At 42.1% G+C, this 121896-nt stretch overlaps 2 protein-coding genes across 6 annotated transcripts; one reads left to right on the forward strand and one right to left on the reverse strand.

The window, feature by feature from the left end:
* The first annotated feature begins 6829 nt into the window (after positions 1 to 6829).
* On the forward strand, positions 6830 to 30886 carry guca1d (guanylate cyclase activator 1d). Its single transcript, XM_021563256.3, has 4 exons — positions 6830 to 7024; positions 10221 to 10370; positions 25641 to 25728; positions 25806 to 30886. The coding sequence occupies exons 1-4, from the start codon at positions 6830 to 6832 to the stop codon at positions 25928 to 25930; spliced, it is 558 nt and encodes a 185-aa protein (XP_021418931.1). The 3' UTR covers positions 25931 to 30886.
* A 14729-nt stretch (positions 30887 to 45615) lies between these two features.
* rap1gap2b (RAP1 GTPase activating protein 2b) lies at positions 45616 to 119915 on the reverse strand. Of its 5 annotated transcripts, none has more exons than XM_021563261.3 (25): positions 119548 to 119915; positions 117177 to 117212; positions 78614 to 78704; positions 76970 to 77005; positions 76467 to 76517; positions 75963 to 75995; positions 75474 to 75713; positions 70797 to 70900; positions 69861 to 69939; positions 69613 to 69666; positions 69448 to 69531; positions 69235 to 69335; positions 67795 to 67924; positions 50441 to 50596; positions 49952 to 50023; positions 49708 to 49794; positions 49321 to 49464; positions 49057 to 49164; positions 48759 to 48859; positions 48392 to 48496; positions 48160 to 48280; positions 47928 to 48030; positions 47726 to 47796; positions 47504 to 47546; positions 47297 to 47395 (listed from the first exon to the last, which is right to left on the reverse strand). In XM_021563261.3, exons 1-24 carry the CDS (start codon positions 119589 to 119591, stop codon positions 47538 to 47540), a joined length of 2160 nt encoding a protein of 719 aa, XP_021418936.3. In that variant the 5' UTR covers positions 119592 to 119915; the 3' UTR covers positions 47297 to 47395; positions 47504 to 47537. The 5 variants fall into 5 exon arrangements, with proteins under 5 accessions (XP_090056306.1, XP_021418936.3, XP_090056304.1 ...); XM_090200178.1 differs by lacking the exon at positions 119548 to 119915 and adding an exon at positions 117710 to 117895; XM_090200180.1 differs by lacking the exon at positions 47504 to 47546 and having other exon boundaries at positions 45616 to 47395.
* Positions 119916 to 121896: the final 1981 nt, after the last annotated feature.

The following is a 121896-nucleotide window of genomic DNA, read 5'->3' on the forward strand; positions in this document are numbered from 1 at the left end:
GATTTTGCTTTATGTTTTGGATCATTGTCTTGTTGGAAGACAAATCTCCGTCCCAGTCTCAGGTCTTTTGCAGACTCCATCAGGTTTTCTTCCAGAATGGTCCTGTATTTGGCTCCATCCATCTTCCCATCAATTTTAACCATCTTCCCTGTCCCTGCTGAAGAAAAGCAGGCCCAAACCATGATGCTGCCACCACCATGTTTGACAGTGGGGATGGTGTGTTCAGCTGTGTTGCTTTTACGCCAAACATAACGTTTTGAATTGTTGCCAAAAAGTTAAATTTTGGTTTCATCTGACCAGAGCACCTTCTTCCACATGTTTGGTGTGTCTCCCAGGTGGCTTGTGGCAAACTTTAAACGACACTTTTTATGGATATCTTTAAGAAATGGCTTTCTTCTTGCCACTCTCCCATAAAGGCCAGATTTGTGCAATATACGACTGAATGTTGTCCTATGGACAGAGTCTCCCACCTCAGCTGTAGATCTCTGCAGTTCATCCAGAGTGATCATGGGCCTCTTGGCTGCATCTCTGATCAGTCTTCTCCTTGTATGAGCTGAAAGTTTAGAGGGACGGCCAGGTCTTGGTAGATTTGCAGTGGTCTGATACTCCTTCCATTTCAATATTATCGCTTGCACAGTGCTCCTTGGGATGTTTAAAGCTTGGGAAATATTTTTGTATCCAAATCCGGCTTTAAACTTCTTCACAACAGTATCTCGGACCTGCCTGGTGTGTTCCTTGTTCTTCATGATGCTCTCTGCGCTTTTAACGGACCTCTGAGACTATCACAGTGCAGGTGCATTTATACGGAGACTTGATTACACACAGGTGCATTGTATTTATCATCATTAGTCATTTAGGTCAACATTGGATCATTCAGAGATCCTCACTGAACTTCTGGAGAGAGTTTGCTGCACTGAAAGTAAAGGGGCTGAATAATTTTGCACTCCCAATTTTTCAGTTTTTGATTTGTTAAAAAAGTTTGAAATATCCAATAAATGTCGTTCCACTTCATGATTGTGTCCCACTTGTTGTTGATTCTTCACAAAAAAATACAGTTTTGTATCTTTATGTTTGAAGCCTGAAATGTGGCAAAAGGTCGCAAAGTTCAAGGGGGCCGAATACTTTCGCAAGGCACTGTATCGGACAGAAACATTGGGGTCTGTCTCTATGGGCCGAGCCGGTTTCAATGCACCTAGTCTTGTGCCTCTGAGACTTTTCTAAATGTTGTCATTTTTGTAAAGGTCAAAATGGTCTTTCTTTGAAATTTCATGGGAGAAATTACTGATTTACAGTTCATGGGGGTTGCCTAATCACACATATGAAGTTTTGAAAAGATCTGACCTTTTTAACCCTTCGAAACAGCACCTGTGACACTATTTTAAGGCACTTCCGGTTTACACAGGAAGCTGAAAGTGAACACATATCCTCCTTGGGGTAGGCAATTATAGATTTTTGAGTTTTAAGTCTTTATGTTAAGAACTGACTTATGTACGGAGGGTTTAGTGAGTGTGTGTTATTTCAGAAAATCACAGAAGTCTCGCAGAGCTCTGAAGCACACTTTAAAAAGATTCGTATGAACACGCTGCAACTGGATCTGTAACTGTTTAAAAAAAAAAATATTTTTGAACATCACCAATTTGACATTGTACGATTTCTCTTAAATGACGATAGATAAAAGACTGGTTATTTTTTATTGACACCGGAGGTTCCTTTACTTTGACGTGAAGCAGAAAAATTATTGCTCTATTTTCATTTTGGACCTTTAATCCCAGAAAAATGGCCATAACTCAAAAACCGTTGAGGCCTAGACGCCATCGTGTTCGGGGCCAACTGCCCATTATGCCAAACCTATGCTCACCAAGTTTCGGCTTCGAAATATTTTCCATTTAGGAGATAAGGCCACGTCGTGATTTCGTGATGTTTTGTACATTTGCAATATGATTCCATTCGCCCTCTTGTGGGATTTACCGGGACAGTGGAAAAATGAACAAAATTTGATTATTTTATCAAATGGAAACTGAATGTCCGAGAGAGTTCGTTTGATGACTTCCTGGAAGATCCGGCCCTGCCACACGGCCCGACGCCGTCCGCAAATTTTACAAACGTTTTCGGACGTCTAGTAAGGGACCGTACATTTGCAATGTGGTCTTTCTCACTAACCATATGGCAAATGTCAAAATGTTCCCTTAAGGTATGGCAGAAACTCAAACAGGATGTACCTGTGACAGGACTATTCAATGCTGGTCTGACCAATCGAAATCCACGCTTCAAGATTGTTTTGATCACCCTGGACTGGGACTGTTCTTGGGAGCCTCAGAGAATAACATTAATTATACGCTGATTCGATGAGTGAGTTTATAAGGAAGTGCATAGGAGATGTTGTACCCATTGTGACTATTAAAACCTACCCTAACCAGAAACTGTGGATAGATAGCAGCATTCGCGCAAAACTGAAAGTGCAAACCACCGTTTATAACCATGGAAAGTTGACTGGGAATATGGACGAATACAAACAGTGTGCATAGGCGATGTTGTACCCACTGTGATTATTAAAACCTAACCTAACCAGAAACCGTGGATAGATGGCAGCATTCATGAGAAACTGAAATCATGAACCACCGCATTTAACAATGTTGAGTGGGAATATGGCTGAATATGGCTGAATACAAACAGTGTAGTTATTCCCTCTGCAAGGTAATCAAAGAAGCAAAAGGTCAGTATAGAGACATAGTGGAGTCAGAATTCAACGGCTCAGACACAAGACGTATATGGCAGGGTCTACAGACAATCACGGACTACAAAAACCAGCTACAGTGCCTTGCGAAAGTATTCGGCCCCCTTGAACTTTGCGACCTTTTGCCACATTTCAGGCTTCAAACATAAAGACATAAAACTGTATTTTTTTGTGAAGAATCAACAACAAGTGGGACACAATCATGAAGTGGAACGACATTTATTGGATATTTCAAACTTTTTTAACAAATCAAAAACTGAAAAATTGGGCGTGCAAAATTATTCAGCCCCTTTACTTTCAGTGCAGCAAACTCTCTCCAGAAGTTCAGTGAGGATCTCTGAAAAACAGCTTCTATCTCAAAGCCATCAGACTGTTAAACAGCCATCACTAACACAGTGAGGCTGCTGACTACATTCAGACTTGAAATCATTGGTCACTTTAATAAATGGGATCACTAGTCACTTTAATATTGCCACATTAATAATGTTTACATAACTTGCGTTACTCATCTCATATGTATATACTGTATTTTGTAACATCTATTACATCTTGCCTATGCCGCTTGGCCATTGCTAATCCCTATGTTTATATCTAAACTCAGCAAAAAAAGAAATGTCCTCTCACTGTCAACTGCATTTATTTTCAGTCAACTTAACATGTGTAAATGTTTGCATGGACATAACAAGATTCAACAACTGAGACATAAACTGAACAAGTTCCACAGACATGTGACTAACAGAAATTGAATAATGTGTCCCTGAACAAAGGGGGGGGGGGGGGGGTCAAAATCAAAAGTAATAGTTAGTATCTGGTGTGGCCACCAGCTGCATTAAGTACTGCAGTGTATCTCCTCCTCATGGACTGCACCAGATTTGCCAGTTCTTGCTGTGAGATGTTATCCCACTCTTCCACCAATGCACCTGCAAGTTCCCAGACATTTTTTGGGGGAATGGCCCTAGCCCTCACCCTCCAATCCAACAGGTCCCAGATGTGCTCAATGGGATTGAGATCCGGGCTCTTCGCTGCTATGAGGGTCAGGATGAGCCTGCAGGAAGGGTACCACATGAGGGAGGAGGATGTCTTCCCTGTAATGGACAGCGTTAAGATTGTCTGCAATGACAACAAGCTCAGTCCAAAGATGCTGTGACACACCGCCCCAGACCATGACGGACCCTTCACTTCCAAATCGATCTCGCTCCAGAGTACAGGCCTCAGTGTACAGGCCTCCTGTCTGGTCCAGCGATGGTGGGTTTGTGCCCATAGGCGACATTGTTGCCGGTGATGTCTGGTGAGGACCTGCCTTACAACAGGCCTACAAGCCCAGGTTCTCTCAGCCTATTGTGGACAGTCTGAGTACTGATGGAGAGATTGTGCGTTCCTGGTATAACCCGGGCAGTTTTTGTTATCATCCTGTACCTGTCCCGCAGGTGTGATGTTCGGGTGTACCGATCCTGTGCAGGTGTTGTTACACATGGTCTGCCACTGCGAGGATGATCAGCTGTCCGTCCTGTCTCCCTGTAGCACTGTCTTAGGTGTCTCAAAGTACAGACATTGCAATCTATTGCCCTGGCCACATCTTCAATCCTCATGCCTCCTTGCAGCATGCCTAAGGCATGTTCATGTGTAGGGACCCTGGGCATCTTTCTTTTGGTGTTTTTCAGAGTCAGTAGAAAGGCCTCTTTAGTGTCCTAAGTTTTCATAACTGTGACCTTAATTGCCTACCGTCTGTAAGCTGTTAGTGTCTTAACGACCGTTCCACAGGTGCATGTTCATTAATTGTTTATGATTCATTGAACAAGCATGGGAAACAGTGTTTAAACCCTTTACAATGAAGATCTGTGAAGTTTTTTGGATTTTTACGAATTATCTTTGAAAGACAGGGTCCTGAAAAAGGGAGGTTTCTTTTTTTGCTAAGTTTATAGATTTTTATTCCATTCCTTCACTTAGATTGTGTGTATTAGGTAGGTGTTGTGGAATTGTTAGATTACTTGTTAGATATTGCTGCACTGCCGGAACTAGAAGCACAAACATTTCGCTACACTCGCAATAACATCTGCTGTGTATTTCACCCCCGCACCCTCTCCTCTCTCTCCTCTCTCACCTACAGTTTCCTGCTTCAAACGTAAGTATAATTCTACAATTTCTGATTCCTGTAGTGAAATATCTATCCCTGGCCATGAGGAACCCCCCAGGTTCAGATGTGATTAAATCAAAAGGAAGATTATAATCCAGATACAAGGATCCCATAGGGATCATCTGAGAGCTGAGTTGGGGTGTGTGCTGAAAGAGTAGGATCACAAACATCTTCAGTTGAGAACTTACTCTGTTTGACCACAGGCTGTTGTTATAGCATCAACTTCATCAAGGTCACAACTGTGACCATTCACCTTTCCCTGCATTGAGATCAGCACTTCTTTCACCTTTTCACCTCGTGTGAGATCAGCACTCTGAGGCTTGATGCCATTTTCCTTCAAGAGTGGCTGAATAACGTGCCTTCAGTTAGTTCAATAATGCACCGGGGCTAGACTGGGAAGAAGAGATAATACTTTATGCTTTCTCTGTTAAAGGTAATCTTATGTACATCAACATGACGTCCCCATAACATCACCATAACATCACCATTTTGTCCCCATTACATCAACATAATATAGAACACCATAACCTTACAACATTTGACCTTTTAACATAAGCCTTTGTCATAATGTCATAACCTTTGGCCTATGTCATAATGTCACCATTATGTATCCATAACGTAACGTTTGTTCCAGGTCAAGCACTGATTGGTCCTCTAGGAACAGCCTGATTACTGTAATTCATAACATTGTTAACTTGGACAGGGGTGCTCCCTTATATGTCTGCTCTGTCTCCCTGTCTGGTCTGTCTTCCTGTACCTGTGTCCTTGTCTTGTCTTTGACCATGTCTGGTCTGTCTACCTATTTCCCTGTACTTGTCGTCTTGTCTTCCTGTACCTGTCTACTTGTCTCCCTGTACCTGTCTCTCTATCTGGACTAACTCCATGTTGCCCTGTCTGGTATGTCTCCCATTCTGCCTGTCTGGTCTGTCTGGACTGTCTCCCTGTCTGGTCTGTCTGAACTGCCTCCCTGTCTGGACTGTCTGGACTGCCTCCCTGTCTGGTCTGTCTGGACTGTCTGGACTGCCTCCCTGTCTGGTCTGTCTGGACTGTATGGACTGTCTCCTTGTCTGGACTGCCTCCCTGTCTGGTCTGTCTGGACTGTCTCCCTGTCTGGTCTGTCTACCTGTCTGGTCTGTCTACCTGTGCCTGTCTCCCTGTGTCCCTGTCTGGTCTCTCTCCCTATATCTGATGCCCTGTTGCCCGGTCTGGTCTGTCTCCCTGTCTGGTCTTTCTCCTTGTACCTGTCTCCGTGTCTTATGTCTTCCTGTTATTGTCTTGTCTGTTTGGTCTGTAGAGACGGAAGGTCATGTCTCTGAGCAGAGCAGAGGGGAGCTTCTGTGTCCAGTTGTTGTAGCCAGTTAGTTATATAATCACCCCTGTTTCAGTGCCAGTACCCCGTCCTTCCCTTGCATGTCAAAGTCTAGCAGGGGGTTGGGATGGGTTGGTTATCTCATTAGGGTGTTATTTAAAGTGTTTCCCTCCTGTTCTGTGTCCTGCAGCAACACTAAGAGGTTTAAAGAGTCCTGTTCTCTGTCCTTCCTGAAGTCCCATACTGTATTGTACAGGGCCAGACTGGAGAGACTGATCGCAGCCAGGACGCAGCTCCTCACGCAACATTGCAACATCTTCTCTACTCTTTTCTTCTGTCTCTTGGTTCTCTGAGGGACACAGAGCCAGGGAGTTGGACAGGGACTGCAGCTCTCTCAGTCCCCTAGCAACCTACCTTCTCTACGGGTGAACCTCAGGACCTCTGCATCCATCAGCTCTCCAGAACCCAACCTAATCCAGCAGAACTACCCCATCTCACCCAAAAGGGTGACAGCATAGTCAGCCAGAGAAAAAGGGCTCTACTCTACCTCTACAGGTCATTGATCTCAGCCCAGCTTTCCGGTAACTAGTACTCATCCCTCAGAAGGCTCCATCGACCATCCCTCTTCTCAGCCCGGCGCCACCTCTCAGATATGGGGAACCACGGCTCTAACCTGGATGATATCCTGGCAGAGGATATGCACCACTGGTACAACAAGTTTATGAAGGAGTCTCCGTCAGGACTCATCACGCTGTTCGAACTCAAGGGCATGCTGGGTCTGCGGGGGATGAACGAGAACGCTACCAGCTACGTGGACCAAGTCTTCTTCACCTTCGACATGGACGGGGTGAGATGATCATGATGATGCTGAAGACACACACGTTTATAGAGGGACTGGGAGTGACAGTGCATTAGGATGGTATAAAGCCAATATAAGTAATGCATTTCAAGTGTATGTTAATGTGGGACCGCTATTGTGACATTGTGACTTTTATTTTGACATTCTATACTGCATGTTGGGAGAAGAGCAGGGGGAATTGGGTCAGTCTTGAGTTTGGAGTTACTGCAGGTGCCACATTCTAAGTTCTCTCTATTATTTTGTCTCTTTTGTCTCTCACTCAGTCTGCTTAGCTTTCACTGGAGCTGCAGGTCCCTGGTCCCAGATCTGTTTATGCATGGTGTGTTTAGCATAACAATTAATGAAAAGCAGTGGGCATAAATTGACTAGCACTCAGGCTTGCAGGACCTTACAGTAAGTGTGCCATAGTTTCTTTCTGCAGACTGCACTATCGAGTTGGATGCAGAGATGCAATTGCTGTCATCCGCAGTTTTAATGCATTGGAGTGCATTTTTTTTAATGCATTGGAGTGCATGACATTTTCAATTGTAGACTATAGCATGTGAGAGGTGGAAGATGGCAGAGCCACTTATAACACTAATATGCTAACATGCTTTGATATAGGGCTAAGAGCTGAACCATCAGCTGAGAGAACAGGAGCTTCCATTGGCTCACACACGCCAATGTGCTTACAGAGCCACTGTGTAGGGCCAATATACCTCAGCGGAGCCTGTGTGTGTTTATAGTGTTCTAAGTAGACTTGTGTGTGGTGTAATTTCTGTAGGAGAATGTGTGAGGAATGAGCTGAGTTAATGCAACTTGAAGACAATAAACAACTTATTTGGTAGAAAACAGCTTATGTGGCATTAATATTTGACAGAAACATTTATTCTCGAGTCAAAATGTAGTACAACGTGTAAATAGGATAATGTTTGTCATAAAGTCAGTCTCATCCAAAACTGAGATTTGTGAGAATATTAAGAAAAACATGTCACAGAATGAAGGGTACCGTAACAGTTTTCCTTGGGTTGGATTTAGTGCCCACGACCCGATCATTGCGTATAAATCATTTCAAATTCCTTATATTAAGCAAACCAGATGGCACGATTACATTTTTTATTCATGGATAGCCAGGGGAACACTCCAACTCAGACATTATTGACAAAAGAAGCATGGATTTTAGTCCACCAGATCAGAGGCAGTTGGGATGACCATGGATATTCTCTTGAATTTGACATTTTTTTCTGTCTTGCTAAGCATTCAAAGTGTAACAAGTACTTTTGAGTATTAGGGAAAATGTATGGAGCACATTATTTTCTTTGGGAATGTAGTGAAGTAAAAGTTGTCTAAAATATAAATAGTAAAGTACAGATACCCCCCCCCCAAAAACAACTTAAGTAGTACTTTAAAATATTTTTTTCTTAAGTACTTCACACCACTGCAAATCTGTTTGTGCTTTTGCCTACTCCATTGTCATTGTCAAGCTAAACAAAATGATTGGCATGACAATTCCCAGGCTGGCCTCAGAGCAATACAAAATATACTTCATGTATTTCTGAGCACCTCCAAGACGTATGATACCTACCAATGGTCTAGTTACTTTAGGCAGATAGGCAAATAGAGAGGTTGGTTGGGGAGAGTGGCTCATATTTTAGCCAGGGACATTTCTATTGCAACGAATCCTTCAGAACTAAATTGCTTCATCCAGGGTAGGCTAACCCACTTAGCCTGATTGAAATTGCTGATCCGCCAGTTGAGGCCCAACTAAATCAAGCTCCCTCTAACAAAGATTGCATCATCATCACCTTCATTTGAAAAAGACATCTGATGAATTATTTTATACATTTTATTTCTGTGTGTTAAAAAATGGTAATGTTAAAATATATTACACAATGACAGAATGTATTTTAAACTTCATGCAATGTAGCACTTCTGTATGACGAATAATAAAAAATATCGATATGAGTGGGAAAAAAGGTGGTGCACACCAAAGATGGCATTAACCATAAGTAGTAAAATAAAGACTGCATTTCCTAAAGCCTATTTCACACCATAGCCTCTTGAATTTGCAAGATAACTTTTTTTCATTTTGATTTTGGCACAAATGAAAATGTGTCATTGCCTAGCTCTTGGATTGTCTCAATGAAGAGTTCAGTGTTCAACTTTATTTATCTAGGCAAGTCAGGAACAAATTCTTATTTTACAATGACCGCCTACTTTAATTCATATGGTATTGTTCTACAGCTATTACTTTCCTAATGTAACATATCATTCTAAAAGGAGTGTTACAGATTTACATACAGAATAATATGAATTGCCTTGAGACCACATTGCAATTCCATAAGGAGTTGGCAAGAGAGCAAAAACAGCCTGGCACCCAGGCAAATGGAATAGAATTTGTGACATGAAAACTGTTGAGTAGACGTAGGAGCAGCGATTGTGATCTTTAAATTTGCGTGTTGAGGGAGTGACATAGCTCTAACGTTATCACAGAAAGACACTTAATAGATAAATCTGCTAATTACCTTAACTACGTATGTACTGTAGGTAATCTGGGGATCATACCCGACTACGGTTAATTGACCTACAGTACGCTAACAATGGAAGAGTAGTAAAGTACACACTGCAGAGAATTTTTTTTTTCTTTTCGGTTTCAGTTTACAATGTCCAGACCAGACTGGACATGTTGGTATGATAAACTATGTGGGATTCCTCCTTCAGGGGTTGTTCCCACCGGGTGAGTGATCTAAGTGTGCCGTTCTTGAAGTGTGTCATTAGCTAAGTCATTTAGTTGGCAAGGGCTCAATGGAAAGCTTCGTACAGATGGAGAGAGCTTTAGTGGTGGTGCTGTCGTCAGGGGTGGGTTGTGGGCGGATGTACTGACCAAGACAGACAGGACACGGGTAAACCCAGGACATGACACGGGTAAACCCAGGACATGACACCACACCCACCTACAGTAGGTAAACTAGGTTAAACTTTATGGTGCATCCAGTGTCCCTAAGACCATGTGTCCAGAGATATATTTAGATATACAGTATGGCTCTATGTATCAAATATATGTAATTACAGCAGGTGGGATATATTAAATCAAATATATTATTCTGTGCACTGAGGAGACATTGTTTTGACAAACTGGCTGCAATGTCATGCAAAAGTATTGCTGTTTGTACCTTTCTTCACCCTTTCTCTATCTCTGTTTTAGGACGGGTACATAGATTTTGTAGAGTACATCGCAGCCATCAGCCTGATGCTGAAGGGAGAAATCAACCAGAAACTCAAGTGGTACTTCAAATTGTTTGACCAGGACGGCAACGGGAAAATCGACAAGGATGAGTTGGAGACAATATTCACGGTAATGTAAGCTACACATCTAAAGCAGTCAAGTCTTATGCTAATTGAGTAAATCATTTAGGTAATGGACAGGTATTTGTTGGATGTACGAGGCCTGCCAGGATTCTTTACCATGCTCCCATCAGCACTAGGAAACCTACTGTATGCATGACTAGAGCATGCTGCAAGAGGCTTAGCTTAGCCTTAGTTGACTTCAAGACAGGGTGACATCACCATGCAAGGTTAAATCTATTCTATTTTGCTAACCATATGCACAGCAAATAGTGTGCAACAACACTGCTTATCAGGGCTTCTAAACATTAATCAACAATATGTCTTAAAAACGTTAAAAAACACCAGGTTGGTGACTTCCCATGACATAAAAGTAATGGTTAATTTAACAACTTCCTGGAAAAAGTTGAATGGCATCCAATCTAATCCTCAAATGTTAATTTGAAACGGTCAAAATAGAAGGCATCTAGGGAGATTCATTTAAAGAAGTAGGTTGGATTGAATTTGAAATTGGACGAAACAAGGCCACTTATTTAATCTTTGGAGATGAGCTCAACTAATCCCTCCCTCACACAGAGAGAGACAGGAAGGAACTCCCATGCTGTGACCTCATTGGTGGAATGACCTCATTGGTGGTGTGACCATAGAGTTAGAAGTGATAGAAAGGGAAAAGGTACAAAGCCCCTCAGACCATAGATTCTATACTGAACAAAAATATGAACACAAAATGCTGGTCCCATGTTTCATGAGCTGAAATAAAAGATCCCTGAAATGTTCCATACGCACAAAAAGCTTATTTCTCTCAAATGTTGTGCACAAATTTCTCCTTTGCCAAGATAATCGATCCACCTGACAGGTGTGGCATATCAAGAAGCTAATTAAAAAGCATGATCATTACACAGGTGCACCTTGTGCTGGGGGCAATAAAAGGCCACTTTAAAATGTGCAGTTCTGTCACACAACACAATGCCACAGATGTCTCAAATTTTGAGGGAGCGTGCAATTGGCATGCTGACTGCAGGAATGTTCACCAGAGCTGTTGCCAGATAATTTAATGTTAATTTCTCTACCATAAGCCACCTCCATTGTTGTTTTAGAGAATTTGGTAGTATGTACAACCGACCTCAAAACCGCAGACCACGTGTAACCACGCAAGTCCAAGATATACACATCCAGCTACTTCACCTGCGGGATCCTCTGAGACCAGCCACCCATACAGCTGAGGAAACTGTGGTTTTGTGCAACCAAAGAACCAGAAAACATCTCAGGGAAGCTCATCTGTGTGCCCGTCGACCTTACTAGGGGCTTGACCTGATTGCAGTTCGGCGTCGCAACTGACTTCAGTGGGAAAATGCTCACTTTCGCTGGCCACTGGCACACTGGAGAAGTGTGCTCTTCACAGATGAATCCCGGTTTCAACTGTACCGGGCAGATGGCAGAAAGCGTGTATGGCTTTGTGTGGGTGAGCGGTTTGCTGATGTCAACGTTGTGAGTGCTCCATGGTGGCGGTGGGGTTATGGTATGGGCAGGCATGAGCTACAGACAACGAACACAATTTAATTTTATCGATGGCAATTTGAATTCACAGAGGTACCGTGACGAGATGCTAAGGCCCATTGTCGTGCCATTCATCCGCCACCATCACGTCATGTTTCAGCATGATAATGCATGGCCCCATGCCGCAAGGATCTGTACACAATTCCATGTCCCAGTTCTTCCATGGCCTGCATGCTCATTAGACATGTCACCCAATGAGCACATTTGGAATGCTTTGGATTGACGTTAATGACAGCGTGTTCCAGTTCCCACCAATATCCAGCAACTTCGCACAGCCATAGAAGGGGAGTGTGACAACATTCCACAGGCCACAATCAACAGCCTCCATGCGAAAGAGATGTGTTGCGATGGAGGTCACATCAGATACTGCATTTATGATTTCCTTTTATGAACTGTAAAATCCTTGAAATTGTTGCATGTTTCGTTTATATTTTTGTTCAGCGTGTAATATATAATATACAGTACACTGTATATACAGTGCACTCGGAAAGTATTCCGTATTCAGCTTATTTAAAAAAAACATAAATCTACACACCAATACCCCATAATGGCAAAGCAAAAACAGGTTTTTAGAAATGTTTGCAAATTCATAAAAGAAACTGATACTTTATTTACATAAGTATTCAGACCCTTTGCTATAAGACTTGAAATTAATCTCAGGTGCATCCTGTTTCTATTGATCATTCTTGATGTTTCTACAACTTCATTGGAGTCCACCTGTGGTAAATTAAATTGACTGGACATGATTTGGAAAGGCACACACCTGTCTATATAAGGTCCCACAGTTGACAGTGCATGTTAGAGCAAAAACCAAGCCATGAGGTCAAAGGAATTGTCTGTAGAGCTTCGAGACAGGATTGTGTCGAGGCACAGATCTGGGAAAGGGTCCCAAAACATTTCTGCAGCATTGAAGGTCCCCGAAAACACAGTGGCCTCCATCATTCTTAAATGGAAGCAGTTTTAACCACCTAGACTCTTCCTAGACCAAACTGAGCAATTGGGGGAGAAGGGAGTTGGCCTTGGTCAGGGAGTTGACCAAAAACCCAATGGTCATTCTGACAGAGCTCCAGAATTCCTCTGTGGAGATGGGAGAACCTTCCAGAAAGACAACCATCTCTGCGGCACTCAACCAATCAGGCCTTTATGCCAAGCATCACGTCTGGAGCAAACCTGGAACCATCCCTACGGTGAAGCATGGTGGTGGCAGCATCATGCTGTGAGTATGTTTTTCAGTGGCGGGGACTGGGAGACTAGTCAGGATCGAGGGAAAGATGACTGGAGCAAAGTACAGAGAGATCCTTGATGAAAACCTGCTCCAGAGCACTTAGGACTTCAGGCGAAGGTTCACCTTCCAACAGACACCCCTTACCTGACAGAGCTTGAGAGGATCTGCAGAGAAGAATGGGAGAAACTCCCCAAATACAGGTGTGCCAAGCTTTTAGCGTCATACTCAAGAAGACTCAAGAAGGCTGTAATCGCTGCCAAAAGGTGCTTCAACAAAGTACTGAGTAAAGGGTCTGAATATTTATGTAAATTCGATATTTCAGCAAATGTAAAAGATAAAACTGTTTTTGCTTTGTCATTATGAGGTATTGTGTGTAGATTGATGAGGGGGAAAAAACTATTTAATCAATTTTAGAATAAGGCTGTAATATAACAAAATGTGGAAAAGGTCAAGGGGTCTGAATACTTTCAGAGTGCACTGTATGTACAGTATACTGTATAGTATTTATGTAGTATATATTTTGTATAGTTTTTTACTGCAACTGCCAACCATAGGAGGACTCAGGAGCCCGTTTTAAATTAGTGTAGGCAACCTGCTGCTGTCGCTCTGCTAATCGTCAGATGGGGGGAGGTAAGGAGTTAGGGGGCCCATTGGGTAACTGGCTTGATTGGTTAACTGATAAGTTAAAAAAAACGGTATAATAAATAAATGTGACTGGTCAGTTGTGCGAGTCGGGCTGAGCCCAAGATGCAAAAAAATATATATAATTACATAAATGTTGTTATTATTATTATATTATTAACTACAGGAGCCCTGTCTCAATGTTCAAAATACACCAGAATTTTTGCTATTTGCTTGAGTAATTGGAGATGGAAGGGAGTTCCATGCGATCATGGCTCTGTATAATACTGTGCGTTGCCGTGAATTAGTTTTGGACTTGGGTAATGTAAAGAGACCTCTGGTAGCATGTCTTGCTGGGTATTTGAGCTGAATGTTATTTGATTATGCAAATCATATTTTTCATAAATAGAAGAGAAGCAATTAATCTCTCATCAACCCTCTACCATGAAGGACTGTCATGCATGTTGTTGATGTTAGTTTGGTATGTGCTGTTAAGGGCAAGGCGTGCTGCTCTGTTTTGAGCCAGCTGCAGCTTTGCTAAGTCTTCCTTTGCTGCACTTGACCATATTAATAGACAGTAATCAAAATGGGACCACCTGAACAACTAGTACAGTTGATCTGTGTCAAATTCATAGATATACCCCTCCACATCTTCACAACAACTTTGTCAATATGACTTGACCATGATAATTGTGACTCGTTTCAGGAAACTAGGCGTATGTTGCGGGTCACATGAGAGCCATTTGAACGTAATCTTTTTTATTCATCAAAATGCCTTTTTTTTGTTGCCAGAAATGCTTTCTCGAACATGTGAACTTTCATGTGCCTTAATAACAAACTTGTATGCCATCTGTAAATACAAATACAATTGTTAAATTATGAGTCCAGTTGGTTTAGCCACAGAAAAAGGCAGCAACCTTCCCGCTAGCTATCATTGCCTGAGATAATGAGTGGGCTGGACATGCCGAGAGATGAGTTCAGATTGGTATGGCATATAGCACGCTTCTGTCTTTTAAAAAATATATTGCTTAGTAGAACTGCATAAGTGTTGCGCTCCACTTTCACGAGGACCGAGCTTTGAAATCAGTGGAATTAGAGTAAGATAGCTAAGGAGATAGAGAAAACACCTGTCTCTGGATTACATCTTCAAACTAAGGGAAGCAACCATGGCATCCGTGACAGGGAGAAGCGTCCAACCATGATGTATATGAGTTAGTCTAGCTAGCAACATTTTCAGAAATTACGTTTCTAATTTTGACAAAATCGTATTAATTTCAAATGAAAGTGTGATGTTAGCTAACGAGCCAGCCAGCTATAGCTGACGTTACGTGTATGATCGTATTATTCATATGTCAGAGCCATTTTCTTGGCTAGTTATAGCCTAATGTTAGCTAGCTAACATTCAACCTGGTTGGTTTGCTACCTGCAGATTCATGGAGGGTAGTAACGTCAAGAGTTGGGATTGTGGTTGATTGTTTACCTAGCTACATGTCTTAACAAAAGACTCCACTATGCAAGTACCATTTCAGGTGCGTTCGTAAATTCAGTCGGGCCATCTACGATTTCAGAGCACTCTCGTCTGAGTGTGCCAGAGCGCAGAATAACTGATGAATTTACGAACGCTCAACACCTGTTATATGGCCGGTGTCAGTAAACGGCGGCAAAAAAGTGTAATTCAATTGTTGCCAGCAGCACAGTTACAGTCACCAGTGCTCTGGATAACATGAAAAATGCCTAACCAGCTCTGCTAGGGCGAGTAAAATGGTCAGAGTGGGGTGTTCTCTCATTTGTGTCTGGAAGTAACTAGCAAGCAAGCAAATGTTAGCTTGGGTGCTTGACTACCATTGTGAGGTCAGAACACATGGATCAACCCTATTCTTCGGCCAGTGCGTCCAGTGTGCTCTCTGAATGCTCCGAGAGCGCAACCCTCTGAATTTACAAACTGACAATCTGACAGCACAGTTGTAGCCACCAACGCTCTGGATAAGATAAAAACAGCCTAGCCAGCTCTGCTAGGGCGAGTAATGTTCAGTGAGCTGTTATCTAATTTGTGTCTGGAAGTAGCTAGCAAGTTAGCCAATTAGCTTCGGTGCTTGACTGCTGTTGCTAGTACAGAACGCTCGGATCAACCCTTAAAGATCGGGCTAAAGCTTAAGAGGATGTGAACGATGCTGAGTGAGTGTAGACAAAGATGAGCTCTCCAGTTGGTACCAATACATTCAAAGGCCATTTTCTCAAAAGTGGGGTTACAAGTTGATCAACTTTCAAAGCAGAATTTTTTTCATATTGTTCCTCAAACGCAGTGTATGATATACCATTTTGTAGCTCTGTGTCTCTGCTTTTATCCAATGTAAAAAACACAATTTCAAATTTTGCTACATAAGATTGAATCAAGAAAGTCAGTCACAATTGACCATCCAATGTTATACCTAGGAGTTTAGCTTCCTCAACTTGCAAAACTCACCACTGGTGTGCATGGCCAAAGAGTTATATTTGTATGTCATCTGACCGTAGCACCAGTTCCAATTCAAGTGCCAATGCTGTTTAGCAAACTCCAGGTATTTACATTTGTTGGCTGACATGAAAAAAGAGCTCTTTGGCCACGCACTCCAGTGCTGGGTTTTGTGTCAAAGGAAAGATGCTTATGCAGAATAAAATATCATACCTACTGTAAAATAAGGTGGTGGAACTCTGATGTTATGGGGCTGTTTTGCTTCCACTGGTCTTGGGGCCCTGGCGTCATAATTAAAAACATTTTTTTAACCATTATTTAACTAGGAAAATCAGTTAAAAACACATTCTTATTTACAATGACGTCCTACCAAAAGGCCTCCTGCTGAGACGGGAGCTGGGAATAAAAAATAAAAATCTAGGACAAAACACACATCACAACAAGAGAGACACCACAATACTACATAAAGAGAGACCTAAGACGGCAACATAGCATGGCAGCAGCACAACTTGGCAGCAGCACAACATGGTAGCAGCACAAAACATTGTACAAACATTGTTGGGCACAGACAACAGCACAAATGCAAAAAGGTAGAAACAACAATACTTCAGCCACAACGGTCAGTAAGAGCGTCCATGATTGAGTCTTTGAATGAAGAGATGGAGATAAAACTGTCCAGTTTGAGTGTTTTTCGCAGGTAATGGTAAATGGTAAAGAACATCTAATGGTAAAGAACATCTAGCAGCACAAGAGCACCCTTACCTGCCGATCTATGAATTAAGTCTCCGTAATCTAACATGGGTAGGATTGTCATCTGAATCAGGGTTAGTTTGGCAGCTGGAGTGAAAGAGGAGCGATTACAATAGAGGAAACCAGGTGCAGATTTAACCTTAGCCTGCAGATTTGATATGTGCTGAGAGAAGGACAGTGTACCGTCTAGCCATGCTCCTAAGTACTTTTATGAGGTGACTACCTCAAGTTCTAAACCCTCAGAGGTAGTAATAACACTGGCGGGGAGAGGGGCATTCTTCTTACCAAACCACATGACCTTTGTTTTGGAGGTGTTCAGAACAATGTTAAGGGCAGAGAAAGCTTGTTGGACACTAGGAAAGCTTTGTTGTAGAGCGTTTAACACAAAATCCGGGGAGGGGGCAGCTGAGTGTAGGACACTGTATCATCTGCATATAAATGGATGAGAGAGCTTCCTACTGCCTAAGCAATGTTGTTGATTTAAATTGAGAAGAGCGCAGGGGCCTAGGATCGGGCCTTGAGGTACTCCCTTGGTGACAGGTAGTGGCTGATACAGCAGATGTTCTGACTTTATACACTGCACTCTTTGAGAGAGGTAGTTAGCAAACCAGGCCAAAGTCCCCTCAGAGACACCAATACTCCTTAGCTGGCCCACAAGAATGGAATGGTCAATAAAAGTCTATAAAAATAGCAGCACAGCATTGCTTCAAGTCAAGGGCAATGGGGACATCATTTAGGACCTTTAAGGTTGCAGTGAGTCAAAAAGGAATGCTGACTTAATGAAGTGGAAATTAAAGAGCTCAGCCATGTGCTCCTTGTCAGTAAACACCACATCATCGACATTAAGGGACATGGGCAGCTGTGAGGAGGAGGGTTTATTCTCCAGGTCTTTAACTGTTTTCCAGAACTTCTTGGGGTTAGACCCACAGAGGGAGAACTGCTCCTTAATGTAACTAACTTTGGCCTTCCGGACAGACTGAGTGCACTTATTTCTCATTTGCCTGAACGAGAGCCAGTCAGCCTGAGTATGCAAGTGCTGAGCCTTTTACCAAATTGAATTATTGAGGTAGAGTAACTTTGCGAGATCACGGTTGAAACAGGGGCTGAACCAGTTTTTTATTCAAATTTTCTGTTAACAATACCATTGAAAATATAAAAAAATAAGTTCCAAGCATCTTCGACAGAGCGGTATCAAGCTGATTCTATACCAATTTACAATGCAGGGCAATGAAGGAAGGCTTGTGCATAAACGTTTTTTAGCAAGCAAATCAGGACAGGTCGTTTAAACTGAGCGGACATTAAGAAGACAAGCTGTAAAACAGTGATCACTAAGGTCATTACAGAAAACACCAGACTGATACATATCAGGAATATTCGTGAGGATGACATCAAGGAGAGTAGCCTTTTCTGGGTGTTTGGAGTCATACCTTGTGAGATTGGTAATAATCTGAGAAAGATTTATGGAGTCCATTGCTTTAGGACCTGGCCAGGTGGTTTAAGCATGTCCCAGTTTAGGTCACCTAGCAGGACAAATTCAGGGGCAGGAGAGAGCTTAGGGCAGGTACGGTACAGTCCCAGGACATTTTAGCCAAAAACATGGTTGCCTCAGCCAGGAGGCTGAAACTTGGCCACAAGTGGATCTTCGGGCAAGACAATAACTCCATGCACACATCAAAAGTCACAAAGAAATGTTTAATTGACCTCAAAACTTTGCAATGGTCATATCAGTCTCCGGACTTGAAGTCCATTGAAAACCTGTGGTTTCAATTGAAGTGGGTAGTCCATAAGCACAGACGAAGGATGTCAAGAATCTGGAAAGATTCTGTATGGAGGAATGGTCCCTCCCAATGTGTTCTCCAATCTCATAAAACATTTTAGAAAAAGGCGCTATCCTCGCAAGGTGAGGTATTGAAAAAGGGTGTCAATAATTTTGAGCCCTACCTTTTAGAGAAACAAAACATTACTTGTTAAACTATCTTTTTCTCTGAGCAACTGTATTAGTATAAAATGATATAATTTCATTTTTTGCATACAATATAGCTCAGTATTGGAATTATTTATTTTATACAGTCATTTTTTGATCTTTATCATGGGTGTCAATACTTTTGGACCCTACACTGTATATGTGTCCATGTGTGTAGGGAGATGTCAACGCCAGAGGAGTATACTACGTTGCTAGTTAGACCTGCTCAGGATTTTCTAAAGCTATCCAGTTTCAGTTAGCTTCACATTCCAGCTCAGGCTTCATCCATGTTACTGCACAAAAGTGGATATTGATCATGTGCCTGCCACTAACTCCAGGTTATAGTGGGAAATATGCTTTTAGAAGTGCCGTCTTTCATTACTCGGATCATTAATGCCTTCTTTTGTGTGCTTTGGTGTGATTATCAGTGCACAAGCATATTTTTTCTCACTTCTATGGATAAAATAATTGTATTAAAGGGATACTTCGTGATTTTAGCAATGAGGCTCTTTTTCTACTTCTCTGGGTCAGATGAACTCGAGGATACAATTTTTATGTCACTTAGTGCAGTTTGATGGTAGTTGCAAACTAGCGTTAGCATAATGACTGGTAGTCTATGGTATCTGCTAGCATGCTAATATCATTGTGCTAATGCTACTTAGCATTGGCTCACGAAACTACCTCTAACTTCCTTCATACTAAAACACATATATATATATTTTTTAAATGGTTAATCTAACTGGGGAAATAGATAAAGGGCCTCATTGCCAAACTCCTTAAGTATCCCTTTAGGGCATGCAAAAAAAAGTTTAAAATGCTTCTAGTCATTACAAAATGTGTAGATTGATATGTACTTGAATATTACTCTTTTTAACACAAAAGTACATTGGATTAATAGAATATATAATCAGTTTTCTTCCTCACATATGTTACGGCGAATGATGGGATGATGACGCACTTCTCGAGAGGGAGAGAATCTGGGACCGTATTCATAAAGTTTCTCAGAGTAGGAGTGTTGATGACCAGTTTGACCTTTTAGAATATAATGAATAAGATTACATGGAATGGGGATACCTCCCTCTCCTTCCAGAGTGGGGAACCCCGGGACACGAAGCACAAACCTATTACCGTAATTTTCACAACAGTGAGCAAATAATAGGCCCCAGAGTCTGCAACACCACTAAACAAGGGGCACCACCAAGCAAGCAGCACCATGAAGACCAAGGAGCTCGCCAAACAGGTCAGGGACAAAGTTGTGGAGAAGTCCACATCAGGGTTGGGTTATAAAAAATATCTGAAACTTTGAACATCCCACGGAGCACCATTAAACCCATTATTTATAATTTATAAAGAATATGGCACCACAACAAACCCGTCAAGAGAGGGCCGCCCACCAAAACTCACAGACCGGGGGGGGGGGGGGGGGGGTGGTGAATAGTTATGCACGCTCAAGTTTTCAGTTTTTTAGTTTTATTTCTTGTTTGTTTCACAATAAAAAATATTTTGCAACTTCAAAGTGGTAGGCATGTTATGTAAATCAAATGATAAAAATCCCCCATGAATCTATTTTGATTCCAGGGTTGTAAGGCAACAAAATAGGAAAAATGTCAAGGGGGTGAATACTTTCGCAAGCGACTGTATGCACCATTCAGTTACTAGTTCCAGCTCTTTGGTGGACAATTATATAAAAATTAATTTATTAACTGAATCTCAAGGAGGAATATACAGGAAATGTAGCTATGCCAACTGCACATGTAGCCGATAAACTCTGAAAAATCAAGTGACTAAATGGACGTAGTCGCTTTGGCTCTATTGTTTGTGTGCAGCACAATGGAGCTGTAGGCTACTCCAGTAGGCTGTAGGCTACTCCATAGGCCTGCATCTGTTTGCATTTATTTAATTGGAGAATTATTATATGGAGAGTTGAACAAATATCTCTCTTTAATATACTATAATGATGCCTAATAATCAAATTCATTTGATTCTAAATAAACACAGTGATGGCAAGTGCTTTTTATGTTGTTTTTGTCTTGTTATTGACCCTGAGAGGGATAACCTATTCCTTTCCGTTGGGTTAAAACAACAAACAAGAAGTAGACCTATCACGCTGGCCAGGACAAATGATTAATGTATACTTTAGAAGTGTCTCATCTATCTCAGAAGGTAGAACCAGCCCTAGACAGGACTGCATAATAATAATCACTATATTTACTTCATAAACATGAATTATACTAATTGACTGTACATAGCATGGACAAATACACTGTGTACAAAACAACATCTCATGAAAGGTGGGGACTGTGAACAGGGCGGGATTAAGAAATCATAGACCCTGGGCCATTGGTTTTGTCCCGCATGCTGCCCAAACGGCGTCCTTCCCGACAGTAGGCATACCAGTAACTGCCAAAATAAAGGAACCACTTGAGTAAACGAGGGATACAAAGTACACTGAGTATACAAAACATGAAGAACACCTGCTCTTTCCATGACAGACTGACAAGGTGAATCCAATTGAAAGCTATGATCCCTTATTTATGTCACTTGTTAAATCCATTTCAATCAGTGTAGAAGAAGGGGGAGACAGGTTAAAGAAGGATTTTTAAGCCTTGAGACATGGACTGTGTATGTGTCATTCAGAGGGTGAAATGTCAAGCAAAAATAATTAAGTGCCATTGAACAGGGTATGGTAGTAGGTGCCAGGCACACCGGTTTGAGTGTGTCAATAACTGCAATGTTGCTGGGCCAAGTCTGTCCAAGACTATATATATATTTTCTCTTTGTATTGCATAGAGACATAGTCACTGACCAATAACCTACATTTAAGGGAGTGGCCACTACGGAAGCACCAATAAGGTTGTCTTTCACCTGTGCAACATTACAGGACAGATTCATGTGGGAAACATCAACAGCCAGGTCTCCCGTGACACAAGTCAGTATTAGACATTTCTGAGGACATTGGGGAGATGATGTGAAAATCGGACACTAGGGGCAACAGTGAGCACTTACCTAGTAGGTTTTAGTTTTGCTAGGGCGTTGTGGACAGGGATAGTGGATGGGCATGTGCATCTGCCACTGGGGCAAAAGATCGCATGTTTGAATCCAGCGATAGAAAGTTGTTTTTAAGATGTTTGTTTTAAACCTATCCCAAACCTTAACCCTTACCTTAACCATTCAGAGTTAATACCTAACCTTAAGATTTTGGAGTTGATGCCTAAACTTAACCCTAACCTTTAAAAATCAGAGTTAATGCCTGAACTTAACCCTAACCTTAAAAATTCAGAGTTAACGCCTAAACTTAAACACTTCGAAATTTGATGTTCGGAAAACAACTTTGAAATTTGAAGTTTGAGAAACATGGATGAATGTCTAATTTTGATGTGAAACTGTGAGATCTTGTTGAGAATCAATGGGGAAAGGAGAGGGTGGGAAAGAGGAACATAAGGGATTTATTGTTTTAATTTCTACCGTGTGTTTTGTGAATACATGCACACTAACATGCTTGAGGATTCATACAACACTATTTTCATTGTAGCTGTTTAGGTAGTTTATCAACACCTTACATAATGTATGGAGTCAATATGAGAAAAAAAATGTGACTGACTGGCTTGATTCGGTCTTATGTAGCAACATTTTAAATTGTGTTTTTTACGTTGGATAGAAGTAGACTCAGAGCTAGAAAATGGTATATCATACCATAGTTAACAAACAATGGGAAGGTAATTCTGCTTTGAAAGTTGATGACCCTTTTTTGAGAAAATGGCACTTAAATATTTTGGTACACCTACTGGAGAGTTCTCCTTTGTCTACACCCATTCAGCATCATTTACACTCTCTTAGGCCTTAGCCCCACCCATCTCTTTAAGGATTCACATGTGAGGCCATGTGCTAAACAGAGTGAATATGGTAGTGTACTAAACAACACACAGATCATACACTACACAGATCATACACGTAATGTTAGCTAGCAAGCCAGCCAGCTAACATTAGCTAGCTAGCTAACAGTATTCTTTAAAGTGCAATGAAATGTAATTTCTGACATAATGAGGAACATGTAATATCTGAAAATGTAGCCAGCTAGAATCTCTTACCTGAATACATGGATGAACGCTTCTCCCTCGCTGTCACAGATGCCATGGATGCCCTTAGTTTGAAGATGTAATCTGGAGACAGGTGTTTTATACAACAGCCTTATGTGAAAAGTGGAGAGCCTTAACAACACTTTTGCAGTTTTTCGTAATATCTTTAAAAAAAGCCATGTTAGAAAGGATTACCTACACATACTGAGCAGCTCATGTTACACATTTGAAGTCGGAAGTTTACATACACATTAGCCAAATACATTTAAACACAGTTTTTCACAATTCCTGACATTTAATCCTAGTAAAAATTCCCTGTCTTAGGTCAGTTAGGATCACCAATTTATTTTAAGAATGTGAAAGGTCAGAATAATAGTAGAGAGATTGATTTATTTCAGATTTTATTTCTTTCATCACATTCCCAGTGAGTCAGAAGTTTACATACGTATTTGGTAGCATTCCCTTTAAATGGTTTAAGTTGGGTCAAACATTTCATGTAGCCTTCCACAAGCTTCTCACAATAAGTTGGGTGAATTTTGGTCCATTTCTCCTGACAGAGCTGGTGTAGCTGAGTCAGGTTTGTAGGCCTCCTCCTCGCACACGCTTTTTCAGTTCTGCCCACAAATGTTCTATAAGATTGAGGTCAGGGCTTTGTGATGGCCACTCCAATACCTTCCCTTTGTTGTCCTTTGAAACTATATTTGGGGTCATTGTCCATTTGGAAGACCCATTTGCAACCAAGCTTTAACTTCCTGACTGATGTCTTGAGATGTTGCTTCAATATATCCACATAATTTTCCTACCTCATGATGCCATCTATTTTGTGAAGTGCACCAGTCCCATGATGCTGCCACCCTCGTGCTTCACGGTTGGGATGGTGTTCTCCCCCTTTTTCCTCCAAACATTATGATGGTCGTTATGGCCAAACAGTTCTATTTTTGTTTCATCAGACCAGAGGACATTTCTCCAAAAAATACAATCTTTGTCCCCATGTGCAGTTGCAAACCGTAGTCGGGCTTTTTAATGACGGTTTTCGAGCATTGGCTTCTTCCTTGCTGAGCGGCCTTTCAGGTTATGTCGATAAAGGACTGTGGATATAGATAATTTTGTACCTGTTTCCGCCAGCATCTTCACAAGGTCCTTTGCTGTTGTTCTGGGATTGATTTGCACTTTTCGCACCAAAGTACATTCATCTCTAGGAGACAGAAGGCATTTCCTTCCTGAGCGGTATGACGGCTGCGTGGTCCCATGGTGTTTATACTTGCGCACTATTGTTTGTACAGATGAATGTGGTACATTCAGGCATTTGGAAATTGCCTATCAGAAGCTTCTAAAGACATTACATAATTTTCTGGAATTTCCCAAGCTGTTTAGAGGCACAGTCAACTTAGTGTATGGAAACTTCTGACCCACTGGAAGGCCACTCTAAAATGTGCAGTTTTGTCACACAACACAATGCAACAGATGTCCCAAGTTTTGAGGGAGTGTGCAATTGGCATCCGGACTGCAGGAATGTCCAACAGAGCTGCTGCTAGGGAATATAATGTTTATGTCGCTACCATAAGCCACCTCCATTGTTGTTTTAGAGAATTTGATAGTACATCCAACCGGCCTCACAACCGCAGGCCACGTGTAACCAGGACCTCCACATCCGGCTTCTTCACCTGCGGGATCGTCTGAGAGGTGGGGGGGCTATTCCCTCCCAGGCCCACCCATGACTGCACCAGTGCCGAGTCATGTCAAATCCATAGATTAGGACCCTGATTTCCTTCTATGAAGTGTAACTCAGTAAAACCTTTGAAATTGTTGCATGTTGCATTTATATTTTTTGTTATGTACAATGGGGCAAAAAAGTATTTAGTCAGCCACCAATTGTGCAAGTTCTCTCACTTAAAAAGATGAGAGAGGCCTGTAATTTTCATCATAGGTACACTTCAACTATGACAGACAAAATGAGAAAAGAATCCAGAAAATCACATTATAGGATTTTTAATGAATGAATTTGCAAATTATGGTGGAAAATAAGAGCGGCTTGTTCTAATCCAATCCCGTTGCAGCAGGCTCAACCGATACCCCGCCCGTTTCTTTACAGGCAGAAGAACTAGCCAATAGTGGTTTAGAGCACACAGCGCTTCACACTGCAGCTGAATTTAGCTTTTTTGCGATCACGGATAATACAAAAAATACTTGTCATAATCGTATTCCAAAAATGCTGCATATCCGTTGCGATACTTGTTTTGTTCAAGTACTCGGCACACCCCTAAGAAGCAGCGCTTGTCGTGAATGCAGTCTCCTGCTGTAGTGCTGAATTTCCATGATGCGGATTGAATAGATTGAAAAATAAATCTATGATGATGGTGGCATGTTTTTAAAGACAAACTAACACTTTGTTTTGCTAGCCTTTTCCAATAGATATTTGTGGTTGTAATAATAGTTTTTTAGGCAATATGTTATTTTGATTCATGCATTTGCAGTTTTTAGGGATTTCTGTGTCTTGTATCAACTGTTTTGAAAATCGACAACATTGTTTCAAGAATTGCATTCAAGCAATTAACAGATGTTTCACACTCTCTCTCTCCTACCCAATGGTTCTCTCTCTCTCTCTCTCTCTCTCTCTCTCTCTCTCTCTCTCTCAGGCAATCCAGGACATCACGCGGAACCAGGATGTCACCCCAGAGGAGATTGTGTCGCTCATATTCGAGAAGATCGACATCAACGGAGAGGGTAAGAGTCACCACCTGTCTGTCCTCCTGGAGGTTATTGTGAGTTGACCCCTGACTTGTCCCCTCCTCCCCCCTCAGGTGAGCTGACCCTAGAGGAGTTCATTGAGGGGGCGAAGGGTCACGACGACATCATGGAGATGCTGAAGAAGATGATGGACCTCACGCCCGTACTCATCATCATCGTCCAAGGAATAGTAGTCTGAGAGAGGCCTGGCCAACCACTGCCGTAGCCACTATGTACACCTGCGCCCGGGGAGAGAGATGACAGAAAGACTTAAGTCCATTACAAACATTTACCCCACAAACTAATAATTGTGACATTTTCCCGCACAATGAACCTGAGGGAATGCGTTACCTTATGAAACAAGACTGTTGTTCCCAATGAGTCTTCTATGTCACACTGCCAGGTCTGGGGGTGGAGACAATATAGTCCGTACATAGTGGATCCTAGGAAGAGAAGCAGCTAACAGGGTTCCGAATAACTAATTAATAAATAGTCCCAGACTGCGGAAGACTGAGGCATCCAGTCCTATACTGCAGCCCACTAACCACCCACAGATGACGGGATGGATGAAGGGAGGAAGACATTGAGAGACCCTTTTTCAACACCATCACAACAAACAAACTGAATGAAAGAGAACATTTAAAGGGACAGCTATGGAGAGCGGTACAGATACCATCTTCACATTCTACCTGTTTGTGTTTGCTCTCTGACCACTCAGCAAGATGAAGACTTGGATTCTGAGAGAGAGAGAGAATTCTCTATCATAAATCATCACTATAGGGCCAGGAGTTTTCCTGACCATTTGACCGCGACAAGGAGATGCTTTGGGCTTTAATTATAGGCTATGTTCAGGAGTCAGGTCACATGGTCAGGTAAAGGTCTTGTGTCGAATCATCTCCTCTGTAGGTATGACCGTAAACAGGCACAGATAGAGACCCTAGGGGTTCTGAAGTGCCTGCCCTTTTCCCCTCCTTTCGATTGGTGGAATTACTTTGTTATTTTTTCCCCAGCCCTATCCCCCTCTTGAGACACCAGGAGAGCGGAGAGCGTCATGTTGCCATTTTTAAAGTCACGCACCCTCCCCCCGTCCTTGACCTTTCCTTAATAAGTCTATATAACACAGAATCGTATGAATTCTTCGGGGAATGAATACTACAGGTCAGAAACTTTCCACAGGGATGTTGTTCATGCTGACGCGATGGCATCATGCAGTTGCTGTAGCTTGGACAGTGGTACACCACCACCCGCCTGTACCGTTGACATCAGGCAGGATGGGTCCATGGACTCATGCTGCTTACGCCAAGTCTTGGACTCCGGATTGGTCGGACCAGGCAGTGTTTTTCAACTCCTCGATTGTCCGGTGTTGGTGATTGCGTGCCCACTGGAGCCACTTCTTCTTGCTGGTAGGAATGGAACCCGGTGTGGTCGTCTGCTGCAATAGCCCATTTGTGAGGACCGACGAGTTGTGCATTAGCCTACAATGTGTGATGTGTTTTTGCTGAAAATGAAGGCCTATGCAAAACAATTAATAATGGTGAATTTGGCAAAAGGAGAAGTAGAACACTTTGAATTTAAAACCTGCTCCATCAAAGGTCTGTGCACGACCCTGATCACAAATCATGAATCTCTATTATCAATCTAGTCCCGTCTTTCAGGTCTTCGGTCTGTTATGTTTGCTCGGTGCACACAAGTCTCTATCATATCTATCTCTATCACTATCTACTAATCATAGTAGTCATCATTGGGATAGCTAGCAACATGACGGAAGTAAAAAATCAGAAGTAGGCTTTCAAGATCATATCATGATTTTCCAAACATTTTGGAGGCAAAGTAGACTACTACAGTGTATGATTTACATATGATGTGAAAGGTGTGACTACAGTGTGACTCTGTAGTTCATTACTTCCTGTATGTTTCTCAGTTATCTGTAATACCGTTTCCAGAGCCACTGTGGAAGGAACCAATAATTCCTTTCACAACAATTTCACAACAATTTCATTATGGGAATTCTAATGAATGCTGTAAGTATTGTTTAATTTGTCTTACATATATTTTTATATTCTGAGAATGAGTGGGTATGTGCTGTATACTGACAAGAAGGCTAGAATGAAAGGCTTATGTTTTTATATATTATTATATGAAATCATATATTCATATATTATTATATGAAATCAGATTTTGATTTGTCAACTGACATCTGCAAAAGTACAACGGGTGAACAAAATGAATATTCCTTTGAGCATGGTGATGCTATTAATTACACTTTGGATGGCGTATCAATACACCCAGTCACTACAGAGATACAGGCGTCCTTTCTAACTCAGTTGACGGAGAGGAAGGAAACCACTCAGGGATTTCACCATGCCAATGGTGACTTTAAAACAGTTTGAGTTGAATGGCTTTGACAGGAGAAAATGGAGGATGGATCAACAACATTGTAATTACTCAACAACACTGACCTAAATGACAGAGTGAAAAGAAGGAAGCTTGTACAGAATACAAATATTGTTTGCAATAAGGCAGTAAAGTAAAACTGCAAAAAATGTGGCAAATAAATCAACTTTTTGTCTTGAATACAAAGCGTTATGTTTGGGGCAAATCCAACACAACACCACTGAGTACCACTCTTTATATTTTCAAGCATGGTGGTGGCTGCATCATGTTATGGGTATGCAAAGACTAGAATGTATAGAACTAAGCACAGACAAAATCCTAGAGGAAAACCTGGTTCAGTCTACTTTTCAACAGACACTGGGAGACAAATTCACCTTTCAGCAGGACAATAACCTAAAACACAAGCCAAATATAAACTGGAGTTGATTACCAAGACGATGTTGACTGTTCCTTAGTGGCCTAGTTCCAATTTTGATTTAAATTGCCTTGAAGATCTATGGCAAGACTTTAAAATGACTGTTTAGCAATGATCAACAACCAACTTCAGAGCTTGAAGAATTTTTTAAAGAAACGTACCGAGAAAGACTCACAGCTGTAATCGCTGCCAAAGGTGCAAAGTTTTGACTCAGCGGTGTGAATACTGAAGTAAATTAGGTATTTCTGAATTTCATTCTATACATGTTTTCACTTTGTCGTTATGGGCTATTGTGTGTAGATAGGTGAGAAAAAAATAAATTTGAATCAATTTTGAATTTACGCTGGAACACAACAAAATCTGGAATAACTCAAGGGGTATGAATACTTTCTGAAGGCATTGTACGTTGACTTCTATTACATATGTGCAGTCATGGCTACTTTGGTTGTCAGACTTGTGTATAAAATAGGAATCTCTAAATATGTCATGTGCGACTGCACAATCCACCGACTGAGCAAAGGAACATGCCCTTAACTGTGGTTGTCACAGAGCCACAAAGTCATAATTATGTCTAATTATGCCTGCCCATTTCTACATATTTTCTTTTAATCTTAACCACACTGCTAACCCCTTTTTATTTTTTATTTTTATCTCATCGCTGCAACTCCCCAACATGCTTGGGAATTGAAGGTCAAGCCATGAGTCCCCCTAAACATGACCTGCCAAACCATGCTTCTTAACACCTGCCCACTTAACCCGGAAGCCAGCCACAACAACATGTCAGGAAACATTATTCAACTGACAACAGAGGTCAGCCTGCAGGCGCTTGGCCCGCCACAAGGAGTCGCTAGAACGAAATGAGCCAAGTAAAGCTCCCCGGCCAAACCCTCATAACCCTGGGCCAATTGTGCGCCGCCCTATGGGACTCCCTATGACGGCCAGTTGTGATTCAGCCCAGGATTGAACCCGGGTCTGTAGTGACGCCTCTAGCACTGAGATGCAGTGCCTTAGACTGTTGCATCACTCGGGAGGCCCCACACTGCTAACCTTATATTAAATTAAGACCAAAAGCTATTTTTTTTTGCCAATTTTTACTTTGTGGCCATGAAAGCTAGTGGAAATCTTTAACTGTCAAAGAGCGACTGAACTTCCTGATTTGGCCTTGTTTTGAAGCTTGGTTAAGAAATGCTAAGAAATAGTTACCTTGGGGGTGTGGTTTGATTTGGGTGTTTCTTGGGGGTGTCTTTGCCATTCAATCACAACAAACAAGGGAAGTAGTGAGTACAGTGAGGTAAGCTAAGCGTTTGTAGCTTTTCTATGGAGAGAACAAAGTCTTGAACTTGAGGACCCCTGACTCGCTATCTCAAGATGGCCAGGAAATGCAGTTCTATGTGTAGGTTAAAGCCTAGTCTCGTACAAACCATCCTGATGTAAGCTCGTGAGATCAAGATGGTTCGTACCAGGCTAGGTTGAGGAGGGATTTGCTGCTTAGGTAGATGTGGTTGTCGTTGGCGTAGTATTGGAAGTCGAGGTTGAAGTGGTAGAGGATCTGACCAAGGGGGAGGATTTAGATGATGAAGAGTAAGGGGTCCGGCACACAAAATGTGTCTTGAAGATTAATATCTTATATTCTGAGAACATAGCAACCATGTTCTGTGTATGTTTGGTATGATGTTGACGGAATATTATCCTAACCCTCAAAATTAGACACAGGAATATTCCTGCAAGGTTCCAATGAAACACGTCTTGAACATTCATACGGAATATTCTGAGAAAATGGTAACCACGTTATGGGTAAGTTCTTTTTAACATTTAGGGTATGGTTTTATGGAAACAGTGCTTTCATATCACTGGAACATTCCTATGAAAACTTTAGGTAATGACCTACTGAAACTCTTAAGGGAACGTCTCTAAAATCGTGAGAATGCTGTTAGCTGGGGGTCTACTGTATATATTTTTAATGCAGACATCTCGGTTTTCATTTATCCATCGCTTGTTCAATTGCAAAGACATTGGCAACTTTGTATTAGTAGTCAACTTTGTTCCAAAGATAGCGGCGTCCACAAAGAGAACAATAAACAACTGGATTCTATGTTTAACGGAGATCTTCTGTGTATAAAGTGACACAGAAGGGCAAAGAAGCGTCTAACAACACACTTACAGTGCCTTCAGAAAGTATTCACACCCTTGACTTTTTCTACTTTGTTTTACAAAGTGGGATTAAAATTGAATTATAATTTTTTTTGTCAAAGATTTACACAAAATACTCTAATGTCAAAGTGGAAGATTAAAAATGAATTATTATTGAAAATAAAACACCAATTTGAACTCAGCAAAAAAAGAAAAGTCCCTTTTTCAGGACCCTGTCTTTGAAAGATAATTCGTAAAAATCCAAATAACTTCACAGATCTTCATTGTAAAGGGATTAAACACTGTTTCCCATGCTTGTTCAATGAACCATAAACAATTAATGAACATGCACCTGTGGAACGGTCGTTAAGACACTAACAGCTTACAGACAGGTAGGCAATTAAGGTCACAGTTATGAAAACTAAGGACACTAAAGAGGCCTTTCTATTGACTCTGACAACACCAAACAAAAAATGCCCAGGGTCCCTGCTCATCTGCGTGAATGTGCCTTAGGCATGCTGCAAGGAGTCATGAGGACTGCAGATTTGGCCAGGGCAATAAATTGCAATGACTTTACTGTGAGTCGCCTAAGACAGCGTTACAGGGAGACAGGACGGACAGCTGATTGTCCTCACAGTGGCAGACCACGTGTAACAACACTTGCACAGGATCGGTACATCCGAACATCACACCTGCGGGACAGGTGCAGGATGGCAACAAAAACTGCCCGAGTTACACCAGGAATGCACAATCTCTCCATCAGTGCTCAGACACTCCGCAACAGGCTTGTAGGCCTGTTTTAAGGCAGGTCCTCACCAGACATCACTGGCAACAACGTCGCCTATGGGCACAAACCCACCATTGCTGGACCAGACAGGACTGTCAAAAAGTGCTCTTGACTGACAAGTGTTTTGTCTCACCAGGGGTGATGGTCAGATTCGCATTTATCGTCAAAGGAATGAGCGTTACACCGAGGCCTGTACTCTGGAGCGGGATCGATTTGGAGGTGGAGGGTCCGTCATGGTCTGGGGCGGTGTGTCACAGCATCATCGGACTGAGCTTGTTGTCATTGCAGGCAATCTCAACGCTGTGCGTTACAGGGAAGACATCCTCCTCCCTCACCCTTCCTGCAGGCTCATCCTGACATGACCCTCCAGCATGGCAATGCCACCAGCCATACTGCTCGTTCTGTGCATGATTTCCCGCAAGACAGGAATGTCAGTGTTCTGCCATGGCCAGCGAAGAGCCCGGATCTGTATCCCATTGAGCACGTCTGGGCCATTCCCCACAGAAATGTCCGGGAACTTGCAGGTGCCTTGATGGAAGATTGGGGTAACATCTCACAGCAAGAACTGGCGATTCTGGTGCAGTCCTTGAGGAGGAGATGCACTGCAGTACTTAATGCAGCTGGTGGCTTTTGATTTGATTTAGGCCCCCCTTTGTTCAGGGACACATTATTCAATTTCTGTTAGTCACATGTCTGTGGAACTTGTTCAGTTTATGTCTCAGTTGTTCAATCTTGTTATGTTCATACAAATATTTGCACATGTTAAGTTTGCTGAAAATAAACGCAGTTGACAGTGACAGGATGTTTCTTTTTTTGCTGAGTTCACTACCATACCCCTTTCAAAGGCACTTAAATATTTTGTCTTGCCCATTCACCCTCTGATTGGATAAGTATTCAACCCCCTGAGGAAATACATGCTAGAACCACCTTTGGCAGCAATTAAAGCTGTGTGCCACTCTAGGTAAGTCTCTTAGAGCTTTGCACACCTGGATTGTACAATATTGTCACATTTTTCTTACAAATATTCTTCAAGCTCTGTCAAGTTGGTTGTTGATCATTGCTAGACAGCCATTGTCAAGTCTTGCCATAGATTTTCAAGCTGATTTAAGTCAAAACTGTAACTAGGCAACTCAGGAACATTCAATATCGTCTTGGTAAGCAACTCCAGTGTATATGTGGCCTTGTGTTTAAGGTAATTGCCTGCTGAAAGGTGAATTTGTCTCCCAAAGTCCGTTGGAAAACAGACTGAACCAAGTTTTCCTCTAGGATTTTGCCTGTGCTTATGAAAATGTGAAGAGTGGTACTCAGTGATGTGTTTTATTGGATTTGCCCCAAACATAACAACTTGTATTGAGGACATAAAGTTAATTTCATTGCCACATTTTTTGCAGTTTTACTTTAGTCCCGTATTGCAAACAGGATGCATGTTTTGGAATATGTTCATTCTGTACAGGCTTCCTTCTTTTCACTCTGTCCTTTACAGTATGTTAGTATTGTGGAGTAACTACAGTGTTGTTGACCCATCCTCAGTTATCACCCATCACAGCCATTAAATTCTGTAACTATTTTAAAATCACCATTGTCCTCTTAGTGAAATCCCTGAGCAGTTTCCCTCCTCTCCGACAACTGAGTTAGGAAGGACGCCTGTATCTTTCTAATGACTGGGTGTATTGATGCACCATCCAAAGTGTAATTAATAACTGCACCATACTCAAAGAGATATTCAATGGCAGTTTTCTTTACCCATGTACCAATAGGTGCCCTTCTTTGCTAACCATTGTAAAACTTGCCTGGTTTTTGTGGTCGAATCTGTGCTTGAAATTCACTGCTTGACTCAGGGACCTTACATATAATTGTATGTGTGGGGTACAGAGGTGGGGTAGTCCATGCAACTTATTGTGTGACTTGTTAAGCACATTTTTACTCCAGAACTTATTTAGGCTTGTCATAACAAAAGGGTTGAATACTTATTGACTCAAGACATTTTTTATTAATTTGTAAACATTTCTAAAAACACAATTCCACTTTGATATTATGGGGTATTGTGTGTAGATCAGTGACACAAAATCTCTAATCTCTGGGAAAAGTCAAAGGGTGAGAATACTTTCTGAAACCACTAAAGCTGTTCTACAAGTGGTCTCAGGCAGTCGGTAAATAATGAGCGTTTTCAAGTGGAACTTTAGTAACAATGGTTTAGGGAAAACGTTCTAAGATTTATGCTCCTATGAAGGTTCTAACGATGAAATTAGCCTTAAGATGCTTTTGGGAAACTGGGCCCTGCACAGGTTTGACTGAATAAGGTGTACTCCTCTGTCACGATGTAAACCTTTTTGGGTATAGCTAGTGGCTTCCCCCTCGCTCTCTCCTACACCCAGGTTGTTATCTCAGGTCGTAAATTCCTGGAGGAGACTCTCCCCCGGCCGAAAGAGACACACAGAGAGAACAAAGGATTTCACATGGCGAACTCCTAAATCCCCAAAATGAGGATTTGATACAAAATGTCCACTTGTGGGAATGGTCCGTGGACACCTATGACAGATATGACGAGTGTGTTTCATTTGGTGACCTCAGAGAGGACAGGAAACACACATGACTATATCTCTGAATAAAGTTCAGAATATTTGGCCAAGGAAACATTTCTGGTTGGTCTCAGGGAAGGTAAAACAGTTAGGAAGGGAGACTTTTAAAACAGGATTGAGTGAAGTAGCAGCATGTTAAAGAGCAACTAATGAGCATGGAGAGCCTCACAAGTTTGACAGTGAGCGTTTACAGTTGAAGTCGGAAGTTTACATACACTTAGGTTGGAGTCATTAAAAATAGTTTTTCAATCACTCCACACATTTCTTGTGAACAAACTATAGTTTTGGCAAGTCGGTTAGGCCATCTACTTTGTGAATGACAAGTAATTTTTCCAACAATTGTTTACAGACAGATTATTTCACAAATAATTCACTGTATCACAATTCCAGTGGGTCAGAAGTTTATATACACTAAATTGACTGTGAGTTTAAAAAGCTTGTAAAATTCCAGAAAATGATGTCATGTCTTTAGAAGCTTCCGATAGACTAATTGACATAATTTGAGTCAATTGGAGGTGTACCTGTGAATGTATGTCAAGGCCTACCTTCAAACTCAGTGCCTCTTTGCTTGATGTCATGGGAAAATCAAAAGAAATCAGCCAAGACCTCCGAATATTTTTGAGACCTCCACAAGTCTGGTTCATCCTTGGAAGCAATTTCCAAATGCCTGAAGGTACCATGTTCATATGTACAAACAATAGTACACAAGTATAAACACCATGGGACAACAGCAAAGGACCTTGTGAAGATGCTGGCGGAAACATGTACAAAATGATCTATATCCACAGTAAAACGATATCTTATATCGACATAACCTGAAAGGCCACTCAGCAAGGAAGAAGCCACTGCTCCAAAACCACCATAACAAAAGTCAGACTACGGTTTGCAACTGCACATGGGGACAAAGATTGTGCTTTTTGGAGAAATGTCCTCTGGTCTGATGAAACAAAAAATAGAACTGTTTGGCCATAATGACCATCATTATGTTTGGAGGAAAAAGGGGGACGCTTGCAAGCTGAAGAACACCATCCCAACCGTGAAGCACGAGGGTGGCAGCATAATGTTGTGGGGATGCTTCGCTGCAGGAGGAACTGGTGCACTTCACAAAATACATATCATGAGGCAGGAAAATTATGTGGATATATTGAAGCAACATCTCCAGACATCAGTCAGGAAGTTAAAGCTTGGTCGCAAATGGGTCTTCCAAATGGACAATGACCCCAAACATACTTCCAAAGTTGTGGCAAAATGGCTCAAGGACAACAAAGTCAAGGTATTGGAGTGACCATCACAAAGCCCCGACCTCAATCCTATAGAACATTTGTGGACAGAACTGAAAAAGAGTGTGTGAGCAAGGAGGCCTACAAACCTGACTCAATTAAACCAGCTCTGTCAGGAGGATTGGGCCAAAATTCACCCAACTTATTGTGGGAAGCTTGTGGAAGGGTACCTGAAGTGTTTGACCCAAGTTAAACAATTTAAAGGCAATGCTACCAAATACTAATTGAGGTTATGTAAACTTCTGACCCACTGGGAATGGGATGAAATAAATAAAAGTTAAAATACATAATTCTCTCTCCTATTATTCTGACATTTCACATTCTTAAAATAAAGTGGTAATCCTAACTGACCTAAGACAGGGAATTTTTACTACGATTAGATGTCAGGAATTGTGAAAAACTGAGTTTAAAATATTTGGCTGAGGTGTATGTAAACGTCTGACTTCAACTGTATGTACATTTCTCAATTATGGGGTGTGCATCTAATTCTCGTATAAAATGAATGAGTAAAGATGAAACTATGTGTGAAATGCTGTAATATGACGTTAAACCTTTAATGTGAAAGAATTGTAATTCCCTTTAAAGTTGAACTAAGTAATTGGCCCGCCCCCGTGAGCACAGGCATGATCTGGCGTCATGGAACCGCCCTTTTCTGCTGTTACGAATAAAACCCCTCCTGAGGAAATCCTCTTCAGACCACGTGTATAAAACCCCCCCCTGAGGAAATCCTCTTTAGACCACTTGTATCTCGATGGACACTGAGGGGGCACAGGTTGAGTTTAGACCACAAAAACCTCAGTACAAGCTTAGGTTACAATGGTTGTTGAATTCCTAACCATACCACGTGGAGCATTGGCTACATGGTTAAACTCTGAGACTATCGAGCCCGACAGAATAAGAGCAAATCTTAGATACTAATTACTAGTCTGCAGCTAGAAAATATGTCAATCTGGGATGTGAAGACCGACAACCGCCGAAACATCTATTCTATGAGATCATTTCTGAATGGTACTCTGAAGTACACATTCTAACCACGAATTACTTTCGATCTTCAGGGAGGCAGAGAGAGAGACGATGATGAACTGACTCACCAACAGAAGGACTGACGATTCCAACAGAGATCACAATGACACACTGGGCGTAAATATATATATATATATATTGATTGCAATTATTCCCGAATGAATGAGCGTTCATGTGCAAAGGATTAGCATTTCAATTAATAGAATTATCAACTGTGTAGTAACTAATTTTGTCTTTCCCGCCGTTCTCAGTCCTCACCCACTTCCCTTTGTCCGCCAAGCCATCATATCGGCTTAGCCCACTAGGGAATGTCCCATATAATTTCCTTGTAACTATAACTGTTGTTTGTTTATGCATTTCTGTGATTATTTAGTTAGTTAGTAAATTAATTATTAAGACAATTGGTGTATGGATGATTCATAGTAAAGGCTGGGTTCGTGCAGGTAACCAACAATTTACAACATTTGGAATGAGACTAACGTGAGGTAAAGAATAATTCATTAATTAGAAGACTAATTGATCAGATATTAAAATATCTGAAGAGTTATATTAGGAAAATTATAACTTTGTAATCTGAAGATTTCCCTTGGTGTCCCGACTTCCTAGTTAATTACATTTACATGATTAGTTTAATCACATAATAATAATTACAGAGAAATTATTTGATAAAATAACAGTCTTCAATTTAATGATGCCAAAGACACGACACCTCAAGGGTGATTAATACTAATTGGCACAGGTTTCTACTTTTCCTGTTATGTGTTGTTGGCTATGTGTGTATTGCGTTGTTGTGAAGAAGAGAGACAATGTGGTGGCACATCTGTGGCTAGGTTTCCACACAATTGGCTAAATAAAATATGCCATTTTTTTCACCAGAGATGTTTCAATCAAATTGATTTGTTGCGGATAAAAGTCTGTTTGTGATGACGTAGTGCACATAAGAATACATTTGCTGTTAAATTCCCATGTCCCTAATAGAAAATACAAGTTTAATGGGTTTCTATTGCATTGAACTCTACTGATGGTTTTGTCACAAAATAATTGTGTTATATAGTGAGTGTGCCCACTCTGGTATTGGCACGTGTGCTCTAGCTAACAGCTCACAGATACAGTGTGGGTATAGTACATGATGAAATTACTATAGACAAAAAAGAGCCAGATTATTTTCATGTCAAACGGCAGCCAATCATCATGTCACCAGAATAAGACCCTTGATATTTATTGGAAAGGAGAATCAAGCTCATCACCTTGCACTTTCACCACCTTGTAAAGTTCATCATAACTTATTTTATCTGTAGCCTAATAAACTGCATTCTTTCCCGAGTCGTAGCACACGTCATCCATCGCGTGACTGCAAGTTTACTTTGATATTTGCGCATAAAATCATTTCCACCAGCATTTCTCGCATAACTAATTTTGCAGACACAAAAAATATTTTTTAAATGTGCTGTTTCCAGCAGCCCTGTCATGAGATTTTTTATCCAACATGTACCTTACTCGCATAAAAACATTCGATGGAAACCTGTCTTGTGACACAAAATACAGCATTTTATTCAGCGAATTCTCCATTAGCACATAAGTAAATTTGATTTACATGAGTTAACTGTAAATTACATACTTATTATTTCATTGTCAAGACAATGGCAACACAAAACCTACATTTGTTGATTGTTTATGTCTGACCCATATATCACAGTCATAGGGTTAGCTATGTGCTCAATCATATATAGTATATAGGCTATAAACTATACATTACCAGGGGTGACAACAACAGACATCAGGAAACCTCCACAACTGTTGTCCCTCATCATACAATCACACATAAATCCAAATAGGCATTTGTCAATCATATAACATACTAACATATACATCATATATTCATATACTATATGTATATGTTAAAAATACTGTACTCAAGTACTTGATTCAGTGCTTGGTTATGGGGATAATTTAAGACACTATTGATAAGGGTTTACCACTTGGGTAAAATCAGGTTTAGTAAGGAGAGGTCAGGTGCATAATGGATAGAAAATAAGTACTTGTGCTTTCAATGCTATTTGTATTTTTGTATATCTTTAAAAAATAATTTTGACAACAACATCAACAGTGCAGTGCAAATACAATACAAATGGCCGCTCCCATTAGTGGGTGCTCTGGAGAGTGGGTGCACTTGACCCCAGCCCAAAGGGATTTTCCAAGGGTGGGAAGGGACCAAGACCCGCCTGACATCCGGGCGAGCATGGAAGCAAGCGCACCCAGAACCACCAGGTATTTTAGTGCAATTACATGAGAGAATGAAAACAATTTTCAAGACGTGTGCTCTTTTAATATATATATATACATATATATATATATATATATATATATATATATATATATATATATATATATATATATATATGCACACACACACACACACTGTACATACACTACTGTTCAACATTTTGGGTTCAGTTATAAATGTCCTTGTTTTTGAAAGAAAAGTACATTTTTTGTGGTTTAAAATAGCATCAAATTGATCAGAAATACAGTGTAGACGTTGTTAATGTTGTAAATGACTGGAATGTAGCTGGAAATGCAGATTTTTAATGGAATATCTACATAGGGCATACAGAGGCACATTATCAGCAACCATCACTCATGTATTCCAATGGCAAGTTGTGGCTCAAAATGGCTCAAAATGGCCAGAAACAAAGAACTTTCTTCTGAAACTCGTCAGTCTATTCTTGTTCTGAGAAATTAAGGCTATTCCATGCGAGAAAATAACAAGAAACTGAAGATCTCGTACAACGTTGTGTACTACTCCCTGCCTACTAGGCAGTTGCAAAGAAAAAGCCATATCTCAGACTCGTCAATAAAAAGGAAAGATTAAGATGGGCAAAAGAACACAGACACTGGACAGAGGAACTCTGCCTAGAAGGCCAGCATCCCGGAGTCGCATCTTCACGGTTGACGTTGAGACTGATGTTTTGCGGGTACTATTTAATGAAGCTGCAAGTTGAGGACTTGTGAGGCGTCTGTTTCTCAAACTAGACTCTCTAATGTACTTGTTCTCTTGCTCAGTTGTGCACCGGGGCCTCCCAATCCTCTTTCTATTCTGGTTAGAGCCAGTTTGCGCTGTTCTGTGAAAGGAGTAGTACGAGATCTTCAGTTTCTTGGCAATTTCTCGCATGGAATAGCCTTAAATTCTCAGAACAAGAATAGACTTGTTATAGACAGTTATTTGTTTCTGTCCATTTTGAGCCTGTAATCGAACCCACAAATGCTGATGCCCCAGATACTCAACTAGTCTAAAGAAGGCCAGTTTTATTGCTTTTTTTAAATCAGAATGACAGTTTTCAGCTGTGCTAACATAATTGCAAAAGGGTTTTCTAATGATCAATTAGCCCTTTAAAATTATAAACTTGGATTAGCTAACACAACGTGGCATTGGAACATAGGAGTGATGCTTGCTGATAATGGGCCTCAGTACGCCTATGTAGATATTCCACTAAAAATCATCTGTTTCCAGCTACAATAGTCATTTACAACATTAACAATGTATACACTGCATCAATCTGATATTATTTTAATGAACAATTTTTTTGCTTTTCTTTCAAAAACAAGGACATTTTTAAGTGACCACAAACTTTTGAACTGTAGTGTATACAATATGTGCAACATGATTACATGACACATTTACAGTGGGGCAAAAAAGTATTTAGTCAGCCACCAATTGTGCAAGTTCTCCCACTTAAAAAGATGAGAGAGGCCTGTAATTTTCATCATAGGTACACTTCAATTATGACAGACAAAATGAGAAAATAAAATCCAGAAAATCACATTGTAGGATTCTTTATGAATTTATTTGTAAATTATGGTGAAAAATAAGTATTTGGTCACCTACAAACAAGCAAGTATTTGGTCATCTACAAACAATTTCTGGCTCTCACAGACATGTAACTTCTTCTTTAAGAGCCTCCTCTGTCCTCCACTCGTTACCTGTATTAATGGCACCTGTTTGAACTTGTTATCAGTATAAAAGACACCTGTCCACAACCTCAAACAGTCACACTCCAAACTCCACTATGGCCAAGACCAAAGAGCTGTCAAAGGACACCAGAAACAAAATTGTAGACCTGCACCAGGCTGGGAAGACTGAATCTGCAATAGGTAAGCAGCTTGGTTTGAAGAAATCAACTGTGGGAGCAATTATTAGGAAATGGAAGACATACAAGACCACTGATAATCTCCCTCGATCTGGGGCTCCACGCAAGATCTCACCCCGTGGGGTCAAAATGATCACAAGAACGGTGAGCAAAAATCCCAGAACCACACGGGGGGACCTAGTGAATGACCTGCAGAGAGCTGGGACCAAAGTAACAAAGCCTACCATCAGTAACACACTACGCCGCCAGGGACTCAAATCCTGCAGTGCCAGACGTGTCCCCCTGCTTAAGCCAGTACATGTCCAGGCCCGTCTGAAGTTTGCTAAAGAGCATTTGGATGATCCAGAAGAAGATTGAGAGAATGTCATATGGTCAGATTTTTGGTCAGACTTTCATATGGTCAGACTTTTTGGTAAAAACTCAACTCGTCGTGTTTGGAGGACAAAGAATGCTGAGTTGCATCCAAAGAACACCATACCTACTGTGAAGCATGGGGGTGGAAACATCATGCTTTGGGGCAGTACTTCTGCAGAGGGACCAGGAGGACTGATCCGTGTAAAGGAAAGAATGAATGGGGCCATGTATCGTGAGATTTTGAGTGAAAACCTCCTTCCATCAGCAAGGGCATTGAAGATGAAACGTGGCTGGGTCTTTCAGCATGACAATGATCCCGAACACACCGCCCGTGCAATGAAGGAGTGGCTACGTAAGAAGCATTTCAAGGTCCTGGAGTGGCCTAGCCAGTCTCCAGATCTCAACCCCATAGAAAATCTTTGGAGGGAGTTGAAAGTCCGTGTTGCTCAGCAACAGCCCCAAAACATCACTGCTCTAGAGGAGATCTGCATGGAGGAATGGGCCAAAATACCAGCAACAGTGTGTGAAGACTTACAGAAAATGTTTGACCTCTGTCATTGCCAACAAAGGGTACATAACAAAGTATTGAGATAAACTTCTGTTATTGACCAAATACTTATTTTCCACCATAATTTTCAATTAAATTCATTAAAAATCCTACAATGTGATTTTCTGGATTTTTTCCCCTCATTTTGTCTGTCATAGTTGAAGTGTACCTATGATGAAAATTACAGGCATCTCTCATCTTTTTAAGTGGGAGAACCTGCACAATTGGTGGCTGACTAAATATTTTTTTGCCCCACTATATATCAATATCACTTACTAGGAATTATTCACAACAGTGTGTCAGTTTTTTGCAAAAATATATCCAGCAAACATGTTCACATTGGCAAGATGTGGGCCCAATGGGGGCAAAAATATTGGCCCCATGTAAGGCTGCCAATATTAGGCCAATGCTCCTTTGCTCATCGTCTCAACGTTGGCCCCAAAGGCATTTATGCAGAGTGGGCAGCCCATATCTGGTAAAGGCAGCACTCACGTTGCCTGAAATAAGCCCATCTTTTACCAGGAAACATGCCCACATTGGCATGTGGCAACAGTGCGGAGAGGAAGTTTTCACCACTATTTCAATGTAATTTCTTGTCCTAGAGAGGAAATGCATGTTTAGATTCCACCTCCGAAGAATGACGAAAGCGACCCAAATTGGGTGTGGGAATCTCCACATAGAATTTCCACATGGAGTTTAATACAGCTAATATGTTATCTGTATTCAAAAGATTAGCAAGCTGGCTCTATGACTGGTTCTGGAGCTGGATTTGTCATACGCATTGATTTAGGGAAAACTTTACTACAGATCAAAACCACTGCCCTATCTTTGACTTCTCTATCTATTGTTATCTCCAAAGTTTTGGCATCTTCCATAAATTGCGTCATAGAAATAGTTAAAAAGAATAAGATGAAGCTACAGTAATATGGATATTGATACATTTCTACAATGTAATGGACATGGTGCAACCTTTGGTAAGTAGGCTGCTGCAGGCTTAGGCTGCGGTACAGCAATGCTAAGTGAGCCCGTTCTCATGAAATGATAGGCTGCAATGATCATGCATGGCGCAAATGACATGTAACTTTAAGGAGAAGGGCCTTGGTCAGAGAAGTGACCAAGAACCCAATGGTCACTCTGACAGAGGTCCAGAGTTCCTCTGTGGAGATGGGAGAACTTTCGAGAACCATCTCTGCAGCACTCTACCAATCAGGCCTTTATGGTAGAGTGGCCTGACGGAAACCACTCCCCAGTAAAAGGCACATGACAGCCCGATTGGAGTTTGCCAAAAGGCACCTAAAGGACTCTAAGACCATGAGAAACAAGATTCTCTGGTCTGATGAAACCAAGATTGAATTATTTGGCCTGAATGCCAAGTGTCCCGTCTGGAGGAAACCTGGCACCATCCATACGTTGAAGCATAGTTGTGGCAGCATCATGCTGTGGGGATGTTTTTCCGCGACAGGGACTGAGAGACTAGTCAGGATCGAGGGAAAGATGAAAGGAGCAAAGTACAAAGACATCCTTGATGAAAACCTGCTCCAGGGTGCTCTGGACATCAGACTTGGGCGAAGGTTCACCTTCCAACAGGACAACACACAGCCAAGACAATGCAGGTGTGGCTTCGTGACAAGTCCTTGAGTGGCCCAGCCAGAGCCCAGACTTGAACCCAATTGAACATCTCTGGAGAGACCTGAAAATAGTTGTGCAGCAATGCTCCCCATCCAACCTGACAGAGCTTGAGAGGATCTGCAGAGAAGAATGGAAGAAACTGTAATCGCTGCCAAAGGTGCTTCAACAAAGTACTGAGTAAAGGGTCTGAATATTTATGCAAATGTGATCATTTTAAAAAATTGGTTACGTTTTCTAAAAAGCTTTTATGGGGTATTGTGTGTAGATTGATGAGGGAAAAAAACTGAATAGTTTCCGAATGCACTGTAGATGGGAGGGGTTGAGGGTAGCTGAAGGGTGAGACTAAAAACAAACACAAGATAACTAATGTAAAATATACTGTGTCTGTAAAATGGATATAGTATGTATAAGCTGTCAGTAGAAGCCTAAGTATTGTTGTCCATTAGTTTACTCCAATTAGGGGAGGGGTGGTAGTGTTAGGGGAAAATAATAAAGGAAAATATATTTACAAAAACAAATATATGGGGGATTTGAAATGATGCAGACAATTACATTGATAGAAGCCACTATCTATCTGCAATATTAAAGTTGATCTACCCTTAAAAAAAATATAAATAATGTGCGCTCTATTCACAGCAGTCTATTCCTAGTCGCTTAAATTTCAAGTTTGTGAGTTTCAAGTTTGGGGAAGCTTACAATTTATCCTACCATTTCTACCGAAACTGTGTGCTAGTTATGTTTTTCATATGCGGATTTTCGTGGAACAGTTTCATTTCATTTAGCTTGCTAGCCACCGGAGGACAACGACACAACAATACGTTTTTTTCCCTATGAATTACGTTTGGCTTCTGATGTGATGTGATTGGTGTGAAGCCAAATCCAAGCTGGCTTCCCCTGACACTTTTTTGGTGCAACAGGACCATTCACACTGTGCTATCTAACCTCCAAATGAGCTTCAATGCCATACAACACTCCTTCCGTGGCCTCCAACTGCTCTTAAATGCTAGTAAAACCAAATGCATGCTTTTCAACCGTTTGCTTCCTGCACCCGCACGCCTGACTAGCATCACCACCCTGGATGGTTCCGACCTAGAATATGTGGACATCTATAAGTACCTAGGTGTCTGGCTAGACTGTACATTGTCCTTCCAGACTCATATCAAACAAATCAAATCTAGAGTCGGCTTTCTATTCCGCAACAAAGCCTCCTTCACTCACGCCGCCAAACTTACCCTAGTAAAACTGACTATCCTACCGATCCTCGAATTCGGCGATGTCATCTACAGAATAGCTTCCAATACTTTACTCAGCAAACTGGATGCGGTTATCACAGTGCCATCCGTTTTGTTACTAAAGCACCATATACCACCCACCACTGCGACCTGTATGCTCTAGTCGGCTGGCCCTCGCTACATATTCGTCGCCAGACCCACTGGCTCCAGGTCATCTACAAGTCCATGCTAGGTAAAGCTCCGCCTTATCTCAGTTCACTGGTCACGATGGCAACACCCACCCGTAGTACGCGCTCCAGCAGGTGTATCTCACTGATCATCCCTAAAGCCAACACCTCATTTGGCCGCCTTTCCTTTCAGTTCTCTGCTGCCTGTGACTGGAACGAATTGCAAAAATAGCTGAAGTTGGAGACTTTTATCTCCCTCACCAACTTTAAACATCTGCTATCTGAGCAGCTAACCGATCGCTGCAGCTGCACATAGTCCATCGGTAAATAGCCCACCCAATTTACCTATCTCATCCCCATACTGTTTTTATTTATTTACTTTTCTGCTCTTTTGCACACCAGTATCTCTACCTGCACATGACCATCTGATCATTTATCACTCCAGTGTTAATCTGCAAAATTGTAATTATTCGCCTACCTCCTCATGCCTTTTGCACACAATGTATATAGACTCTTTTTTTTATTTTTTCCTACTGTGTTATTGACTTGTTTATTGTTTACTCTATGTGTAACTCTGTGTTGTTGTCTGTTCACACTGCTATGCTTTATCTTTGCCAGGTCGCAGTTGTAAATGAGAACTTGTTCTCAACTAGCCTACCAGGTTAAATAAAGGTGAAATAAAATAAAAATAAAAAACAGCTGAGATCGCTCAGTTTAGCTCAACGACAATTGGATATTATTAATTTAAAAAATGATCAAGGGAGGCCAAATGCTTGCTGGCTTCCCTTGCGTTCAATGCTACGGGCGGCAACAATGTCATACTCTTTTTGACCAGACAGCATCAGATAGATGGGCTACACATACTGAGACAGAGAGGGGCTGTTTCACTTGCTTTGATGCTTTCTCTGGCTAGATACATTTCATTCAATTCACAAGAGGCTGAATGTATGAAACACAGAGAGACAAAAGACAATAATTTTGTATGTATTTTTCTTTTTTGGGGGGGGAGGCCTGGATTCTCTTGGCATCAATAAATACATGCTACTGGCTTGGTGTGGACTGGCCTGTGTCGGGCTGATGTGGGATTGCTGTGGGCTAGTCCATGTTGGGCTGGTGTGGGCCTGGTGTGGGCTAGCCCGTTCCCACCTTGCCAACCAAATACCCACATGTGGCCAACAGAGTGATGTTTGCTGGGTACATTTTTCTTTTTCTTTGATTTTGCATTGTCATTTTCTCTTTTGCATGGATGATTGTTTCAGACAGAGAAATAGAACAATTAGAACAGAATCAGGAATCACTTTATTCCTTCTGAACAAAAATATAAATGCAACATGCAACAATTTCAATGATTTTACTGAGTTTCAGTTCATATAGGGAAATCAGTTAATTGAAATAAATGAATTAGGCCCTAATCTATGACTTCACATGACTGGAAATACAGATATGCATCTGTTGGTCACAGACACCTTTGAAAAAAAAGGTAAGGGCATGGATCAGAAAACCAGTCAGTAACTAGTGTGACCACCATTTGCCTCATGCAGCGCAACATCTCCTTCGCGTAGAGTTGATCAGGCTGTTTATTGTGGCCTGTAGAATGTTGTTCCACTGATTGTCCATGGCTGTGCGATGTTGCTGAATATTGGCGGGAACTGGAGAAAACTGTCGTACATGTTGATCCAGAGCATCCCAAACATGCTCAATGTGTGACATGCCTGGTGAGTATGCAAGCAATTGGAAGAACTAGGATATTTTCAGCTTCCAGGAATTGTGTATATATCCCTGAGACATGGGGCCATGCATTATCATGCTGAAACAAGAAGTGATGGCAGCGGATGAATGGCACGTCAATGGGCCGCAGGATCTCATCACGGTATCTCTGTGCATTCAAATTGACATTGATAAAATGCAATTGTGTTCATTGTCCATAGCTTATGCCTGCCCATACCATAACACCGCCGCCACCATGGGGCACTCTGTTTTTAACGTTGACATGAGCAAACCACTCGCCCACACGAAGCCATACATGCTCGCTGTCTGCCATCTGCTTGGGTACAGTTGAAACCGGGATTCATCCGTGAAGTGCATACATCACATTAACATTAAATTCTCTGCCAACAGCTGTGGTGGATATTCTTGCAGTCAGCATGCCAATTGCATGCTCCCTCAAAACTTGAGACATTTGTTGCATTGTGTTGGGTGACACAACTGCACATTTTAGAGTGGCCTTTTATTGTCCCCAGCACAAGGTGCACATGAAATGATCATGCTGTTTAATCAGCTTCTTGATTTGCCACACCTGTCAGGTGGATGGATTATCTTGGCAAAGGAGAAATTCTCACTAACAGATGTAAACACATTTGAGCACAACATTTTAGAGAAATAATATTTTTGTGCGTATCGTTCTGGGATCTTATTTCAGCTAATGAAACATGGGACCAACACTTTACATGTTGCTTTTATATTTTTGTTCAGTGTAGAAATTCCAGGGACCCTCAGATTGTAACATTTGTATGACAAGCCGTGATTATTTTTCCCTTTCCAAGAATGGCGGTCTGGACATCAATATTGCCTCCATTGGTGATGCCTATGGCCAGAGTTTTTCCTGGTTAGACCACATGGTCAGGAAAAACTCCTGGCCTTAGTGATGTTGAATTGAATCTATGCCTTACAGATCTGTGTGGTATTGAATGCAGTGCAGTTGCTGACAAGGACCCATGTTAGAGCCACTTATAGAACTTTGATCAGTGTTCAGGAAACAACCACACAGATAGCTGAATATGAAAGGACCATTATCCACTAGGCAGAGCACAGCTTTGCCTGGGCCTAAAACTTCCACTGTAGTGTGCGTACCGAATCATCCATCTTGAGCCATTTCTCTTCTTTCAACCTCTTCCTCCGGTTGGAGGGGCCTTCTCTCTCTTGTTATTTCTCTCCACCCATCCCTAATGTACTGCCCTTCATACCTCCATCCCGTTTGAACTGAGAAAGTGGGAAAAAGAGAAACAGTTCCAACCACAAAATGAGAAACAACAGAGTGAGAAACAAATTAAAACACAACACATTTCAATTTACAAGAGCCTCCCTCACCTGTTTTATCTCTCTCTCATCCCACATCTGTCACCTAGTGTCCCTGTTAGAAAGACAGGAGGGGCTGGTGACACACACAGGTTCTCTTTCTTACACACACACACACACACACACACACACACACACACACACACACACACACACACACACACACACACACACACACACACACACACACACACACACACACACACACACACACACACACACACACACACTTACTGTCGCAGAGTGATTCAATTTATCAAAACGGAACTTCAAGTTGGATCTAGGAGAACTCTTATTCTTTAACTCTAGATTGAAAAGAGAAACAAAACAAGCATTTATAAACAAACATTCCCTCTGATGTAATAACTAAGAAATATTTACGTTAAGTTAGAAAAGTACGATTATTAAAAGTACAGGAAGCTGTTGTCGTGGTTACCAGTGGGGCTGCGACACATAATGACAGGGGTCCCTGAACTCTGACCTTCAACAGTGAGGGAGGGGCTGTGAACAGAAAGGAACACTGAGGGTGCCAGGGTGTTCTAGAGAAATACATGGAGAGGGATGGAGAGATGTAGAGAAGGGATAAAGTGAGAAATACACTACACATACACACATTCTCATTCTCTTTGAAGCACGCACATTCACTCAAACAAACAGGTCCCACTCACAGGGTCAGTGTCGGTGGCCTCTCCCTCTCCTGCTGCACTGCTGAAGCTACTTGTACTAGATGAGGAGTGTGAGACGTTTGTCCTGCTTGCACTGCACTCATTCAACTTTACACTGCTGGGCCTAGGGGGGGGGGTGTAAGAGAGACGTTAGTCCTACTGCTCCCCTTTAACTTTACACTGCTGGGCCTAGAGAGAGAGAGAGAGAGAGGGATCAAATTTGGGGGAAACACACCTTTCCTTAAGGGAGGCCTCTGGAGAGCTGGGGTTAGAGAGGGTCTCTGACCTCACTTCCTGCGTGGGGTGGCCAGTATCAAAGCTTCTCTGGTCACTATGGAGACTGTAAAGGACAAAAGCGCCACTATCATGTACTAAATCTTTGTATCGTAATTGTTTTAACAGAGTCCCATTGAGACCAAGGTCTCTTTAGCTAGGGAGCCCTGCGTCGTACAATTACAAAATTACAAATACAAATAAAAAACAGTTATGAAAAACTATTCCATTCCTCAATGAACACTCTGAACTGCCCGAAAGGCACTAACACATTCATTACATCTATAGATGTGATCTACATCTATTGTCTCTGTGTGTCTGTGTCCTACCTGCGATGATTGTGGTTATGTCTCTCTGTCTGGCTGTCTATACTGAGCAGACGAGGGAAAAGACCAGAGCGACGTTTCACTGGAGACTTAACATTAGTTGCCTGAGAGAGAGAGGAGTAGGGAAGAAGTAGGGAAAAGAGAGCAAGATGAGTGAGAAGTTGTAACAGCATTTTATCAACTATAAGACTCACTGTCCCCCTGTCCTCGCCTTTTTACCACCTATCATCCCCACTCCCACCTACTCTCTCCCACCTCCTGACCTCTGCCTCCACTTCTAATCACCCCCCCCCCCCCTCACATCAGAGCTGCTGTGGAGCAGAACCCCTCCACTCAGACTGGTGGACAGGCCACCTCCTCCACCCTTTGCCATCATCTCCATGGAGACACTCCTTCCTCGCATCGCCCTCTGAGAGAGAGGGAGGGAGAGAGAGAGAGAAAGAGAGAGAGAGAAAATGTATTCTTGTTCACTCATTAATTAATGCATTTTTGAGTTAAAATATGTGGAGGTAGGAGAGAGGGAAACATGAAAAGAGAGAGATAGTTGTGTGTGTGTGTGTCTGACCTTGATGGACTCCAGCAGTCCTCCGTGGCCATGTCCATTCTCCGCCCGCTCCTCCTCGGGGCCGATGCCCACTCCCAGCATGCGCTGAGTGTGTCTGTGCAGCTCGTCATGTAGACCGTCGAGCAGGGCCGCCCGCGTTCGCTCCTACGCACACGCAAGTAATATAAACCACATAAAATGCACTTAAATATGTTATACATTTGACCTGAGTTCAAATCTTGACCTTGTCGTCTATGACTTGAGAGACCATTCAAGACCACATAAACACGGTTTTGGCTTGGTTCTGAGGTTGTCCTCCTAGGTTTAGGTGGGTCTGAGACTCCCTCTGTAGTACGCAATGTGCTTACCATACAATCTAATCATTAAAATAACTTATTTATTACCCACCTCCAGCCTGGCGAATCTGTCACTCTTGTAGCAGGCATTCTCTGCATTGATCAACTTAGTGAGAAGATACTCTCTGAACTCTGGACCCTGGAGGGAGAGAGAGGGCGAGAGAAGAAAAAACAGACAAATGCAACAAATGGTCTTAAAGCCCAGAGCAATTATTCATGAATAGGTAAAAGCTGAAATCTATTTGAATTCTCTCGGAATAGACCATGTTTCCTAAATCTCTTCAGGCTGTTCTCACCTTTTTAAACACTGCTGGACTGGGGAGGGGCGGGCCAAATGAAGGTACACCCTCTCGGGCCGTGACTGACACCTGTCAATCATAACCATAATGACCAGAGTTGTCATCATGTGCCTGTGTATGTTAGGTTAGAGAAAGGGTAGACAACTTGATTCAGCCATGGGCTGATTTTTATCGGAGCAGATGGTCGGGGGGCCAGAACATAATTATAATAAATTGTACAATGCAAATTGACCAAAACTGTATTTGAAAATAACAATAATTTCACACAATCATGTCTCTTTTTTTATTCATGGGAATACTTGGGAACAGATTTCCAAAATTAAACACATGTTTAGTTGAATTCCTGGTGATTTTACAAAATGACCCCCCCCCCAAAAAATCTACGTTATTATATATTTTTTTTACAAAAACATATTTTGGGGGCCCAAAAATATTACTTGCGGTGTTGCCGACCCCTGGGTTAGAGTGTGTGTGTTTGTTCAGTACCTTGTAGGTGGTTTGTTGGGTACAGGGGTTGTCCACCTGCACCAGTATGAAGGCGTGGAGGAAGTTTGAGGCGATCATGTCTGCTACGAAGGGTGTGGCCTCTTCCTGGAACACCACTCCTACGATGTCATTTCCTATGTGTCGCTTCCTCTGGAGCTGTGGGGGCGGGGTTACTCTCATCAATTTCTATTTCATCAAAAGTTACGAACCAATGTTTTGGTAGCAAGCTACTACCTTTGTCAGGGTTTCTTTCAATTACTTCTTTCGAAGTATGACATGTGGGGGTTAGCTAGGAACTCCTACTCTCTCAGAAGTATCTATTAAAAGTGTCTGTTGGAGACAGGTGACCCTCACTTCCATAAAAGGAGCCACTCTCCCGCCCTCTGGTTATTCTCGCTTCTCTTTGTCACAAAGAGTGTCACTCACTACTCTAGCTCTCCTAATATTGACTGGATACCCGTTGCCTGCTTAATCTCCTCACATGCAAACCTTGAAGGATTTTGCTTGCCAAGCGTAGGTCTTCAGACCCTGTCGAGAGGGCAACATTTTTTGTGCAAGATACTACGCTGTGTACAGACCCCCCTGCACACTCAATGTCATCAAGACACATAGAATTTCCTTGTAGGCCTATTTGGAGGGGAAACTTTTATTAAAGAATGTGAAACAATATAGTCTGTTGGCTGATTTTCATTAAGTCATGTAGCTGTTTTTATATGCCCTAAAGTAAATGTGTTCACATGGGCAGAATATTATCTATAGGCTATAGTATACCTGCATTTTGATCAGTTATGAAAATAAAACAGTTCATTTTGGAAAAAATGATTTTGATAAAAGAGACAAAAATATTATCTTTGTCACATGACCATATAAATCAAAACATTGTGATTTTAGAGAGACAGTGAAAAAATGATCTATGCTTAAGGGGACTACAGTCAATCTGTTACTGGGCTCTCACCATCGTCATTAGGCTATTCACATAATTAAAATGAATTCAAGTCACATGCATAATGCTCGGGAGAAAAAAAGTGTTCTGATTGTATAACATTTTAAAATCAAATTGCTTGGAAATCACAACTCTCCAGTTGGCACAGATGGAGAGAGGATGTTCTCAGCTTTCTGTAGGTCTACTTTTTATTTCTCAACTCAAATGTTGAGCTTAATATCAACTATTTTACAGAGAAGATAATGCGCATTGGTCATTACGAGTGCATAGGACGAATAGGGCGGTAGGCTACATTTAATCTTTTTTTTATATTAAATGTTCTGTTAGATTAAAACAATTCCATATGTTAGCATGAGAGAGAAAAAGTTAATGGGCTGGTGCTACCAACTGAAAAACGAAATTGTTAGTCTGGAGCCTGCTACAAGGGGAATGTCCTCTGTATGGACACGTTTTAATGTTGTAGTGGACAAAGATGAGAAGAACGTTGATTCGGTCAAATGCAGGCTACTGTGCAACTCGCTATTCAGGTAGGATGCAATTTTGGAACTTTTATTTATTTATTTGTTCATATTTTTAAATCACTTGTTTTATAATTATTATTATTGTATATCATTGTTATTTCTGTAGGCCTATTTATTAATCTATTTAATCTAGTTCTTTAAATATGCAAAAAGTGTTTTGTTTCATTCTGTAGAGACATTTTTGTTGGTTAAATTAAGTTTGATCTGTCTTTTTAATTGGGCTCTATATTTAGATTAAGATCGGTTATAAGTAGGGGAGACTGGGGATGGTTGTAACATGGGATAGTTGTAAACACTCAATATTTCTAATCAGGAACAAGCTAGAATCATGTGACTCACTGTTCACATGCTCAATTTAATCCTCAACCCTCATGTGAAGAAGTAAGACCCTGTGATAGATTTTGAGGTAAGAAAGAAAATGTTTTGACCAAATGTTTGTGAAGGCATCATCTGCTTTGTAGTTAGATTCACTAAACATGTGAGGTTTATGACCAGTGTGTATACACTGAGTATAAAAAAATGAAGAACACCTGCTGGTGAAATCTATGACCCTTTATTGGTAACTTGTTAAATCCAATCAGTGTAGATGAAGGGGAGGAGACAGGTTCAATAAGGATTTTTAAGCTTTTAGACAATTGAGACATGTATTATGTATGTGAGACATTCAGAGGGTAAATGGGCAAAACAAAATATTTAAGTGCCTTTGAACGGGGTATGGTAGTAGGTGCCAGCCGGTTTGTGTCAAGAACTACATAAGACTTTAACGATACCTACATGCACATACTACCTCAATAAGCCTGACTAACAGGTGTCTGTATATAGCCTTGCTACTCTTTTTTCAAATGCCTTTTTACTGTTGAATTATTACTTTACTTTTGTCCTCAAAAGTGACTGCACCTGTCACACCCTGATTTGTTTTACCTGTCTTTGTGCTTGACTGTGTCGCCCATTTTCCTCATTTCCCCAGTGTATTTATACCTGTGTTCTCTGTCTGTCTGTTGCGCCTGCTTTCCTAGTCTGTTTTTCTAGTCCTCCCGGTTCCGACCCATTCTGCCTGCCCTGACACTGAGCCCTCCTGCCTGACCATTCAGACTGCCTTGACCTCGAGCCTGCCTGCCCCCACTGTACCTTTCAGACTATGACCTGATTAATGAACTTCTGCCTTTCAATAAATACCAGAGACTCAAACCAACTGCCTCCGGTGTCTGCATCTGTGTCTCACCCTGCGTCTTTATAACACCTCAGCAATTTATAACAATTTTTGATCTTAAATTGAGATTTGAACCTCCGACAGTTGAATTTGAAATGAGGAAGAATGCTTTAGGACTACCAGAGTTACTGCTATAATCAAACAATATAATGCTTATCTTTATAACAAATATTCTGATAGAAAATGAACTAATTAGCCTCCTCCTGCACTCCTATATCTGTATAGCAGATGCAGTAGCCTATCTGACATATCTATCTCTGTCTCTGGGCTAAGTCATAGCTTCTCTTCATTTATATTCATTTTTTAAATATTAATATCATACAAAACAATAGGTTTTGCATATGCTACACATTGAAACACAAGGAATAGTGTTTTTGTAATTAGTTGTAGGCTGTTTTTAAGGACACAAATGTGGCTCGTTTGGCGAACCTCCCTTGTTTATTGATGGCGCTGGCTGTGTGGGCGGACGCCCTAATGGATTACACACCCAGTGCATATTGATGACCAGTAAATGTCTCAAATGTCCAATACATTTAAATCTTCTTGGTCACTAGTATACGGAAACCTTGCTGTGCAGGTCAGTCACGTTTCAGTCTCCAATTTTCAAATTGAAAATAAAATGCAGACAATTGACACAGACTTTCCATATTGGTGCCGATCACTAGTAGCCTAATAACACTCCTCCAAACTATGGCGAGATATTCAATGTTGCTGAGAAACATCATGTTTGAGACCCTCAAGGGAATTAGTAAACCGCTATGCAGAATATCTAATCCAGTTACTCCCAAAGGGCTGTCTACTATTATGAGGGGATACAAGCTTCAGTTTGCTATGAAATCACCCATTTTCTACTGGGTTCTACTTTCAATAGCCAACGGTGACTTAACTAAAGTCTCCACCATGCAGCAGAAGTGTGACATCTGCAAGTTGGTGCATTTTTGGTGTGTTTTTGTCGTGGAGATGGTACCTTCCATGGTCCTATGCTCCTTGCAGGATATTTTGGTTGGCGAGAAGGTTCACCTTTGTTAAGGTAATTTTTCCACTTTCTCGGCCTGCCGAGGCACCGATAGTGGCTGTCCGAATACCCACACTGGGCTCCCCTGATTTAAATAAAAGTACCAAAAAATTATAATACTTGTTTTGATGTATCACATGTAGGGAATTGGCCAACTCCTGTATCATAAAACATGCTCTCTGAAGCCAGGGTATTCCCAACATCAGCAACCCTCAGATGTTCCGTAACTAAGAAGTACTTACTGAGAAGGTGTAGAGACACATTGAGTACTATTTAAACAATTTCAGATACTATAAAACTGTTAGTATAGCATGTGGGATTTTGAAAATACTATTCTAAATGTGTCATCGAATGTGCGATTACATTGACTTTGAATGCTTGTAAATTCAGCTATCTCAGCCACACCTATTGCTGACAGGTGTATAGCATTGAGCACTCAGCCATGCAATCTCCATAGACAAACATTGGCAGTAGAATGACCTTACTGAGGACCTCAGTGACTTTCAACGTGGCACAGTCATAGGATGCCACCTTTCCAACAAGTCAGTTCGTCAAATGTCTGCCCTGCTAGAGATGGTCAACTGTAAGTGCTGTTATTATGAAGTGGAATCGTCTAGGAGCAACAATAGTTCAGCTACAAAGTAGTAGGCCACACAAGCTCACAGAACGGGACCGCCGAGTGCTGAAGCGCGTAACGCGTAAAAATCATCTGTCTTCCATTGCAACACTCACTACCGAGGTCCAAACTGCCTCTGAAAGCAATGTCAGCACAATAACTGTTTGTCAGGAGCTTCATGAAATGGGTTTCCATGGCCGAGCAGCCACGCACAAGCCTAAGATCACCATGTGCAATGCCAAACATCGGCTGGAGTGGTGTAAAGCTTGCGACCATTGTACTCTGGAGCAGTGGAAACGTTCTCTGGAGTGATGAATCCCGTTTCACCATCTGGTAGTCCGACGGACGAATCTGGGTTTGGTGGATGCCAGGAATACGCTACCTGCCCCAATGCATAGTGCCAACTGTAATGTTTGGTGTATGATCTGGTGCTGTTTTTCATGGTTCGGGCTAGGCCCCTTAGTTCCAGTTAAGGGAAATCTTAACGCTACAGCATACAATGACATTCTAGATGATTCTGTGCTTCCAACTTTGTAGCAACAGTTTGGGGAAGACCATTTGCTGTTTCAGCATGACAATGCTCCCGTGAGGTCCATACAGAAATTATTTGTTGAGATCGGTGTGGAAAAACTTGGCTGGCATGCACAGAGCCCTCACCTCAACCTCAACGCCTTTGGGATAAATTGGAATGGCGAATGCGAGCCAGGCCTAATCACCCAACATCAGTCCCCGACCTCACTAATGCTCGTGGCTGAATGGAAGCAAGTCCCCACAGCAATGTTCCAACATCTAGTGGAAAGCCTTCCCAGAAAAGTGGAGACTGTTATAGCAGCAAAGAGGGGATCAACTCCATATTAATACCCATGATTTTGGAATGAGATGTTTGACGAGCAGGGGTCCACATACTCTTGGCCATGTAGTGTATCTTGATTAGATAAGTATTCAACCCCCTGAGTCAATACATGTTAGAATCACCGATGGCAGTGATTACAGCTGGGAGTCTTTCTGGGTAAGTCTCTAAGAGCTTTGCACACCTTGATTGTACAATATTTGCACATTATTCTATTTAAAATTCTTCAAGCTTTGTTAAGTTAGTTGTTGATCATTACTTTGCCATTTCAACTCTTTACAATCTACTTACAGTGAAGCTGCTCAACATTTACATTACATTCATTCATCTAACAGACTCCAATCCAGAGCGACCCACAGAAGCATTGAAGCATTGAAATTCACTGCTTGGCTGAAGGACCTTACAGATAATTGTATGTGTGGGGTTACAGAGATGAGTTAGTCATTCAAAAATCATGTTCAACAATCCTGAACTTATTTAGGCTTGTCATAACAAAATGGTTGAATACTTATTTACTCAAGACATTTCAGCTTTAAATTTGTATTAAATATAAAAAATATATAAAAAAACATCTTTCCACTGACATTATGGGGTATTGTGTGTAGGCCAGTGACACAAAATTTGGAAAAAGTCAAGGGGTATCAATACTTTCTGAATGCACTGTTGGTACTTAAAAAATGACTAGCTGGAGCTCGCTGGTTACTTAATGCTGATTTGATTGGATCTGCCCACTATAACTGGTTGTCCAGTTAGAACATGAGGCCTGTGAGGGAACATTTTATTGTCTGAAGAGATAAGCCTTAAATTGTAAACAGCATCTCCTCTCACTCCATCTTGGTTTGTGCAGGTGACTGTGACCTCCTCCTCTGACCAATTGGCAGTACGCCCAGAACATTGCTCTGGGAACCAAAAGGAGTATCTCAGTTTCAAGGTCCCAGCTTTGCGAGAAGAAGCCTTGTGAGATGCCAGTCAGTCACGTACAGGAACCAACATTAATGATGAATAATGAATCATGTAAATCATGCTAAAATGACTTGGTTGTGTAGTAGTATAAGAAGACTGAAAGAGAACACCCTCTTCAGAGTTTTCATCAAGCTTGGATTGATGAATGATAATTATCACTGGCTGTGATAATAAAGATAATAAAGATAATATTCTTTATTATCACTGGCTGATTGATTAATTTACTTTGAGTTTGAGTTCTTAGTGGTGAATTTCCACAACAGGCCCATATCGGTATACTTGGTTGTCAGCGCACGCGGACGCACACACAGTTACACACACGGACAAATCTGCTTCCATTAAATGTATTTCATTTGTGGTTCTAAAAGGGAAAGAACATATACACTCATGAGGACTCATCCATACAATAATAAAACACAAGCATAATTATTCATAATGAGAAGCCTACATGCAATGGATAGAGAGATCTGTAAACATATGGAATAAACATGCTAATGAAGGAATAAACTAGGCTAACATATGGACTTGTTTAAAGATGGTCATACCAAGCATCATTTAGCTATTTGATAAAAAAAATTACGAAACATTGAATTTGGCCTTACTGATATTAGTCCATAGAAACGCATTGAATAACAGATTCATACATGGAAAAACAGTCCAAAAATAAATCAAAAGGAAGTTTGTTTTAAAGTCTTAGATCTGAGAGATCAGGAGATTAGAAACTTTTTTTTATGGATATAAAAAAATGGGGGGCACTAAACTACTTCCCAATACACTGAGTGTACAAAACAGTATCTTCCTCTCTTTCCATGACAGACTGACCAGGCAAAAGCTATGTATACTGCTATGTATATTATATACTGTTTTCTTGGGAACTGGCCCAGATCCCCGTGATTTGCGTGAAGAGGAGGTGGAGAAAAAGGGTCCGGAGGGCATGCTGCCTTCAGAGAATTCGTAGGCGATCAAATAAACCCCCACTTACTTCCATTCTTCTAGCAAACATGCAATCTTTGGAGAAAAAAATAAATGACTTACGAGGACGATTAAACTACCAACATTCAAAACTGTAATATCTTATGCTCCATGGAGTTGAGCTGAACGATGACACTATCAACATAAATTCGTGGCCAAAAGTTTTGAGAATGACACAAATATTAATTTCCACAAAGTTTGCTGCTTCAGTGTCTTTAGATACTTTTTGTCTGATACTGAAGTATAATTACCAGCATTTCATAAGTGTCAAAGGCTTTTACTGACAATTACATAAAGTTGATGCAAAGAGTCAATATTTGCAGTGTTGAGCCTTCTTTTCAAGACCGCTGCAATCCACCTTGGCATGCTGCCAATTAACTTCTGGGCCACATCCTGACTGATGGCAGCCCATTCTTGCATAATCAATGAGTTTGTCATAATTTGTGGGTTTTTGTTTGTCCACCCGCCTCTTGAGGATTGACCACAAATTCTCAATAGGATTAAGTTCTGGGGAGTTTCCTGGCCATGGGACCCAAAATATTGATGTTTTGTTTCCCGAGCCACTTAATTATCACTTTTTCCTTATGGCAAGGTGCTCCATCATGCTGGAAAAGACAGTGTTCGTCACCAAACTGTTCCTGGATGGTTGGGAGAAGTTGCTCCAGGAGGATGTGTTGGTACCATTCTTTATTCATGGCTGTGTTCTTAGGCAAAATTGTGAGTGAGCCCAATCCCTTGGCTGAGAAGAAATGGTCTCAGGATGCTTCACTGTTGGCATGACACAGGACTGATGGTAGCGCTCACCTTGTCTTCTCCGGACAAGATTTTTTTTCGGATGCCCCAAACAATCGGAAAGGGGATTCATCAAAGAAAATGACTTTACCCCAGTCCTCAGCAGTCTGTACCTTTTGCAGAATATCAGTCTGTCCCTGAGGTTTTTCCTGAAGAGAAGTGGCTTCTTTGCTGCCCTTCTTGACACCAGGCTTTCCTACAAAAGTCTTCGCCTCACTGTGTATGCAGATGCACTCATACCTGCCTTATGCCATATCCTGAAGTAGCTCTGTACTGGTGCTGCAAGGATCCCGCAGCTGAATCAACTTTAGGAAACGGTTCTGACGCTTGCTGGACTTTCTTGGGCGCCCTGAAGCCTTCTTCACAACAATTGAACCGCTCTCCTTGAAGTTCTTGATGATCCAATAAATTATTGATTTAGATGCAATCTTACTGGCAGCAATATCCTTGCCTGTGAAGCCCTTTTTGTGCAAAGCAATGATTTACTTGCAGATAACCATGATTGACAGAGGAAGAACAATGATTCCAAGCACCACCCTCCTTTTGAAGCTTCCAATCTGTTATTCGAACTCAATCAGCATGACAGAGTGATCGCCAGCCTTGTCCTCGTCAACACTCACACCTGTGTTAACAAGATAATCACTGACATGATGTCAGCTGGTCCTTTTGTGGCAGGGATGAAATGTAGTGGAAATGTTTTTTGGGGATTCAGGTCATTTGCATGGCAAAGAGGGACTTTGAAAATTAATTGCAATTCATCTGATCACTCTTCATAACATTCTGGAGTATATGCAAATTGTCGTCATTCAAATTGAGGCAGCAGACTGTGAAAATTAATATTTGTGTCATTCTCAAAACTTTTGTCCACGACTGTACAGCTGGCTGGTTATACGCTGCACCGGCAGGATAGACCAGCGGTGTCTGGTAAGACAAGGGGCGCTGGACTATGTATTTTTGTAAACAACAGCTCGTGCACGATATCTAAGGAGGTCTCGAGCTATTGCTCGCCTGAGGTAGAGTATCTCATGATAAGCCGTAGACCACACTATCTACCAAGAGAGTTTTCATCTGTGTTTTTCATAGCTGTTTTACATACCACCACAGTCAGAGGCTGGCACTAAGACAGCATTGAATGAGCTGTATTCTGCCATAAGCAAAGTAGAAAACGCTCACCCAGAGGTGGCGTTCCTAGAAGCCGGGGACTTTAATGCAGGGAAACTTAAATCCGTTTAACCACATTTCTGTCAGCATGTTAAATGTACAACCAGAGGGGGAAAAAACTCTGGACCACCTCTACTGCACACACAGAGACACATACAAAGCTCTCATCACCCTCCATTTTGCAAATCTGACCATAATTTTATCCTCCTGCTTACAAGTAAACATTTAAGCAGGAAGCACTAGTGACTAGATCAATACAAAAGTGTTCAGATGAAGCAGATGCTAAGCTACAGGACTGTTTCACTAGCACAGACTAGAATATGTTACGGGATTCCTCCGACGGCATTGAGGAGTACCGCACATCAGTCATTGGCTTCACCAATAAGTGCATCGATGATGTTGTCCGCACAGTGGCCGTACGTACATACTCCAACCAGAAGACATGGATAACAGGCAACATCCACACTGAGCTAAAGGCTAGAGCTGCCACTTCCAAGGAGAGGGACTCGAACCCAGAAGCTTATAAGAAACCCCGCTATACCCTCCGGCGAATCATCAAACAGGCAATAACGTCAATACAGGACTAAGATTGAATCGTACTACACCGGCTCTGATGCTCGTCAGATGCGGCAGGGCTTGCAAACCATTACAGACTACAAAGGGAAGCACAGCCGAGAGTTGCCAGTGACACGAGACAACCAGACGAGCTAAACTATTTCTATGCTCGCTTCAATGCAAATAACACTGAAACATAAATGAGAGCACGAGCTCTATCGGAAGACTGTGTGATCACTCTAGCCGCAGTCGATGTGAGTAAGACCTTTAAACAGGTAAACATTCACAAAGCATGCGCTGACCAACTGGCAAGTGTCCCTGTCCAAGTCTGTAATACCAACATGTTTTAAGCAGACCACCATGGTGCCTGTGCCCAAGAACACTAAGGTAACCTGCCTAAATTACTACCGACTCGTAGCACTCACGTCTGTAGCCATGAAGTGCTTTGAAAGGCTGGTCATGGCTCACTTCAACACCATCATCCCAGAAACTCTAGACCCACTCCAATTTGCATACCGCCCCAACAGATCCACAGATTATGCAATCTCTACTGCACTCCACACTTCCCTTTTCCACCTGGACAAAAGGAACACCTATGTGAGAACGCTATTCATTGACTACAGCTCAGCGTTCCACACCATAGTGCCCTCAAAGCTCATCAATAAGCTAAGGATCCTGGGACTAAACACTTCCCTCTGCAACTGGATCCTGGATATCCTGACAGGCCGCCCCCAGGTGGTAAGGGTAGGTAACAACACATCCGCCACTTTGATCCTCAACACAGCTTCCCCTTAAGGGTGCGTGCTCAGTCCCCTCCTGTACTCCCTGTTCAATCATGACTGCAACACTATCATTAAGTTTGCCGATGACACAACAGTGGTAGGCCTGATCACCAACAACAATGACAAAGCATATAGTGAGGAGGTCAGAGACCTTTCTTTGTGGTGCCAGGACAACAACCTCTCCCTCAATGTGATCAAGACAAAGGAGATGATTGTGGACTACAGGAAAAAGAGGACCGAGCACGCCCCCCATTCTCATCAATGGGGATGCGGTGGAGCAGGTTGAGATCTTCAAGTTCCTTGGTGTCCACATCACCAACAAACTAACATGGTCCAAGCACACCAAGACAGTCATGAAGAGGGCACGAGCATCCTGACTTGTTGCATCACTGCCTGGTATGGCAACTGCTCGGCCACTGACCTCAAGCGGTATCGGAGTGCCAAGTCTAGGTCCAAGAGGCTTCTAAACAGCTTATATCCCCAAGCCTTAAGATTCATGAACACCCAATCAAATGGATACCCAGACTATTTGCATTGCCTCCCCTCCCAATCTTTTACACCTCTGCTGCTTTCTGTTATCGTATACAGTGCATTGCGAAAGTATTTTGGCCCCCTTGAACTTTGCGACCTTTTGCCACATTTCAGGCTTCAAACATTAAGATATAAACAGTATTTTGTTTTTTTGTGAAGAATCAACAACAAGTGGGACACAATCATGAAGTGGAACGACATTTATTGGATATTTCAAACTTTTTTAACAAATCAAAAACTGAAAAATTGGGCGTGCAAAATTATTCAGACCCTTTACTTTCAGTGCAGCAAACTCTCTCCAGAAGTTCAGTGAGGATCGCTGAATGATCCAATGTTGACCTAAATGACTAATGATGATAAATACAATCCACCTGTGTGTAATCAAGTCTCCGTATAAATGCACCTGCACTGTGATAGTCTCAGAGGTCCGTTAAAAGCGCAGAGAGCATCATGAAGAACAAGGAACACACCAGGCAGGTCCGAGATACTGTTGTGAAGAAGTTTAAAGCCGGATTTGGATACAAAAAGATTTTCCAAGCTTTAAACATCCCAAGGAGCACTGTGCAAGCGATAATATTGAAATGGAAGGAGTATCAGACCACTGCAAATCTACCAAGACCTGGCCGTTCCTCTAAACTTTCAGCTCATACAAGGAGAAGACTGATCAGAGATGCAGCCAAGAGGCCCATGATCACTCTGGATGAACTGCAGAGATCTACAGCTGAGGTGGGAGACTCTGTCCATAGGACAACAATAAGTCGTATATTGCACAAATCTGGCCTTTATGGAAGAGTGGCAAGAAGAACGCCATTTCTTAAAGATATCCATAAAAAGTGTTGTTTAAAGTTTGCCACAAGCCACCTGGGAGACACACCAAACATGTGGAAGAAGGTGCTCTGGTCAGATGAAACCAAAATTGAACTTTTTGGCAACAATGCAAAACGTTATGTTTGGCGTAAAAGCAACACAGCTGAACACACCATCCCCACTGTCAAACATGGTGGTGGCAGCATCATGGTTTGGGCCTGCTTTTCTTCGGCAGGGACAGGGAAGATGGTTAAAATTGATGGGAAGATGGATGGAGCCAAATACAGGACCATTCTGGAAGAAAACCTGATGGAGTCTGCAAAAGACCTGAGACTGGGACGGAGATTTGTCTTCCAACAAGACAATGATCCAAAACATAAAGCAAAATCTACAATGGAATGGTTCAAAAATAAACATATCCAGGTGTTAGAATGGCCAAGTCAAAGTCCAGACCTGAATCCAATCGAGAATCTGTGGAAAGAACTGAAAACTGCTGTTCACAAATGCTCTCCATCCAACCTCACTGAGCTCGAGCTGTTTTGCAAGGAGGAATGGGAAAAAATGTCAGTCTCTCGATGTGCAAAACTGATAGAGACATACCCCAAGCGACTTACAGCTGTAATTGCAGCAAAAGGTGGCGCTACAAAGTATTAACTTAAGGGGGCTGAATAATTTTGCACGCCCAATTTTTCTGTTTTTGATTTGTTAAAAAAGTTTGAAATATCCAATAAATGTCGTTCCACTTCATGATTGTGTCCCACTTGTTGTTGATTCTTCACAAAAAAATACAGTTTTATATCTTTATGTTTGAAGCCTGAAATGTGGCAAAAGGTCGCAAAGTTCAAGGGGGCCGAATACTTTCGCAAGGCACTGTATACAGTTGAAGTTTACATACACCTTAGCCAAATACATTTAAACTCAGTTTTCACAATTCCTGACATTTAATCCAAGTAAAAATTCCCTGTCTTAGGTCAGTTAGGCTCACCACTTTATTTTAAGAATGTGAAATGTCAGAATAATAGGAGAGAGAATGATTTATTTCAGCTTTTATTTCTTTCATCACATTCCCAGTGGGTCAGAAGTTTACATACACTCAATTAGTATTTGGTAGAATTGCCTTTAAATTGTTTAACTTGGGTCAAACGTTTCGGGTAGCCTTCCAAAAGCTTTGAATTTTGGCCCATTCCTCCTGACAAAGTTGGTGTAACTGAGTCAGGTTTTTAGGCTTCCTTGCTCGCACACGCTTTTTCAGTTCTGCCCACACATTTTCTGAAGGATTGAGTTCAGGGCTTTGTGATGGCCACTCCAATACATTGACTTTGTTGTCTTTAAACCATGCCACAACTTGGAAGTATGTTTGGGGTCATTGTCCATTTGGAAGACCCATTTGGAACCAAGCTTTCATTTCCTGACTGATGTCTGGAGATGTTGCTTCAATATATCCACATACTTTTCCTGCTTCTTGAAGCCATCTATTTTGCGAAGTGCACCAGTCCCTTCTTCAGCAAAGCACCCCCACAACATGATGCTGCCACCCCTGTGCTTTACGGTTGGGATGGCATTCTATTTTTGTTTCATCAGACCAGAGGACATTTCTCCAAAAAAGTACGATCTTTGTCCCCATGTGCAGTTGCAAACCGTAGTCTGGCTTTTTTTATGGTGGTTTTGGAGCAGTGGCTTCTTCCTTGCTGAGCGGCCGTTCAGGTTATGTCGATATAGGACTCATTTTACTGTGGATATACAGTGCCTTGCGAAAGTATTCGGCCCCCTTGAACTTTGCTAACTTTTGCCACATTTCAGGCTTCAAACATAAAGATATAAAACTGTATTTTTTTGTGAAGAATCAACAACAAGTGGGACACAATCATGAAGTTGAACGACATTTATTGGATATTTCAAACTTTTTTAACAAATCAAAAACTGAAAAATTGGGCGTGCAAAATTATTCAGCCCCTTTACTTTCAGTGCAGCAAACTCTCTCTAGAAGTTCAGTGAGGATCTCTGAATGATCCAATGTTGACCTAAATGACTAATGATGATAAATACAATCCACCTGTGTGTAATCAAGTCTCCGTATAAATGCACCTGCACTGTGATAGTCTCAGAGGTCCGTTAAAAGCGCAGAGAGCATCATGAAGAACAAGGAACACACCAGGCAGGTCCGAGATACTGTTGTGAAGAAGTTTAAAGCCGGATTTGGATACAAAAAGATTTCCCAAGCTTTAAACATCCCAAGGAGCACTGTGCAAGCGATAATATTGAAATGGAAGGAGTATCAGACCACTGCAAATCTACCAAGACCTGGCCGTCCCTCTAAACTTTCAGCTCATACAAGGAGAAGACTGATCAGAGATGCAGCCAAGAGGCCCATGATCACTCTGGATGAACTGCAGAGATCTACAGCTGAGGTGGGAGACTCTGTCCATAGGACAACAATCAGTCGTATATTGCACAAATCTGGCCTTTATGGAAGAGTGGCAAGAAGAAAGCCATTTCTTAAAGATATCCATAAAAAGTGTCGTTTAAAGTTTGCCACAAGCCACCTGGGAGACACACCAAACATGTGGAAGAAGGTGCTCTGGTCAGATGAAACCAAAATTGAACTTTTTGGCAACAATGCAAAACGTTATGTTTGGCGTAAAAGCAACACAGCTCATCACCCTGAACACACCATCCCCACTGTCAAACATGGTGGTGGCAGCATCATGGTTTGGGCCTGCTGTTCTTCAGCAGGGACAGGGAAGATGGTTAAAATTGATGGGAAGATGGATGGAGCCAAATACAGGACCATTCTGGAAGAGTCTGCAAAAGACCTGAGACTGGGACGGAGATTTGTCTTCCAACAAGACAATGATCCAAAACATAAAACAAAATCTACAATGGAATGGTTCAAAAATAAACATATCCAGGTGTTAGAATGGCCAAGTCAAAGTCCAGACCTGAATCCAATTGAGAATCTGTGGAAAGAACTGAAAACTGCTGTTCACAAATTCTCTCCATCCAACCTCACTGAGCTCGAGCTGTTTTGCAAGGAGGAATGGGAAAAAATGTCAGTCTCTCGATGTGCAAAACTGATAGAGACATACCCCAAGCGACTTACAGCTGTAATCGCAGCAAAAGGTGGCGCTGCAAAGTATTAACTTAAGGGGGCTGAATAATTTTGCACGCCCAATTTTTCAGTTTTTGATTTTAAAAAAAAGTTTGAAATATCCAATAAATGTCGTTCCACTTCATGATTGTGTCCCACTTGTTGTTGATTCTTCACAAAAAAATACAGTTTTATATCTTTATGTTTGAAGCCTGAAATGTGGCAAAAGGTCGCAAAGTTCAAGGGGGCCGAATACTTTCGCAAGGCACTGTAGATACGTTTGTACCTGTTTCCTCCAGCATTTTCACAAGGTACTTTGCTGTTGTTCTGGGATTGATTTGCACTTTTCGCACCAAAGTACGTTCATCTCTAGGAGACAGAACGGGTCTCCTTCCTGAGCGGTATGGCAGCTGCGTGGTCCCATGGTGTTTATACTGGCATACTTTTGCTTGTGCAGATGAACATGGTACTATCAGGCATTTGGAAATTGCTCCCAAGGATGAACCAGACTTATGGAGGTCTACAATTTTTTTCTGAGGTCTTGGCTGATTTCTTTGGATTTTCCCATGATGTCAAGCAAAAAGGCACTGAGTTTGAAGGTAGGCCTTGAAATACATCCACAGGTACACCTCCAATTGACTCAATTGATGTCAATTAGCCTATCAGAAGCTTCTAAAGCCATGACATCATTTTCTCGAATTTTCCAAGCTGTTTAAAGGCACAGTCAACTTAGTGTATGTAAACTTCTGACCCACTGCAATTGTGATACAATAAATTATAAGTGAAATAATCTGCCTGTAAACAATTGTTGGAAAAATTACTTGTGTCATGCACTAAGTAGATGTCCTAACAGACTTGCCAAAACTATAGTTTGTTAACAAGAAATGTGTGGAGTGGTTGAAAAACTATTTTTAATGTCTCCAACCTAAGTGTATGTAAACTTCCAACTTCAACTGTAGGTAGGAGCCACCCAAATGTCATGGTGCAAATAAACAAAATGTTGACGCATGCTTGTTAAGGATAAACAGTACTGTCTCTGGAGCATGCTGTGTCTATGTAGAGTCTGGATTTCCTAGAGCAACTGGCTGCCTGCTCTGCTCAGAGAAGATGGGGGAGGAGCAGGCCGAGAACTGAGAAGAGAAAAAACGCAAGGAAATAAAAAGATAGCTGGGGCAGCTGTACAGGTAACTCATCCAAAGGGCTTTGACTTCTCAAACACAGCTAACACAACATGAGGCCCTGTCACCTTATTAATTCAGCCACTTACTTAGTAACTAGCAAGTTAAACTTAGGGGTCACGTTAACGCAGAATTCTTTGCTTTTCTTACAGATAAAAGATATAAAACACATAAGAAATAACTTGCTGTGTTTTATAAATGCACAACTAAATGCTTCTTATTGTGATTTCTGCTTGGCATTAGATTCAATTTGGGCTTCAGTTGCACTTCTTCCCTCATGTGAATTTACAAACGGGCCATTTATGAGCAGACAGCGCTCTGACTGATGTGTAGCTACTTTTCCCTTGTACTTTCCTTGGTGTAGCCAGCCTATATTAACTTCATGCAAAACATTAGGAAATGTAGCTGACCACATTATTTCTGTGATAAATAGAAACATGATGGCCATTCATCATTTTTGCAAAAAATACCTTGCTTTTTCTTTGTAAGCTCATTTACATGTGTGGCTGCCAGCCAAATAGCGTTGCACTTGCAACTCAATATTAGGAAGGTGTTCTTAATGTTTTGTATGCTTAGTGTACGCTCCCATAATAAAAAAAAAAACTGGTACCGGGCTACCTTCAGACGAGATTCTCATCTTTCCATTGAGTGGTCATATTAGACTTTGTCTTTCCATTGAGTGGTCATATTAGACTGTTGGTCAAACCGTTCAGAAGCTACAGAAGTTTTGATGAGAAGACCGATTTCCAGGGTGTCTCATGTTCTGACAAACACCACTCTAGCTCTGTCACCTTTCACCACAGATGTGGAAGGCCACCATTGGCGGATGCGGTAAATTGAGATGCAGCATGATTACGAATAGTTCTGAATGAATCGTGAGTAATGATGAGTGAGAAAGTTACAGATGCACAAACTTCGCTCAAACGTTTAGACCTGACAAGTAGGCCTAGTCCTCCCCAGGACAGGCATTGCACAACACAATATACACAATTTCCAACACTGACATGTCAATGTACGCACAACATTTCAGTTATGAACAACATGCGAAAGTCCATCAGCAACACAACTATTTGCTTCTCTTGCCATGGCAAAAAATGCACTAACTAGAGGTGAGGGGAGGTGGAGTCCTGCAGCATATCCAAGTGCCCTGATTGGTTGAAGGAACAGGGGTGTTAAGGGTGATTGACAGGGCTGCCTATCAGGTTGAAAGGGCCTGCCTTTTCTACAGAGAGAGTAGGCGGTCCTGGCAAACCCCCACATGTGATACATCTCAATCATATTATCAGAGAACCGGGGTTATGCAAGTAACCATACGTTTTCAGAAAGGTGTGTGCCGTTACGTGTAGGATTTTAGGTGTGTGTGTGTGTACCTGTTGCCTGTCTCCCTCTGTGTAGGGCAGCTTGGTAGAGATATGGAACATGATCTCCTGTTCTCTGTAGTCTGTGTAGACCGACTGTGAACCTGTCTGACCATGACACACATCCAGACCACCACGGAACCTACAGGGACAGGGAGAGAACGAACAGGGGGTTCGGATTAGAGCCTGTGTTATTCTTAACTTCTCATTTCTTTACCTCTCACCGTCAACTCCCATTCTCTCTCTCTTTCTTCCTCCCTCTACCACTTATTCTCCGTCACTCCCTCTTCCTATTATCTCTCTCTCTCTCTGTCTTTACAACCCCTGTCTCTCTCTGTGTCTCTCTCTCTTTCTCTCACTCTCTGTGTTCTCTTCACCCCCCCCCCCCCCTCTCAATTCAATTTCAATTCTAGGGCTTTATTGGAATGGGCAACATATGTTAGCAATACCAAAGCAAGTGAAGTAGATAATAAACAAAAGTGAAATAAACAATAAAAATGAACAGTAAACATTACACTCAGAGAAGTTCCAAAAGAATAAAGACATTAAAAATGTAATATTATGTCTACATACAGTGTTGTACTTAAAAATTGCACTGTTGGTTAGGGCCTGTAAGTAAGTATTTCACTGTAAGGTGAAATACCTGTAGTATTCGGCGCACGTGACAAATACACTTTGATTTGATTTGTAATGCTGTGTAAATAATTAAAGTACAAAAGGGAAAATAAATAAACATAAATATGGGTTGTATTTACAATGGTGTTTGTTCTTCACTGGTTGCTTTTTTCTTGTGGCAATAGGTCACAAATCTTGCTCCTGTGATGGCACACTGTGGTATTTCACCTAGTAGATATGGGAGTTGATCAAAATTGGGTTTGTTTTTGAATTCTTTGTGGATCTGTGTAATCTGAGGGAAATATGTGTCTCTAATGTTGTTATACATTTTGGAGGAGGTTAGGAAGTGCAGTTCAGTTTACATTTCATTTTGTGGGCATTGTGCACATAGCCTGTCTTCTCTTGAGAGCCAGGTCTGCCTACGGTGACATTTCTCAATAGCAAGGCTATGCTCACTGAGTCTGTACGTAAACAAAGTTTCCCTTAACTTTGGGTCAGTCACAGTGGTCAGGTATTATGCTGTTTAGGGCCAAATAGCATTTTAGGTTGCGCTGTTTTTTTTGTTAATTCTTTCCAATGTGTCAAGTAATTATCTTTTTGTTTTCTCATGATTTGGGTGGGTCTAATTGTGTTGCTGTCCTGGGTCTCTGTGGGGTCTTTGTGAACAGTGGGGTGTTTGTGAACAGTGCCCCAGGACCAGCTTGCTTAGGGGATTCTTCTTCGGGTTCATCTCACTATAGGCGATGGCTACTCTCTCCCCCCCCCCCCTCTCTCTTTACCCCACCCACTCCCTCTCTCTCTCTGTCCGTCTCTATCTCTCTTTACCCCCCCTCTTACCCTTTAAAGTCCTGTAGGTCTACAGTCTCTCCCAGTAAACTGAGGAACTCAGTGAAGGCTGGTGTCTCCTCACTGTTTCTAAACAACTCTTCCTCCGAAACCTGACAGACAGATATTGAGAAAGAGAGAATAGTGTTAGATTTATTTTTTGGTTTGTTATTAAAACCTAAACAGGATAGCTAAACTCCAGCACACACACAGAGCAAAACTCACCTGTCCAAACCTCTGGTAGATGACCCCAAACTTGAAGGTGGTGTTCACCTCATGTTCATCATAGCTCACTATAAGTTGGGAGGCCTGGTAAATATGCAGAGTAATCACTTAGAGCAGTGTTGTTGGTCATGGTGTGATATACTGCATGTATTTCTGTGAGCTCACCTTGGGATACAGAACTGGAGTGAATCTGAGACCAACAGCATCCTCACACAGCAGCTGAACACACAACAAGTTATGAACACACCGAAACACACAACATTTAGTTAGGAAAATATGTACGTACACTGTACATAGCTAGATCTTATCTCAATGAACCAAGATAATTCAACAATATTCATAGTTTGCCAAATCCTCCAGAAATATGGTGGTCCCCTGTGGTTTCTGTGGTAACTATGTAGTGGTTTGGTTACCTTGGCCAGTTGAGGGACACTAGGCAGCTCAGGAACTTCTGCTAGAGAGATCCTATCATACATTGTTTTCATCCTAGACCTGAGAGAGAGAGAGAGAGAAAGACAGAGAGAGAGAGAGATGCATTGTATGGCAACTGCTCGGCCTATCATTGGGTTTACTTGATAGCTACCTACACAAATAGCTAGCTAGAACAAAGTGTTAATAAGATAAATTCATTTAAAAAGATTAAAAGCATTACAAATAAGTTCTCCAGTAGGCATCTACTGAGGGTTAGGGTTAGGGTTAGGGTAGTGCGCTACAGAGGGTAGTGCGTACGGCCCAGTACATCACTGGGGCCAAGCTCCCTGCCATCCAGGACCTCTATACCGGCGGTGTCAGAGGAAGGCCCTAAAAATTGCCAAAGACTCCAGCCACCTTAGTAATAGACTGTTCTCTCTGCTACCGCACGGCAAGTGGTACTTGAGACAAAAGGCTTAACAGCTTCTAGCCCAAGCCATAATACTGCTGAACAGCTAATACAATGCTCACCCAGACTTTTTTTAACACTGCTGCTACTCGTTGTTTATTATCTATGTGTAGTCACTTTATCCCTGCCTACATGTACATATTACCTCAATTACCTCGACTAACCTGTACATTGACTCGGTACAGGTACCCCCTGTACATAACATTTTAAACTTTAGTTTATTTAGTAAATATTTTTCTTAACTCTTATTTTTCTTAAAACTGCATTGTTGGTTAGGGTTTGTAAGTAAGCATTTCACTGCAAGGTCTACTACACCTGTTGTATTCGGTGCATGTGACAAATACAATTTGATTTGAAATTGTGCATGTTTTTTCTTACTCATGTTAAGTGTGAGCTGTCACAAACGGAGTGTAATGATCTGTTGTGTTAAGGTGTGTTCAGGTGTGTTACGGTGTGTTGTTTTACTTACCTGAGGATGATATGTAGATACTCCTGACTCTTCACTTCCTCATGTTTCACAGACAGAATGAGGTTGCCATGACAACTGGCCGTGCAGTAAAAATTCAAGTGGTCCTATCACATAGAGAGGGAATAGGACAACATTTATAGGAGACAGACAGACAAGCACAAAAAAATATAGGACAACGTGAACAGTACGTAACACTGAAAGAATAGGACAGTGTAAGTGTTTATACTCTACAGAGTCAGAGAGAACGGTCAGAATGTGATGCATTAACAGAAAGTATAAGACCCATAGGGCTCTGGTCAAAAGTAGTGCACTACAGTCCCTTCAGAGACTATTCACACCCCTAGACTTTTTAAAATGGATTAAATTGACATTTTTTTTGTCACTGGCCTACCCACAGTACCCTATAACACCGATGTGGAATTATGTTTTTCAGTCTTGAGTCAATAAGTGTTCAACGCCTTTTGTTATGGCAAGCCTACATAAATTCAGGAGTACAAATGTGCTTAACAAGTCACATAATAAGTTGCATGGACTCACTCTGTGTGCCGTAATAGTGTTTGATAACATGATTTTAAATGACTGTCTCATCTCTGTACCCCAAACGTTTATTTATTTATTTCACCTTTATTTAACCAGGTAGGCAAGTTGAGAACAAGTTCTCATTTACAATTGCAACCTGGCCAAGATAAAGCAAAGCAGTTCGACACATACAACAACACATGGAGTAAAACAAACATACAGTCAATAATACAGTAGAAAAATAGGTCTATATACGATGTGAGCAAATGAGGTGAGATAAGGGAGGTAAAGGGAAAAAAAGGCCATGGTGGCGAAGTAAATACAATATAGCAAGTAAAACACTGGAATGGTAGAAAGGCAGTGGAAGAATGTGCAAAGTAGAAATATAAATAATGGGGTGCAAAGGAGCAAAATATATACATAGGGAAGAGGTAGTTGTTTGGGATAAATTATACATGGACTATGGTGCAGTAATCTGTGAGCTGCTCTGACAGCTGGTGCTTAAAGCTAGTGAGGGAGATAAGTGTTTCCAGTTTCAGAGATTTTTGTAGTTCGTTCCAGTCATTGTCAGCAGAGAACTGAAAGGAGAGGCGGCCAAAGGAAGAATTGGTTTTGGGGATGCCCAGAGAGATATACCTGGATCGGTAGGATCGGTAGAATTGTCAGTTTTACGAGGGTATTGTTTGGCAGCATGAGTGAAGGATGCTTTGTTTGCGAAATAGGAAGCCAATTCTAGATTTAACTTTGGATTGGAGGTGTTTGATGTGAGTCTGGAAGGAGAGTTTACAGTCTAACCAGACACCTAGGTATTTGTAGTTGTCCACATATTCTAAGTCAGAACCATCCAGAGTAGTGATGCTGGACGGGCGGGCAGGTGCAGGCAGCGTTCGGTTGAAGAGCATGCATTTAGTTTTACTTGTATTTAAGAGCAGTTGGAGGCCACGGAAGGAGAGTTGTATGGCATTGAAGCTCATCTGGAGGGTTGCTAACACAGTGTCCAAATAAGGGCCAGAAGAATACAGAATGGTGTCGTCTGCATAGAGGTGGATCAGAGACTCACCAGCAGCAAGAGTGACATCATTGAATTATACAGAGAAGAGAGTCGGCCCGAGAATTGAACATTGTGGCAACCCCATAGAGACTGCCAGAGGCCCGGACAACAGGCCCTCCTGCCTTGGCCAGATTTGACACACTGAACTCTATCAGAGAAGTAGTTGGTGAACCAGGCGAGGCAATCATTTGAGAAACCAAGGCTATCGAGTCTGCCGATGAGGATGTGGTGATTGACAAAGTCGAAAGCCTTGGCCAGGTCAATGAATACGGCTGCACAGTATTGTTTCTTATCGATGGCGGTTATGATATTGTTTAGGACCTTGAGCGTGGCTGAGGTGCACCCATGACCAACCAGATTGTGTAGCGGAGAAGGTGCGGTGGGATTCGAAATGGTCGGTAATCTGTTTGTTGACTTGGCTTTCGAAGCAGGGTAGGATAGATATAGGTCTGCAGCAGTTTGGGTCAAGAGTGTCCCCCCCCGTTGAAGAGGGGGATGACCGCAGCTGCTTTCCAATCTTTGGGAATCTCAGACGACACGAAAAAGAGGTTAAACAGGCTAGTAATAGGGGTTGCAACAATTTCGGCAGATCATTTTAGAAAGAAAGAGTCCAGATTGTCTAGCCCGGCTGATTTGTAGGGGTCCAAGGTCTTTCCGTCAAGCAGTGAATATCAAACACAGCTTCAACCACAAAGACCAGGGAGGTTTTCCAATGCCTCACAAAAAAGGGCACCTACTGGTAGATGCATAAAAATAAGAAAATGCAGACATTGAATATCCCTTTAAGCATTTTGTAGTTATTAATTACACTTTGGATGGTGAATCAGTACATCTAGTCACTCCAAAGATACAGGCGTCCTTCCTAACTCAGTTGTCAGAAAGGAAGGAAACTGCTCAGGGATTTCACCATGAGGCCAATGGGGACTTTAAAACAGTTACAGAGTTTAATGGCTGTGATAGGAGAAAACTGAGGTTGGATCAACACCATTGTAGTTACTCCACAATGATAACCTAATTGACAGAGTGAAAAGAAGGAAGCCTGTACAAAATACAAAATAAATAAAAACATGCATCCTGTTTGAAACAAGGCACTAAAGTAATACTGCCAACAAATGTGGCAAAGCAATGCACTTTTTGTCCTGAATACAAAGTGCTGTGCTTGGGGCAAATATACAGTGCCTTGCGAAAGTATTCGGCCCCCATGAACTTTGCGACCTTTTGCCACATTTCAGGCTTCAAACATAAAGATATAAAACTGTATTTTTTTGTGAAGAATCAACAACAAGTGGGACACAATCATGAAGTGGAACGACATTTATTGGATATTTCAAACTTTTTTAACAAATCAAAAACTGAAAAATTGGGCGTGCAAAATTATTCAGCCCCTTTACTTTCAGTGCAGCAAACTCTCTCCAGAAGTTCAGTGAGAATCTCTGAATGATCCAATGTTGACCTAAATGACTAATGATGATAAATACAATCCACCTGTGTGTAATCAAGTCTCCGTATAAATGCACCTGCACTGTGATAGTCTCAGAGGTCCGTTAAAAGCGCAGAGAGCATCATGAAGAACAAGGAACACACCAGGCAGGTCCGAGATACTGTTGTGAAGAAGTTTAAAGCCGGATTTGGATACAAAAAGATTTCCCACGCTTTAAACATCCCAAGGAGCACTGTGCAAGCGATAATATTGAAATGGAAGGAGTATCAGACCACTGCAAATCTACCAAGACCTGGCCGTCCCTCTAAACTTTCAGCTCATACAAGGAGAAGACTGATCAGAGATGCAGCCAAGAGGCCCATGATCACTCTGGATGAACTGCAGAGATCTACAGCTGAGGTGGGAGACTCTGTCCATAGGACAACAATCAGTCGTATATTGCACAAATCTGGCCTTTATGGAAGAGTGGCAAGAAGAAAGCCATTTCTCAAAGATATCCATAAAAAAAGTGTTGTTTAAAGTTTGCCACAAGCCACCTGGGAGACACACCAAACATGTGGAAGAAGGTGCTCTGGTCAGATGAAACAAAAATTGAACTTTTTGGCAACAATGCAAAACGTTATGTTTGGCGTAAAAGCAACACAGCTCATCACCCTGAACACACCATCCCCACTGTCAAACATGGTGGTGGCAGCATCATGGTTTGGACCTGCTTTTCTTCGGCAGGGACAGGGAAGATGGTTAAAATTGATGGGAAGATGGATGGAGCCAAATACAGGACCATTCTGGAAGAAAACCTGATGGAGTCTGCAAAAGACCTGAGACTGGGACGGAGATTTGTCTTCCAACAAGACAATGATCCAAAACATAAAGCAAAATCGACAATGGAATGGTTCAAAAATAAACATATCCAGGTGTTAGAATGGCCAAGTCAAAGTCCAGACCTGAATCCAATCGAGAATCTGTGGAAAGAACTGAAAACTGCTGTTCACAAATGCTCTCCATCCAACCTCACTGAGCTCGAGCTATTTTGCAAGGAGGAATGGGAAAAAATGTCAGTCTCTCGATGTGCAAAACTGATAGAGACATACCCCAAGCGACTTACAGCTGTAATCACAGCAAAAGGTGGCGCTACAAAGTATTAACTTAAGGGGGCTGAATAATTTTGCACGCCCAATTTTTCAGTTTTTGATTTGTTAAAAAAGTTTTAAATATCCAATAAATGTCGTTCCACTTCATGATTGTGTCCCACTTGTTGTTGATTCTTCACAAAAAATACAGTTTTATATCTTTATGTTTGAAGCCTGAAATGTGGCAAAAGGTCGCAAAGTTCAAGGGGGCCGAATACTTTCGCAAGGCACTGTATATATATATATATATATATATTTGGGCTGGGTTACTGGCCCAACGCTCTAACCACTAGGCTACCTTCCGCCAACATTACAGAGTAGGTTGTGTAGATCGTTGACAAAAAATGACAATTAAATACATTTTAATCCCACTTTGTAACACAACAAAATATTGAAAAAGTCGAGTGGTGTGAATACACTCTGAATGCATATTGGGAATATGGTGCATTTTGGGAGGTACATTAGGCAGCACAGTATTTCAATTATTGACATGTTACATGTCAGAGAAAAAAGTGATGTGTTCCCATGGCACTGACCTTGCCCAGGAAGTGCTTCCTGTAGGCGCGTGCTGCGTCGTTACTCTCCAGCCGGTACCCATAACCCACTAGGGCAGCGTCTCCCTCTTCCCCTTCTCCTCCCCCTCCATCGTCCCCCCTGTCACACTGGCTGGGGTACCGAGAAGGGGGTGTGGGGACGAGGGCGTCAGGGTCCTCAATCCAGTATCCCCCAAACTCTGGCAGGATCACCTGGGGATACGGACCACCCCTCTCCAGCACCTGGGCAGAGACAAATAACAGAGTAAGAACCATCATTTGGGTGTATGTGTGTGTGTGTGTGTGTGTGTGTGTGTGTGTGTGTGTGTGTGTGTGTGTGTGTGTGTGTGTGTGTGTGTGTGTGTGTGTGTGTGTGTGTGTGTGTGTGTGTGTGTGTGTGTGTGTGTGTGTGTGTGCGTGCGTGCGTGCGTGCGTGCGTGCGTGCGTGTGTGTGTGTGTGTGTGTGTGCATGTTACCAGTTTGCTGACGTACCTCCTCTATCCTGGGGTATGGGATGTAGTCATCCTGTAAGAGAGAGTGGAATCAGGTTTGGCTGTACATACAACACACACACACAGTAGTCTGTACAAAGATTTGAAAAGCAGCTAACACAAAGGACAAGATGAGCTCGACATAAAATAAATATGACCATGAGGTGTTTTTTGTCTTTCTCTTGTAACAATGTAGTATGAATAAATTAGTGCTTTATGTTTTTATACCACAAAGACAAGCAAACTCACATGCATTACTGTCTGAACTAAAAGCTCCAATAAACTTTACTTGACTTTTCAAATCATTGGTGAATGGGATAAGGACCTAAATGAATGAATGACAACAGAGAATATGAGTCTGTAAATAAAGAGGTATGAAAGTCATTCATAGTCAATTTCCACTATATACAGTATATTCAGTGAAAGAATGGATATGAGACAGACAGACAAACAGACAGACAGACAGACAGACAGACAGACAGACAGACAGACAGGCTGTCCACACCTTCAGTCTCTGAGGACCAGCCACTGTTTTTTCTGCTACCTCTGGTACCTGCTTAGGGGAGTTAGGGGTTATGCGTGCAATGTATGGGGTAGATGTTAGAGGTCAGGGGCAGAGGGTTGGGGGGTTGGGTAGGTCGGTATGGTGTGATTTGGAAGCAAGGGGTTAGGATGTAAGGGATAGAGGTTTAGGGAAAGGATGTTGGATATTTATGAGGGTGAGATGTTTGGAGTTGTGATTTATGAGAATAAGGGTTGTCGGCGTTAGAAAGCACAAATAACAGAATATTAAAAGCATAGTAGTAAGAGTGTAGAGTGAGTGGTTCTGAAACCTTGTTGCTATATATAATGACTGACAATGCATTATGGGAAGTGTCAAAGGTCGTGAACCCCCTGAAGACCTCATGGTAACCTTTGACCTATGACATTATTATCAGCTCTGTTGTCACCTGGAGGATTCTGGGTTATTAATCAGACAGACACAGACGGCAGGAGTTCCATGCTTACCTCCATCTTCTCCATCATGTCGAAGAAATGGGCAGACTGGAGAGAGAGAGAGAGAGAGAGAGAGAGGTGAGATTCTTTCTCACTCTCTTTAAAGTCATTTTTTGGGCCATTTCTCTGACCTCGCTTCTTCTCACATCACTTCCTGGTCCTGACTGAACTGCAGCGGAGAGGAAGAGGCAGAGCAAGAAGTTTTACTCAGTCTAAAATCTGTCCAAGTGAAAATATCTTGGCATACTGCCAAGTGAGGAGTTTTTGTATGAGGATCAATGAGAGAGTGTTGAATTTAGTCAAGATAAAAATGTATTGTTATTTTGATACATGAGGCTTATTTGATCGATTAGAAGTTTGGTAATGCTTAGGTTGTTACGAGTGTACTGATATAAATGTGATGCAAGTGACATCCCGGCAACTTTGAGAAAAAACACTTTGTATCGGAGTTGTCCCTGTTGAAATTCGAGATGATCTATGCATATTCATGAGGCTAGCATAGCATCTCATTCTCCATTTAATATGTCAATACCCCTCATAGAATATTCTAAAATGTATTAAAATAACGAGATGTATCCACCAATCCAAAGAGAGGAATAGGCAGGAGCTTGACAGCCCGCCATTCCACTCTGTGGTCAACGAATCTAATTGTTAGGGTGGAGACACAAGCATCTCGTCATTATATCCATTATCTCTGGCTGCAGAAGCAGCAGAGACACATCACTCCCTCCCAGGCCGGACTCGGATGACACAGCATTTCACTGAAATAGACCCTGAATGTAGACTGTACTCGAACAGCTACTATAAACTGTGTGGTTTGAGCCCTGAATGCTGATTGGCTGAAAGCCGTGGTATATTTAAGCAATAAGGCATGAGGAGCTGTGGTTATACCACGGCTAAGGGCTGTTCTTATGCACGACGCAACGCGGAGTGCCTGGACACAGCCCGTGGTATATTGGCCATATATCACAAACCCCTGAGGTGCCTTATTGCTATTATAAACTGATTACCAAAAACAAATTACGTTGGTAACTAGTTTATAATAGCAATAAGGCACCTCGAGAGTTTGTGGTATGTGGCCAATGTACCACAGTTAATGGCTGTATCCACGCACTCCGCTTGCGTTGTGCTTAAGAACAGCATTCATATCCCTACTCCGCATGCAATCTGTATATTGTTGAAATGTTCAGCTGAACAACAGCCAACTCCTACATTACACATACTGTAGACATAGTAGGATCTGTACTGCAGTAACGTTTGTTTCTATGAACGCTTATACCTAAGAGTGTAGAACCCAACACACTTTTTACAAGCACTCTCTCACAAACAATCCTCACATACAGCATACTGTGGCACAAGAAATCAATGGTTGAGAACGCAATGCCGATAACGGATATACATTTACATAAGTGTACACATTCAAAACGTCATACTACCTGCTGGGGATGGTCAGTCACAGTCCATTGGAAACTGGTTCTCTCTCCTTCTCCATTCTCTATGCCTGTGTGGGTGTGTGTATGTGTGCGTGTGTGTTTCTATGTGCGTGTGTGTGTGTGTGTGCGTGCTTCTATGTGTGTGTGTGTGTGTGTATGTGTGCGTGTGTGCATGTTTCTATGTGTGTGTGTGCGTGTGTGTGTGTGCATGAGTGTGTGTTACCTTCATGGTGGGGGGTGCAGTGCGCGGAGGAGAGGGGGGGCAGTCTGCCAGGGGAACATTAGAGATGGTCAGCAGCTCTCTCTCCTGCTTCCTAAAATAATCAACAGCAACAATAAAACGGTTATCACTCGTACAATACACCTTAAAAACGGTCCTCTCTCTGTCTACCTCGTTCTATCACAAAGGCCAATACCAGGCCAATCCCTCATAAGCTCTTTCTCTGTAAATAGACTGCATAGATTCTTCACTGGACTCACTATTACTAAAGAGACAGGAACACTTAATCTATTATAGGGGACTAACACACGCACGCACACACACACACACACACACACACACACACACACACACACACACACACACACACACACACACACACACACACACACACACACACACACACACACACACACACACACACACACACACAGTGGTGGAACAAGTGCTAAATTGTCATACTTGAATAAAAGTACAGAGTTAAAGTAAATGCTATGCATAAATTCCTTATATTAAGCAAACCACACAACACCATTTTCTAGTTTGATTCATTTACGGACAGACAGGGGCACACTAAAACACTCAGACATTATTTACAAGCACAGTTTTTGTGTTTAGTGAGTCAGCCAGATCAGAGGCAGTAGAGATGAGAATGTGTTTATGTTGATAGGTTGCGTGAACTGGACCATATTGCTGTCCTGCCTGAGCATTCGAAATGTAACGATTACTTTTGAGTGTTATGTAAAACATTTTCTTAATGAATTTAGTGAAGTAAAAGTAAAGTAAAGTACAGATACCCACAAAAGCAACTTAAGTTGGACTTTACAGTATTTTATACCACTGCACACATTCACACACACTTGCATCGCACACACAAACACTAGTGCACTCTACCACATACATACAGACATGCACAAGTGTAAGACATGTGCAAGAGATACTGGCATGCATACACACACACTTCTGTCTTACTGCTATAACATACTCTTTCATTCTGCACTCAATCTATGCATCCGCTCTCCATTCACACCATCTATGCCATAGTTCCAACAGACACACTGACAATCTAATTCAACTACACTATCAACATAGTTCAAATACAGTAAAGACACTAAACACTCTCTTACTAATAAAATCATTGTCAAACACAAAACACACACATGCTTCCACAGATCCCAACTCATCACAAGCACACACACATGCCCATCCTCAAACACCACCTTCATGAAAAGAGGAGTTGAGTTTACCCACCACTCGTCCTCTCTCTCCCTCTCTCTCTCCCTCTCTCTGTGTTGTCTGGAGCGGTAGAGCAGTCCAATCAGCGCCACCACAGCCCGCACCCCTGCTCTCTTTGACCCCACTCTGGAGGCGCCGGGGCCCCCCTCCCACATGATGGGGTCTCGTTTACCCGTTAATGCGGTTACAATCAGTGCCAAGCTGGGGGTCCAGTATTACTATGGTAACAGCAGACTGAACGGTTACAGTGCCAGCGGTCAAGTCATCACTACAATCTGTTATGAGATGGTCCCGCTAAACCAGTTACTATGGCAACAGTACCGAAACCCTTGAGCAGGTGGTCCAGTTACTCTGGTTAGTAGCATAACTAACGACACAGGGTCTTCTGCTGTTCTAGACTACAACCTCCTGAGACTAACACGGCAGATAGCACTGTAGACTGACACAGACAACCTTTCTCTACCTCTTGCTGTTGCTCCCTCCTTCTGCCTCTCTCTTATTCCCTCTCTATCTCAGTCACCCTCTCACTAGTTGTCTAACAGACACACATGGTCTCTTTAAACCTCACTGTCACTGTCTCTCCCTCTGTCTACAATAGCAGATACACACAGTCTCTCTAAACTTCATTGTCCCTGTCTCTCCCTCTGTCTACAACAGCAGATACACAGTCTCTCTAAACTTCACTGTCAACTTACCTGCTCTTCTCCTCTCTCTATCTCTCTCTCTTTCTCTAGACAATTTGTTGTGGTTGTTAGATACTACCTGCTTTTCTCCTCTCTATCTCTCTCTCTTTCTCTCTCTTTCTCTAGACAATTTGTTGTGGTTGTTAGTTACTACCTGCTTTTCTCTTCTCTATCTCTCTCTCTCTTTCTCTCTGTGATTTTTTGTGGTTGTTGTTCCTCTCTCATTACCCACTCTCTCTCACTCCCCATCCCTCATTTTCTCTCTCATTTTCCCTCCATCATTTCTCTGTTGTTGTTTTTTTCTTCTCCAGACACAGGAGAGGTGTTAACCTGGAATGTCTATCACATTCATTACTCATTTATAATCCTGTGGTTTAATTGAGTTGATTGGTGCAACAAGCAAGAAGAACATTGTGTTTTGACACAGATAATAGTTGTTGTAATTGTTCTATGTTCTTTTCTCACAGCGGCATGCAATGATATCAATGTGAAGGTATGGATTGTCTTTTTTGGCATCTACGTTGATGCATGTAACTGGTATGCAGTATCCAAAAAGAGACTTCAGTTCAGTCTCATATAGATGCACATACATAGGCATGCACACACAGTGGTGATAATCTGGTTTTAATTTGAGAGTGAATTGGTTTGGGGATTCTGAGGTGTATGTGTGTGTGTTTGTGTGTGTGTGTGTGTGTGTGTGTGTGTGTGTGTGTGTGTGTGTGTGTGTGTGTGTGTGTGTGTGTGTGTGTGTGTGTATATGGATGTGTGTGTGTGTGTGTGTGTATACGGGCTTCTGTGCGTGTATATGGGCGTGTATGTGTGTGTATGTAAGAGCTGAGCAATTAGTGCATTTTGAGGTCAGTTTGGTTTTGGTTCGATTATCAAAATATAATATATTTTACATGATTAAATGCACTGTGTATTATTTGGGTTGAATGCTGAAATAACACAGGACAAAACAAATAACAAAAGTCCCATGGAGGTAGTGACTGCCCATTACTGTGCATCACTTATATTAACCAACATTTATTCACATCACTTTACTTTAATCAAATATTTCAGCTGTTGTGTATATTACATTTGTTTTATTTGATGACTTTACAGCCAGAACTGTTTGATGTAGGAGGGAGGTGTAGTTTTGTATTTGTATTTCATTCCAACTCATCTCATCTCTATTGAGCTGCTGCCTGCTGTCTGACAAAATCACTATTTTAGTAGTGCTTCAAAGTAAATAACGCATATTTTATGACTGCTGAATACCAACTATCAATCACTTTGATCATGTATTTTCAGGTAGAGATACCTCTCGAAGCAATTGCTCTCTATCCCTCTCCATCGTGCATTCTTCGGTCACTTCCCTCCCTCTCTGTGTCTGCCCCACACTAACCTAAAGTAGCAGGCGTAAGAGAAACACACAGATCGGACAAGTAGGAGAGCAATGGCTTATGGTCATTGTAGATAATTACCATATTTTATGCGCTAAACTATGTCGAATATTGTCCTGCTGGAAACTACAACTCCCTATTACATCGCACAGTTCGGGCTTGATCTGATTTATCTCTAGAGAAACTGCGCCATGTGTGCAATTGAGCTCACAAACATGTTTAGTTGTTATTTTAAACAATTTGTTGTTTAAAAACGTGTATGTGTGTGTCTTTCTGTATGTCTGTAGAAGTAAACATTATTGCATAAGATGAAGAGATGAGTATATAAGACTGAGGTAAACTCTATAAGATCTGGTTGAGTAGTCAAAAAGTGTGTGAGTGACAGCATGTACCCTGTGAGAACCCGCTCCACACAACCATACACACAAACACACACGGTTTCACTACGGTTTCTCTTTCCCACCAATTTACTGATTCCTCCTCTCTCTCTGTCTCTCTCCCTCTTGCGCTCTCTCTCTTCTCTCTGTCTTCATGACTGTATGAGGTGAGGCTGGTCGGTGAGGTGGGCTCAGGCTGTGCGTTATTTCATCAAGCTGGGAGCAGAAGGAGCCGTAATGGATCTGAGGAGGTCATTTTGAAGATAACATTTCCACTGGATTGTCTGTCAGCCAGCCCACAGGCCATGCATTTTAAGAAGGTTTATGACATTGTGTTAATGTGAGTGTGTGTGTGTTCAGGCAGACCTAGGGCCCTATAATCATTTTTTGCCTGATACCATTTTCCTTGTTTTTTTTTACATGTTTTTGGTCCCAAAACCACACTTTTTTAAAACAGGAAAACAACCATTTAAAATAAATGTTTAAACCACATCAGGAGACCATTTTGTTTTAGGTAGGTCTGGAATGATTATTTTTTATTTTGAGTTTTGGGTGTAGTTATCCTTTAATGCCAGTGCCACTGGATTGATGCAAATAATCCTAATATCATTCTGCCAGGAAGGCATAGGATACTTTGTAGTTAACATTTCACTGAGAAGGTTTTTGGGAAAGCCTTTCCATCTCTACCAGAAGAATATTATCAATAGCATCATCGCTAAAGGCTACACAAAGTGTAGTCATAGGCGCGCACAGCACACATACACACAGACGGGCATTCCTGTGCCGTTTCAGAAAGTTTCATGAAAATACAAATCACTGATTCATTTTGTTCATGTCTTATGATTGGTCAAATTAATGCATTTTCTTATAAGTTAAATAGATTTATTTGAATTCCCACTAAGTTCAATAAATGTTTCAATATTGTTGAATTCCGTTTTAATGTCAGGATTTCCGTGATTCAGTCCATGTTCTCCGCAGCCTGGATTTTATAGGGCCCTACAGATCGCTCAAGAGTGACTTCGAAATTGGACGTCTATCCATGTCCCTGAGGACACATTGAAATGCAACAGTGAGCACTATTACCATCAAGTAGGCTTGGGTTTTCCTAAGGCATTGTGGATGGGGGTGGCAGATGGGCACAATCCCATGACTCTGGATCAGACAGGTGCATGTTTGATCCCAGTGGTGGAGACTTGTTTTACATCTTTTAAATTTTTTACACCCTATCCCAAACCTTAACCCTTAACTGGAGTTGTGCATAAAGGGTGTGACCACTGAAGAAGTGGAACTCCTAGAAATAACATTGGATGGTCAATTATCATGGTGAAGTCATATTGACAAAGTAGTTGTGAAAATGGGGAGAGGCATGATTGTTAGAAAAATATATTCTGCATTTTTGACACACAGATCAACTGCACTAGTTATTCGGGCTCTGATATTGTCCTATCTTGATTACTTTCCAGTAATATGTTCATGTGCAGCTAAGAAACACCTAGCAAAGCTGCAGCTGGCTCAAAACAGAGCAGCACGCCTTGCCCTTAACAGCACATACCAAACTAACATCAACAACATGCATGACAGTCTTTCATGGTTGAGGGTTGAGGAGAAATTGTCCACTTCTCATTTAGTCTTTATAAGAAACATTTGTGTTGACAATGTCTATCCAATTATATAATTTATTTGCATTAACTTCCAACAGACATAAATCCCACCAGACACGCCAGTATGGGTTTCTTCACGGTTCCCAAACCGTTATGTATAGAGCCATGTCATCATGGAAAGCTCTGCTACCAGAGGTTACTCAATTATGTATAGACAGTAATGGTACAGGGCAACCCCAAACAGTTTCAGCTGGACATTCACCTTATCAAAGAGATAGCTCAGCAGGATAAGCTCTCTCTTGAGAAAGATACCCCCACCCCGAGCATGTCAGACCAGACCTCTTCAATAATCAACCCCACAGACGAGCAACCCCAAGCAGAAAGTCATCCTCCCAGCACCGAGTACTACTCCCTCACTACAATTATGGATAAATTCACCCAGCTGGAGGTAGAGGCAGGTAGAGCTGGAACAGCAGGGGAACACACTCCAGTCAGGTCAAAAAATAGTTCAGCTCAACAACACCCCCTCAACCAGACCCGGAGAGCTAGAGGTGGATAGAGACATATCTGCACTCTGGACTGTGGTGAGACAACATCAACAGGAGAAAGAGCACTCCAGCACTAGAAAAGAGGATTCGTGCTGGAGGAGAGGGTGTGGGGGATGGAGTGTGACAGAGAACAACCTTTTAGAGAGCTGGCCACCCCCACAGAGAAGCCAGTAGAACAGCCCACCTCAGCCCCCTGCCAAAGTCTTGACACCACAGCAGAACAGTCCACCAGACCATAGCCTCAATTTAACAGCAGGACAGACAAATGAAGAACCCCAAGCCCAGGGGATCCCACCCTCTTTGAGCACCCCCCCTGTCAGCCACCCAGATAGCCCTCCTTACAACCCCCCCACACCCACTAAGGACATACACAAGCCACAGATTGTACTCCTTATGGACTCAAACGGGAAATATATACAAGAAAAATAACTTTTTCCCAAACACAGTGTGTCTAAGCTCTGGTGTCCAACTATACAAGAAAGCAGCCCCCCCCCCCCCCCCCACTGGACCTACATAGAGAGGACCCACGCCAAGAGGACCTACATCCAGACCACAGCACCACCAGCCACATCCACACCCCCATCCCACCCAGTCAACCCCCCCCCAAGCCAATCATGCCCACACCCCATTTGGGCCCCCTCAGATCAGACCTATGCCCCTCCTGCCCACCCCATGCCCCCCACTCCCACAAAGAGGGCCTCAACATGGGAGTCACAGATCCCACCAGGCCGTGAGTGGGCAAACAGGCCCAACCCCCACTCTTTCTCTAGCCCAAGCCAATGGCATGTACCAGATGCTCAGCAGGCTCTGCTCACACTTACTGGCCTGAGGCCAAACCACACGACCAACAACACTGGACACTTTATGGAACACAAAGGCTTCACTATCTCATCCTGGAACATCCAAGGCCTGAGGTCAACTGCCTTTGGCCCAAAGAGCAGGAACCTGGACTTCATCAAAGAATCGGGAAATACAGACATTGTCATCCTACAAGAAATATGGTACAGAGGAGACGGACCCACTGGTTGCCCTCTAGTTTACAGAGAGCTGGTACTCCCATCCACCAAACTATCAGGTGTGAAACAGTGAAGGGACTATGGGGGTATGCTAATTTGGTATAGAGCAGACCTAATTCACTCTATTAAATGAATCAAATCAGGAACATTTTACATTTGGCTACAAATTCAAAAGGAAATTATCTCAACAGAGAAAAATGTCCTCCTGTGAGCTACCTCTATCAACCCAATAGAATCCCTATACTTTAATTAAATTAAATGAAATTGTATTGGTCACATATAAGTGTGTAGCAGATGTTAATGCGAGTGTAGTGAAATTCCTGGTCTTCTAGCTCCGACAGTGCAATAATATCTAACAAGTAATATCTAACAATTTCACCACATATACCCAATACACACAAATCTACGTAATGGAATGGAATTCAGAATGTATAAATATATGGACGAGCAATGTCAGAGCGGCATAGACTAAGATACAGAATAGAATAGAATATAGTTGATACATATGAGATGAGTAATGCAAAATACGTAAACATTATTAAAGTGACTAGTGTTCCATTTATTAAATTGATTTCAAGTTTATGTATATAGGCAGCAGCGTCTAATGTGCTAGTGATGGCTATTAAACAGTCTGATGGCCTTGAGATAGAAGCTTATTTTTCAGTCTCTCGGTCCCAGCTTTGATGCACCTGTACTGATCTCGCCTTCTGGATGATAGCGGGGTGAACAGGCAGTGGGTCGGGTGGTTGTTGCCCTTGATTATCTTTTGGCCTTCCTGTGACATCGGGTTATGTAGGTGTTCTGGAGGGCAGGTGGTTTGCCCCTGGTGATGCGTTGGGCAGACCACACCACCCTCTGGAGAGCCCTGCGGTTGCGGGGGGTGCAGTTGCCGTACCAAATTTCTTCAGCCTTCTGAGGTTGAAGAGGCGCTGTTGCACCTTCTTCACCACACTGTCTATGTGGGTGGACCATTTCAGTTTCAGGTACTGTAGACTACTGAAGACAGCTTCTTCTTTCTGGAGGGGACATGGGACATGTACTAGTCTGTGACGACCTAAATGCCAGAACTGGACAAGAACCTGACACCCTCAGCGTACAGGGAGACTAACACCTACCTGGAGGTGACAGCATTCCTTCCCCCATATGCCCCCCAAGGCACAACTACGACAACATAACCAACAAAAACGGGTCACAACTCCTGCAGCTCTGTCGCACGCTGGGTATGTACATAGTCAATGGGAGGCTTTGAGGGGACTCCTATGTTAGGTACACCTATAGCTCATCTCTTGACAGTCGTACTGACCTCAACCCATAGTCTCTCAGAGCGTTCACAGTCAGCCCACTGACACCCCTATCAGACCACAGCAAAATCACAGTCTACTTGAACAGATCAATACTCAATCAATTAGGCAACAACAAATTCAATCCCTTTTGGACAATTTCCTGAACAAAATGTTCCACTGTAATAGTTAAGGTGCAAACTTGGCAGTAGAAAACCTCTCAGCTTCCCTATCATATCTAACAATTTTAAACAGAAAACCAAAGAAAATGAACAACAATGACAAATGATTCGATGAATGCAAAAACCTAAGAAAGAAATTGAGAAACCTATCCAACCAAAAACATGGAGGCGCAGAAAACCTGAGCCTCCACCTTTACTACGGTGGATCACTAAAACAATACAGAAATACACTACGGAAAAAGAAAGGAACAATACGTCAGAAATCAGCTCAATGTAATTGAGGAGTCCATAGACTCTAAACACTTCTAGGAAAATTGGAAAACACTAAACAAACAACACGAAGAGTTACCTATCCAAAATTGAGATGTATGGGAAAACCACATCTCCAATATTTTTTGCCCTATAACAAAGAACAAACAGCAAAAAAATATACATGATCAAATACAAATCTTAGAATCAACTATTACAGACTACTAGAACCCATTAGATTCTCCAATTCTATTGAATGGACTACAGGACAATATACAAACCATCTAACCCAAAAGGTCCTGTGGTGTTGACATTATCTTCAATGAAATTATAAAATATACAGACCACAAATTCCAATTGGCTATACTAAAACTCTTTAACATCATCCTTAGCTATGGCATCTTCCCCAATATTTGGATCCAAGGATGGATCACCCCAGTCTACAAAAGTGTAGACAAATTTGACCCCAATAACTACAGTGGGATATGCGTCAAGAGCAACTGTAACGGTTTTCGTCATCTGAAGAAGAGGAATCATCGGACCAAAGCGCAGCATGGTAAGTGTTCATGCTTTCTTTAGTAAAACTGAACACTATAACAAAATATCAAAGGGAATAACCGAAACAGTCCTGAAAGTTGCAAAACACTAAACAGAAATAAACTACCCACAAAAACCCTGTGGGAAAAAGCTACCTAAATATTGTTCCCAATCAGAGACAACGATAGACAGTTGTCCCTGATTGAGAACCATACCCGGCCAAAACAAAGAAATACAAAAACATAGAAAAAGGAACATAGAATGCCCACCCAAATCACACCCTGACCAAACCAAAATAGAGACATAAAAAGCTAAGGTCAGGGCATGACAGTACCCCCCCCCCCCCCCCCAAAGGTGCGGACTCCGGCCGCAAAACGTGAACCTATAGGGTAGGGTCTGGGTGGGCATTTCTCCGCGGTGGCGGCTCTGGTGAGGGACGTAGATCCCGCTCCACCGGGAACCCTCGCCGCCGATCCCAGACTGGGGACCCTCGTAGCGGTCGACCTGGGCTGTGGGGGAGCACTGGAGATCTGGTGCTTAACACTCACACCTCTCCATTAGGCTCAATGCCCACTTTCGCCTGGCACGGGCGGAGCGCAGGCATAGGACGATCTGAACCCTTCCAGCGCCCCGGAGACACAGTACGCAGAGCCCGTGCAGGATACCCTGGGCCGAAACGGCGCACCGGAGACCAAACACGCTGAGTTGGCACAATCTGCCCTGGCTGGATGCCCACTCTCGCATGGCACTTGCGGGGGGCTGGCATAAAGCGCTCCGGACTATGAGCGTGCACTGGAGGCACCGTGCGCTTCACCGCATAACACGGTGCCTGACAAGTACCACGCTGCGTCCGGTAAGCACAGGGAATTGGCTCAGGTCTATCGCCTGACTCTGCCAATCTCCCCGTGTGCCAATTATTTTTGGGGGGGCTGCCTCTCGTGCCTGCTGCGCTGCCTTGCCTCATATCGCCGCCTCTCAGCTTTCGCTGCCTCTAGTTCTTCTTTAGGGCGGCGATATTCCCCAGCCTGTCTCCAGGGTCCCTGTCCATCCAATATCTCCTCCCATGTCCAGGAGTCCTGAACCCTCTGCTCCTCGTTACCACGCTGCTTGGTCCGTTTGTGGTGGGTAGTTCTGTAACGGTATTCGTCGTCTGAAGAAGAGGAATCATCGGACCAAAGCGCAGTGTGGTAAGTGTTCATGCTTTCTTTATTAAAACTGAACACTATAACAAAATAACAAAGGTAATAACCGAGACAGTCCTGAAAGGTGCAAAACACTAAACAGAAATTAACTACCCACAAAAAAGCTACCTAAGTATGGTTCCCAATCAGAGACAACGATAGTCAGCTGTCCCTGTTGAGAACCATACCCGGCCAAAACAAAGAAATACAAAAACATAGAAAAAGGAACATAGAATGCCCACCCAAATCACACCCTGACCAAACCAAAATAGCTCTAAGGTCAGGGCGTGACAGCAACCTTGGGAAAATCCTCTGCATTATCATAAACAGCAGAAAACAATGTACTGAGCAAATGTCAAATTGGCTATATACCAAATTAACATACGACAAACCACGTATTCACCCTGCACACCCTAATTGACAAACAAACAAACCAAAACAAAGGCAGTCTTCTCATGCTTTGTTGATTTCAAAAAAGCTTTTGATTCAATTTGGCATGATGGTCTGCTATACAAATTGATGGAAAGTGGTGTTGGGGGAAAAACATATGACATTACAAAATCCATGTACACAAACAAACAACAATTGACAAAAAACACATACATTTCTTTCCATTGGGCCATGGGGTGAGACAGGGATGCAGCTTAAACTCTACCCTCTTCAACATATATATCAACAAATTGGCGAGGGCACTAGAAAAGTCTGCAGCACCCGGCCTCACCCTACTAGGATCTGAAGTCAAATTTCTACTGTTTTTTAATGATCTTGAGCTTCTGTCACCAACCAAGGAGGGCCTACAGCAGCACCTAGTTATTCTGCACATATTCTGTCAGACCTGGGCCCTGACAGTAAATCTCAGTAAGACAAAAATAATGGTGTTCCAAAAATGGTCCAGTCGCCAGGATCACAAAAACAAATTCCATCTAGACACCGTTGCCCTAGAGCACACAAAAAACTATACATAACACGGCCTAAACATCAGCGCCACAGGTAACTTCCACAAAGCTGTGAACGATCTGAGAGACAAGGCAAGAAGTGCCTCATATGCCATCAAAAGGAACATAAAATCCAAATCAGTTATAGAACCCAATGCCCTTTATGGTTGTGAGGTCTGGGGTTACTTGACACATTGGAAAGAATTAACAAAAAAAACTGAGCAAACTAGAATGCTATTTGACCCTAAACACAGAGAACACAGCGGCAGAATACTTGACCAGAATACTTGACCCAAAGTTAAGAAAAACCTTGACTATGTACAGATTCAATGAGCATAGCTTTGCTATTGAGAAAGGCCACTGTAGGCAGACCTGGCTCTCAAGAGAAGACAGGCTATGTGCACACTGCCCACAAAATGAGGTGTAAACTGAGCTGCACTTCCTAACCTCCTGCCAAGTGTATTACCATATTAGAGACATGTTTCCCTCAAATTACACAGATCCACAAAGAATTTGAAAACCCAATTTTGATAAACTCCCATATCTACTGGGTGAAAAACCATCACAGTGTAATGTGTAATTTTTTACATTTCATTTCTCTTTTGTTATTATCTACTTCACTTGCTTTGGCAATGTTAACATATGTTTCCCATGCCAATAAAGCCCTTAAATTGAATTGATTTGAGAAGAAAAAATAATACAAATAATAATTTTCCAGGGAAGATTCAGATCTCATGGAATTAGACCAAAGTTCTCAATGCGTATAAAATATATAGAGTACTGAAACTCTACAATTACTGTAAACTGAGAGAGAAAGCATGTAGGGCATTCTACGCCATAAAAAGTTCATTCAAATGGAAATACCTATACAAATTTGGCTAAAACTAATTGAATGTGTCATTGAACTAATTGCACTTTATGGCAGCGAGGTGTGGCATCCACTTGCAAAACAAGATTTCACCCAATTGTTTTTAATTATAATTATTTTTTTTAAGCTTTATTTAACTAGGCAAGTCAGTTAAGAACAAATTATTATTTACAATGACGGCCAATGAGACAAACACCCCATTGAAATCCTGTTCTGTAAGATGATCCTACATGTCCAGAGGAAAAACACAAACAATGCATGCAGGGAAGAACTATGGCAATATCCACTAATAATAATAATAATAATAATAATAAAAAAAGAGAAATTAAGTTTTGGAAACAAAACAGTGACCCCCTCTCATATCATTACCAAGCCCTGCAAATGCCAAGAGCTGAGCAAAGAAAAGAGTCACCTCATCCAGCTGGTCCTGGGACTGAATTCACAAACCTGTTCTACTAACACACTGAAGCCTCAATCAGAATAAACCAAATTACAACACAGTCAAAACAAAACTACATTACCTATTGGGAAACACAAGAACAAGAAGAAAATGCAGTGCTATCTGGCCCTAACTCAACAGTACACCTTGGCAAATTATTTGACAAAGTACAGGCAACAGTGACCACAGCCATGTCATTGAGAAGGGTAGACACAGGAAAACATGGCTCCCTGTAGAGGAAAGGCTGTGCAACCACTGCACCACAGCAAAACTAGAGACAGAGCTGCATTTCCTGACAAAATGTACAAAAAATATATAAAATTTCCCCAAACTTGAAAACCATATTCAAGGTTTCAAAGACCTCTCTGATTAGAATAGGCTACCTGTCCTGTTGGTGAAAGATGCAGAGAGCTGTGGGTTGGCAGCACACTACATTGCTGCTTGCCATAAAATGAGGGACAGTGTCTGACAGACCAACCAACCTGCAGATGTCCTCTACGTCATTGTTATTGTCCATTGTACGGCTATTTTTACCCTTGATTATTGATTGTCCCGTTGACAGTATTGATTATCATTATTTGAATTATGTTCATATTGTAAATGAATCACTTCATCTCTAAAGTACGCTTTGGCAATATTGACATTGTTACATCATGCTAATAAAGCACTTTGAATTGAATTGAGAGAGAGAGAGAGAGAGAGAGAGAGAGAGAGACATGAGGACAGAAGAACACAAGAGAAAGAGAGGTATTCTTTCCTCTTTAAATTCAAGGCTATTATTGTACCTCATAGATTAGATTTCTACCCAGACATACAGCTTGGGAAAATGGCAGAGGGATGGAGGAGAGATGGAGAGAAATAAATGGAAAGATGGACAGACGAGAAGAAGGGCAAGGCAACTTTCTCTTGGCGAGAATCTCAGCCCCCTATTGATAGGAAAAGGTCAGAGCAGACGGACTCCACATGGGGTGTGTGTGTGTGTGTGTGTGTGTGTGTGTGTGTGTGTGTGTGTGTGTGAGAGATTGTATATGTGTGTCTAGTAGACAACTGCTTCTGTAAACAAAAGTGTCCAGATTGACTCAATATACAATGTAAATTTGCCACAGCTTACTCTCTCTCTCTCTTAACGCTTTTTACAAAGCAAACTATACTAAGTCATGTATAGCTCATTCAAGGGCTGTAACGTTTTACATTATTTATTGATTTTTATTTTACCTTTATTTAACTAAATTCTTATCTACAATTACGCCGTACACTGGCCAAAACCAGACAATGATGGGCCAATTGTGCGCCACCCCATGGGACTCCCAATCATGGCTGGTTGTGATACAGCCTGGATTTGAACCAGGGTGTCTATAGTGACACCTCAAGCACTGAGACGCAGTGCCTTAGATTGCTGCACCACTCGGGAACCAACTAAGGTCTCTAACAGACTGTAACTAGAGGCTGTAACTACCCTGTTTTTATTTATATTTATTTCACCTTTATTTAACCAGGTAGGCTAGTAGAGAACAAGTTCTCATTTACAACTAGTTGTAGTTGGATGAGCTATTTACAGATTGGCTATGTACAGGTACAGTGATCTGTGAGCTGCTCTGACAGCTGGTGCTTAAAGCTAGTGAGGGAGATATGAGTCTCTAGCTTCGGTGATTTTTGCAGTTCATTCCAGTCATTGGCTGCAGAGAACTGGAAGGAAAGGCGGCCGAAGGAGGAATTGGCTTTGGGGGTGACCAGTGAAATATACCTGCTGGAGGGCGTGCTGCGGGTGGGTGCTGCTATGGTGACCAGTGAGCTGAGATAAGGCAGGGCTTTACCTAGCAACGACTTATAGATGACCTGGAGCCAGTAGGTTTGGCGACGGATATAAAGCGAGGGCCAGCCAATGAGAGCATACAGGTCGCAGTGGTAGGTGGTATATGGGTCTTTGGTGAGAAAACGGATGGCACTGTGATAGACTGCATCCAATTTGCTGAGTAGAGTGTTGGAGGCTATTTTGTAAATGACATCGCCGAAGTCAAGGATTGGTAGGATAGTCAGTTTTACTAGGGTATGCTTGGCAGCATGAGTGCCCTAACAATGGTATTCAAACTACTTTTGAAGTTTGATGTGCCACTATTGCCTGAATATTTCACAGCAGGGAAGTGCTAACACATAGCTACCATTGATATTATGATTTTGTCTCAGACCACCATGGTATTTTCTAGGTGAAAGTCGATTGAAATTTGTTCAGAAACTAGACAACGGGCTGTACTCAATAGGAACCAAACAAAAGCAAACAGATGCAAATGAAACGAAACAGGGAGGGAACTAACATAATCTTTTAAATAGAAACTCCCGTATTTTGTTGCAAAACGTTTTGCAACAAACGTTTTGCAACAAACATTTTGCTACAGTGTGTGAGTAATGAATACACCCCAGAAAGAATAATGGTTTGTTTAACATGGTGGTTCTCATGCTTTAAGCTCACAGGCAGCTACAGACCATTAGTTTTATTCAGTCTATGCTACTCACATGAAAAAACACAGTTTACTATAGAATACTACAGTACTTACTATAAATTATGTAGTAAACTGTAGTATACTGTAGAATACTATACTACATACCTTGATCATGTGTAGTACCTACTATTAGATGTTGTAGTATACTGTAGAATACTATAGTAATAACTACAAAAAAAGTAATTACTATAGTATATACTACAGTATTTAACTTGCATATAACCTGCCTATTCCCATCTCCCGTATCCCAATTTTTGCCAACCATAAGTGAGAAACCTACATGCTAAGTATAGATCATATATTATGTTCCCTACAGGTTATAGAAAAGGGCAGACGCACTGTACTATCCATTCAGACCACAGTCCTACCTACAGGTATACATTTGCTCTGAGTATTTTGTCCAGTAGGTTTCCTCAAGGACAAAGCACCCACTACTATGTCAAAGATAATAAAACAAAAACACTATAGTAAATACTACAGTAATGTCTGCAAAAATAAGACAGTAAATACAACAGTCAGCAGAAACACTAAAATAATTACTATAGTGTATACACCACAGTTGTTTTTCTTACTACAGTATTTAAACTATATTAAACTGCAAATACTACAGTATACTACAGTCATGTCCGCAGTGTTTTTCAGACTTAATTGTATTTAATCATAGAATCCTATAGTATTTTTTCATATGGGTACTGTAACGATCTGGGTGTCGTGGGTGTTCAATATAGTGCTCTTTTAATGCACACACGGTGAACAACGGCCACCACACAAAACACTGGGTGCTCAAAACAAATGCCCCAAACGCGGCGACAAAAACAGTCCAGCAAAATCCACAAACAGAAACAAACACGTTCGTCTACAACATGCACAAATGTTACAATAATTAATCCCGCACAAAGAAACAGGCGGGCCGGCTGACTAATAAAGCCCAACTAATTACCACAAACTCAAAACAGGTGTACCCAATTAACACATAAGGAGGGGGAGGAAAGAATCAGTGGCCGCTAGTAGGCCAGCGACGATGACCGCCGAGCGCCACCCGAATGGGAAGGGGAGCCACCTTCGGTCGGAGTCGTGACAGGTACAGACAGTGTGCTTATTGACACTATTTAACCATAGATATGGAAATGCTCCTTGTTGCTTTCAACCACTAATCCAGAGTTACACAACCTGCTGAAACATTTAACAGGACAAACTCTCTCTCGCCATCTCCCTCTCTCTTACAACCCACTCTCTTACTATCCGCCATCGCAGTCATTGCCCCTCTCTTTCTCCAGCGTGTCTCTCCCCCTTCCTCTCTCCCTCTGTGCCAGGAGGCTGAGACTGTAGGTTAATGTTAAACACTAGAACAACAAAGAACAGCGTATGTCAGAGAGAGAGGTGAGCCAAGGTTGAGTCCACACTCTTCTTTTCGTTTTCATTTCAGTCTATCTATCATATACTGTTATATTGTACTGTATCACACTGTATCCCTTAATATTCTATTTCAGTTGTTTTATTAGTTTAAAATGGCTATCATGACTTACATTCAACTTCGCAAAAACTACAACTGTATTTTATTATATTCCCTAATTTTATTTTCTATTTAAGCTGTTCTGCTATCGTTAATACTAGGATAGAAATACCCATTCTACACATATTATGTAGGATTTTCATAGCAGGACCATTTTCAAAGCAGGACAATATCTGTGGAGAGACTTGACAACAGGCAAAATACATGTTCCAAATGTAGACTGGCTGTCGCTTGGTAAATAGATGAAGGGCATAAGAACTATTGTTCTACACTGAGACAATAACATCACTTCAGGGAGGAGCATTACTGCAGGACTCTTTTTGTTCTACTGTACTATCAGTGCAGAAACAGATACAGAAACACCATCCAACCTGGAATTGAGTGAGTAATGTTTAGTCTGAAGCTATATTTTATTTCCAAAAGCCAAGATGAAAAATACATGACATTAATTTAAAAGGACTGAATGCTAAATTAAGGCTGCCAAGCTAGATACAACTTCAATTAGCACTGATGTGTCAAGTGAGAGGTGTCAAAGCCCTTTAGCCCAACAATGGCAGGAGAGTCGCACAGTCTAATCCAACCAAATGGAGAGGCCTTAGAAGCTGCCTCCCGCTGTTCAAAAGTAATTCAAATACAGTACCCTGTGTATGTAAAGAATGATAAGGCAAAAAAAGATCACAAAATGAAGCTCCTTTATGGAAAATCCTGAGACACTTTTTGCTGGCTGTTATAAAAATGGGAACACCAGCAACCTCATCTTCCACACAAACCATCCCCTGGCATGGTACAGTGCTGTATTAGCACACTACCACTCTGTTAAGAGGGGGGTGTTAACGAAGGGTGGAAACTCAGGATACTAGACAACGAGGACTCTGAGTCAGCTAATATACATCTCTATAAGTCTGGAACAGTTTTGGTACAGGGCAACCGCAAACAGTTTCAGCTGGACTTTCACCTAATCAAAGAATTAGCCCAGCAGGAGAAGCTCTCCCTTCAGAAAGATACCACCATCCCGATCAGGTCAGACCAGACTTCTTCATTATATAACCCCACAGATGAGCAACCCCAAGTGGAAAGTCAACCTCCCAGCACAGAGTACTACCCCCTCATATGAAGGATGAATTTACCCAACTGCAGGTAAGGCAAGTGGAGCTGGAACAGCAGGTGATTACACTCCAGTCAGCACAGACCCAGACAACAGTCCAGCACAACAACACCCCCTTAACCAGACCCGGAGAGCTGGAGGTGGAGAGAGACATATCTGCACTCTGGACTGTGGTGAGACAACATATATAAAGCAAGAGCAGGAGAAGAACCGAGCACTAGAGGAGAGGATCAGATTGCTGGAGGAGAGGATGAGGGGGTTGGTGTGTGACAGAGCACAACCCACTAGAGAGGTGGCCACTCCCACAGAGAAGCCAGCAGAACAGCCCACTTCAGTTCCCGACAAAAGTCTCGACACCACAGCAGAACAGTCCACATCAGACCCTGACCATAGCGTCGACATCATAGCAGAACAGACAAGTGAAGAACCCCAAGCCCAGGGGATCTCACCCCCCTCTGAGCACCCCCTGATAGCCACCTTGATAGCCCTCCTGACAACCCACCCACCCACACCCACTGAGGATATACACAAGATTGTACTCCTTATGGACTCAAATGGGAAATATATAGAAGAAAAACAACTTTTTCCCAAACACAGTGTGTCTAAACTCTGATGTCCAAACACCCAGCGCGCCCTAGACCTTCTGTCTGAGGACCAACTAGGTTCACCTAGCCACATTATACTACACACAGGCACAAATGACCCGAGAACACAGCAGGAAAGGGTCGCCACAGCACTAAAGGGAGAGATTGAAAAAGCTTCTTCCTCAATGCACAAGTGGTTATCTCCACCCTGCTACCACGAAAATACTTCCACCCTGCTACCATACAGTGGGTAAACGCAAGTATTTCCCGTGACTGTGCCTCAAAACCAAATGTTTTCCTGGCCCACCACTCCACTTTGGACTTGAACAGCCTCTATGACCAGGTCACCTATACAAGACAGCAGACAACAAATTCCAAATGGCTATACTAAAACCCTTTAACATAATCCTTAACTCTGGCATCTTCCCCAATATTTGGAACCAAGGACTGATCACCCCTATCCACAAAAGTGTAGACAAATTTGACCCCAATAACTACCGTGGCATATGCGTCAAAAGCAACCTTGGGAAAATCCTCTGCATTATCATAAATAGCAGACTTGTACATCTCCTCAGTGAAAACAATGGTCTGAGCAAATGTCAAATTGGCTTTTTACCAACGTATCGTACGACAGACCATGTATTCACCCTGCACACCCTAATTGACAAACAAACAAACCAAAACAAAGCCAAAGTCTTCTCATGCTTTGTTGATTTCAAAAGAGCTTTCGACTCAATTTGGCATGAGGGTCTGCTATACAAATTGATAGAAAGAGTTGTTTTGCTGGGGAAAACATACAGCATTATAAAATCCATGTACACAAACAACAAGTGTGTGGTTAAAATTGTCAAAAAACACACACCTTTCTTCCCACAGGGCCGTGGGGTGAGACAGGGATGCAGCGTAAGCCCTACCCTTTTCAACATATATATTAACAAATTGGCGAGGGCACTAGAAAAGTCTGCAGCACCCGGCCTCACCTTACTAGAATCTGAAGTCAAATGTCTACTGTTTGCTGATGATCTGGTGCTTCTGTCACCAACCAAGGAGGGCCTACAGCAGCACCTAGTTCTTCTGCACAGATTCTGCCAGACCTGGGCCCTGACAGTAAATCTCAATGGTGTTCCAAAAAAGGTCCAGTCGCCAAGACCACAAATACAAATTCCATCTAGACACCGTTGCCCTAGACCACACAATAACTATACGTACCTTGGCCTAAACATCATCACCACAGGTAACTTCCACAAAGCTGCGAACGATCTGAGAGACAAGGCAAGAAGGGCATTCTATGCCATCAAAATCAACATAAAATTTGACATCCCAATTAGGATCTGGATAGAAATACTTAAATCAGTTATAGTACCCATTGCCCTTAGTAGTTGTGAGGTCTGGGGTCCACTCACCAACCAAGAATTCACAAATTGGGACAAACACCAAATTGAGACTCAGCACGCAGAATTCTGCAAAAATATCCTCCTTGTACAACGTAGAAACCCAAATAATGCATGCAGACCAGAATTAGGCCGATACTTGCTAATTATCAAAATCCAGAAATGAGCAGTTCAATTCTACAAACACCTAAAAGGAAGCAATTCCCAAACTTTCCATAACAAAGCCATCACCTACAGAGAGATCCTGGAGAAGAGTTCCCTAAGCAAGCTGGTCCTGGGGCTCTGTTCACAAACACAAACACACCCCACAGAGACCCAGGACAGCAACACAATTAGACACAACCAAATCATGAGAAAAAAAACAGATCATTATTTGACATTATTCTTGGAAAGAATTAACAAAAAAAACAGGGCAAACTAGAATGCTATTTGGCCCTTAACAGAGAGCACACAGTGGCAGAATACCTAGCCACTGTGAATGACGTTTGACCATATTAGAGACACATTTTTCCCTCAGATTGCACAGATCCACAAAGAATTCGAAAACAACCCCGATTTTGATTTACTCCCATATTTACTGGGTGAGATACCACAGTGTGCCAACACAGCAGCAATATTTGTGACCTGTTGCCACAAGAAAAGGGCAACCAGTGAAGAACAAACACCATTGTAAATACAACCCATATTTATGTTAATTTATTTTCCCTTTTGTACTTTGACTATTTGCACATCGTTTCCACACTGTATATAGACATAATATGACATTTGAAATGTCTTTATTCTTTTGGAACTTCTGTGATTGTAATGTCTACTGTTCATTTTTACTTTTAGGTTTTTACTTTTGTTTATTATCTTCTCCACTTGCTTTGGCAATGTTAACATACACTACCGTTCCAAAGTTTGGGGTCACTTGAAATAAAAGCACATTTTTTGTTGATAAAAAAACAAACATCAAATTACATCAAGTTGATCAGAAATATAGTGTAGACATTGTTAATGTTGTAAATGACTATTGTAGCTGTAAACGTGTAGATGTAGATGTAGATATTTTATGGGATATCTACATAGGCGTACAGAGGGCCATTATCAGCAACCATCACATTGTGTTAGCTAATCCAAGTTTAGCATTTTGAAAGGCTAATTGATCATTAGAAAACCCAATTGCAATTATGCAGCACTGCTGAAAACTGTTCTGATTAAATAAGCAATAAAACTGGCTGGCGGACAAGCACATTAGAGTGCCTAGTTGGAGAAACAGATGCCTCACAAGTCCTCAGCTGGCAGCTTCATTAAATAGTACCCGCAAAACACCAGTCTCAACATCAATATTGGAGAGGCGACTCCGGGATGCTGGCCTTCTAGGCAGAGTTGCAAAGAAAAAGCCATATCTCAGACTGGCCAATAAAAATAAAAGATTAAGATGGGCAAAAGAACACAAACACTGGAAAGAGGAACTCTGTCGTTTCCAGCTACAATAGTCATTTGTAACATTAACAATGTCTACACTGTATTTCTGACCAATTTGATGCTACTTTAATGGACAAAAAAAATTGTTTTTCATTCAAAAACAACGACATTTATAAGTGACAGCAAACTTTTGAACGAGAGAGAGAGAGAGAGAGAGAGAGAGAGAGAGAGAGAGAGAGAGAGAGAGAGAGAGAGAGAGAGAGCTGCTGTCTATGACTACAGAGATGGTCAATCTTCAGTCAGACTCCAGCGGTCTGCATTCCAAATGGCACCCTATTCCTTTATAGTGTACTAGTTTTTACTATAAATTAGTCAAAAGTAGGGTGGAGGATGGAGCGAGGGAATAGGATGCCATCGGGGAGACAACCTGAGTTTGTTTAAAGAGACCCAGTTACACACATGGCTAAAGCCACCCAGAGACAGAGTAGCTCAACCTAGCAGCAGCCCATCAGCCCAGCTCTGTAGCCCTGTTGCAGCGCTGCAGTGGTCTCTGAGTACACACCTCAGTACAACATGTTTGTGTGTGTGTGTGTGTGTGTGGTTTGTGGATGCCTGCCTAAGAACAGTTCCACCCAGCTCCTCTCTGCTCTGACAAACAGTAATGTCCAGGCTGAGTGTTTAAAGACCCAGTTTCTCACAGCAGAAATGTCAGGGAAAACTCAGGGCAGAACAGCAGCGCTGTGCTCTATGAAGAAAGGGTCCCATTTAAACTTACTGACGGCGCATGAACCCGTTAAAGCTCGGTGTGACACACACCAGACCCTACGCTCAATCATGTTTACACACAGTGACATCACCCTCCATCACTAGAGCATGTCACTCACCCTGTGGTGAGAAATCAAAGTTTATTTGTCACGTGCCCCAAATACAACAGCGAAGTGCTTGGTTCCGGCTCTAACCAACAGTGCATGTTTTATGTAAAAAAAAAATATTAGGTGAACAATAGTTAATTAAAGAAATAAAACCAGTAAAAAAGACAGTGAAAAATAACAGTAGGGAGGCTATATACAGTAGCGAGGCTATATACAGTAGCGAGGCTACATACAGTAGCGAGGCTATATACAGTAGGGAGGCTATATACAGTAGGGAGGCTATATACAGTAGTGAGGCTATAACAGTAGCGAGGCTATATACAGTAGCGAGGCTACATACAGTAGCGAGGCTATATACAGTAGGGAGGCTATATACAGTAGGGAGGCTATATACAGTAGCGAGGCTACATACAGTAGCGAGGCTACATACAGTAGCGAGGCTATATACAGTAGCGAGGCTATATACAGTAGGGAGGCTATATACAGTAGAGAGGCTATATACAGTAGAGAGGCTATATACAGTAGCAAGGCTATATAAAGTAGCGAGGCTATATACAGTAAAGAGGCTATATACAGTAGCGAGGCTATATACAGTAGGGAGGCTATATACAGTAGGGAGGCTATATACAGTAGCGAGGCTACATACAGTAGGGAGGCTATATACAGTAGGGAGGCTATATACAGTAGCGAGGCTATATACAGTAGCGAGGCTATATACAGTAGCGAGGCTATATACAGTAGCGAGGCTATAACAGTAGGGAGGCTATAACAGTAGGGAGGCTATATACAGTAGGGAGGCTATAACAGTAGGGAGGCTATATACAGTAGCGAGGCTATATACAGTAGCGAGGCTATATACAGTAGCGAGGCTATAACAGTAGGGAGGCTATATACAGTAGGGAGGCTATAACAGTAGGGAGGCTATATACAGTAGCGAGGCTATATACAGTAGCGAGGCTATATACAGTAGGGAGGCTATATACAGTAGAGAGGCTATATACAGTAGAGAGGCTATATACAGTAGCAAGGCTATATAAAGTAGCGAGGCTATATACAGTAAAGAGGCTATATACAGTAGCGAGGCTATATACAGTAGGGAGGCTATATACAGTAGGGAGGCTATATACAGTAGCGAGGCTACATACAGTAGGGAGGCTATATACAGTAGCGAGGCTATATACAGTAGGGAGGCTATATACAGTAGCGAGGCTATATACAGTAGCGAGGCTATATACAGTAGCGAGGCTATAACAGTAGCGAGGCTATATACAGTAGCGAGGCTATAACAGTAGGGAGGCTATAACAGTAGGGAGGCTATATACAGTAGGGAGGCTATAACAGTAGGGAGGCTATATACAGTAGCGAGGCTATATACAGTAGCGAGGCTATATACAGTAGCGAGGCTATAACAGTAGGGAGGCTATATACAGTAGGGAGGCTATAACAGTAGGGAGGCTATATACAGTAGCGAGGCTATATACAGTAGCGAGGCTATATACAGTAGCGAGGCTATAACAGTAGGGAGGCTATATACAGTAGCGAGGCTATATACAGTAGCGAGGCTATAACAGTAGGGAGGCTATATACAGTAGCGAGGCTATATACAGTAGCGAGGCTATAACAGTAGCGAGGCTATATACAGTAGCGAGGCTATAACAGTAGGGAGGCTATATACAGTAGCGAGGCTATAACAGTAGGGAGGCTATATACAGTAGCGAGGCTATAACAGTAGCGAGGCTGTATACAGTAGCGAGGCTATAACAGTAGGGAGGCTATATACAGTAGCGAGGCTATAAAAGTAGGGAGGCTATATACAGTAGCGAGGCTATAACAGTAGGGAGGCTATATACAGTAGCGAGGCTATAACAGTAGGGAGGCTATATACAGGCACCGGTCAGTCAGGCCTCCATATGACACAGGGTGTGTATAGGGCTTACTTTTGACCAAATCAAATCCAATTTTATTTGTCACATACACACGGTTAACAGATGTTAACGCGAATGTAGCGAAATGCTTGTGCTTCTAGTTCCTGACAATGCAGTAATAACCAACGAGTAATCTAACCTAACAATTTCACAACAGCTACCTTATACACACAAGTGTAAAGGGATGAAGAATATGTACATAAAGATATATGAATGAGTGATGGTACAGAACGGCACAGGCAGGTTGCAGTAGATGGTATCGAGTACAGTATATACATATGAGATACAGTAGGGAGGCTATAACAGTAGGGAGGCTATATACAGTAGCGAGGCTATATACAGTAGTGAGGCTATATACAGTAGCGAGGCTATAACAGTAGGGAGGCTATATACAGTAGCGAGGCTATATACAGTAGCGAGGCTATAACAGTAGGGAGGCTATATACAGTAGCGAGGCTATATACAGTAGCGAGGCTATAACAGTAGCGAGGCTATATACAGTAGCGAGGCTATAACAGTAGGGAGGCTATATACAGTAGCGAGGCTATAACAGTAGGGAGGCTATATACAGTAGCGAGGCTATAACAGTAGCGAGGCTGTATACAGTAGCGAGGCTATAACAGTAGGGAGGCTATATACAGTAGCGAGGCTATAAAAGTAGGGAGGCTATATACAGTAGCGAGGCTATAACAGTAGGGAGGCTATATACAGTAGCGAGGCTATAACAGTAGGGAGGCTATATACAGGCACCGGTCAGTCAGGCCTCCATATGACACAGGGTGTGTATAGGGCTTACTTTTGACCAAATCAAATCCAATTGTATTTGTCACATACACACGGTTAACAGATGTTAACGCGAATGTAGCGAAATGCTTGTGCTTCTAGTTCCCGACAATGCAGTAATAACCAACGAGTAATCTAACCTAACAATTTCACAACAGCTACCTTATACACACAAGTGTAAAGGGATGAAGAATATGTACATAAAGATATATGAATGAGTGATGGTACAGAACGGCACAGACAGGTTGCAGTAGATGGTATCGAGTACAGTATATACATATGAGATGAGTAATGTAGGGTATGTAAACATTACATTAAGTGGCATTGTCTAAAGTGGCTAGTGATATATTTTTTTACATGTATGGCAGCAGCCACTCAAAGTTAGTGGTGGCTGTTTATCAACAGTCTGATGGCCTTGAGATAGAAGCCGTTTTTCAGTCTCTCGGTCCCCGCTTTGATGAACTTGTACTGACCTCGCCTTCTGGATGATAGCGGGGTGAACAGGCAGGGGCTCGGGTGGTTGTTGTCCTTGATGATCTTTATGGCCTTCCTGTGACATTGGGTGGTGTAGGTGTCGTGGATGGCAGGTAGTTTGCCCCCGGTGTTGCGTTGTGCAGACCTCACTACCCTCTGGAGAGCCTTACAGTTGTGGGCGGAGCAGTTGCCGTACCAGGCGGCGATACAGCCCGACAGAATGCTCTCGATTGTGTATCTGTAAAAGTTTGTGAGTGCTTTTGGTGACAAGCCAAATTTCTTCAGCCTCCTGAGGTTGAAGAGGCGCTGCTGCGCCTTCTTCATCACGCTGTCTGTGTGGGTGGACCAATTCACTTTGTCCGTGATGTGTACTCCGAGGAACTTAAAACTTTCTACCCTCTCCACAACTGTCCCGTCAATGTGGATAGGGGGGTGCTCCCTCTGCTGTTTCCTGAAGTCCACGATCATCTCCTTTGTTTTGTTGACGTTGAGTGTGAGGTTATTTTCCTGACACCACACTCCGAGGGCCCTCACCTCCTCCCTGTAGGTCGTCTCGTCGTTGTTGATAGTCAAGCCTACCACTGTAGTGTCATCTTCAAACTTGATGATTGAGTTGCAGGCGTGCATGGCCACGCAGTCGTGGGTGAACAGGGAGTACAGGAGAGGGCTCAGAACTCACCCTTGTGGGGCCCCAGTATTGAGGATCAGCGGGGTGGAGATGTTGTTACCTACCGTTAGCACCAGGGGTCGGCCCGTCAGGAAGTCCAGTACCCAGTTGCGCAGGGTGGGGTCGAGACCCAGGGTCTCAAGCTTGATGACGAGTTTGGAGGGTACTATGGTGTTAAATGCTGAGCTGTAGTCGATGAATACCTATGTGAGAATGCAGTTCCTCTTGTCCAGATGGGTTAGGGCCGTGTACAGTGTGGTTGAGATTGCGTTGTCTGTGGACCTATTGGGGTGGTAAGCAAATTGGAGTGGGTCTAGGGTGTCAGGTAGGGTGGAGGTGATATGGTCCTTGACTAGTCTCTCAAAGCACTTCATGATGACGGAAGTGACGGAAGTCGTTTAGCTCAGTTACCTTAGCTTTCTTGGGAACAGGAACAATGGTGGCCCTCTTGAAGCATGTGGGAACAGCAGACTGGGATAAGGATTGATTGAATATGTCCGTAAACACACCAGCCAGCTGGTTTGCGCATATACTGAGGACGTGGCTGGGGATGCTGTCTGGGCCTGCAGGCTTGCGAGGGTTAACATGTTTAAATGTTTTTCTCACGTCGGCTGCAGTGAAAGAGAGTTCACAAGTGTTGGTAGCGGGCAGTGGCACTGTATTGTCATCAAAGCGAGCAAAGAAGTTGTTTATTCTGTCTGGGAGCAGTCAGTTTGTTTTCCAATGATTGTACGTTGGCCAATAATACTGAGGGAAGTGGTGGTTTACCTACTCGTCGGCAAATTCTTACAAGGCACCCCGCCCTCCTCCCCCTTTTCCTTTGTCTTTTCTTCATGCTGATGACGGGCATTAGGGCCTTATCTTAACAAACCAGTTCAAGTCGGACTCATTAAAGAAAAAATCTTTGTCCAGTGAGTAATCGCTGTTCTGATTTGCAGAACCTATTTTTTGATCATAAGAGACGGTAGCAACAACATTACGTACAAAATGAGTAACAAACAATGTGAAAAAACAAACAAAATAACACAGTTGGTTGGGAGCCTGGAAAACGGCAGCCATCCCCTCCAGAGCCATTATGACAGATAATATGACATAATAACCATGTCACATGGTAAGTGTATTAAACAATATACAATGCATCCCACCAGGTTCACCAGGCATTAAGAGTGTATAATCTATAGATCAAGAGGAGAGAAATTGGGTTTGGTGCTTGGTGTTGCATCGGACAACAGCCTAAAACATTTGACTAATAATAGCTTTGAGGCTGTACATACTGTACAGTCAGTTTTTTTTCTTCCACCTCTGGTCTGGTGGAAGTTTCGCCGACGTGTCGGCTCTCCACAGCCGACTGGCGTGTGCTAGGCAGGGTTCCATCCCCGAAGTGATCTCCTCCTTCCCTGTATAATGGAGCTGTTCTCGACCCAACCAACCAGCCATGGAGGTACGCCACTCACAGGGGAAGTCAAAGAGGGCGTCCTCTGGCAACGGGGGTCTCCATGGAGATGTAGAGCCCGGCACTGACACAGACCAGAAACAGCTTTGCCGCCCTGGATCCAGAGGTTCCGGCGCCTTCGTCCTTGTTGGCTTCCCAATCAAGATCGGATCCAAAGGTACCTGCGTCTTCGTCCTCGGTTCTGTCTCCCTCTCCGGTGGCTTCTACCTCGGGTTCAGATCCTCGGAGATCCCAGGCTCACCAGACTGTGAGGCTGCCTGAGAGACTGGTCCATTCAACATCACCAGCTGTCATCATAGGCAGCTCTATGGTGAGAAACATCTCGGTCCCCAAGGCAAAAACAGAACATAACAAGGCTGCTTCCGACTGTTCTACCACAGATGCCGGGAGCTGACACTGTCGTAGTCCACGTGGGGTCAAATGACATCAGGAGGGCTAGCTCGGAACATTTGAAAATGGATGTTAAAGAACTGATTTTAGCATTAAAATACTCCAAAAAATGGACAGTCTATAGGGAGCAGGTCAGAGACCTGGCATTGTGGTGTCAGGACAACAACCTGTCCCTCAACATGATATAGACAAAGGGGATGATCGTGGACTACAGGAAAAGGAGGGCCGAGCACACCCCCATTCTCATCGACAGGGCTGTAGTGGAGCAGGTTGAGAGCTTCTTTCCTTGGTGTCTACATCATCAACAAACTATCATGGTCCAAACACACCAAGACAGTCGTGAAGAGTGCACGACAACACCTATTCCCCTCAGGAGACTAAAAAGATTTGGCATGGGTCTTCAGGTCCTCAAAGTTATACAGCTGCACAATCGAGAGCACCCTGACTGGTTGCATCACCACCTGGTATGGTAACTGCTAGGCCTCCGACCGCAAGGCGCTACAGAATGTAGTGCGTACGGCCCAGTACATCACTGGGGCAAAGCTTCCTGCCATCCAAGACCTCTATACCAGGAGGTGTCAGAGGAAGGCCCTAAAAATTGCCAAAGACTCCAGCCACCCTAGTCATAGACTGTTCTCCCCGCTACTGCACGGCAAGCGGTACCAGAGTGCCAAGTCTAGGTCCAAAAATCTCCTTAGCTTCTTTGGAACTGCGGGCAGTATTGAGTAGCTTGGATATTAAGGTGCCCAGAGTAAACTGCCTGCTACTCAGAAGCTAGAATAAGCATATAATTAGTATATTTGGATAGAAAACACTCTGAAGTTTCTAAAATGGTTTGAATGATGTCTGAGTATAACAGAACTCATATGGCAGGCAAAAACCTGAGACAAAATCCAACCAGGAAGTGGAAATCTGAGGTTTGTAGTTTTTCATGTCATTGTCTATCGAATATACAGTGTCTATGGGGTCATATTGCACTTCCCAAGGCTTCCACTAGATGTCAACGGTTTTTAGAACCTTGTTTGACACTTCTACTGTAAAGGGGGAGAGAATGAGAGCTGTTTGACTAAGGAGTCTGGCAGAAGGCTATGAGGTCAGTCTTGCGCGCGCCCGTGAGAGTTAGCTGCGTTCCATTGCATTGCTATAGACAAAGGAATTGTCCGGTTGAAGCATTATTGAAGATTTATGATAAAAACATCCTAAAGGTTGATTCTATACATCGTTTGACATTTTTCTACGAACTGTAATATAACTTTTCATCTGAACTTTTGCCTGGACTTGCCCGCACCTCGTGAGTTTGGATTTGTGAACTAAACGCGCAAACAAAAAGAAGGTATTTGGACATAAATTATGGACTTTATTGAACAAAACAAACATTTATTGTGGAACTGGGATTCCTGGGAGTGCATTCTGATGAAGATCATCAAAGGTAAGTGAATATTTATAATGCTATTTCTGACTTTTGTGACACCTCTCCTTCTTTGGAAAATGGCTGTTTTTCTGTGGCTAGGCGGTGACCTAACATAATCGCAAGGTGTGCTTTCGCCATAAAGCCTTTTTGAAATCTGACACAGTGGTTGCATTAAGGAGAAGTTTATCTATATTTCCATGCCTAACACTTGTATCTTTTATCAATGTTTATTATGAGTATTTCTGTAATTTGATGTGGCTCTTTGCACTTTCACCGGATGTTTGTTGGAGACAATGCATTTCTGAACATAAAACACCAATTTCAAATTAGGTTTTTGGACATAAAGATTAACTTTATCAAACAAGACACATTTATTGTGTAACATGGAGTCCTGGGAGTGCCATCTGATGAAGATCATCAAAGGTTAGTGATTAATTTAATCGCTATTTCTAACTTTTGTGAGGGCTCTCCTTAGCTGGAAAATGTCTTTATAGTTTTCTGTGACTAGATGCTAACCTAACAATCGTTTGGTGTGCTTTCGCCGTAAAGCCTATTTGAAATCGGACACTGTGACTGGATTTACAAGAAGTTTATCTTTAAAATGGTGTAAAATACTTGTATGTTTGAGGAATTTTAATTATGGGATTTCTGTTGTTTTGAATTTGGAGGCGCCCTGCAATTTCACTGGCTGTGGGCGAGGTGGGACGCTACGGTCCCACACATCCCAGAGAGTTAACTTCATATGGCTGCAGGGGCAGTATTGAGTAGCTTGGTTGAAAAGGTGCCCATTGTAAACGGCCAGGTCCTCAGTCTCAGTTGCTAATATATGCATTATTATTAGTATTGGATAGAAAACACTCCAAAGTTTCCAAAACTGTCAAAATATTGTCTGTGAGTATAACAGAACTGATATTGCAGGCGAAACCCTGAGGAAAGTCAAAACAGGAAGTGGCTTAATTTTTTAAATCTCCATGTTCCATAGCCTCCCTTTGCTGGATTTAAAGGGATATGAACTAGATTTCTTTTCCTATAGCTTCCTGAAGGTGTCAACAGTCTTCAGACATAGTTTCAGGCTTTTATTTTGAAAAATGAGCCAGAACAATAACATCGAGTCAAGTGGTCACGTGAGTTTTGCTTGCGTAATAGAATTTGGACAGCTATTGTTTTCCCCTCTCCTACTGTGAAAGACATTTGCGGTTGATATATTATCGATTATATATTTTAAAAACAACCCGAGGATTGATTCTAAAAAACCTTTGACATGTTTCTGTGGACATAATGGAAACTATTTGGAATTTTCGTCTGCGTTGTCATGACCGCTCTTTCCTGTGGATTTCTGAACATAACGCGACAAACAAACGGAGGTATTTTGGATATAAATACCTAGCAAAACTTCTGAATACCTTATCAAATGGCTATTTGCCAAGAGGGTGCAAAGCTGTCATCAAGACAAATTATGGCTACTTTGAAGAATCTAAAATATATTTTGATTTCTTAAAAGGATCGGACTCTTTAAAAAAAATGTTTGCCTAAAATGACATAACCAAATCTAACTGCCTGTAGCTCAGGACCTGAAGCAAGGATATGCACATTCATGACACCATTTGAAAAGAAACACTGAAGTTTGTGGAAGTGTGAAATGAATGTAGAAGAATAAAACACATTAGATCTGGTAAAAGATAATACAAAGAAATAAACATTTTAAAAAATGTGTATCATCATCTATTAAATGCAAGAGAATGGCCATAATGTATTATTCCAGCCCAGGCATAATTTAGATGTTGGCCACTAGATGGCAACAGTGTATGTGCAAAGTTTTAGACTGATCCAATTAACCATTTAATTTCTGTTCAAAATGTAATATCAAGACTGCCCAAATGTGCCTAATTGGTTTATTAATACATTGTCAAGTTCATAACAGTGCACTCTCCTCAAACAATAGCATGGTATTATTTCACTGTAAAAGCTACTGTTAATTGGACAGTTCAGTTAGATTAACACGAATTTAAGCTTTCTGCCAATATCAGATATGTCTATGTCCTGGGAAATGTTCTTGTTACTTACAACCTCATGTTAATCGCATTAGCCTATGTTAGCTCAAACGTTTCACGGGGGACCCACCAATCCTTAAATTTAAATTGCAAGACGAGGGCAGAGGTATTTTCCTCATTAACAATGTTTCAGGTGTTGAGAGTTGCCATGTTTTCAGCTACTGGAACTAAATAGACCTGCTATCGTTCATTATAATGTAGTAAACATCCCACACCTTAATGTGATGTTATATGTTGACAATTATTTGAAAATAAGTCAGTCAATTCATAGTTATTTTGCAAAATAAAAGCCATCCGTTTCAATGCATGCCACCGGAACCAGACACCTGGTCATGGTTTTTCAAACTCTTCTTGATTTTCAAATGCCTCTGAAGGTACACTGAGCAGAGTGTCTGTCTTCGACCAATCAAACACACAAACAAAAGCAAAAATGTGCGCGCAGGCACACACACGCTCATACGCACACACAAAATTACATTTTGCTTAGAGCACCCTAAGTGCCAGAGCCAGAATATAACAAGATTATATTCATGCCTTACTGTAGGAGCCATTAGATGATTACATAATAGTGAATTATTAAAATGTACAGTCCAGGGCTTCATCCCAAATAGCACCCTATTCACTATATTTGACTAGGGCTCTGGGATCCACCCTAGCTGTAGACCACTTTGCTATTAGTATGACGTAACCAGGCCATGCATTCTCCATTTGACTGCATCCTGGAAAGAACCTGGCTAGAAGCATGGCATCAAAGCTTTTACTTTAAACTATATCCTAGCCCTAAACAAGGCTGGTATTGGTAGCAGACTTGGACTAAAAGGGTTTCTAAACACGGTGCAGTGTCCATCACAATCTAAAACAAAAAACAATGCAACAGACTTGCATCCCTTGAAAAACTCAAACACATCAAAAACATACACTCAAACACACCAAAAACATACACTCCAAGACATTAAAAACACTCAAACACATTAAAAACGAACACTCAAACACAAAAACACATCATACATCAAAACCACTCACATCAAACAAACAAAAACACATTTAAAAAAAAACACTCATTCAACCACATCAACACATCAAAAACACTCCAACACATCAAACACATCGAAAACACATTAAAAACACATCAAACACATCGAAAACACACACTCAAACACATCAAAAACACATTAAAAACACACACTCAACCACATCAACAAATCAAAAACACTCCAACACATCAAAAACACTCCAACACATCAAACAAACAAAAACACATTAAAAAAACAAAAACACTCACTCAACCACATCAACACATCAAAAACACTCCAACACATCAAACACATCAAAAACAAATTAAAAACACACACTCAAACACATCAAAAACACTCACTCAAACACATCAAAAACACTCACTCAAACACATCAAAAACACTCACTCAAACACATCAAAAACACTCACTCAAACACATCAAAAACACACACTCAACCACATCAACACATCAAAAACACTCCAACACATCAACCACATCAACACATTAAAAACACTCAAACACATCAACACATCAAAAACACTCCAACACATCAAACACATCAAAAACAAATTAAAAACACACACTCAAACACATCAAAAACACTCACTCAAACACATCAAAAACACACACTCAAACACATCAAAAACACTCACTCAAACACATCAAAAACACTCACTCAAACACATCAAAAACACTCACTCAAACACATCAAAAACACTCACTCAAACACATCAAAAACACTCACTCAAACACATCAAAAACACTCACTCAAACACATCAAAAACACTCACTCAAACACATCAAAAACACACACTCAAACACATCAAAAACACTCACTCAAACACATCAAAAACACTCACTCAAACACATCAAAAACACTCACTCAAACACATCAAAAACAAACACTCAAACACATCAAAAACACACACTCAAACACATCAAAAACACTCACTCAAACACATCAAAAACACTCACTCAAACACATCAAAAACACTCACTCAAACACATCAAAAACACTCACTCAAACACATCAAAAACACTCACTCAAACACATCAAAAACACTCACTCAAACACATCAAAAACACTCACTCAAACACATCAAAAACACACACTCAAACACATCAAAAACACACACTCAAACACATCAAAAACACTCACTCAAACACATCAAAAACACTCACTCAAACACATCAAAAACACTCACTCAAACACATCAAAAACACTCACTCAAACACATCAAAAACACTCACTCAAACACATCAAAAACACTCACTCAAACACATCAAAAACACACACTCAAACACATCAAAAACACTCACTCAAACACATCAAAAACACATTAAAAATACACACTCAAAAACACATCAAAAACACATCATGCACATAAAAAACTCACACTCAGACACATAAAAAACACAACCTCAAACACATCAAAAACACATTAAAAATACACACTCAAAAACACATCAAAAACACATCATGCACATAAAAAACTCACACTCAGACACATAAAAAACACTCAAACACATCAAAAACACATCATGCACATAGAAAACCACACTCAAACACATCAAAAACACTCACTCAAACACATCAAAAACACATTAAAAATACACACTCAAAAACACATCAAAAACACATCATGCACATAAAAAACTCACACTCAGACACATAAAAAACACTCAAACACATCAAAAACACATCATGCACATAGAAAACCACACTCAAACACATCAAAAACACACACTCAAACACATCAAAAACAGTTCAACACATCAAACACACTCCAACACAAACACACTCCAACACATCAAAAACACAACCTCAAACACATCAAAAACACATCATGCACATAAAAAACTCACACTCAGACACATAAAAAAACACACTCAAACACATCAAAAACACATCATGCACATAGAAAACCACACTCAAACACATCAAAAACACACACTCAAACACATCAAAAACAGTTCAACACATCAAACACACTCCAACACAAACACACTCCAACACATCAAAAACACAACCTCAAACACATCAAAAACACAACCTCAAACACATCAAAAACACACACTCAAACACATCAAAAACACTCACTCAAACACATCAAAAACACACACTCATACACATCAAAAACAGTTCAACACACTCCAACACAAACACACTCCAACACAAACACACTCCAACACAAACACACTCCAACACATCAAAAACACACACTCAAACAAATAAAAAACACACACACACTCAAACACTCACTCAAACACATCATAAACGAACACTCAAACACATCAAAAACACAAAAACACATACACATCAAAAACACTCACTCAAACACTCACTCAAACACATTAAAAACACATCAAAAACACACACTCAAACACATCTCAAAAACGCACACTCAAACACATCAAAAACACTCACTCAAACACACACTCAAACACACATCTCAAAAACACACACTCAAACACATCTCAAAAACGCACACTCAAACACATCAAAAACACTCACTCAAACACACACTCAAACACACATCTCAAAAACGCACACTCAAACACACATCTCAAAACGCACACTCAAACACATAAAAAACACACAGACTGGGCCTCCCGGGTGGCGCAGTGGTCAAGGGCTGTGTCACCAGAGACTCTGGGTTCGCGCCCAGGCTCTGTCGCAGCCGGCCGCGACCGGGAGGTCCATGGGGCGATGCACAATTGGCCTAGCGTCGTCTGGGTTAGGGAGAGTTTGGCCGGTAGGGATATCCTTGTTTCATCGCGCACTAGCGACTCCTGTGGCGGGCTGGGCGCAGTGCACGCTAATCAAGTTCGCCAGGTGCACGGTGTTTCCTCTGAGACAAGATAGTAACTACTAACAATTGGATACCATGAAATTGGGGAAGAAAAGGGGGTAAAAAAAAACACAGACGTCAAAAACAATACAAACACATTAAACACAACAAAAACATACATCAAACTTATCAAACACAGATGCTCAAACTCATCAAAAAAACTCCAAAACATCAAACACATTAAACACAACAAAAACATACATCAAACTCATCAAAAAAACTCCAAAACATCAAACACATTAAACACAACAAAAACATACATCAAACACATAAAAAAACTCCAACACAACAAAAACATACATCAAACTTATCAAACACATCAAAAACCCTCAAACATTCAAAACAGTAAAATAGTCAGTGTGCTACCTATCAGAATCTTTTCTTGACACACACACACACACACACACACACACACACACACACACACACACACACACACACACACACACACACACACACACACACACACACACACACACACACACAGAGAGCGCAAAAGAGGGAGGGAGAGAGTGAGTGTGTGAATGAATGAGTCAAGCTCTAAATAAAGGGATGACAGGGAAGATGATAGTGTGCTGTGTAGACGTTACATGGACATTGAGTACTCATTCATAAAACATACACAGTTTAAAACCAACTTTAATAACTTATACACAAACCGACTAAGCATACACGGTCATGTGAACGTACTGCAGACTCCTGCAGAATACAAATACATCACACCACAGGCATAAACGCACGCACGCACACACCCATGAGCCTACAGGAATAGGCACATGTAGCCTGCATGATGCTAACCTGACTCGGCACACCCTCCGGTCTCACTACCTCAATTCATCATGCTCATCTAAACATAATATACAGACATTCACACACCAGAGATGGGGTTAACTCCATCTCAGTATAGCCATCAAGTGTTGGAACTGAACTGAACTGCACTACAAGAGAAATTCCATTAAAAACGTAATTTATATGAACTGAAATAGATGGAGAGACAGATGTGCATACACACACACACACACACACACACACATACACAAACTCAGATCGCAGAGGAGTGGTCACACACACACAGATCTCTCATACACACCCAGGTTATCAGCAGGTAAGAACATAGACAGGTGGTATTCACACCTTACTACTACCACTGAGGTGACACTAAAACAAATGTATAGTTACACTTCCTATCTACTAACACACAAACACCCCAAACAACACTTGTTTAATGAAATGTTCGTTATCAGATGGAAATCCCACAGATTGCCACTTTGATTAGGTCAGCAACTAATTAATTTCATATCACTCATGTCATATCAAATGTAATACATCATATCATTTCTATAACAGCTTTGATTAGGATGGCACTAATATTATGTAACATAACAGGCATATAATCATAGCCTACATAATATAATTCCTATACGATGGTAATACCCAATGTAAAACTGCTGCTGCTGACTTAATGAGTTCTTTATGCTATCATATCATTCTGGACGTGCTACCTGTCCCAGACCTGCTGTTTTCAACTCTCTAGAGATAGCAGGAGCGGTAGACAGACTCTAAATGATCGGCTATGAAAAGCCAACTGACATTTACTCCTGAGGTTCTGACCTGTTGCACCCTTGACATCCACTGTGATTATTATTATTTGACCCTGCTGGTCATTTATGAACATTTGAACATCTTGGCCATGTTCTGTTATAATCTCCACCCGGCACAGCCAGAAGAGTGGACACCCCTCATAGCCTGGTTCCTCTCTAGGTTTCTTCCTAGGTTCTGGCCTTTCTAGGGAGTTTTTCCTAGCCACCGTGCTTCTACACCTGCATTGATTGCTGTTTGGAGGTTTTAGGCTGGGTTTCTGTACAGCACTTTGAGATATCAACTGATGTATGAAGGGCTTTATAAATAAATACATTTGATTTGATTTGATCTATAATACCCAACGGTAAATCCATGGATAAAACAAGCAGATTATTATACATTACTGCTGCTGCTAACTTCATAACTTACAGTGCCCTCCATAATTATTGGGACTGTGAAGTACTTATAAAAATAAAAAATGATTTAAAATTTAAACAATGCCTGTGAGTTTAGAGTGCAGGCTGTCAGCTTCAATTTGAGGGTATTTTCATTGGGTGAGCCATTTAGAAATTACAGCATGTTTTGTTTATAGACCCCCCATTTTAGGGGACCAAAAGTATCGGGACAAATTTAATCAAATGTGTAATAAAGTAGTCAAAAATTAAGTATTTGGTCCCATATTCATAGCATGCAATGACCACATCAAGAGCTTGTGATTCTGCATATTTGTTTCATGCATTTGTCCCTTGCTTTGGTTGTGTTTCAGATGAGCGACAAACGTTAGAGACGCACAAATATTATACCCCGAAGACATGCTAACCTCTCACCATTACAATAACAGGGGAGATTAGCATTTTATACCATACTCCCAAGACATGCTAACCTCTCACCATTACAATAACAGGGGAGATTAGCATTTTATACCATACCCCCAAGACATGCTAACCTCTCACCATTACAATAACAGGGGAGGTTAGCATTTTATACCATAACCCCAAGACATGCTAACCTCTCACCATTACAATAACAGGGGAGGTTAGCATTTTATATCATACCCCCAAGACATGCTAATCTCTCACCCTTACAATAACAGGGGAGATTAGCATTTTGGGGAGGGTATGATGTGCGTCTGTAATTTTCTCACTCATTATTATTCACGGTTCATTCAGGATCCTCCGTAATCATGGTAGCATCCACATTCATGTCGAAGTGTTTATTTACAGTAAAAGAGACTCCAAAATGACACAGTACACTATTTACCATTCATTTCTATTGGGTACTAAATACATTGAAACACAACCACAAGAAACAGCAGCCAAAAGAAGAAAACAAATCACTGTATAACTCTATTATCTGTAAGACTGTGTGTGTGAGGTCGTGTGACTGACAAAGCCACAGAACGGTATGGCTGTGAGTCTCACCTTTGCACAGAGGGGTCATATCAGTGTGTAGCCCAAACTGTTTAGACGCTACAGACAGAAGTTAGCAGATCGGCTGTGGCGACTTCAGACGAGTACCAAGACAGTTTGTGCGGGTCATAGAGCAAACAAAGAACGCCATCGTGTTCGTGAGAGTCATATCTTTCCACAAATGGTTCATAATAGTTTGGACGCTACTTACGATTTTGTGAGAAGGCCAATTTTCGGGATGTTTAATGGTCTGACAAACACCGCTCTAGCTCTGTCACCTTTCACCGCCGATGTGGAAGTGCGACATCGGCGGATGCGGTGGATTGAGACACATCAATGCAAAAATAAACAGATATCTCTAGCTTAAACTGACCCATTTTTATGGGGATTTTTTTATTATGCTAATTAGGACCTTAGGGGGTTAAGTGGTCAGATGTCAAATAAAAAATGGCTTCCACATACAAAAACACCACTACTGGTTACTACAGCCCTCAGTACTGTACCACACAGAGAGGGTACCTACCCAATGGTGCTCGCTCACACACACACACACACACACACGCACACACACACAAGCACTCATGTGGACGTGAATGCCCTTCCTTCCAGCAAACCCAATTTTAGGAACCATTTTTGTGTATACTTTTTGAATGTGCGTACTACTCACCGTGCTCTGAGTGCACTGACCGTACTCTTATCAATCCTGAAGAGAGAGATAGAAGGGAGAGAGAGAGGGATAGAGAAAATATGTTCAGTTAACTTGTCATGTAGCTATGACAACAGGGGCACACGACCTCATTCACCCACACTGGTGAAGCACTTCCTTCCTCCACAGCCTGGCTCCAGAGATGTCCCTCACATGACACACACACACAGACACACATGGACACACACACACACACACACACACACACACACACACACACACACACACACACACACACACACACACACACACACACACACACACACACACACACACACAGAGAGACACACAGACAGACACACATGGACATACACACACACACACACACACGTGTAAGTATGAATGTTTTCACACGGACACACACACACACGCGCATTCTGACTCACACACACACATATACACATATACACACACAAACACACACAGACACATAACCAAAATTAAGTTAATCACCATGGCATAAAAGGCATGTTGTTAATTCTCTTCCTTCATACCTTCTTTCTCTCCTTCTCTTCCTGTCCTCCCTCTCTCCATCTCAGTGTTTGAGTGTTTTGTCTGTCATATATATGTATGTTATCGCCTTAGGAAGGGTCTTTACTACACTGAATTACACACTAATGGCTGACAAGCTGTCATCACATAGCTCTGCTGTTGTGACACACACACACAAAAACACACTCTCTTTCTCTCTCTCTGTGGGAGACTAGATCACACTTTAACACACCCTTCCTGTGCTGGAACCCCTCCCAGTACTACCTTAAACCACACACACATACGCACGCACACACACACACAGTTATCAAGACAATGATCAGTAACGCAGTGACTAGTGCATGCCATTGCATATTTTCCATCCCAAAGTGTTTTGTTTGTAAACAATCACACATACACACACAAACACACACACACACACAAATGCACACACACATACACACACACACACACACACACATACACACACACACACACACACAGGTAATCTTTTGTGAACACGTTTTTCCATCATGAGAAGTCAATCTGTCTGTCAATGTTCTATTTTCAGTTTGCATTTTCAAACTAACTCAGACTCACAGTAACCATTAACCCTGATGTGTCACTGTGTTTTATAGAGATAATGAAGGAGTGAGGGAAGGAGATGGAAGAAATGAGAGGTGTGGAGTGTAGCAGAGGGGAAGAGAAGAGGGAGACAGAGACAGAGATAGGAGAGAAGGAGAGAAAGGGAGAGAGGGTGCAGGAAGAGAGTAGCAGAGGGAGCAGTAAATGTTAAAAGCTTCATATGATGAGTCTGAAACCTCTGTTCGCACGGGTCATAAATAAAACATTTAGTGCTGCTAAATGTACAGTACACACACACACACACACACACACACACAACTCCACCAATACGCTAAAATCAGCCATACAACACACACACACCTCAACTGACTTAGCACACAGTGAAACAAAGCATGCTGAATAGCTGATAAAGGGGTGGAGAATGAAGGTGAAAGAGAGGAAGAAAGGAAAGGAGAGAAACAGATGAGAGAAGGGAGGGAATAGTAATGCTAATATCCACTCTTCCCTCCTTCCCCAAAAAGTATTTCCTGCATTATTTGACACTGCCTCACTATTACCTCTCACACACTCAGAGAGATGGATGGAGATGGAGAAAGAGAGCTAAAGAGAGAGAGAAAGAGAGAGAAAGATGGAGAGCTGGAGAAAGAGAGGGAAAGGGAGGGAGATGGAGAGCTAGAGAAATGGAGAGAGGAAAATTGAGTATGAAAGTGAATGGTTGAATAGAGAGGCTTGTGTAAATCTTGCAACTTCTCTAATCACACACACGTACGTGCGCACAGACACACACACACACGGACAGACGCACAGACACACACAGGCCTCTTGTGTATTCTGGGCACAGGTTAGATTTGACAGGCCGTATGCCGAGCTGAGATTCAGTGAGGTAAAGAGCTCTGAATCACTCAGAGAGTGAGAGAGAGAAAGAGGAGAGAAATATGCTGTCTCATACCTGCAAGAAGACAAAGAAAGGGGAGATTTAGGGGATAAACAAATACCCTGGCTGTATCATAGAGGGATAGAGATAGTTATCATCCCGTACTGGTCTCTGTCTTACCACTTACCTGGTTTAGCAGTCACAAACTAGTCCAACTACAAACTAGCAAGGATCCCTGCCATATACAATCAACTGTCATAACATAGCTAACACACCCCCAAACAATACAACAAACTACTTACAATCACAATCACATAAACACGCCATATCAAACTGAGCCATATGCAAAGTCGCATACACAACACACACTTTATTTCTGTCACACAAACACCACACACTTACCATCCAAACCCTCCAAAGGACACACTCCTCTTCCTCCTTAGCATGGTGTTTACGTCTCTTTCTCTCTCTCTGGGAGTCTGTGTCTGCTTCTCTTGAAATTCTTAGTCTTACAACAATCTCTCTCTCTCTCTCTCTCTACCACCACTATGTGTCGTCTGCCTCCAGCCTTCTATCTATTCAGTTAGCGCTTTAGCCTTTTTACCATGCCCTCACTGTTTTCCTCTCTCTCTCACTCCCGGATTCCCTCTTTCTCGTTCACTCTCTCACACAGTATGAGCTTAACACCTGCCTAGTCTCTCCCTCCACTGCTTCCCTCCCTCACCACCCGCTAGGCTGGAACGAGTGAGTGAGAGAGATAGGGCGATAGTGTGAGAGAGAGTGAGAGGGAGGTTGGGAGGGGTGGAGGGAGGAAGGGAGGTGGTGTTTTCTGTGTATTTCTCTACCGCTATTCTTTGACTCTGAGAGAGACAGACTGACAAGGCAAAAAAAAGTGGCATTGATGTCAAAATAATAGACCGTGTTAATATGAGTACCTCCGTGTCTGAAATGGAATGAAGAAGGTCATTTTAGGCGCCAGTACCAATTTGAAAATACTTGTGTTCATATTCTAGAGGTGGAATATTCTAGAAGAGCTGCCGGGACTAGAGATATTCTAAAGAAAGCAGATTGCTAGATCATCTTTTCATGGGTACTCAGGCAATAGAAAATTAGAATTGCTGCATCAGCCTAATTCAAACGCTGGACTGGAGTGCTTTCTTTGTGGAGTCATTTATGTTTGAAACATCTCTTGGTTAAATGTCAATGAGAGAGTTCTATTAACCTGAGCTGCAGTGCACTGATCTATGGCCCGTGACGTGAACGGACAAAAGCGGTGAGGGAGGAGCGCCCTTCTCAAGCCGAACAGTAATCTGCGCCGATGTTGTCAACAAGGCAGCATGGTGCATTGTCCAGAAACATACACATTTTTTCCACCATAAAATACATTGCATTTTCTAACTATATTGACAAAAATACACTACCGTTCAAAGGTTTATGAGTCACTTAGAAATGTCCTTGTTTTTGAAAGAAAAGCAAAAAAAAATTGTCCTTCATAATATCATCAAATTGATCAGAAGTACAGTGTAGACATTGTTAATGTTGTAAATTATTATTGTAGCTGGAAACAGCAGATTGTTAATGGAATATCTACACAGGTGTACAGAGGCCCATTATCAGTAACCATCACTCCTGTCACGCTCCTGAAAATGGACGGACCAAGGTGATTGGATTGGCGTGATTAGAGTTCCATATCTTTTATTCAAGTGAAACTTCTACAAAACAATAAACCAACAATGAACCGTGAAAGTAGTGCTGCAACATGCACCTACACAAAACAATATCCAACAAATGCAGATGGGAACAGGGACACCTTGATCCCCAATTAGAGACAACGAACATCAGCTGCCTCTAATTGGGAACCATACTAAGAGCACCAACATAGAAATGAAAAGACTAGAACACCCCTAGTCACGCCCTGACCTACAACACCATAGAGAGCCCTTGGTTCTCTATGGTCAGGGCGTGACAGGACTACCCCCAAAGGTGTGGACTCCGGCCGCAAAACCTGAAACCAAATGGGGAGGGTGGGGGGGGGGGGGGGGGGGGGGGGGGTGACTAGTGTCGGTGGCGGGTCCGTTGCAGGTCGTAGCCCCCGCCCAGACCCCACATCCGGCCGTGGTGCTGGGCTGAACGCCGTGCCTGGACTGGGAACCGGTGCAGAGGAGTACTCCGGCAATGGAGCTGGGTTGGACGCCGTGCCTGGACTGGGCACCGGCACAGAGGAAGGCTCGTGCCATGGAGCGGACTGGACGCCGTGCCTGGACTGGGCACTGGCGCAGAGGAAGGCTCGTGCCATGGAGCGGTACTGGACGCCGTGCCTGGACTGGGCACTGGCGCAGAGGAAAGCTCCTGCCATGGAGTGGGACTGGACACCGTGCCTCGACTGGGCATCGGCGCAGGTTGCACCGGACTGATGACACACTCCTCAGGTACGTGGAGTGCGTGGAGCCGGTACAGGACACTCCGGGCTGGGGATGCGCACTGGAGGAATAGTGCGTGGAGCCGGCACCGGACTGTTGACACGCACTTCCGGGCGGGTGCGGGGAGCCGGCACAGGACGTACCGGGCTGGGTAGGCGCACTGGAGGCCTGGTGCGTGGAGCCGGCACAGGTGGCACCGGACTGGTGACAGACACTTCAGGGCGAGTGCGGGGAACTGGCACAGAATGTACTGGACTGGGGAGGCGCACTGGGGGCCAGATGCGTGAAGCCAGGACAGACTTCACCAGACTGCTGACAGGCACTTCAGGTC

The sequence above is a fragment of the Oncorhynchus mykiss genome, chromosome 15 (assembly GCF_057628025.1).
Source record: "Oncorhynchus mykiss isolate SJ-2025 chromosome 15, ASM5762802v1, whole genome shotgun sequence".
Taxonomy (NCBI): Eukaryota; Metazoa; Chordata; class Actinopteri; order Salmoniformes; family Salmonidae; genus Oncorhynchus; species Oncorhynchus mykiss.

Coding starts and splice junctions, on each gene's coding strand:
- rap1gap2b (XM_090200180.1), bottom strand. CDS start 119,591: ATGCTAAGGAGGAAGAGGAGTGTGTCCTTTGGAGGGTTTGGATG. Junction 69,336..69,447: donor TCTACCAGAGGTTTGGACAG/GTGAGTTTTGCT, acceptor TCTGTCTGTCAG/GTTTCGGAGGAAGAGTTGTT. Junction 50,597..67,794: donor CAGAGGGAGACAGGCAACAG/GTACACACACAC, acceptor CCGCCCCCACAG/CTCCAGAGGAAGCGACACAT.
- guca1d (XM_021563256.3), top strand. CDS start 6,830: ATGGGGAACCACGGCTCTAACCTGGATGATATCCTGGCAGAGGATATG. Junction 10,371..25,640: donor AGTTGGAGACAATATTCACG/GTAATGTAAGCT, acceptor TCTCTCTCTCAG/GCAATCCAGGACATCACGCG. Junction 25,729..25,805: donor GATCGACATCAACGGAGAGG/GTAAGAGTCACC, acceptor CTCCCCCCTCAG/GTGAGCTGACCCTAGAGGAG.